This window comes from Salmo trutta, chromosome 21 (assembly GCF_901001165.1).
Source record: "Salmo trutta chromosome 21, fSalTru1.1, whole genome shotgun sequence".
NCBI classification, from domain to species: Eukaryota; Metazoa; Chordata; class Actinopteri; order Salmoniformes; family Salmonidae; genus Salmo; species Salmo trutta.
Genome location: NC_042977.1, coordinates 43,879,911 through 44,024,089, shown reverse-complemented (window position 1 = coordinate 44,024,089; position 144,179 = coordinate 43,879,911). Strand labels below are relative to the sequence as shown.

Sequence of the window (144,179 nt, the reverse complement as noted above, 5' to 3'; positions counted from 1 at the left end):
AGTCATTTTTCCAACAATTGTTTACAGACAGATTATTTCCCTTATAAATCATTGTATCGCAATTCCAGTGGGTCAGAGGTTTACATACACTAAGTTGACTGTGCTTTTAAACAGCTTCGAAAATTCCAGAATGATGTCATGGCTTTAGAAGCTTCTGATAGGCTAATTGACATCATTTGAGTCAATTGGAGGTGTACCTGTGGATGTATTTCAAGGCCTACCTTCAAACTCAGTGCCTCTCTGCTTGACATCGTGGGAAATTCGAAAGAAATCAGCCAAGACCTCAGAAAAATAATTGTAGACCTCCACAAGTCTTGTTCATCCTTGGGAGCAATTTTCAAATGCCTGAAGGTACCACGTTCATCAGTACAAACAATAGTGTGCAAGTATAAACACCATGGGACCACACAGCCGTCATACCGCTCAGGAAGGAGATGCGTTCGGTCATCCTAGAGATGAACGCACTTTGGTGCGTAAAGTTCAACTCAATCCCAGAACAACAGCAAAGGACCTTGTGAAGATGCTGGAGGAAACCGGTACAAAAGTATATATATCCACAGTAAAACGAGTCCTATATCGACATAACCTGAAAGGCTGCTCAGCGAGGAAGAAGCCACTGCTCCAAAACCGGCATAAAAAAGCCAGACTACGGTTTGCAAATGCACATGGGGACAAAGATCGTACTTTTTGGAGACATTTCCTCTGGTCTGATGAAACAAAACTAGAACCGTTTGGCCATAATGACCATCGTTATGTTTGGAGGAAAAAGGGGGAGGCTTGCAAGCCGAAGAACACCATCCCAACTGTGAAGCACGGTGATGGCAGCATCATGTTGTGGGGGTGCTTTGCTGCAGGAGGGACTGGTGCACTTCACAAAATAGATGACATCATGAGGTAGGGAAAGTATGTGGATATATTGAAGCAACATCTCAAGACATCAGTCAGGAAGTTAAAGCTTGGTCGCAAATGGGTCTTCCAAATGGACAATGACCCCAAGCATACTTCCAAAGTTGGGGCAATGTGGCTTAAGGACAACAAAGACAAGATATTGGAGTGGCCATCACAAAGCCCTGACCTCAATCCTATAGAAAATTTGGTGGCAGAACTGAAAAAGCGTGTGCGAGCAAGGAGGCCTACAAACCTGACTCAGTTACACCAACTCTGTCAGGAGGAATGGGCAAAAGTTCACCAAACTTATTGTGGAAGCTGGTGGAAGGCTACCCAAAACGTTTGACCCAAGTTAAACAATTTAAAGGGAATGCTACCAAATACTAATTGAGTGTATGTAAACTTCTGACCCACTGGGAATGTGATGAAAGAAATAAAAGCTGAAATACATAATTCTCTCTACTATTATTCTAACATTTCACATTCTTAAAATAAAGTGGTGATCCTAACTGACCTAAGACAGGGAATTTTTACTAGGATTAAATGTTAGGAATTGTTTAAAACTGAGTTTAAATGTATTTGGCTAAGGTGTTTGTAAACTTCCGACTTCAACTGTATTTGCCTTTTCATATAGGTCATTTGTATTTTCGCTCCTTTCTCTAAATGTTTGTATAAATTGTTGACAGGCTGTTGCAAAGCAGGTTTCTGTTCTGGGATAAAAATGAAATATATTCTCTACTCAACCCTCAGACTTTGGTATGACCAGAGACATCTATGAGACGGACTACTACCGTAAGGGAGGGAAGGGTCTTCTTCCTGTCCGCTGGATGGCTCCTGAGTCTCTAAAGGACGGAGTGTTCACCGCACACTCTGACTGCTGGTGAGAATACCTGACTGTCTCTCTGTTTGTCTCTCTGTTTGTCTCTGTGTCTGTCTCTCTGTCTGTCTGTCTCTCTGTCTCTGTGTGTCTGTCTGTGAGAGTGTGAGCCTGCTAACTGGTTCTTCAAGGTTTTTCCCTACCTATCCACCTATGGAGTTTTTCCTTGCCACTCGTTTGTGTGTGTGTGTGTGTGTGTGTGTGTGTGTGTGTGTGTGTGTGTGTCAGGTCGTTTGGAGTGGTGTTGTGGGAGATCAGTACCCTAGCAGAGCAGCCGTACCAGGGCCTGTCTAACGAGCAGGTCCTGAAGTTCGTCATGGATGGAGGATATCTGGACCGACCAGACAACTGTGCTGACCGGCTGTAAGTCTCACCTCTAGATCAATGTTATAAAGGATACAGTGTCTGTATAGTCCAGCTCAATGATATCACACTGTAGATATCTATGGTGTAGTCGTGGTCATTGTGGGATGGGAAGACAATTTATACAGTGGGGGGAAAAGTATTTGATCCCCTGTTGATTTTGTACGTTTGCCCACTTACAAAGAAATGATCAGTCTATAATTTTATTGGTAGGTTTATATGAACAGTGAGAGACAGAAAAACAAAACAAAAATCCAGAAAAACGCATGTCAAAAATGTTATAAATTGATTTGCATTTTAATGAGGGAAATAAGTATTTGACCCCTCTGCAAAACATGACTTAGTACTTGGTGGCAAAACCCTTGTTGGCAATCACAGAGGTCAGACATTTCTTGTAGTAGGCCACCAGGTTTGCACACATCTCAGGAGGGATTTTGTCCCACTCCTCTTTGCAGATCTTCTCCAAGTCATTAAGGTTTGCACACTGACGTTTGGCAACTCGAACCTTCACCTCCCTCCACAGATTTTCTATGGGATTAAGGTCTGGAGACTGGCTAGGCCACTCCAGGACCTTAATGTGCTTCTTCTTGAGCCATTCCTTTGTTGCCTTGGCCGTGTGTTTTGGGTCATTGTCATGCTGGAATACCCATTCACGACCCATTTTCAATGCCCTGGCTGAGGGAAGGAGGTTCTCACCCAAGATTTGACGGTACATGGCCCCGTCCATCGTCCCTTTGATGTGGTGAAGTTGTCCTGTCCCCTTAGCAGAAAAACACCCCCAAAGCATAATGTTTCCACCTCCATGTTTGACGGTGGAGATGGTGTTCTTGGGGTCATAGGCAGCATTCCTCCTCCTCCAAACACGGCGAGTTGAGTTGATGCCAAAGAGCTCCAATTTGGTCTCATCTGACTACAACACTTTCACCAGTTGTCCTCTGAATCATTCAGATGTTCATTGGCAAACTTCAGACGGGCATGTATATGTATTCTTCAGCGGGGGGACCTTGCGGGCGCTGCAGGATTTCAGTCCTTCACGGCGTAGTGTGTTACCAATTGTTTTCTTGGTGACTATGGTCCCAGCTGCCTTGAGATCATTGACAAGATCCTCCTGTGTAGTTCTGGGCTGATTCCTCACCGTTCTCATGATCATTGCAACTCCACGAGGTGAGAACTTGCATGGTGCCCCAGGCCGAGGGATATTGACAGTTCTTTTGTGTTTCTTCCATTTGCGAATAATCGCACCAAATGTTGTCACCTTCTCACCAAGCTGCTTGGCGATGATCTTGTAGCCCATTCCAGCCTTGTGTAGGTCTACAATCTTGTCCCTGACATCCTTGGAGAGCTCTTTGGTCTTGGCCATGGTGGAGAGTTTGGAATCTGATTGATTGATTGCTTCTGTGGACAGGTGTCTCTTATACAGGTAACAAGCTGCGTTTAGGAGCACTCCCTTTAAGAGTGTGCTCCTAATCTCAGCTCGTTACCTGTATAAAATACACCTGGGAGCCAGAAATCTTTCTGATTGAGAGGGGGTCAAATACTTATTTCCCTCATTAAAATACAAATCAATTTATAACATTTTTGACATGCGTTTTTCTCTATTTTTGTTGTTATTCTGTCTCTCACTGTTCAAATAAACCCAACATTAAAATGATAGACTGGTCCTTTCTTTGTCAGTGGGCAAACGTACAGAATCAGCAGTTGATCAAATACTTTTTCCCCCCACTGTAGATGACAACGTTAGAACAATCACTGATTATTACTCTTCTTTGGTGATCATGATACTGGGGATATTGGTGATCCTGATATTGGGGATCATGATATTGGGGATATTGGTGATATTGGTGATCATGATATTAGGGATATTGGTGATCGTGATATTGGGGATATTGGTGATCACGATACTGGGGATATTGGTGATCATGATGTTGGTGATCATGATATTGGTGATCGTGATGTGGTGATCATGATATTGGGGATATTGGTGATCATGATATTGGGGATATTGGTGATCATGATACTGGGGATATTGGTGATCATGATACTGGGGATATTGGTGATCATGATATTGGTGATCATGAAATTGGGGATATTGGTGATCATGATACTGGGGATGTTTGTGATTGTGATACTGGGGATATTGGTGATCATGATATTGGTGATCATGTTATTGGGGATATTGGTGATCATAATATTGGTGATCATGATACTGGGGATATTGGTGATCATGATATTGGGGATATTAGGGATCATGATATTGGTGATCTTGATACTGGGGATATTAGTGATCTTGATACTGGGGATATTAGTGATCTTGATACTGGGGATATTGGTGATCATGATATTGGGGATATTGGTGATCATGGTATTGGGGATATTAGTGATCATGATATTGGGGATCATGATATTAGTGATCATGATATTGGGGTTATTGGTGATCATGATATTTGTGATCATGATATTGGGGATATTGGTGATCATGATATTGGTGATCATGATATTGGGGATATTGGTGATCATGATACTGGGGATATTAGTGATCATGATACTGGGGATATTGGTGATTATGATATTGGGGATATTGGTGATCATGATATTGGGGATATTGGTGATCATGATATTGGGGATATTGGTGATCATGATATTGGGGATATTGGTGATCATGATATTGGGCATATTGGTGATCATGATATTGGGGATATTGGTGAAAATGATATTGCGGCTATTGGTGATCATGATATTGGTGATCATGATATTGGGGTTATTGGTGATCATGATACTGGGGATATTAGGGATATTAGTGATCGTGATATTGGTGATCATTATATTGGGGATATTGGTGATCATGATACTGGGGATATTGGTGGTATTTGTGATCATGATATTGGGGTATTGCTGATCGGGATGTTGATGATAGTGGGGATATTGGTGATCATGGTTTTTGGGATATTGATGATATTGAGGATAGTGGTGATATTGGTGAAATCCTGATTGAGTTGTTACAATAACTTTGATACAAAACCAATCATCTCCTTTTCTCCTCTCTCCTTTATTCCTCCTCTCCTCCCCTCTTCCTCCTTGTCTTCTCTCCTCCTTCTCCACTCCTCCTCCCCTCTTCCTCCTTGTCTCCTCTTCTCCCCCCTTCCTCCTTGTCTTCTCTGCTTCTTCTCTCTACCTTCTGCTCTTCCTCCTTCTCCTCTCCTCCTCCTCTTCTTCCTCCTCTCTTCCTCCTCTTCTCTCCTCAGACACAATCTGATGTCAATGTGCTGGCAGTACAACCCCAAGCTGCGTCCCAGCTTCCAGGAGATCATTGAGATGCTCCACGAGGACCTTCACCAGTCCTTCCAGGAGGTCTCCTTCTACTATAGCCAGGAGAACAAGCCTCCGGAGCAGGAGGACTTTGACCTGGACATGGACAACATGGAGAGCATTCCCCTAGACCCATCATCTTACTCCCAGAGAGGGGACCACAGTTCCTCTTTCTCCCAGAGAGGGGACCACAGTTCCTCTTTCTCCCAGAGAGGGGACCACAGCTCTGAGCGGGACGAGGCGAGTTCGTCACTGGGGTTGAGACAAAACAACTACGAGGAACACATCCCGTACACACACATGAACGGGGGAAAGACTAACGGACAACAGACACTAGCCCTCCCTCGGTCTAGTCCCTCCTAACAGAACATTAAATGGGTGTAAGGGTCTAGTCCAGAGGTGGACAACTCCAGTCTTCTGGGGCCTGATTGGTGTCACACTTCTTCTCCATCCTAGCAAACACAGCTGATTAATCGCATTGCATTCTAAACTGAAGATCATGATTAGGTGATTATTGGAGACAGGTGTGTTAGCTGGTGCTGGGGGCAAAACTGTGACACCAATCAGTCCCACGAGGACTGGAATTGCCCACCCCTGGTCTAGTCCCTCCTAACAGAACATTATATGGGGTAAGGGTCTAGTCCCTCCTAACAGAACATTATATGGGGTAAGGGTCTAGTCCCTCCTAACAGAACATTATATGGGGTAAGGGTCTAGTCCCTCCTAACAGAACATTATATGGGTAAGGGTCTAGTCCCTCCTAACAGAACATTATATGGGGTAAGGGTCTAGTCCCTCCTAACAGAACATTATATGGGTAAGGGTCTAGTCCCTCCTAACAGAACATTATATGGGGTAAGGGTCTAGTCCCTCCTAACAGAACATTATATGAGGTAAGGGTCTAGACCCTCCTAACAGAACATTATATGGGGTAAGGGTCTGGTCCCTCCTAACAGAACATTATATGAGGTAAGGGTCTAGACCCTCCTAACAGAACATTATATGGGGTAAGGGTCTAGTCCCTCCTAACAGAACATTATATGAGGTAAGGGTCTAGTCCCTCCTAACAGAACATTATATGGGGTAAGGGTCTAGTCCCTCCTAACAGAACATTATATGGGGTACGGGTCTAGTCCCTCCTAACAGAACATTATATGGGGTCGGGTCTAGTCCCTCCTAACAGAACATTATATGGGGTCGGGTCTAGTCCCTCCTAACAGAACATTATATGGGGTCGGGTCTAGTCCCTCCTAACAGAACATTATATGGGGTCGGGTCTAGTCCCTCCTAACAGAACATTATATGGGGTCGGGTCTAGTCCCTCCTAACAGAACATTATCCCCATGTCTTTCCCACAGATGAATTGATATGAATATAGTTTTGTTGTTTTGTATAGATGATCACTTTTTTCACTTGTTCAGAGGCCTCCTGGAAGTACACATCTCAGGACATTATTGCTCTCTGTTGTCAAGATGCCACCCTCATTACACTACAGTATGTAGCCACGTTGTCCAATGTCAACCAGGAGAGAACATACAACCAACCACACATACATTTTTTGTATTCAAGGAAGACGAACCTCCCTCTCTACTGCTTCTCTCTTGTCCTCAATCTTTGTTTTCTTTTTTTAATATTGCCAAGTTTCCACGAATGTGTGGCGGAGGTAGAAATCAACTGTGAAAATAACTAAACTTTGGGTCAACCTGAAGGCTGCTAACCCCAGGACTCTCCAGACTGTCCCTTCCCCAAGCTGAGGCTCTCTCCCTGGGTAGCTCAGCTCTCGCTGGGTCCCTGGGTCTCCCTGGGCCTCCCTGGGCCATGGAGGTCCCCCATGGTGTCGCTCAGTGTAAAAGTGCCCTTTTATCTCTGTCTGTGACCTGCATCTAATGTTATGGAGCTGTGTCTGTCTGTGACCTGCATCTAATGTCATGGAGCTGTGTGTCTGTCTGTGACCTGCATCTTATGTTATGGAGCTGTGTCTGTCTGTGACCTGCATCTAATGTCATGGAGCTGTGTGTCTGTCTGTGACCTGCATCTTATGTCATGGAGCTGTGTGTCTGTCTGTGACCTGCATCTTATGTCATGGAGCTGTGTGTCTGTCTGTGACCTGCATCTAATGTCATGGAGCTGTGTCTGTCTGTGACCTGCATCTTATGTCATGGAGCTGTGTGTCTGTCTGTGACCTGCATCTAATGTCATGGAGCTGTGTCTGTCTGTGACCTGCATCTTATGTCATGGAGCTGTGTCTGTCTGTGACCTGCATCTAATGTCATAGAGCTGTGTCTCTGTCTCTTTGTGCTCTCAAGTTGTCAAGGAACGACAGACTTTCTGAGACTTGAGAACTAGCTAACTTTTGGGTTGATGAATGTGTCAAATCCATTTTCGAATCTTCGAACAAACTTTATTGATCCACTGGAGAAGCTTGTTGTCATCTCTCCTCACACTCTGCAGTATTACAAACATCACATAAAGAATTAACATATTTCTTTGGTTATATTTTTTTATTTATTTAGGTTTCATTTTCTCATTTTGAGTTTTCACATTTACAGCTGAAGGATATTTAAAAATCTGTTTGAGGGAGAGAGAAAAAACATTAAAAAAAAAAAATTCAAAACGAGTTCCTCAGATGACCAATAGATGCTTATTTTGGTATATTTTAGTGGGTATAGAAAATATAAATATATATAAATATATTATTGATGGTTTTTTTCTACATAGTTGTTGACATTGTGTTTCATGAGGTATTTCCGGTCTGTAGAAAAAAAAATGTTTTTACATGTTTGTCTCTTATGTTTATTTTTTCTAATACAGAAATCATACTAATAATCATTTGGACTTGTGATCAACCAGCAGCACTTGGTCTTTCCTCTCTGTATCAGATGCACAGTAAGAGGAGGAGGAGGAGCTCGGCCCGTTGATATCAAATCAAACTGTCTGCTCTAGATAAATAAAGCAGCGTGGTGCAACATGACAACTCTCTGTCTCTGTCTCTGTCCTCATGCGTCTGTAATTGTTTACTATGTAGTTTAATTACGTCAGGATGTGGTATGTGTGTACAATTGATCTCAGAGCGAGGTCTTTGTGTAATCAATGTACAGTACCAGTCAAAAGTTTGGACACCTACTCATTCAAGGGCTTTTCTTTTAAGTTTACTATATTCTACATTGTAGAATAATAGTGAAGACATCAAAACTATGAAATAACACCTATGGAATCATGTAGTAACCAAAAAAGTGTTAAACAAATCAAAATATATTTTATATTCAAAGTAGCCACCCTTTGCCTTGACAGCTTTGCACACTCTTGGCATTCTCTCAACCAGCTTCACCTGGAATGCATTTCCAACAATCTTGAAGGAGTTCCCACATATGCTGAGCACTTGTTGGCTGCTTTTCCTTCACTCTGCGGGCCAACTCATCCCAAACCATCTTAATTGGGTTGAGGTTGGGTGATTGTGGAGGCCAGGTCATCTGATGCACCACTCTCCTTGGTCAAATAGCCCTTACACAGCCTGGAGGTGTGTTGTGAGTCATTGTCCTGTTGAAAAACAAATGATAGTCCCACTAAGTGCAAACCAGATGGGATGGCGTATCACTGCAGAATTCTGTTGTAGCCATGCTGGTTAAGTGTGCCTTGAATTCTAAATAAATCACTGACAGTGTCACCAGCAAAGCCCCCCCCCTACACCCTCACATTCACACCTCCATGCTTCACAGTAGGAACCACACATACAGAGATCATCTGTTCACCTACTCTGCGTCTCACAAAGACAGCAGTTGGAACCTAAAATTGCAAATTTGGACTCATCAGACCAAAGGACAGATTTCCACCAGTCTAATGTCCATTGCTCGTGTTTCTTGGCCTAAGCAAGTCCTTTAGTAGTGGTTTCTTTGCAGCAATTCAACCGATCTCAATTGTACTCCACACTGCCCTTTCCCACCTGGACAAAAGGAACATCTATGTGAGAATGCTGTTCATTGACTACAGCTCAGCTTTCAACACCATAGTGCCCATCATTAAGCTAAGGACCCTGGGACTAAACACCTCCCTCTGCAACTGGATCCTGGACTTCCTGTTGGGCCGCCCCCAGGTGGTAAGGGTTGGCAACAACATGTCTGCCATGCGGATCCTCAACACCGGGGCCCCTCAGGGGTGTGTACTTAGTCCCCTCCTGTACTCCCTGTTCACCCACAACTGCGTGGCCAAACATGACTCCAACACCAAGTTTTCTGACAACACAACAGTGGTAGGCCTAATCACCGACAACGATGAGACAGCCTATAGGGAGGAGGTCAGAGACCTGGCAGTGTGGTGCCAGGACAACAACCTCTCCCTCAATGTGAGCAAGACAAAGGAGCTGATCGTGGACTACAGGAAAAGGCGGGCCGAACATCGACGGGGCTGTTGTGGAGCGGGTCGAGACTTTCATGTTCCTTGGTGTCCGCATCACCAACAAACTATCATGGTCCAAACACACCAAGACAGATGTGAAGAGGGCACGACAACACCTTTTCCCCCTCAGGAGACTGAAAATATTTGTCATGGGTCCCCAGATCCTCAAAAAGTTCTACAGCTGCACCATCGAGAGCATCCTGACTGGTTGCATCACTGCCTGGTGTGGCAACTGCTCGGCATCTGACCGTAAGGCGCTACAGAGGGTAGTGCGTACGGCCCAGTACATCACTGTGGCCAAGATTCGTGCCATCCAGGACCTAGGCGGTGTCAGAGGAAGGCCCAAAGAATTGTCAGAGACTCCAGTCACCCAAGTCACACTGTTTTCTCAGCTACCGCACGGCAAGCGGTACCGGAGTGCCAAGTCTAGGAACAAAAGGGTCCTTAGTAGCTTCTACCCCCAAGCCATAAGACTGCTGAACAATTAATGAAATGGCCACCGAACTATTTACATTGACCGGCCCCGCCCCCCCCCCCATTTGTTTTGTACACTGCTGCCACTTGCTTTTATCTATGCATAGTCACTTCACCCCTACCTACATGTACATATTACCTCAATTAACTTCTACCCCAGCACATTGACTCTGTACCGGTACTTCCTGTATATAGCCTCATTATTGACTCTGTACCGGTACCCCCTGTATATAGCCTCATTATTGACTCTGTACCAGTACTCCCTGTATATAGCCTTGTTATTGTGTTACTTTTTATTATTTTTTACTTTTGTTTATTTGGTAAATATTTTCTTAACTCTTCTTGAACTGCACTGTTGGTTAAGGGCTTGTAAGTAAGCATTTCACGGTAAGGTCTACACTTGTATTCGGCGCATGTGACAAAGTTTGATTTGAAGGCCTGATTCACACAGTCTCCTCTGAACAGTTGATATTGAGATGTCTGTTACTTGAACTCTGTGAACAATTTATTTGGGCTGCAATCTGAGGGGCAGTTAATTCTACTGAACTTATCCTCTGCAGCAGAGGTAACTCTGGGTCTTCCTTTCCTGTGGCGGTCCTCATGAGATCCAGTTTCATCATAGCGCTTGATGGTTTTTGCGACTGCACTTGAAGAAACTTTCAAAGTTCTTGACATTTTCCGGATTGACTGACCTTCATGTCTTAAAGTAATGATGGACTGTCGTTTCTCTTTGCTTATTTGAGCTGTTCTTGACATAATATGGACTTGGTCTTTTTACCAAGTAGGGCTATCTTCTGTATACCACCCCTACCTTGTCACAACACAACTGATTGACTCAAACACATTAAGAAGACAATCAATTCCACAAATTAACTTTTAACAAAGCACACCTGTTAATTGAACTCCATACCAGGTGACTACCTCATGAAGCTGGTTGAGAGAATGCCAAGTGTGCAAAGCTGTTATCAAGGCAAAGGGTGGCAGCTTTGAAGAATCTCAAATATAAAATATATTTTGATTTGTTTAACACTCTTTTGGTTACTACATTAATCTATATGTGTTATTTCATAGTTTTGATGACTTCACTATTATTCTACAATGTAGAAAAACGTAAAAATAAAGAAAACCCCTGGAATGAGTGTGTCCAAACTTTTGACTGGTACTGTATATTCACATTCATCTAAAGGCTTAAAAATATTGTTATAAAGGTGCTATCCCAAGAAGATTGGATAATGATGTATGCATATCATACATACACTGTGTTGCTTTTGACCCACGCATTGCATCGTATAGAAAGAGTCTTGAAATAGTTTGGACATTACAGTGTAAATGGAAGGGGGAAACGGAGGTTTCAAAATGCATACAGTACCAACAAGCCAATTCATAGCCTTTTTACCACACAGGGGCAGTGCAGCCCAAGGTCAGTTCAGGGTAATCTTTACACAGTTCTGGTTACTGCAAAACAAGGTCCACCACATTACACTCAATAGATTCACATATTTGTTTTCTACTCAATAATACTCATTCAGGTCTTGTTGCATTGGTGTCTGTTCGTGACAAGAAAAAAGGTTATTGGTGAGTAGTGACAAGTGTTTTTGTGCAACACACAAGCACACACACACAGCTGACCTATAAAAAGTAAACCAAACCCAACTGTCATCTGATGGTTTATCAGCAGATCAGAGAAGCTGAGTGCTATATAAACCTCCAGACTTGGCTCAGACACCACTGCATATTACATTTCTGTAATGCTTGGTCTCATTGGAATCCTAACAAATATCAAAACCGTCAGAACAGAATTTCAAAAAGATAGCCATCCGTTTATTTTCTACTCTAGTACTTCAGTAGCAGACTGCAGGACAAGTGATAAATACTGTGAGGTATAGGTGGTGTCCTCCCTTCTTCTCCACATCCCTGGCTTCCTGTCTGTGTCCGAGTCTACTTCCTCCACTGGTCCTTCTCTCCATGGCCCTCCATCTGTCCGCTGTTCCCCCTCCTCTCCTTCTTCCCCCTTTCCTCACCCTTCTGCCTCCTCTCCTCCTCACCCTTCTGCCTCCCCCTCCTCTCCTCCTCACCCTTCTGCCTCCCCCTCCTCTCCTCCTCACCCTTCTGCCTCCCCCTCCTCTCCTCACCCTTCTGCCTCCCCCTCCTCTCCTCTTCACCCTTCTGCCTCCCCCTCCTCTCCTCCTCACCCTTCTGCCTCCCCCTCCTCTCCTCCTTCTTCCCCTCGTCTCCCCAGATGATGACCTCGTCCCAGCCATCCCAGCATGCCCAGTACTGGTCGTCAGCCCACGACACGCTGCCCGTCATGCTCACGCTCTTCTTCCGACGGAACGGCATGGGGCCTCTGTCGGCATGCAGGGGCAAGTTGCTGTACCACCGTACTGTGTCAACCCCCCTGGGGCCCCACTGTCGTCCCCCACCTTGAGGCATAGGCGCCAGTGCTCTCTTGTCTTGTCCCTTCATGGAGCTCTGCTGATGAGCCTCTCCCTCCTGGTTCTCCCTACTGGTTCCAATGGCCTGGGACAGGGCAGGGTGGGAGGTGTATGGGGTCCACTCCTCCCTCTGCTTCAGCGGAGCCCCCCCCACACCCCTGCCTGGGGTGTTGGCTCTCTTTGCCTGTATCTCTGTCCTCCCTCCTCCAGGCAGCTTGATCACCACAGTGGACTGCTCACCCAAGGCCTCTGTGCTCTTGCAACGCAGCTCACGGCCAATCCCTGTCGCCCTGTCCACTGTCCTCCCCTCAGACCTCCCAGCCCCGGCCCCAGGGGCCACGGGCTCCCTCCTCAGGATGGTGACTCGGGCAGGGTCGGGGCCCCGACAGGCCTCCTGACCCCCAGCTCTGCTCCTCCTGAGGCCCACTGGCTGGTTGATGGTGTCCCCACAGCCATGCTCTGCAATGAGGCCTCTCACCAGGCCACTCATGCTCCTGGCTATGTCCATATCCCCCTGGATATGTTTTCTCCTCTTGTCTACCCTCACCATCTTAAAGTCTCTCTGGTGCCCATCAGCCTTCTTGGCCAGTGGCTCCCTCTGCTCTACAGGTGGCCTACTATGGCACTCCATGTTTCACTGTCTGTCAGTCTGTCCAATTATCTGAATGAATGCACAGAAATGACTTTAAATTACAATTAAATTGGAAAGTTTGACAGTTGGAAAGCTAGACCTAATTATTTTTGTTTACTTCAACAACTGTTATTTATGAAAATTGTTAAGCAAGCTACTGTAGCCTAGAGAAACGTTACAGGCTAGGCTAGGCATATCCAGTTCTTTACATAGGGCTAACTATTTGCACATGTATATTGAACCTAAACTTAATTAACTATGTAACTTCAAACTCTCACAGTACCTGTGCATATGTCCTGATGTGGAGAGATGTTGTGATTGAAGAAAAAAACTGCATCATTTCTCAATCATCTCGTTTCCATGGTCACAGACTGAGATGACAGAGGTCAAGGGTCGTTCCAGCACAGCTGTGGATAGTTCTAGAATGATGTCACTGGTTGACAACCCAATGCGCATTGACTCCACCCCATTTTCGACCGTTGCTATGGACACAGCAAAACAACGGAATTGATAGATTCGACTTCAGCTTTACTCCCATACTGCAGCTCGCTGACGGCAAACTTGCCATAGTAAATGATTTGATAGTCAATTTGTAGTGTATAAACGTCAATTAAAGAAGTGTAAGTGTATAAGTGTTAATTTATATTCATTTCAGTCACGTTAGCTAGACTTACTAGTAGGCTAGTTCTGTTGTGATAATTGCATTAATTGTGTTGTGTCTGGGTTTAGGTCTGCCCATCCACCAAGCCAAGAACTATAACGATAAACTATTGGCTACATAACTATAAAACGTTGGTGGGCATCCAGACTACAGGACTGTTTTTAGTTCTACATCTGTCAGTCAACGGATCAACGCATCCTACTGCAAGCTGCCTATTAATAAGGGGGTAAAACTAGACCATTCATGAGGTCTCTAGCGCACAGATACTGGTTCAGACCATTCAGTGCTTTCAGGGTGTGTTTATTGTCATAGTGACAACTGCAAATAATACTTCAATGTACATTTAGGCCTAGTAAAAAAATAATATAGTAACTCATATTTAAATGTAGCAATTCAACAACATCAGCCATTTAGCCTGCTCATCTTTTTAAATCAAATGTTATTGGTCACATACACATGGTTAGCAGATGTTAATGCAAGTGTAGCGAAATGCTTGTGCTTCTAGTTCCGACAGTGCAGTAATATTTAGCTAGTAATCTAACAATTTCACAACAGCTACCTTGTACACACACATTTAAAGAGGTGAATGAGAATATGTACATATAAGTATATGGATGAGTGGCATAGGCAAGATGAGTAGGTGGTATAGAGTACAGTATTTACATGTGATATGAGTAATGTAAGATATGTAAACAATATTAAAGTGGCATTATTTAGAGTGGCATTGTTTAAAGTGACTAGTGATCCATTTACTAAAGTGTCCAGTGATTGGGTCTCAATGTAGGCAGCAGCCTCTCTGAGTTAGTGATTGCTGTTTAGCAGTCTGATGGCCTTGAGATAGAAGCTGTGTTTCAGTGTCTCGGTCCCCGCTTTGATGCACCTGTGCTGACCTCGCCTTCTGGATGGTAGCGGTGTGAACATGCAGTGGCTCGGGTGGTTGTTGTCCTTGATGATCTTTTTGGCCTTCCTGTGACATCGGGTGATGTAGGTGTCCTGGAGGGCAGGTAGTTTGCCCCCGGTGATGCGTTGTGCAGACCTCACTACCCTCTGGAGAGCCTTACGGTTGTGGGTGGAGCAGTTGCCGTACCAGGCGGTGATACAGCCCGACAGGATGCTCTCGATTGTGCATCTGTAAAAGTTTGTCAGGGTTTTGAGTGACAAGCCACATTTCTTCAGCCTCCTGAGGTTGAAGAGGCGTTGTTGCGCCTTCTTCACCACACTGTCTGTATGGGTGGACCATTTCAGTTTATGATGTGTACGCCCAGGAACTTAACTTTCCACATGTAATTTACAGCATGTCATTGCCTCGTTGCGCAAGTGGTTTGCAAGTGATTTCCATTTTTCTAATGGTTGTCAATTCCTTTCGGTCTTCTTTTTCACTGTGCTCATCACTGTATGTCCTATTCTGTATTTATTAGGATCCCCATCAGTTACTCTTCCTGAGGTCCACATGAAACATGACAATACATAGTACAGAACATTATTAGTCAAGGACTGAAATACAACTATTTGCAATGCATCAGTGCAACAATGTTATCATAACCGGCCAAAGGTGATCACACCAATGGGGGGGGGGGTGTAGGTCTGAGGAGTATTTCTGTCTGTAATAAAGCCCTTTTTGTGGGGAAAAACTCATTCTGATTGACTGGGCCTGTCTCCCCAGTGGGTGGGCCTGTCTCCCCAGTGGGTGGGCCTGGCTGCCAAGTGGGTGGGCCTATGCCCTCCCAGGCATATGTATTTGGCAGATGATACAAAAAACATTTTGAAGTTTCTCTAGCCCTTGATGTAATTACACATTTTTCAAAGATGTCAGGTTTAAATCGGAATTTGAAAAACTATGACATTTTTGCATTGAAAGGTACTAATATCACTGAAGCTTGCTGTATTCCAGTCAAAGACACAGTGACTTATTTAGGGATAACAATTACAAAAGAAAAGGAAAGGAAAGAATGAAGAACCTTAATCTTTTCCCAGTTGTCTCATATATAAAAATAAGTTCAACTCATGGTTAGACAGAGATTTGTCCATTCGAGGAAGAGTTTTGCTGACTAAGGCTGAAGGCATGTCTAGAGTCTCCTATGTGTCCTCTTGTCTTGACAGACACAAATCTATTTGCTCCCAATTAGATAAGCCACTGTTTAACTTTATATGGAAAAATAAACCTCACAAAGTGAAAAAAATTGTTCTTAAACAGAGTGTGTGAGGGTGGTCTTAAAGATTTATTGGATAAAGCGTTACTTTAAAGACCCAAAACGTTTTTTGGGGTTTACAATACCAAATCTTATTTTCAATATATTTGGTGGCTTAAGTTCCCTTATGCAGTGTCCTTATGCAGTTGAAACACTTCCTGTTTAAACTGGCTGATTTCGACAAACAAATGCTTAATTGTTGGTTCCTTCTATACAAACAATTTTTCCCCTCATAAGGATGTTATATGGAATAATCTTGTCATTAAAACAAGGGACTGTTTTTAGAACATTGGTTTAGAAAGGACTTTGATTTGTGGGCCAGCTAGTCAACTCAGATGGACATCTGTAAACGTACAATGAATGAGCTCCCTGTCTCACCAAAGGAATATTAAATGGTGTGTAAAGAAGTACCAGGTGATGTTCTAACCCTGTAGAAACAAACTGTGGTCAATGCAGATCCATCTCTTGTGAATTCAATCATAGTAGTTAACAGTGTCTCAATTACTGATTAAAAAAAAAACATATACAATTTGTTCATTAGAGAAGCTTTTTATGAGTAATGTTCCAATAGAAAAATGTAGGTGGAACTTGCAATATTGTAACGTCTGTCTTCGGGTAGAGAGGACCAAGGCGTAGCGGGTTCATCATACTATTTATTTTAAATAAAGACTGTGAACACGGAAAAACAATAAACGCCGACGACAGGAAACAGTTTAGCAGGCTATACACTTCACAGCAGTGCTAAAGACAACTACCCACAATGAACAAACAAAACACATCCCTATATATAGGACTCTCAATCAAAGGCAACTACAAACACCTGCCTTCAATTGAGAGTCCAACACCCAATTACCTAACATAGAAAATACTAAACTAGAAAGAACATAGAAATACAAAAACATAACCCAAAACCCGGAAATAATAAATCAAACACCCTTCTTAACAAACCACCACCCCGTACCACATAAAACAAATACCCTCTGCCACGTCCTGACCAAACTACAATCACAAATAACCCCTATACTGGTCAGGACGTGAGAAATATGTTGTAAATTGGCCAAAGGTATGGACTTCATCATACAAAAATGATCTCTCCACTAACAAACAGTATGTGATAAATTGGATTATAATTATTGCTAAATATCACAGCCATACAAGAAAAAAACATCTTATTCATTATTTTTTAAAGGTAGACTTAAATTACTTTGCCACATTATAATATGTAAGAATAAGAAGGTATTGAAAGCAATTGATACTCTTAAGCTTTTCAAATTTCTTTGAATGTTAAAACCCTACTCTATTCATTATGTTTTATGTTACTTTTTTTAAAGAAGGATGTATCGATTTTTTGTAACACATATGAATGTATAGAAATTCAATTAAATAAAACATTACAAAAATAAATACATGCCAGGATGTGAAATCAGTAAGTTTATGATTCAATATTTGCTGTGATTTGTTGAGTCAACTCACATTACAAAAAATACATTATTTAATTTTTTATATATATTGTTATTTTTTTATTGCAGAAAAAACAGTATACATACAAGAAGTATACAAATAGACAATGATAACATATGCTAGGGGGGTACAACAAATTACAGTTTATGCAAAGACCTTAAAATAAACACACACATTGATTGTTTTAACAGCGTTCTTATTAGAAGAATGAAGACTGGTCTTAATGTACTGCTTGAATTCCTTATTTACATTTATGAATAAGACATTTTCCATTAGCACAATTAGATTCACACTCATTCATTGTTTTTCTTTATCCTTATTATGGTTAAGGAAACCGAGCAGCACATTCTCCCATGAAAAAACAAAAGTCATCAAGAATATTAACAATTATAAAACTATGAATATCTTTCTATAATTTTTTTTACATGTAGACAATGCGAAACTGTTTCTGGATGCTCAACACAAGAAGTACAGTCAATGTTAATGTCTTTTTGGAGTTTCTTCAGGTAGTGATTCGCAGGGTAATACTTCTGGATCATTCTGAAAGAGACATCTTTGACCTTGTTAACAAGCAGGTATTTGTGTGGTAATAACCAGACTTTTTTCCAACAGATATTACTGACCAATGTATCGCAGTAAATTGTGACATAAGGAATGGATACAATATCCCATTGAAATAAAGCACGTATAGATCTGTTGTCCTGGCGGAGCAAGGAGAAAAACATTTTCCCTATTGGAGAATCAACTGGATTAAGCGAGGGTAGATCAAGAAGGTGAGGTCTGGCTATACCTCTAAATAACATGAGAGTTCCAGATGGAATAGCATCAAAGACTGGCGAACTCTCTAGGTGTTACAGGGATATTGTAACGATATAAAAATTCCTCATAATTGAGTAACAATCCTTTTGCATTAAAAAGTTGACTCACCAGCAGGATATGATTATTGAACCAGTTCTTTAAAAATAAAGATTTGTTTGTATTCAAAATATCCTTATTGTTCCAAATGAACGGCCTATGTGGGAAAAAATGATGTTTATACATTAACGACCACGCTAAGAATACTTGTCTATGAAAAGCAGATAATTTTGTAGGAATCTTATCAATGTTATAAACTCAGCAAAAAAAAAACGTCCTCTCACTGTCAACTGTGTTTATTTCAGCAAACTTATCATGTGTAAATATTTGTATGAACATAACAAGATTCAACAACTGAGACATAAACTGAACAAGTTCCACAGACATGTGACTAACAGAAATTGAATAATGTGTCACTGAACAAAGAGGGGGGGTCAAAATCAAAAGTAACAGTCAGTATCTGGTGTGGCCACCAGCTGCATTAAGTACTGCAGCGCATCTCCTCCTCATGGACTGCACCAGATTTGCCAGTTCTTGCTGTGAGATGTTACCCCACTCTTCCACCAAGGCACCTGCAAGTTCATGGACATTTCTGGGGGGGAATGGCCCTAGTCCTCACCCTCCGATCCAACAGGTCCCAGACGTGCTCAATGGGATTGAGATCTGGGCTCTTCACTGGCCATGGCAGAACACTGACATTCCTGTCTTTCAGGAAATCACGCACAGAACGAGCAGTATGGCTGGTGGCATTGTCATGCTGGAGTGTCATGTCAGGATGAGCCTGCATGAAGGGTACCACATGAGGGAGGAGGATGTCTTCCCTGTAATGCACAGCGTTGAGATTGCCTGCAATGACAACAAGCTCAGTCCGATGATGCTGTGACACACCGCCCCAGACCATGACGGACCCTCCACCTCCAAATCGATCCCGCTCCAGAGTACAGGCCTTGGTGTAACACTCATTCCTTTGACGATAAACACGAATCCGACCAGCACCCCTGGTGAGACAAAACCGTGACTCGTCAGTGAAGAGTACTTTTTTCCAGTCATGTCTGGTCCAGCGATGGTGGGTTTGTGCCCATAGGCGACGTTGATGTCTGGTGAGGACCTGGTGTAACTCAGGCAGTTGTTGTTGCCATCCTGTACCTGTCCCGCAGGTGTGATGTTCAGATGTACCAATCCTGTGCAGGTGTTGTTACGTGTGGTCTGCCACTGCGAGGACAATAAAATGCTAATGAATTACTTAAAAATAATACAATGTGATTTTCTGGATTTTTGTTTTAGATTCCGTCTCTCACAGTTGAAGTGTACCTATGATAAAAATTACAGACCTCTACATGCTTTGTAAGTAGGAAAACCTGCAAAATCGGCAGTGTATCAAATACTTGTTCTCCCCACTGTATATATATATTTTGTAGTCTTTATTGAGCTGAGAAATAGATTCCATTGCATGAGCCACATCAGATAGCATCGTTTGAATAAACATTCTACGTTGCCTTGGAAATCCAGAATCAATTGATAGAACATTCCAAATTGCCAAGGAAATTATTTCAATGCATCACCAGGCAGCCATTTTTTATTTATTTTTTATTTCACCTTTATTTAACCAGGTAGGGCTAGTTGAGAACAAGTTCTCATTTATAACTGCGACCTGGCCAAGATAAAACAAAGCAGTTCGACACATATAACAACATGGAGTAAAACAAACCTACAGTCAATAATACAGTCGAAAAAATGAGTCTATATACAATGTGAGATAAGGGAGGTAAACGCAATAAATAGGCCATGATGGCGAAGTAAATACAATATAGCAATTAAAACACTGGAATGTGTACCTATGCGTTTACCAGTCAAATTGCCTGGGTTAGAGCTACCAACCCGTGCTATTCATTTTATTTCTGTGTCTTTCCAACCACCAAATTAGCAACTCCTCTGGAAATCCAGCTGCATATTGAACTTTGAGGTTGCCGAAAGGCCAGTCTCTTTGACAAACAGGAATGTCGAGGTGCGGAATGTTAGCTAAAAAGACAGGGACCTAGACTACATTGAGAACACGATTCTTAACTGCTGGGTCGCGACGGGAGTTTATGAACGGGTCGCGTGTGTCAATTTTTATTTTTATTTTAATGAAAATACTCGTCTGAATTTAAACTAAAAAACAAGTTAGAAAGTGTGTAGAATTGATAATGAAGGTATTATTTTTTTTAAATAATTTAACATCTGAACTATTTTTCTTCAATCATAGTATTCTCCATATAGGCCTATAGGCTATACGGAGTTAGCCTATTTGCAGAATTTGTGGTCTCAAACCAGAGAGTTTAACATTCTTCATCGTGGGCTTAACTTAATTATTGACAATGAAAAAGGTGCGACTGTTGTTCCCTTGTCATATAATTGGTACATTTACTATCAATATAGCATTAAAAGTAGTTTCCCAGATTGCATTTAGGTAAAAATCGAATTGCCATGCGAATATTGGATTGCGACTGAGACAACCGGGTTCATTTTGGGTCACGAGGCAAAACCAGTTGAGTACACTGTATAGACCAGTGGTCCAGTGGCGGTTCTAGACTATTTCAACTAGGGGGGGCCAAGCTGGGGCCAGTTGTACTGTTAGAGGGGCCAGTTACATTAGACGTTATTGTTGTCATATCGATTTCTTCACTGCATTGCAGGCAAAAGACCATGTTCATAATCATTAGTGTTCCGCGTTGCCACTGTCTAATAACGGATGTAAAAAAAAAAGAACGATAGCAAAAATTAGTTATGTTAAAATTATTTCATACTCCACATTTAGGGGGCCCACAAGGGGGTCCAAAATTGTTGTCACAGGGGCACTGGCCCCCCCTGTTAAACACGGTGAAGTTTGGATTATCCAACCTAAAGTTTATAAGACCTTTCCTTCCTCTGGAGGACGACAACTATATATTCATGCTATGATCTTCTCACATCTGAGATGTTGCCTCACTTGCTGATCACAAGCAGGAGCTACTATTCTGAAACCAACTGAATCCCTCTACAAAAAAACACGTAAGATTTTATATAACAAACCAAACAGTTACCACCATTGTCACGTCATTCACAAACATCATTTATTCAGTCTGGATAGCTTTAAGCAGTATGTAGATGCAAGCCTTGTCTTTAAGATCCTTCATGGTCTTGCCCCTCCACCCCTATGCTGGCACATCATGCTCAAGGAAAGCACCTCCAGGATAACAAGGGCAGTAACTAGAGGGGATTGCGTTGTCCCTTTGACACAGTAAAATCGGCCTTCTCTCTACAGTATACTGGAGTGCAATGCCCATGGACTTGAGAGGCTGCACTGATTTATTGTACTTTTAAATTGAAATTGAAAACATGGCTCAAATCTATCCAAACCTTTACACATGAGTTATCTGTGGTTTCTCATATGTAAGACAACAGCTGATGATAGTGTTTTTATTACGAATAAGTTGTTGTTGTTAGAATGATATATTATTGGATGTAATGTATTTGTATTTTGTATTGTTTTAGTGAGTATTTGTATAGTGGCTGTGTAAAGGTCCTAACCTTCACAGGGACAACGGGTGCAAATTATCTTTTGGCTAACCCCGGCACATTTACATGGATGCTGCATTATTAGAATATTGATGTTGATTAATGTGCATTCTCCCCTATAAATAAATAATACAATTTTAATATAAAAACAATATATATATACACTTGCTTGATATATGTTTTCCAGTTTCTTGAAATACTTAGCAAATGCAACTTATTTCTATGCTCTATTCATTACTTTTACATTTTAGTAGATGCCCTTATCCAGAGCAACTTACAGAAGTGAGCACATACATTTTCCCCTGTGGGAATCGAACCCACAACCCTAGCGTTGCAAGCATCACACTCCAACTGAACCACATCATCACAAACCACTTGATGTCTCAATGTGCTCAATTACTGTATTGGTCATTGTTTTATCTCCATGGTGATAGAAAGTCTTCAGGTACAAACCTAGATGACCATCCTATGTACAATACAGTAATGCACAATATACATTGTGGTTTGTAAGGATGGTAAATTAATACTGCACAAAAATTGGTTGTTTTCCATATTATTTGATCAAGAAAAATATTTCATTTGATGTGGTGCCCATAACTTTGCACCTTTTGATGTAAATGTTTGAGGACAGGTTTTGTTCTCTCTGGATTCCATTAGAATGACATCACAAGGAAACAACTCTTACAATTCCAACTTTTAAATACTGCAAGATACTGTTCTTAATTATACAACAACCTTTTTTTTTGGTTTCCAAAGAAGAGATGCTGAAATGTTGTTGTTTTGCCTGCTCTACAGAAGTCTATATCGGCCACTGATACAAGTAAAGGCCCAGTGCACTACTTTTATGAATATATTATTTTTATTCAGATTTTTCTGGGGGTGCTACAGTAGCTATGTCGATAGCCATGTATTTGTATTATTATTAGCAGCTCATCGTGTCTATTTTAATATAGTGGAGTAGGCCCATTTTACTTTCTCTGGTCATAGGAACAACATGAATATGTGCCCGAGGCAGATGCAGTGCGATTTGAGTTCCGCAATCAGGTGGAAGACTGTGTCCCCTCTTTCTGGTTAGTCTCACCGGAGGAAAGGAAGGAGAGAGCAGGGACCACTGGACCCTCTGCTGCTCTCTCCCTCCCGCCGCTGAGACTAATGCCGTGTTCAAAACAACTAGGAACTCAGAAATCTCCGACTTCAGTGTATTCAAGACAACTGGAAACTGCAAAAAATGACATCCGACTGGGGAAAATCGTTTTGCACGGTCATCCAACTCGGAAACTCGGGCATATTTCTAGAGCTCCAACTTTCCAAACTGAAGTTCACTGACGTCATGATTTTACCAAATGTTTTCAGAGTTCCCAGTTGTCTTGAAAGCACCATGACCATCATGATGTTACATACTGTGGCAATTTTAGCATGTAAATCTTGGTGGGACAAACTCCAAAAAGCCACAACACAACACTAAACAATACATTAATTGCACTATAGCGAGGACAGACGTAGCCAATATAACTATTTGTTCAGCACTTTTGAAATGTATAGCGACAGAGTTCAGAACATGGGTCATTTCACGCAGGCCTGATTCACGCAGTCTCCTCTGAACAGTTCATGTGGATATGTGTCTTACTTGAACTGAGAGGTGCAATATGAGGTGCAGTTAGTTGCCGATTTCTGAGGCTGGTAACTCTAATGAACTTGTACAGTTTGATTTGATTTGAAGGCCTGATTCACAGTTTCCTCTGAACAGTTGATGTTGAGATGTGTCTGTTACTTGAACTCTGTGAAGCATTTATTTGGGCTGCAATCTGAGGCTGGTAACTCTAATGAACTTATCCTCTGCAGCAGAGGTAACTCTGGGTCTTCCTTTCCTGTGGTGGTCCTCATGAGAGCCAGTTTCATCATAGCGCTTGATGGATTTTGCAACTGCGCTTGAAGAAACTTTCTTGAAATTTTCCGGATTGACTGACCTTCATGTCTTAAAGTAATGATGGACTGTTGTTTCTCTTTGCTTATTTGAGCTGTTCTTGCCATAATATGGACTTGGTCTTTTACCAAATAGGGCTATCTTCTGTATACCACCCCTACCTTGTCACAACACAACTGTTTGGCTCAAACGCATTAAGAAGGAAATAAATTCCACAAATTAACTTTTAGCAAGGCACACCTGTTAATTGAAAAGCATTCCAGGTGACTACCTCCTGAAGCTGGTTGAGAGAATGCCAAGAGTGTGCAAAGCTGTCATCAAGGCAAAGGGTGGCTACTTTGAAGAATACAAAATATAAAATATACTGCTCAAACAAATAAAGGGAACACTTAAACAACACAATGTAACTCCAAGTCAATCACACTTCTGTGAAATCAAACTGTCCACTTAGGAAGCAATACTGATTGACAATAAATGTCACATGCTGTTGTGCAAATGGAATAGACAACAGGTGGAAATTATAGGCAATTAGCAAGACACCCCCAATAAAGGAGTGGTTCTGCAGGTGGGGACCACAGACCACTTCTCAGTTCTTATGCTTCCTGGCTGATGTTTTGGTCACTTTTGAATGCTGGCGGTGCTTTCACTCTAGTGGTAGCATGAGACGGAGTCTACAACCCACCGAAGTGGCTCAGGTAGTGCAGCTCATCCAGGATGGCACATCAATGCGAGCTGTGGCAAGAAGGTTTGCTGTGTCTGTCAGCGTAGTGTCCAGAGCATGGAGGCGCTACCAGGAGACAGGCCAGTACATCAGGAGACGTGGAGGAGGCCGTAGGAGGGCAACAATCCAGCAGCAGGACCGCTACCTCCGCCTTTGTGCAAGGAGGAGCAGGAGGAGCACTGCCAGAGCCCTGCAAAATGACCTCCAGCAGGCCACAAATGTGCATGTGTCTGCTCAAACGGTCAGAAACAGACTCCATGAGGGTGGTATGAGGGCCCGACGTCCACAGGTGGGGGTTGTGCTTCTAGCCCAACACCATGCAGGACGTTTGGCATTTGCCAGAGAACACCAAGATTGGCAAATTCGCCACTGGCGCCCTGTGCTCTTCACAGATGAAAGCAGGTTCACACTGAGCACATGTGACAGACGTGACAGAGTCTGGAGACGCTGTGGAGAACGTTCTGCTGCCTGCAACATCCTCCAGCATGACCGGTTTGGCGGTGGGTCAGTCATGGTGTGGGGTGGCATTTCTTTGGGGGCCGCACAGCCCTCCATGTGCTCACCAGAGGTAGCCTGACTGCCATTAGGTTCCGAGATGAGATCCTCAGACCCCTTGTGAGACCATATGCTGGTGCGGTTGGCCCTGGGTTCCTCCTAATGCAAGACAATCCTAGACCTCATGTGGCTGGAGTGTGTCAGCAGTTCCTGCAAGAGGAAGGCATTGATGCTATGGACTGGCCCGCACGTTCCCCAGACCTGAATCCAATTGAGCACATCTGTGACATCATGTCTCGCTCCATCCACCAACGCCACGTTGCACCACAGACTGTCCAGGAGTTGGCGGATGCTTTAGTCCAGGTCTGGGAGGAGATCCCTCAGGAGACCATCTGCCACCTCATCAGGAGCATGCCCAGGCATTGTAGGGAGGTCATACAGGCACGTGGAGGCCACACACACTACTGAGCCTCATTTTGACTTGTTTTAAGGACATTAAATCAAAGTTGGATCAGCCTGTAGTGTGGTTTTCCACTTTAATTTTGAGTGTGACTCCAAATCCAGACCTCCATGGGTTGATAAATTGGATTTGCATTGATTATTTTTGTGTGATTTTGTTGTCAGCACATTCAACTATGTAAAGAAAAAAGTATTTAATAAGATTATTTCATTCATTCAGATCTAGGATGTGTTATTTTAGTGTTCCCTTTATTTTTTTGAGCAGTGTATATTACTACATTATTATTTCATAGGTGTGTCCAAACTTTTGACTGGTACTGTGTAAATATATATATATATATATAACCATGCCTATCTACATTAATGTAAAATAAAAATCTAAAGCGAAATGGGTGTCTGTAACAGGTCTAGCAGAATTAATTTGTGGAATGTGTTGTGTTCATGAAATTAAACGAACAACGTCTCCCAGAATGCTTAGAGAAGGGCTGATACTGGGGCTTATTCATTACGCCAATTGTGTTGCAAAACGTTTCTTAAACGGAAGCAAACGGAACGAAACGGGGAGGGACCTAGCTGAATTTACTCAATAGAAACTCTTGTCTTAGTTGTAAAACTGTTTGGACTAATGATTACACCCCTTGATCCAATGCTGGACGGGAATTTTCATTGCTTCATTTTTGTTGTTTGATCACTTGTCGCATAGGAAGCGTTACTTTCAACAGTGAAACTTATGTAGCCAATACAATTGTATCACTTTCCACTGGAACTACTTAGCAGAAGATTCAAAGTAAACTTTTACAATTTTTTTTTACCACCGCTCGCGTTGGGCTCGAGTTGATCGAGAATGGGGTAAGAATTGATCGAGCGGTTTGATGGCGTATTTTTGTCGTTTATCTTTCACAGGGAAAGGACATACTTATTGTTGATTTACTCCGGTCAGGTTACATAGTTTACAGTATGTGAAACTGGCAAATTACATTGTTGTTCAGTTAGCTAGGTGCTACAAAAATGTTATAAAATTTGAAGCATATGATGGCTATAATTGTAACTTTCATTAACTTTACGAAAATTCCACATGTATTTTGCTAACTGTGATTAAATGCTTTACAGGCATATACGTTGTACAAACAAATGTCAAACTTGAATGCAACAATCAAACTTTACTGCAATTTGAGACTTATATGGTTGTCTCTCCAAGACATCAAAGCTTAGATGTAAACATACACCTACCTCTCTACATACTGTACTGAGCATAACACCTGCCGTTTACACTCCTATTTCCTGTTACTAGGTGAAGAGGTTCTACACCTGTTCAGTCACTGTGCTGCATCCTGCCTCTGTGTTGAATACAGGACAGGACATGACGTTAGAAAGACAGATCATTGTGGATTGTTCCTCTCCTGTAATTATTTGTAGTTATTTAACCTTTATTTAACTAGGCAAGTCAGTTAAGAACAGATTCTTATTTAAAATGACGGCCTACCCCCGGCCAAACCCGGACGACGCTGGGCCAGTTGCGCCCCGCCCTATGGGGACTCCCAATCACGGCCGGTTGTGATACTGCCTGGATTCGAACCAGGTTCTGTAGTGACGCCTCTAGCACTGAGATGCAGTGCCTTGGACCGCTGCGCCACTCAGGAGCCCCAAGGTCAATGTGTTCTCTCCAAGAACACAGTAACATTCCATATATTCTCTCTGTTTCCATGGATTATGGCCTGTCCTGTCTCATGATCATTGTGGACCTTGCTAGGAGACCTGACACCTCTCAGATGTGTGTGTGTGTGTGTGTGTGTGTGTGTGTGTGTGTGTGTGTGTGTGTGTGTGTGTGTGTGTGTGTGTGTGTGTGTGTGTGTGTGTGTGTGTGTGTGTGTGTGTGTAAAAGAACTCTGGCCAGGCCAGCCATCAGGGAGGCTGTTTTTTGTATTTTCCAGTCTGTCCCTACAGAACCCCTGATGGGAGCAGGTCACATGATTATAATTAGGCCCAGATAGCTGGGCTGGGCCACTCAGATCATTCACCCACATCATTCTTCCCCAGCCTGAGGATTTACACTCTCGCCATGAGGATTCGCTGCCACAGTCCACACACACAGAGAGAGGCCAAAGGAGAGGGAGAGGCCAAGGGAGAGGGAGAGGCCAAAGGAGAGGCCAAGGGAGAGGGAGAGGCCAAGGGAGAGGGAGAGGCCAAGGGAGAGGGAGAGGCCAAAGGAGAGGCCAAGGGAGAGGGAGAGGCCAAAGGAGAGGGCGAGGCCAAGGGAGAGGGAGAGGCCAAAGGAGAGGCCAAGGGAGAGGGAGAGGCCAAAGGAGAGGGCGAGGCCAAGGGAGAGGGAGAGGCCGAGGGAGAGGGCCAAGGGAGAGGGAGAGGCCAAGGGAGAGGGCCAAGGGAGAGGGAGAGGGCCAAGGGAGAGGGCCAAGGGAGAGGGAGAGGCCGAGGGAGAGGGCCAAGGGAGAGGGAGAGGGCCAAGGGAGAGGGAGAGGGCCAAGGGAGAGGGAGAGGGCCAAGGGAGAGGGAGAGGGCCAAGGGAGAGGGCCAAGGGAGAGGGAGAGGGCCAAGGGAGAGGGAGAGGGCCAAGGGAGAGGGAGAGGCCAGGGGAGAGGGCCAAGGGAGAGGGAGAGGCCAGGGGAGAGTGGCGCAGCGATCGAAGGCACAGCATCTCTTGTTCTAGAGGCGTCACTACAGACCCTGGTTCAATCCCGGGCTGTATCACAACCGGCCGTGATCGGGAGTCCCATAGGGGTGGCACACAATTGGCCCAGCGTCATCCAGGGTTATGGGAGGGTTTGGCCGGGGGTAGGCCGTCATTGTAAATAAGAGTTTGTTCTTAACTGACTTGCCTAGTTAAATAAAGGTTAAATAAAATAAATAATACAAAGAGAGAGAGACATGCAGAAATATACTTTGTGTACAATGCAAAACCCCAAACAATGCAGACCAGAATGAGGACTATAGCCACTAGTTATCAACATCCAGAAAGAGCTGTTAAATGCCAACACATTCCACCACAAAGCCCTCACCTACAGAGATGTGAACCTACTGAAGTGTCCCCTCAGCCAGCTGGTTCTGGGGCTCTGTTCACAAACAAACCCCACAGAGGCCCAGGATAGAAACACATATGAGACCCAAACAAATGATGAGAAAGAAAAAGATAGCATTCCAATTTGCTCTATCTGGACCTAAACAGAGAGTATACAGTGGCAGAATACCTGACCACTGTGACTGAACCCAAATGAACAAAATCCTTGACTATGTACAGCATTGGAGACTCCTCAGAGGAGGAAGGGGAGGACCATCCTCAGTTCATTTCAGAAAAATGTAACTGTGAACATTACAAATGTTAAACTTTTTAGATAAAAAAAAAAATATATATATATATAAACTATATATTCACGTCACCAAATAATTGATTAAAACACACTGCAACGAAGGTCTACAGTAGCCTCAACAACACTCTAGGGTAGCACCATGGTGTAGCTGGAGGACAGCTAACTTCTGTCCTCCTCTGAGTACATTGACTTCAATACAAAACCTAGGAGGCTCATGGTTCTCACCCCCTTCCATAGACTTACACAGTAATTCTGACAACTTCCGGAGGACGTCCTCCAGCCTATCAAATCAAATGTATTTATATATAGCCCTTCTTACATCAGCTGATATATCAAAGTGCTGTACAGAAACCCAGCCTAAAACCCCAAACAGCAAGCAATGCAGGTGTAGAAGCACGGTGGCTAGGAAAAACTCCCTAGAAAGGCCAAAACCTAGGAAGAAACCTAGAGAGGAACCAGGCTATGAGGGGTGGCCAGTCCTCTTCTGGCTGTGCCGGGTGGTGATTATAACAGAACATGGCCAAGATGTTCAATGTTCATAAATGACCAGCATGGTCAAATAATAGTAATCACAGTGAACAGGTCAGGGTTCCATAGCCGCAGGCAGAACAGTTGAAACTGGAGCAGCAGCACGGCCAGGTGGACTGGGGACAACAAGGAGTCATCATGCCAGGTAGTCCTGAGGCATGGTCCTAGGTCTCAGGTCCTCCGAGAGAGAGAGAGAAAGAAAGAGAGAATTAGAGAGAGCATACTTAAATTTACACAGGACACCGGATAAGACAGGAGAAATACTCCAGATATAACAGACTGACCCTGGCCCCCTGACACATAAACTACTGCAGCATAAATACTGTAGGCTGAGACAGGAGGGGTCAGGAGACACTGTGGCCCCATCCGATGATACCCCCGGACAGGGCCAAACAGGCAGGATATAACCCCACCCACTTTGCCAAAGCACAGCCCCCACACCACTAGAGGGATATCTTCAAACACCAACATACCATCCTGAGACAAGGCCGAGTATAGCCCACAAAGATCTCTGCCACGGCACAACCCAAGGGGGTGGCGCCAACCCAGACAGGAAGACCACGTCAGTGACGCACCCCTCCTAGGGACTGCATGGAAGAGCACCAGTAAGCCAGTGATCTGGCCTCTGTAATAGTGTTAGAGGCAGAGAATCCCAGTGGAGAGAGGGGAACCGGCAAGGCAGAGACAGCAAGGGCGGTTCGTTGCTCCAGTGCCTTTCTGTTCACCTTCACACTCCTGGGCCAGACTACACTCAATCATAGGACCTACTGAAGAGATGAGTCTTCAATAAAGACTTAAAGGTTGAGACCGAGTCTGTGTCTCTCACATGGATAGGCAGACCATTCCACAAAAATTGAGCTCTATAGGAGAAAGCCCTGCCTCCAGCTGTTTGCTTAGACATTCTAGGGACAATTAGGAGGCCTGCGTCTTGTGACCGTAGCCTACGTGAAGATATGTACAGCAGGACCAAATCGAAAAGATAGCTAGGAGCAAGCCCATGTAATGCTTTGTAGGTTAGCAGTAAAACCTTGAAATCAGCCCTTGCCTTAACAGGAAGCCAGTGTAGAGAGGCTAGCACTGGAGTAATATGATCAAATTGTTTGGTTCTAGTCAGGATTCTAGCAGCCGTATTTAACACTAACTGAAGTTTATTTAGTGCTTTATCTGGGTAGCCGGAAAGTAGAGCATTGCAGTAGTATAACCTAGAAATAACAAAAGCATGGATACATTTTTCTGCATCAATTTTGGACAGAAAATTTCTGGTCTTTGCAATGTTACGCAGATGGAAAAAAGCTGTCCTTGAAACAATCTTGATATGTTCGTCAAAGAGAGATCCAGGGTCCAGAGTAACGCCAGGGTCCTTCACAGTTTTATTTGAGACGACTGTACAAAAATAAAGATTAATTGTCAGATTCAACAGAAGATCTCTTTGTTTCTTGGGACCTAGAACAAGCATCTCTGTTTTGTCTTGAGTTTAAAAGAAGGAAGTGGATGGCTGCAAACTTTCTAATGTCTGAAACACAGGCTTCCAGCGAGGGCAATTTTGAGGCTTCATCATGTTTCATTGAAATGTACAGCTGTGTGTCTTCCGCATAGCAGAGCTCTTGCAGCATGAACTGACATCTTGTCCACCCAATCGAAGGATCAGAGAATAAATCTAGTACTGAAAGCATACGCTACAGCTAGCTAGCCCTGCAGTGTATAACATGTGGTGAGTAGTTGACTCTAAGAGAGGGAAAGACCATAATTGAACAGGTTTGAAGCGAGACAGATTTCAGATTTCTTTTCACTTAGCTTGCTAATGCAGCTTTCTAGTTTAGCCTACTCAAACAGAGAGGAATGCTATGTTAACTAGTTGGCTTTGGTTATCCAACACTGGAACTCTTACAAGTCAAGGTAACCTTTTGGTTTTATTAATTTATTGTCACCGGGACCTGCCGGTGTAACTGATAAACTGCTTGCTGACTGTACGCTGTACTGCATGATTGTAGCGGGTTTACTAACGCGTTCTAGTAGCTATGTTGACTTGTTGTTAGCTAATATGGTGACAACGATGTGTGTAGTATTATGATATGAAGCTTTGGCTTGGAAAGCTATTTTTGCCTGGTCACAGACAGCTGATGTGTTGTGCACTGAAGTCCACAAACGAAGGGAAAAGGTGAGAGGAGGAGGTTGCGTAGATGTGAGAAGGAATTTTCCAACCATCAACGTGATCATGCTGTTTGTATGTGGCTGCTATGAAAGTGAACTGTGTTTTCGTGTGACCAGGGGTGTATTCATTCCGCCGATTCTATTGAAAAACGTTTCTTATACGGAAGCAAATGGAACTAAATTCTAGAACTGAATTTTTACAATAGAAACTCTCGTTTGCAACTGTTGGACTAATGATTACACCCTACATCAGCTAGATGAAGGCGAGTTTGTGCAAGGCGGTACTGAATGTGTCACTGTCTGTCAACTTTATTGCAAAACAATTATCTCAACCTGTGCACCTGCGCTGTAAACTTTCATTCATACTGTAGGCTAGGTTGTAGCAACCTCATAATGGGCACAGGGAAAATTTGAGTATCATGTCATAGCCTAAACATCTCGATGTTACATTGAGCTGGTTGAATGGAATATGAATGACAGTCATCCAATATGCTGTAATAGAAATCGTCCTCTCATTTTAAATGGCACCGACCGCCACTGATGTACAGACTTAGTGAGCATAGCCTTGCTATTGAGGGAGGCCGTCATAGGCAGACCTGGCTCTCAAGAGAAGACAGGCTATGTGTAAACTGCCCACAAAATGAGGTGGAAACTGAGCTGCACTTCCTTACCTCCTGCCAAATGTATGACCACATTAGAGAGACATGTTTCCCACAGATTACACAGATCCACAAAGAATTTGAAAACAAATCAAGCATTGATTAACTTCCGTATCGGTTTGGTGAAATACAGCAGTGTGGCGTCACAGCAGCATTTATGGCCCGTTGCCATGAGAACGGGACAACCAGTGGAACACAAACAACATTGTTTATTTGTTTCCCATTTCATACTTCAACTAGTTGCACATTGTTACAACACTGTACATAACCAATAACATTTGAAATGTCTATATTCTTTAAAAACTTTTGTGAGTGTAATGTTTACTGATTGTTTATTTTCCTTGTTTATTTCCCTTTTGTTTATTGTCTATTCCGTTTGCTTTGGCAATGTAAACATATGTTTCCCATGCCAATAAAGCCCTTTGAATTGGAATTGAATTGAGTGCTAGAGAGAGACAGTGAGATTGTGAGATGGAGACAGTGAGAGATGGAGACAGTGAGAGAGAGAGCGAGATGGAGACGGTGAGAGATGGAGACAGTGAGAGAGCGAGAGTGATGGAGACAGTGAGAGATCGAGAGAGATGGAGACAGTGTGTGAGAGAGAGATGGAGACAGTGTGTGAGAGAGAGATGGAGACAGTGTGAGAGAGAGAGAGATGGCGAGAGAGAGAGATGGAGACAGAGAGAGATTGAGAGATGGAGACAGTGAGAGAGAGAGAGAGAGAGAGATGGAGACAGTGAGAGAGCGAGATTGAGAGCGAGAGAGATGGAGACAGTGAGAGAGAGAGATTGAGAGCGAGAGAGATGGAGACAGTGAGAGAGAGAGATTGGGAGAGATGGAGACAATGAGAGAGAGAGAGAGAGAGAGAGGGAGACAGTGTGAGATGGCGACAGAGAGAGAGATGGAGACAATGAGAGAGAGATGGAGACAGTGAGAGAGAGATGGAGACAGTGAGATCGAGAGATGGAGACAGTGAGAGATGGAGACAGTGAAGAGAGAGAGATGAAGACAGAGAGATGGAGACAGTGTGAGAGAGAGAACAATAGAAAGAAAGAGAAGGGAGAAGGAGAGATACTGTAGCTTGCTCCTGTAATCAGTAAACAGTGTGTCAAGGCCCCTGCCATGTGGGCATGAAGGGAGCATTTTCAACATTTACTAACTAATTGCAGTGTGCTGACTGTTATTTATCAAAGGCAGTCAGTATTGTAGGTGAGGGTAAACACACAAACGCTGTTTACGCACTATTTTATTTTGTGTGAATGTTAACTTACCATTTGTGGAAAAATGCTTTTAGAGGCTTTCGTCAGTTCTTCTGGACCAGGCCAACACATTGTGTATTTGCTGATGGTGTTAAATCAGCCTTTCTGGACATAACGAAGGGTGTCCCACAGGTATTGATTGTTGGCCCGGTTCTTTTCACTATTTACATTAACAATATTGGTCTATCTGTAAAAAAACAAACACAACTTTCACCTGTGTGCACATGACACTGTGCTGCATGTTATTGCCCCCCAGCTGACCAGGCTCTATCAGAGCTTCAATCTGCCTTTATTGCCCTGCAGAAAGCATTTGTTGAACTGAAATTGGTACTTAATGCAGGTAAAAAGCAAGTATATGTTGTTTTTCAAATCAAGTAAAAATGTATCTGATGATTTATGCATACGTACTTTGGATGGTGTCCACGTTGACCGTGTTCCACTTTATAAATATCTGGACTGATGAAAAGCCATCTTTCAAAAAACACGTTGATGAAATGAAGAACTTAAAGTAGTCTTCTTCAATAGGAACAGCTCCTGTCTTTCATTAACTAGCAGAAAACAAATCCTTCAGTCGACATTCACACCGGCTATTTAGACTACGGTGATGTCATCTATATGAATGCAGCTGGCACCGTATTGAAGCCATTGGATGCAGTTCATCATAGCGCTTTATTACGGGCGATAGGTTCAGTATACATCATTGCGTGTTGTATCAGAAAGTAGGCTAGCCCTGTCAGAAGTCTCGTAGATTGATGCGTTACGCTCGTCTTGCATGAACTTCTGCCCTACCTTTCTTCATTGTTAACCATCAGACCCGGAGTCAGGGACGGCTAACCGTAGAGATCACCTAGTTAGGTCAATCTAATCAGTGTATTCTAATAGTACAGCCTTATGCATTCCGGAGTCATCTTTGTCCGCCTCGGGTGCAGAATGTCACTGTAATTAATCTCTGAAAGTGGGCACTGTTCGGCAGCAGGAAGTTCCCTCCCTACCGTATCTGGAAGTTGCCCGGGTGAAAGTGGGCTCTGGTCCGCAGCAGGAAGTTCCCTCCCTACCGTATCTGGAAGTTGCCCGGGTGAAAGTGGGCTCTGGTCCGCAGCAGGAAGTTCCCTCCCTACCGTATCTGGAAGTTGCCCGGGTGAAAGTGGACTCTGTTCGGCAGCAGGAAGTTCCCTCCCTACCGTATCTGGAAGTTGCCCGGGTGAAAGTGGGCTCTGTTCGGCAGCAGGAAGTTCCCTCCCTACCGTATCTGGAAGTTGCCCGGGTGAAAGTGGACTCTGTTCGGCAGCAGGAAGTTCCCTCCCTACCGTATCTGGAAGTTGCCCGGGTGAAAGTGGGCTCTGGTCCGCAGCAGGAAGTTCCCTCCCTACCGTATCTGGAAGTTGCCCGGGTGAAAGTGGGCTCTGTTCGGCAGCAGGAAGTTCCCTCCCTACCGTATCTGGAAGTTGCCCGGGTGAAAGTGGGCTCTGTTCGGCAGCAGGAAGTTCCCTCCCTACCGTATCTGGAAGTTGTCCGGGTGAAAGTGGGCTCTGTTCGGCGCTTTTAGTTGTTTTGCGCTTCTCATGTAAAATGATCTCCAAAACTCCTTAAAGGTGAACGTTAGAGGACATTTTACTGAAGAATGTTTCATGCGATTTGTGTTTTGTTTTCATGTTTAGTGTAATTGATGTTGTATTGATGTTCGTGCAGGGCTAGTCTGTACAAAAAAAGGCCTTGGTGTCAGCATGAGTCCCTGCTTTAAGTAAAGGTTAAATGAACAAAAAGGCCTTGGTGTCAGCATGACTCAGTAAAGGTTAAATTAACAAAAAGAAGAATGCAGGGCACATTAGTCACTGCGAACAGTGATCAGTGTTTATCCACTTGTTTCTCCACTACTTCACTGCAGGCTCTGGCATGACAGGTTGATAATAAAATATAGTGGTGGGGACTGACTTAGTAGAATAAAAAACATGAGCTGCCGCACACCGCTGGGATACTTGGCTGACTTGCTCGTCTAGTTCTTGTTCTGACTAACACAAATGGGGCTAACCTGTATTTCATGCTCCACACCTTCTCCCAGTCCTCCCCTCCTACCCTGTGCACTACGTATAGGGAATAGGGCCTGGGAGGACAGGGGAGGAGGGGAGGAACAGGGAGGAGAGGACTGGGAGAAGGTGTGGAGCATAAAATACAGGTCTGGCAGAGCACAGTGTTGTGTCTTGGCCTCGCAGCCTTAGTGATCTGTCTGGCAGAGCACAGTGTTGTTTCTTAGCCCCGCAGCCTTAGTGATCTGTCTGGCAGAGCACGGTGTTGTGTCTTGGCCTTGCAGCCTTAGTGATCTGTCTGGCAGAGCACGGTGTTGTGTCTTGGCCTCGCAGCCTTAGTGACCTGTCTGGCAGAGCAGTGTTGTTTCTTAGCCCCGCAGCCTTAGTGATCTGTCTGGCAGAGCAGTGTTGTTTTACGTTAATGGTTCGCTGCACAGATAGCACAGCGGTAATCAATCTGCTATTTACAAGGCTAATTGTCTCTTGATGTGCTGTACTGCAGGACGTATCTGTGTCTGTCTGGGTACTTAACAGGTGAGACAGAGGTTATAGGGACTCTGTCTTTTATTACCCAGCTGTGTATTACACACACACACACACACACACACACACACACACACACACACACACACACACACACACACACTCAGCAAGTGGGTTACTTTTCTCTAGAGTACTGTAGAGCACACTAGAGTAAAGTACAGTATACTATACTGAACATATCTAATTTACTGTAGTCGACTGAACTCGACTGAACTGTACTGTGCTGTGATGTCCTATCTTGTGAAACGTAGACGTCTATGATTGGTCTGGTCTGGTCCTGACCAACTAAATGTGGTCTTGTTTGGGGGCCGAGTTCATTAGAAAAATAGCCAGTGTGTAGAATAATACCCAAATATGCACAAAAAAAAAGGATATTGCATATTTCTACCTTTTTGTGTAACTATTCAGGAAACATCACCATGAAGAGAATAATATTAATATCCATCATTATGCATCTTTGTGTAGTACAGATCATGGACCCATGATGTCATTCTGTTACTGGATGTTCATCCACTTCATCTACTGTTGTTCAATAACCAAAAATAGATGTGTTCAAAGTCAAGGTGTCATGTCATAGCTGACAGCCAGTTCTTTCTGCAAATTTCTTTACATCTTAATTCACAGCTGATATTTCAGTTTTTGGGGGAAAACACACAAAACAAAGCAACTCAATAGGATCTTTCTAATGTCATTTAACATGTGACATAACACTTTCTCCACTTATTTTATGAATGGCATTTGTTTATGAAACATATTTAAGCCTTAAAAAGTGTTTATGAAGGCTTCATTAAGTTTATTTCATTTCATGTAATTTAGTTGACAGGGACAGTGCACAATACCCAAAGTTAGTAGAAGTAGTTTTCCTATGTCCTGCTATGTCTTGTGCGAATGCTCTCTCTCTTTCTTTCTCTCTCCTGTCATGTCTCTCTCTCTCCTGTCATGTCTCTCTCTCTCTCCTGTCATGTGTCTCGTCTGTAAGCCTCTCGTGCTGTCAGTCTGTCAAACCAGTTTTTTCTTATTTACCTTTTTACTTTTCAAGCCACTGCCTTTCTTTCTGTTCTGTGACATAAAACCGTCTGTCAGGATTCAACACCATCTGATCCTCTCTTCCTGTCAGGGTTTTTTTTTTAAACAGGCTTTTGATCGTTCCAACAAATCAACAGTAGAAACAAGTTTCACACGACCAAGGTGAGTTGATCTCTCTGTATCCTGATGAACTGCCCTTTCTGAATATTCTGTTAATGTACATATGTCTAAACATGTCATTTACAGCAGGCCACAAAAAATGAAACTGTGTCTTTACATGAAACCAGACTGCCAAGACAGTGGAATTGTGACCTGGCCATGTTTCTACTCAATAGCTTTACAAGTTAGCATTTAAATAATCTGTCTTTCTTTTCTTTTCTTTCGCTCTCTTTCTGTATTTTCTCTTTCTGTCTGTCTTTCTCTTTTTTCTTTTTTTCTTTTTCTTTCTTTTTCTTTCTGTGTTTCCGCCACCCATGAACTCCACTGCTAACACCTTAGTCCCATCACGACCTTTAACCTCCAGATAACACATGGATGACCTGGATGCTGTCAGAGGACTCTCTCCCCGGCCCGCTCCTCCTCCTGAGGACTCGGTGTCCCTCTCCACGTCCTCCACAGACACCATCAACTTAGAAGGTACGTCAGCTGGTTGCTTGCTGTAATAATAGGGGAATCTGAGCTAGAGCTTAGGCATTACTTTGGAGAGATAATGCAAGTCTCCAGGTCTCAAATCAAGTGGTTGTGGTTCACCAAACCACCTTCATTCCAATATGGCCGTCGCCCATTTCATTGTTGATGCCCAACAGATGACCAAGTGTTATTAAGGCTGTGTGTGTTATTGGGTGTGTATAGATGGCCACTACTCTGCCCTGCGAGCGGAGCTGGAGGCTGATGCTCAGGACTTGGAGGGAGAGTCCTGGAGTGTTGCTGTGGACCAGCAGTACATAAACAGCCTCCACCAAGACGCTGTAAAGAGGCAAGATGTCATCTACGGTAAGAACATAGCTCAATAGTAAGAACATACAGTACTGGTGCTGGATAGCAGGGTGGATGATGTTATCTGCAAAAGGCCTGTGTGGAGGGTGATGATACTGAGGATAATGACTACTACAATTACGCTGATAATGGGCGCCTTCGACATTGTAGCCAACTTAAAAGACGAGTTGAGACTGACTGATCTACAAATCATCTTGCATCACAGGTAACTACTCAATAATATTTCTAGATCAGTCAGTCAGTCAGTCCCAAGATGCATCACAGCTTTGATGTTTACATACACTAAGTTGACTGTGCCTTTAAACAGCTTGGAAAATTCCAGAAAATTATGTCATGGCTTTAGAAGCTTCTGATAGGCTAATTGACATCATTTGAGTCAATTGGAGGTGTCCCTGTGGATGTATTTCAAGGCCTACCTTCAAACTCAGTGCTTCTTTGCTTGACATCATGGGAAAATAAAAGTAAATCAACCAAGACCTCAGAAAAATAATTGTAGACCTCCACAAGTCTTGTTCATCCTTGGGAGCAATTTCCAAACGCCTGAAGGTACCACGTTCATCTGTACAAACAATAGTACGCAAGTATAAACACCATGGGACCACGCAGCTGTCATACCACACAGGAAGGAGACGTGTTCTGTCTCCTAGAGATGAACGTACTTTGGTGTGAAAAGTGCAAATCAATCCCAGAACAACAGCAAAGGACCTTGTGAAGATGCTGGAGGAAACCGGTACAAAAGTATCTATATCCACAGTAAAACGAGTCCTATATCGACATAACCTGAAAGGCTACTCAGCAAGGAAGAAGTCAATGCTACCAAAACCGCCAACAAAAATGGCAGACTACGGTTTGCAACTGCACATGGGGACAAAGATTGTACTTTTTGGAGAAATGTCCTCTGGTCTGATGAAATAAATATAGAACTGTTTGGCCATAATGACCATCGTTATGTTTGGAGGAAAAGGGGGAGGCTTGCAAGCCGAAGAACACCATCCCAACCGTGAATCACGGGAGTGGCAGCATCATGTTGTGGGGGTGATTTGCTGCAGGAGGGACTGGTGCACTTCACAAAAGGAAGGAAAATTATGTGGATATATTAAAGCGACATCTCAAGACATCAGTCAGGAAGTTAAAGCTTGGCCGCAAGCATACTTCAAAAGTTGTGGCAAAATGGCTTAAGGACATCAAAGTCAAGGTATTGGAGTGGCCATCACAAAGCCCTGACCTCAATCCCATAGAAAATTTGTGGGCAGAACTGAAAAAGCGTGCGCGAGCAAGGAGGCCTACAAACCTGACTCAGTTACACCAGCTCTGTCAGGAGGAATGGTCCAAAATTCACCCAACTTATTGTGGGAAGCTTGTGGAAGGCTACCCAAAACGTTTGACCCAAGTTAAACAATTTAAAGGCAATGCTACCAAATACTAATTGAGTGTATGTAAACGTCTGACCCACTGGGAATGTGATGAAAGAAATAAGCTCAAATAAATCATTCTCTCAACTGTTATTCTGACATTTCACATTCTTAAAATAAACTGGTGATCCTAACTGACCTAAGACAGGGAATTTTTACCACAATTAAATGTCAGGAATTGTGAAAAACTGAGTTTATATGTATTTGGCTAAGGTCTATGTAAACTTCTGACTTCAACTGTATAACAGTAGTGATAATGTAAATATACTGCCCCCTCAGAGTTGATCCAGACTGAGGTGCATCATGTGCGGACCCTGAAGCTGTTGCTGAGTGTTTACCAGTATGAGCTGAGACACAGCCTACATATGGAGGATACTAGGCTTGAGAGGATGTTCCCTCAGGTATCTCCATTTCTGACTCCTAAGGAGTTGAAAAGTAGTTTCAATAAACCACACGGGAGTATAGTTCAGTGTGTAGTCTCTGTTTCCTTTAATCACATATATTTTATCTCCTGCTTAAAACCAATAGATGTGTGTAATCGTTCCTTTATTTTTACATCAGATCGACAGCCTGCTGCACATCCACCAACACTTCCTGTGGTGTCTCAGGGACGGCCGGGACAGACACAATCACCACACTGTCACACAGCTGGGAGATATACTCATCAACCAGGTAGCGTGTGTGTGTGTGGAGGTGTGTGTGTGTGTGTGTGTGTGTGTTGAGCTAGCTAACCCCTCAGAAGGACTGTGTTATGACAGGGTTGTGGTGTGGCACTGTCCTCACCAGCATGAATGGTTCCTTTGAGAAAACATTCTAAGGAAATCATGACTCTCTATACTTTCCCTTTGTCATTCCTGATAACCATGTTGTTTACCTCATCAGAATGTTGTTTAGCTGATGATTGCTGTTTTGTAGTTTTCAGGTGAGATGGGGGAGAGGATGAAGGAGAGTTACGGCGTGTTCTGTAGTCACCACACTGACGCTGTCAGTCTCTACAAGGAACAGCTACAGAACAACAGAAAGTTCCAGAACTTGATCATGAAAATCGGTCGGTTGTCCGTCGTTCGGAGGTTAGGAGTACCAGAATGCATCCTGTTGGTGACTCAGCGGATCACAAAGTACCCCGTCCTGGTGGAACGCATTCTACTGAACACTGAAGGTAACTGACTCAACAAGCATTGTACTACTGAAATCATACAGTTAGACTGTATCACTGAAGGTAACTAGGTGCACTTGATTAACTTGACTGGCATGCCAGGTAGTTAGAATCTGTTTGGCATTTGACCCAGAGTCTGCAGTGTGACTAGATTGATTGGATTTATTTGACAGTTTAAAAATACAATTCCAGCCAAGTGGATACATTGCATTTAAAGATATCAATATCAAATAATTTCTGGGTAACAATGAAGTACCTTAGTGTAATAGTTTTTATTTGTTTTCTTGTTTTTTGTTGGGGGATGGAGCCAACATGTCTCCATACAACCTCCCATCCCATTCCACCACCCAGCCAACATGTCTCCATATAACTTCCCATCCCATTCCCCCACCCAGCCAACATGTTTCCATCCATCCAACCTCCCATCCCCCCACCCAGCCAACATGTTTCCATCCATCCAACCTCCCATCCCATTCCCCCACCCAGCCAGCATGTCTCCATCTATCTAACCTCCCATCCCATTCCCCCACCCAGCCAGCATGTCTCCATCTATCTAACCTCCCATCCCATTCCCCCACCCAGCCAGCATGTCTCCATCTATCCAACCTCCCATCCCATTCCCCCACCCAGCCAACATGTCTCCATCCATCCAACCTCCCATCCCCCCACCCAGCCAACATGTCTCCATCTATCTAACCTCCCATCCCATTCCCCCACCCAGCCAGCATGTCTCCATCTATCCAACCTCCCATCCCATTCCCCCACCCAGCCAACATGTCTCCATCCATCCAACCTCCCATTCCCCCACCCAGCCAGCATGTCTCCATCTATCCAACCTCCCATCCCATTCCCCCACCCAGCCAATATGTCTCCATCCATCCAACCTCCCATTCCCCCACCCAGCCAGCATGTCTCCATCTATCTAACCTCCCATCCCATTCCCCCACCCAGCCAGCATGTCTCCATCTATCCAACCTCCCATCCCATTCCCCCACCCAGCCAGCATGTCTCCATCTATCCAACCTCCCATCCCATTCCCCCACCCAGCCAGCATGTCTTCATCCAACCTCTCTTTTTTTGTGGCAGTACTGCCTGCCAGCAATAATCGTCTCTGATTGATTGAGAGATTAAAGAGGCTATCATCATTAAGTAACATAATAGGTGCCGAGCATTGAATATTTATATTAATGCATTTCGATATGATTATTTTTTACTTTGCCCCAGAAGTATTTAACCGCAGGGCACTCCCACTTCATATAAAGGAATGTGCCTGCCTGATTTAGGGAACACAGTGAACAGTTGGGAGTTGGGAACAATTTCATTGTAAAACTTCTCCTTGGTGTTAAATACAGTCTGTGAACAAACTTAAACTGTATAAATTGATGGTTCGGATTACGGGATGCCAAGGTGATATTTTTCCATATTCTGTTCCAGTTAAAGGGTTGTTCAGATTAAATTAGATCTGTTGACCGTACTTTTTGAATGGCTTGCTCAGAATATGAGCTTTCCAGAAGTGTTTTCGGGAGCCCAGATAATGTACTTTTAAATCCCATCATTGGATGGTTCGGTAGTTGGGTTTCCCAAGGGACTCCATACCCGGCATAGCTGACCTAAATTGTAAATATATAAAAAAGGACTTACATACACATTACCAGGCATCTTTCAAATCTTGGGATGTTCTCAAATCATTACTGTCCATGATATCGGCAAGGGTACAGATTCCACATTTAGATCATTGTGGGGATGCAAAAGGTGTCCCTCCACATGGCAAGGCATTATTGTGTAATATTGGAGTATGGTTATGCCGTTTTGATTCCCAGTTACACAGTTTTGAAATGTTGCGCCAAATAAAAATTGTGTGAGCAGTAATAGGACCAAAGTGTAGTTTACATTGTTTGAGAGATATATCAGTGAAGACCACCTCTTCCTGGTCAATAGGAGACGCCATATTACATTAAGGCATATATCAGTGGGGACCACCTCTTCCAGGGCAATAGGAGACGCCATATTTCACTCTATACTCAGCCAGGGGCAGATGAATCATATCTAAACCAATTTAGGATGGGGCGAAGTGCTAGTGCTTGGAAATACAATTTAAAGTTTGGTAAGGATAGTCCTCTTACGTCTTTCCCCCTTTGTAAGTTTGTTAGTTTGATCCGAGATCATTTACCTTGCCACGTTCATTTTGAAACCGCACAATTAACTTTATCCCATAGCCAGAAGGAGGAGACATGGGAGGCATTGAACTACAGAAATTCAGCCGTTGCAATATATTCATTTTGACAATAGATATTCTGCCAATCAAGCAACTGAGATATTACATCTGATGAGGTCGGATTGAATTGATTTGAGCATTCTGTTAAAGTTTCTGGTTAAATCTAAGGAATGTTAGCAGTTGATGTTATAATTTAGTAACATAGACCCCAAAGCAAATCAGGGGGAGGAAAATAGGTTTATTCAAAGAGGATAAATTATGGATGTTATGCTGAGAGGTAGATGATCATTCCTTCCCTGTCCTCAGTGATTCTCTCCTGTGGTTCTCTCCACAGAACAAAGAGACAGTATGTACTTTATAACCCAGCCCTAGCCTGTGGTTGACAATTTAGAATTCCTTGCAATAAAACTGGGACAATGGCCAAATAACAAGTATCCTATTTCAGGCTTGATGCCTAGACAAATTCCTCCCATGTCTCTGAACCATTGCTCATTAATCCCCTATTACAGAAAAAACACTATTTCCATTGATTGTTAGTACTCTGTTGACTTTTAGTCCTCTTAACCTTTAGTACTGTATTGACCTCTTGTCCTCGATCTCTGCGTTGTGTATTTATCTTCAAAATATTCTTATACTCCCCCCTAGATCATTTAAAAAATAAATATACTTAAAATGTATTTTTAGAAAACAATAAAAAACATGAAAAAATGGACACTATAAAAAAAACATTAGCAGTAAGCATAAAATCATTCACATTAAACACCTTGCATTTCTATAAAACACAAAGGGCATATTGTTCTTGCTGTTACAATAAGAAATTGATTTCCAAAAAAGTTATAGAAAACAAGTATTAACAGGTGTAAGGATGATGTACCTTACAATTCCTACCACATCCTGTATTAGGAGGAAACTCACACAAACAAAAATATTGTCTACAAGACAATAATATTCAATCATCCCATTGGCAAGGTAATCATTCACCAAGTCCTTTTATTCCACACTGGTATCAGTCCCACATTAGAAATTATGTTCAGACAGTCCTGGTTTCAAGAGAAATTGATATTTCACATAGATTTCCCCTAAGTAAGCATGTCCCAATTTTCAGGAAACCGTTGGACATTTCACCTAGATATCCCTAATATGACAACTGCGATGTACAACATAGAAGCTTATCAGGTTCTGATCGTCTTACTATGCTTCTTCACTCGAGATTGCTAATCAATCAGTTCATTATTCTCCATGCTCCACTTTGTCATCAAAATGGACAACCTTGCAATGAGTGACATGTATCCATTGTGATTTTCCCTGGACTTTTACTGCTGACCTTGTTATGAGCAAAACTTGATAGAGGACCTTCCCATTTTGGCCCTAATGTCTCTATTACATATTTGTTTACCATCACCCACTGTCCTGGTACTACGTCATGTCCCCCCTTGGTAGTTATTCCCCACACCTCTTTTACTTCCCCTACTGTTTTAGAGAGTTGTATGCAATAGTTAAGCATTGTGTCACTCATAAAGTGAACGTCTGCTTTGTGACATGGGTTGACCTGTGACGACCTCGAACGGACTCGACCATGTGGTTTTGTTATGTGTTGCCCGTATACTGCATAATACCGTAGGCAATGCATCTGGCCATGCTCTCCCTTCTTGATGCGTCTTTGACAGTCTCACTTTCAAAACTCGATTTGTGCGTTCTACCTGTCCACTCGATTAAGGATGATAGACTGGCAACTATACTGCCCTTACGTTCGGAAGACGAGCTACGGCCTTACACACCTTTCCTGTGTAATGAGTGCCTTGGTCAGAATCTAATTGTTCCGGAAATCCCCATCTGGGAATGATTTCTCGAATCAGAATTTTAGCTGTGTGTTGTGCAGTTCCTTTCTTAGTAGGGTAGGCTTCAACCCATCGTGAGAAACGATCAACAGCGACCAGCACATCTTCATGTCCTTTACATTTGGGCAGCGTGATGTAATCAAGCTGTAGATGTCTGAAAGGTCCTGGTGAGGCAGGCGCTTATCGTGTCTGTACTTTCACTCGTCCCTTGGTGTTGTTTTCCATACAAATGTTGTAATTCGCCACAACAACCTCAGCCTCTTTCAGCACACCAGGATTCCACCATTTGCCCACAAAACAATAAACTATCTTGTCCACACCAATGTGTCCCAAAGAGTGGATCTGTGTTGCCAAGTAGGGTAAGAGTGCATTTGGAGCTACACATCTCAGGTTGTATTTCCACACACCTTCTTGGTTGAGTTTGCATCCTGCATCCATCCATTCCCACACTTCATCTTTTGGTGCACTGCTTTGCATATCTCTAATGTGTAGAAGTGTATCCAAGGTGTGTCTCCTAATCAGTTTAGGTGACAGAGGTGTTCTCTTGGCAGCCGTCTTGGCTGCTCTGTCAGGCAGATCATTACCTTTACTCTAGCCTGTAAAGATTTTTCCATGTGCTTTCATTTTCAAAATTGCAACTTGTCCAGGTAACTGGAGAGCATTCAGTAGAGCCATCACCTCTGGTCCATTCTTCACAGGAGTTCCCAGTGATGTCGTGAATCCTCTGTTTTTCCATATTTTTCCAAAATCATGGGTAATTGACCTCTCGTCCTCTGTCTCTGCATTGTGTATTTATTTTCGAAATATTCTTATAGGAAGGAAATATATCTACTCCCAAGTTTTTAAAATGGGAAACGATTGGGATTCCATAAGTAGAGATGGAGTCCTCCATCAGGGTCTTGAGCGGCACTAGGGCTGAATTGGTTAGATTCATTTAGAACTTCAGATAAAGCAGAATTTACCTATGATCTTTTTAAAGCGAAATTAGTGCTGTATTCACATCTCTCCCGAAATTAACCTTTGTGAATGGCTGTGTTCATAATTTCAAGCTATAGTGGACCTAATTTAATCCAACATTTTTAATAGACTTCAGGAGGAATACTAACCCATCCAGGTCATTTGCCTTTATTCATGCTATCCAATGGCCTTTTGAGTTAATTGAGAGAAATTTGGGCTCCAAGCGAGGTGTCTTCTTCTGTTGAGAGAAGACAAGTTCTTTATTATTTTAGAAAGTCTGGCTTAGTGTGGATTTACAATGAGGTGAAGAGTTATTTATAGAAGCTAGAGAAACTTTGATTAATTTGGGGTTTGTTAGTAATTCCTCTGTTTCAGATTCAGTAGTTGCTATATCAGCTAATTGATCATTACTGCTTAAAACCTCTCTAGGGTAGGTGGCACCAAATCGTCCCACCTACATAACAGCCAGTGGAATCCTGTGGCGCGTTATTCAAATACCTTAGAAATGCTATTACTTCAATTTCTCAAACATATGACTATTTTACAGCATTTTAAAGACAAGACTCTCGTTAATCTAACCACACTGTCCGATTTCAAAAAGGCTTTACAACGAAAGCAAAACATTAGATTATGTCAGCAGAGTACCCAGCCAGAAATAATCAGACACCCATTTTTCAAGCTAGCATATAATGTCACAAAAACCCAGAAGACAGCTAAACGCAGCACTAACCTTTGATGATCTTCATCAGATGACACACCTAGGACATTATGTTATACAATACATGCATGTTTTGTTCAATCAAGTTCATATTTATATAAAAAAACAGCTTTTTACATTTAGCATGTGACGTTCAGAACTAGCATACCCCCCGCAAACTTCCGGCGAATTTACTAACAATTTACTAAATTACTCACGATAAACGTTCACAAAAAGCATAACAATTATTTTAAGAATTATAGATACAGAACTCCTCTATGCACTCGATATGTCCGATTTTAAAATAGCTTTTTGGTGAAAGCACATTTTGCAATATTCTAAGTAGATAGCCCGGCATCACAGGGCTAGCTATTTAGACACCCAGCAAGTTTAGCCTTCACCAAACTCCGATTTACTATTAGAAAAGTTTGATTACCTTTGGTGTTCTTCGTCAGAATGCGCTCCCAGGACTTCTACTTCAATAACAAATGTTGGTTTGGTCCCAAACAATCCATAGTTATGTTCAAACAGCGGCGTTTTGTTCTTGCGTTCAAGACACTATCCGAATGGTAAATAAGGGTTACGAGCACGGCGCATTTCGTGACAAAAAAATTCTAAATATTCCATTACAGTACTTCGAAGCATGTCAACCGCTGTTTAAAATCAATTTTTATGCCATTTTTCTCGTAAAAAAGCGATAATATTCCGACCGGGAATCTGCGTTTAGGTAAATAGACGACAGAAAATAAAGCACGGGATCGACTCGTGCACGCGCCTAAGCCCATTATCCTCTTATCGGCCACTTGCCAAAAGCGCAAATGTGTTTCAGCCTGGGGCTGGAATGACATCATTCAGCTTTTTCCCGGGCTCTGAGAGCCTATGGGAGCCGTAGGAAGTGTCACGTTACAGCAAAGATCCTCAGTCTTCAATAAACAGAGACAAGAAGAACAAGATCTTGTCAGAGAGGGCACTTCCTTTAAGGAATCTTCTCAGGTTTTTGCCTGCCATATGAGTTCTGTTATACTCACAGACACAATTCAAACAGTTTTAGAAACTTTAGGGTGTTTTCTATCCAAAGCCAATAATTATATGCATATTCTAGTTACTGGGTAGGAGTAGTAACCAGATTAAATCGGGTACGTTTTTTATCTGGCCGTGTAAATACTGCCCCCTAGCCCTAACAGGTTTTAAGGCCAGTAAACGACTAGGACAATTACCATGGAAGTAATGGTTGGGTCTAACTCATTGATGGCAAATTATGTTCTCTGTTTTCTCAATAAATGTAAGTTCTGTCTTGACTTTGGAAAGAGTAATAGCTACCTGGTCTGAGAAAATAATTTGTTCAGAATGCTCTAATGCAGTAAACAACATTTCCAATTCTGATATCTACTTTAATTGTGATTTATTCAACCAAGATGCAAATGCAGTTGCATTATTTTAAATAAAACCTTTGGTGGCATCCCATAAAATCCAGGGGTCATCAACTGAATTTTTATTGATCATTATGAATTCGTTCAGTTCAATTTCAAATGTGTCACAGAATGTAGAAATGCAATGTTGAAATGTCATCTTGTGGCTTTTTTAGTAGATTCTAAGATTTTAAGTTGGCAGTAGTAAGCGTGGTGGTCAGACAAGCTCTTATGTCAAATTTATATTTTCTTGATTAAAGACAATAGAGGTATAGATAATATGTTTTATGCCTGTTGAATAGAAAGTGTACTTACTGTAATATTTTTCCATTAAAGAAGTTCCACAAGTTCCATTTTGGTCCTCTGACTTCTCTCTCTGTGTGTCCTCCTCTCCTCCCACCAGCCGACACTGAGGAGCACGGTGCCCTGGCCCAGGCCCTGGTTCTGATCAAAGAGACCATCTCTGCTGTGGACTCCCAGGTCCATGACTATGAGAGGGCCTCCAGGCTGAGAGACATAGGCAGCAGGTTGGAGCCTCGTTCCCATGGCCGGTGGAAGGACGGCAGGGTGTTCACGAGAGAGGATCTGGCTGAGGGCTTCAGAACCCTGCTCCACGAGGGGACTGTCAGCTGTCGGGTGGCAAACGGACGGCTCAAAGGTGGTGACCTCTCTAATCGGCCCTTCTGGGATCTTGCAATGTTTTTTGGGGGGATGATATTTACGGTGGAAAAGCTTGGTTTTTACTGCAGTTTTTCTGAAAATTGGCAATTGTTTCTTTTAGTAATCAGGGATTCTCATTCTGGACACCCAAGACCTCATGTGACCTATCAGGCCCTGTTATAGTCTATATCTAGAACCCATAATTCCTTCTGGTCAGTCACACAGTCAGAACTCCTGGTCATTGTCATACTTATCTATTACGAATGCTGTGATGATCTGTGAGGATGGCGTATTTGTTGATTTGAGTGTTTGTCTGTTTCTATCCCATGTCTTCAGACATCCATGCTGTTCTGTTGTCAGATGTCCTGCTGCTCTTACAAAAGGAAAAGGACCAGAAACTCATATTTGCTAATGTGGTGAGGGAAATTTCTCAATATAAGAGAATCTGTGTCCAGCTACTCATTTTAATCCCAACATGTGCTAGTTTTAAAGTATGGCCTCCTTCAAGGAGAGAAGGCCAGAAAATGTTGATAACCTCTGATCCTCTGTGTCCTTCTCCTCGTCCATCTCCTCCTCCTCCTCTCCTCCTCGTCCTCCTCTCCTTTTTCAGGACAACAAGACGTCGGTAATCTCCCTCCAGATGCTGATCGTCAGGGAGATGGCCCATGAGGACAAGGCTATGTTCCTGATCAGTGCTTCGTCCAGCATGCCAGAGATGTACGAGATACACACATCCTCCAGAGAGGACTGCAACGCCTGGATGAGCCTTATACGAGACGCTGTCAACAGGTAGGAATGACATGGTAGGGAGGGGGTAGGGCAAGGACAGAGAGGACAATATGTTCTCTCAAATTAGGTTTAATCTCATACTTTTTCTCTCTCACTTACCTTGCTATCTCCAGTTATTTTACTTTCTACACTTTCAACTGATTTGTAATCAGCGTTTGGGTCAGTTCTTAGGGCTTATAGTAACCCCAGTGTGTTTGACTCTCTTTGTGTCCCAGTTGTCCAGTGATGGAGGAGCAGCTGAGCAATGAGCAGGAGGAGGCCAGGCTAGCCAGGCTCAGAGACTTCCAAGGTAAGAGACTCTACCAGCTCTACCAGAGAGCTTGAAAATGTCCTCAATAACAGCTGTCCAAATGCCTTCAATTCCCATTGTCAGGCCTTACGGAATGTGTTTTCAGAGCGTCTCGTGTGTTTTTTTAGTTTTTACCATAGAATCTGTGTGTTTTCAGAGCGTCTGTATGTGAAGGATACCCAGATCGTGCAGAGCCTGACAGAGAAGCTGCAGATGTTTGCTGACATGGCGGAGGCTGTAACGGGGATGGAGGATGTAGCTGCCCACGCTTGTCTGCTGCTCCGCGGTGACGCCTCAGACCTCCAGCAGGGGGAGACACTGCTCAAGGGGGCCATCACTGAGGGTAGGAATGAAGCACGAATCCACTCCTAGACCATGCCTTAAGCCAGGGGTGCCCAAACCCCCCCCCCCCCCCCCCATGTCTATTTCTGCGGGCACAAGCACTGTTCATTACTCAAACTGTTCTCACCTGTTGTTGGTGGAGAGAGAATTGTGCAGGTTTTAAGATTTTCTGCAATTCTACACATTTTGTCATGGGGTAGAGAACATTTTGCAGTTTAAGCTAATTTCCTTGCAATTCTACATATTTTGTCTAATGTGTATTCATGTGATATTTAAGTGACTGAAATATTATAACAAAATGGATGGGCTATAAGCCGTTAGCTGACATGGGCTAGTTGATCTGGACATTTCTGACCTGTTATAAATAGCTCTCTAAGGTCTTCCCTTAAGGGTAGCGCCCCACTGTTTGGGAACCACTGACCTAAGCAATTGTGGAGATCTGAGAGGTTTTGATACATAGTTTGATAGGTTAAAGCAATATTGTAATAGCTCCCCATCCCCTCTGTATACCACTGACCTCGGTACTCCTGGCAGGTCTGATCTGATAATAGTTCACGTCACCATCGTCTTTAGTAAATCTGTTCTAAATGCTGACTCACCATGAGAATCCAATGTCAGCTTGTCTGTCAGATAATCATATTTTAGGTTCTTCTTCTTCTCTCAGTGGAGAATCTGCAGAACCTTCTCCTGTCCGGTGTGACTGTGAGAGATCCCAACCCCCATCAAGAGGACAGCCTGGGACCAGGGAGGTTCAGTTTGAGGCCAGAAGTGGTACGCCTTTGTCTAGGGGGGCTAGGCCTTGGGCGGCTGGGGAACCTGTCGCTGATTAGGAGAGCTGAGACCTTTGGAGGTTACGACTGCAACCCTCCCACCCCCATCAAGAGTAAGTATTTTATTTATTTTTTTAAATAGTTAAGCCCTTTTTCTCCCCAATTTCGTGGTATCCAATTGGTAGTTACAGTCTTGTCTCGTCGCTGCAACTCCTGTACGGACTCAGGAGAGGCGAAGGTCAAGAGCTGTGTGTCCTCCGAAACACAACCCAACCAAGCCCAACCAAGCCGCACTGCTTCTTCACACAATTCCCACTTAACCCGGCCACACCAATGTGTCGGAGGAAACACCGTACACCCGGCGACCGTGTCAGCGTGCACTGCGCCCGTCCCACCACAGGAGTCGCTAGTGCGCGATGGGACAAGGACATCCCTGCCGACGCTGGGCTGATTGTGTGCCGCCCCATGGGTCTCCCGGTCGCGGCCGGCTGCGACAGCCCCTGAACTCGAACCCAGAATCTCTAGTGGCACAGCTAGCACTGCGATGCAGTTTCTTGGGCCTCCCGAGTGGTGCAGTGGTCTATCAAGAGTAAGTCTGCCGCTCAGTCGGTCTGCCGCTCAGTCGGTCTGCCGCTCAGTCGGTCTGCCGCTCAGTCGGTCTGCCGCTCAGTCGGTCTGCCGCTCAGTCGGTCTGCCGCTCAGTCGGTCTGCCGCTCAGTCGGTCTGCCGCTCAGTCGGTCTGCCGCTCAGTCGGTCTGCCGCTCAGTCGGTCTGCCGCTCAGTCGGTCTGCCGCTCAGTCGGTCTGCCGCTCATACAGATGGACTATAATACCCATACAGATGGACTATTACAGTGAGGGGAAAAAAGTATTTGATCCCCTGCTGATTTTGTACGTTTGTCCACTGACAAAGAAATGATCAGTCTATAATTTTAATGGTAGATTTATTTGAACAGTGAGAGACAGAATAACAACAAAAAAATCTAGAAAAACGCATGTCAAAAATGTTATGAATTGATTTGCATTTTAATGAGGGAAATAAGTATTTGACCCCCTCTCAATCAGAAAGATTTCTGGCTCCCAGGTGTCTTTTATACAGGTAACGAGCTGAGATTAGGAGCACACTCTTAAAGGGAATGCTCCTAATCTCAGTTTGTTACCTGTATAAAAGACACCTGTCCACAGAAGCAATCAATCAGATTCCAAACTCTCCACCATGGCCAAGACCAAAGAGCTCTCCAAGGATGTCAGGGACAAGATTGTAGACCTACACAAGGCTGGAATGGGCTACAAGACCATCGCCAAGCAGCTTGGTGAGAAGGTGACAACAGTTGGTGCGATTATTGGCAAATGGAAGAAACACAAAAGAACTGTCAATATCCCTCGGCCTGGGGCTCCATGCAAGATCTCACCTCGTGGAGTTGCAATGATCATGAGAACGGTGAGGAATCAGCCCAGAACTACACGGGAGGATCTTGTCAATGATCTCAAGGCAGCTGGGACCATAGTTACCAAGAAAACAATTGGTAACACACTACACCGTGAAGGACTGAAATCCTGCAGCTCCCGCAAGGTCCCCCTGCTCAAGAAAGCACATATACATGCCCGTCTGAAGTTTACCAATGAACATCTGAATGATTCAGAGGACAACTGGGTGAAAGTGTTGTGGTCAGATGAGACCAAATTGGAGCTCTTTGGCATCAACTCAACTCGCCGTGTTTGGAGGAGGAGGAATGCTGCCTATAACCCAAGAACACCATCCCCACCGTCAAACATGGAGGTGGAAACATTATGCTTTGGGGATGTTTTTCTGCTAAGGGGACAGGACAACTTCACCGCATCAAAGGGACGATGGACGGGGCCATGTACCGTCAAATCTTGGGTGAGAACCTCCTTCCCTCAGCCAGGGCATTGAAAATGGGTCGTGGATGGGTATTCCAGCATGACAGTGACCCAAAACACACGGCCAATGCAACAAAGGAGTGGCTCAAGAAGAAGCACATTAAGGTCCTGGAGTGGCCTAGCCAGTCTCCAGACCTTAATCCCATAGAAAATCTGTGGAGGGAGCTGAAGGTTCGAGTTGCCAAACGTCAGTGTGCAAACCTTAATGACTTGGAGAAGATCTGCAAGGAGGAGTGGGACAAAATCCCTCCTGAGATGTGTGCAAACCTGGTGGCCAACTACAAGAAACATCTGACCTCTGTGATTGCCAACAAGGGTTTTGCCACCAAGTACTAAGTCATGTTTTGCAGAGGGGTCAAATACTTATTTCCCTCAATAAAATGTAAATCAATTTATAACATTTTTGACATGCGTTTTTCTGGATTTTTTTGTTGTTATTCTGTCTCTCACTGTTCAAATAAACCTACCATTAAAATTATAGACTGATCATTTCTTCGTCAGTGGGCAAACGTACAAAATCAGCATGCTTTATTCCCTCACTGTATACCCATACAGATGGACTATTATACCCATACAGATGGACTATTATGTCCATATCTGGTCCTATCGTTCCTCTACCACTGTCCATATCTGGTCCTATCGTTCCTCATATCTCACAAATCCAGTCTTTTGAACACAGTTCAACATAATGTTTTCCAGATGTGGAGCGACGACCTCAACGTTCAAACTCTGACCCCCTGCTACAGGACCTCGACCAATCGGAGAGCCTGGAACTGTCGGTGAGTGACTGGCTATCCCATTCTCTACTCCCAATCTCCTCGCAAGTGTGCTCTTGTTTTCTCCTCGGAGAGGAAGGGAGATGTGGACTAGTTTTTAGTTGGTCTGATTCATGGTTTAGTGATTACAAGCTGATGAGGCACCAGAATCATACTGTAGTTCTCCATGCCCATATCCATCCTTCCCTGAAGCCAAGTTAAGTGTTACTAGATTACTCTCAATCTGAACATACAATATCTTGATGTTTAGTCTCCTGAATATCTGAAGTCAGTTGTTTTTCTTGTCTCAACCTTATTTCTCTCCCCAGTTCTTTTACGCCGTGCTGATGCTCTCACATAGGCTCTACGGTCTGCAGGTAAGACAAAACATTAAGAACACCTGCTCTTTCCATGGCATAGACTGACCAGGCGAATCCAGGTGAAAGCTAGGATCCCTTATTGATGTCACTTGTTAAATCCACTTCAATCAGTGTAGATGAAGGGGAGGAGACGGGTTAAATAAGGATTTTTAAGCCTTGAGACAATTGAGACAAGGATAGTGTATGTGTGTCATTCAGAGGGTGAATGGACAAGACAAAATATTAGTGTCTTTGAACAGGGTATGGTAGTAGTATGGTAGTAGGTGCCTGGCACACCGGTTTGTGTCAAGAACTGCAACGCTGCTGAGGTTTTTCCATCTCAACAGTTTCCCGTGTGTATCATGAATGGTCCACCACCCAAAGGACATCCAGCCAACTTGCCTCAACATGGACCAGCATCCCTGTGGAATGCTTTCGACACCCTTGTAGAGTCCATGCCCCGACGAATTGAGGCTGTTCTGAGGGCAAAGGGGGGGTGCAACTAAATATTAGGAAGGTGTTTCAAATGTTTGGTATACTCAGTGTATATATTCTTTACATGCTACAAACACAGTTGTAGGTTCGTCCTGTCTTATCTTAACCATTAGATTCAGTTTTAAATGTGTCCCCTGCCACTCCCTAGTCTGAAGTTTGTACCCTGTCCATCACTGGTGTTAAGTTTGTTTCCTGCTCCTTGCTGGTGTTAAAGGAAGGATTCACCCATTTTGAATGTTACTTCATATTTGTGCATCTCTGAGCTATGTTCTATCGATTCCCAGGGTCATTTCATGTTTTCATGTGTATCTGAGCTATTCACGTTCAAGCAGGAAGAAATACAGCCAGTATGATGAGTTTTTCATCATATGCCCTCTGCCTCCTGGTGTTAAGTATGTCCACTATCCCTCTCCGTAGGCCATCGTCTCCCAGCAGGACAGCCACATTGAGCTCCAGCGTGCCTCTCTTTTGGAGCGTGAGCGTCCGGGTCGCAACCGAGGCAACATGCTCCTGGAGCAGGAGAAACAACGTAACCTGGAGAAACAGAGAGAAGAGGTGGCCAACTTCCACAAGCTGCAGACACAGCACCGCCAAAACCAGGTACAATACTGTTTATTGTGGTAGGGAAATTCAAATTCAACTCTGGACCTCGAAGTCAGATCCACTGTTTTTGTTCATTGTTCCCCTCTAATCAGGGACTGATTTAGCCCTAGGACACCAGGTGGGTGCAATTCATTATCTGGTAGAACAGAAAACCAGCAGGCTCCGGACCTCATAAGTTAAGAGTTGAATACCCCCGATGTAGTGGATCTATCTCTCCATCTCATCTCATCTCTCTCTCCATCTCATCTCTCTCTCCATCTCATCTCTCTCTCCATCTCATCTCTCTCTCCATCTCATCTCTCTCTCCATCTCATCTCTCTCTCCATCTCATCTCTCTCCATCTCATCTCTCTCTCTCCATCTCATCTCTCTCTCTCCATCTCATCTCTCTCTCTCCATCTCATCTCTCTCTCTCCATCTCATCTCTCTCCATCTCATCTCTCTCTCCATCTCATCTCTCTCCATCTCATCTCTCTCTCCATCTCATCTCTCTCTCCATCTCATCTCTCTCTCCATCTCATCTCTCTCTCCATCTCATCTCTCTCTCCATCTCATCTCTCTCTCCATCTCATCTCTCTCTCCATCTCATCTCTCTCCATCTCATCTCTCTCCATTTCATCTCATCTCTCTCTCCATTTCATCTCATCTCTCTCTCCATCTCATCTCTCTCTCATCTCATCTCTCTCTCCATCTCATCTCATCTCTCTCTCCATCTCATCTCATCTCTCTCTCCATCTCATCTCATCTCTCTCTCCATCTCATCTCTCTCTCCATCTCTTCTCATCTCTCTCTCCATCTATCCATCTCATCTCCATCTATCCATCTCATCTCTCTCTTTCCATCTCATCTCTCTCTTTCCATCTCATCTCTCTCTTTTCATCTCATCTCTCTCTTTCCATCTCATCTCTCTCTTTTCATCTCATCTCTCTCTCATCTCATCTCTCTCTCCATCTCATCTCTCTCTCTCCATCTCATCTCTCTCCATCTCTCTCTCTCCATCTCATCTTTCTCCATCTCTCCACCTCTCTCTCTCTCCATCTCTCTCTCTCCATCTCTCTCTCTCTCCATCTCTCCATCTCATCTCTCCATCTCTATCCCCATCTCATCTCTCTCCATCTCATCTCTCCATCTCTATCCCCATCTCATCTCTCCATCTCATCTCTCCATCTCTATCCCCATCTCATCTCTCTCCATCTCATCTCTCCATCTCATCTCATCTCTCTCCATCTCATCTCTCCATCTCATCTCATCTCTCTCTATCCCCATCTCATCTCTCTCCATCTCATCTCTCCATCTCTATCCCCATCTCATCTCTCCATCTCATCTATCCCCATCTCATCTCTCTCCATCTCATCTCCATCTCATCTCTCCATCTCTATCCCCAGGCTCGCTGGGAGAAGGAGCGGGAGCGTCACCGGCTGCAGGCGGAGGTCCTAGAGGCGGAGCTAAGACGGAGAGAGGAGGAGTGTAGGAGACTGGAGGAGAAACTAGAGGCGGAGAGAGAGGAGCTGGAGAGACAGAGAGAGACGTACCAACAGGTTGCTGCTTCGTTTTATTACAATATAATAACATACAGGAGAAAATCTGACCTCTCTGAAATGAAATGGATGGTCCTCCCTTCAGTGAAAATATATTTTTACCCTCCCTGAACGCTTAAAAAAGTGATCCTCCCCTATACCCAAAATAATAATTAAAACATAAAGTGGATAGCAGAGAACATGCCAGCCATTTACCCTCACTCCTAGGACAGACCAGAGTCTTAGATATTCCGTTTTAGAAACTGTTCTTCATTTTGTAAGCGTTACATGGCAAAGTAGCCAGAAGGTTATCAATTCACAGACTACCGCGGACAAGAGTAGGGGTGACGAGATATCCATTATAATAAAAGCACTAAATGAATCTATCATATTTGCAGGCCAAGAAAAATGAACCTTTTTTTATAAAAGAATTTCATGCAATTCTATGTCATTTCTACGTGACTGGGGACGAGCAGAATCTATTTTAATACCACAAAAGAGCATGATAACGAATGCTCACACGCTGCAGTGCCAGATACATCTTGTTAAAATAAAAAGAGGAGAGTCTAACAGTGATAAAGTTGTCTATCAAGTGTAAAAATATATTGGAACAGAACCAGTTACGACTGAAGTATCTGATCATCAATGAATTTCAGAAAAAGCCATTAGTTGTTTAACACAGCAGCTGCGTATCATCAGGTAGGCCAGTATACACACTTGTAACTTTTTTTTCATATGCAAAACTATCATTTTATAATTTGTTCCATGATACTGTTACAAAATAGATGTGTGTTGGCTGTGATTAGGGCTGCTAGGCTAAATTTAACAAACTAGGCATGCATAGCTCACCACATGATCCTCAAACCAGAGACTGGCCAAACTCGTGTTTTTAAAAGGGAATTCAAAAAAGGCACTGTAGAATGACTGACTGTATAGCCTAATAAGACATTTTTCATTTAATTATTATTTAATTCAAAGTATTTTTAAAATGGAGTATTTCATCATATAAATAAATGTATAGGCATGTTGTTGAAATGCTGAGCGCTCCTGCTAGCTTCTAGTGTGTCTCAAATGCTTCACAATGGATTTCTTAAATGGCCTTGAAATAATAATAATAATAATAATAATAACAATATAGCCTAAATAATACATTTGTTTGTTCCTTCTTAGGCTACCTGGCTTGCTCCTGACTGATTTAGAGTTAATATGTTGTTTAATAGTGTGTTGAAATATTGAATGTCAATTGATAGTGGCAGAATCACACATTACTTCCCAAGCAAAGTACATGTTTTGTCTCCTCAGCTATAGAAGGTTGTAGCGCAGACTCTGAATGTGATAGAGACAAACCAAAGATATCCCAAATGCATCGGAGTCACGTCTTTCCCCGGCATTGAACAGCTTGTTTCAAGCGTGAAGCATTTGAAAAAAAATATATTTAACCTTTATTTAACTAGGCAAGTCAGTTAAGAACAAATTCTTATTTTACAATGACGGCCTACCCCGGCCAAACCCGGATGATGCTGGGCCAGTTGTGCCCCGCCCTATGGGACTCCCAATCACGGCCGGTTGTGATACTGCCTGGATTCGAACCAGGTTCTGTAGTGACGCCTCTAGCACTGAGATGGAATGGAACCAGGGTGTCTGTAGTGTCTTAGACTGCTGCGATACAGCCTGGAATGGAACCAGGGTCTTAGACCGCTGCGATACAGCCTGGAATGGAACCAGGGTCTTCGACTGCTGAGATACAGCCTGGAATGGAACCAGGGTCTTAGACTGCTGTGATACAGCCTGGAATGGAACCAGGGTCTTAGACTGCTGTGATACAGCCTGGAATGGAACCAGGGTCTTTGCCGCTCTGGAAAATTGTGAACTAAAGCGTTGTTATATAATCAGGTCTCTAAAAAATACATCTTAGACTAACAAAGGGTTAGGCCTATGCTTTCAGCCATTTCCTTTAACAACAGCCACAATACCCTCACATAACCCCTCAATTCCAGATCTGGTTTTAACTGAACACACCAAGCTCTTCATTAAGACTGAGATATTTATAAGGAGTGCACGGTGACTGACAAAATGTATGGATAGTAGACTATAAGAAGACCAGAGGGAAGAGTGACCCCTACCTGCCCTCCAACACCACTTCCAGCAGCATCTGGTCTCCCATGCAGGGACCGACCAGGACCAACCCTGCATAGCTTCAGAGGCAAGCCAGTAGTCAGATGTAGGGTGGTATGTTGCTGACAGTGGCAGGTAGCCTAGCAGTCAGAGCAGTGGACAAGTAACCGAAAGGTTGCTGGTTCGAATACTCGAGTCGACATGGTGAAAAATCTGTCAGTGCCCTTGAGCAAGGCACTTATCCCTAATTTGCTTCAGGGGCGCCGTACTACTATGGCTGACCCTGTAAAACAACAAATTTCACTGCACTTATCCGGTTTATGTGACAAAATTGTTTATTTAAATTAATTTCCCTTTGTCATGTAACGTACCAACAGGATCTGGAGAGGCTGAGGGAGTCAATGAGGACGGTGGAAAAACAGAAGGAACACCTCGATACACAGATGAAGTTGAAGCAGAACAAGACCATCACCAACCCTGGGAGTTTTAACTTCAAAGCTCAGCAGGTGGGGATGTGGTGTGGTCGTTAAGAACTGAGGACCAACAGTGTGAGGAGCTGTTGTTGATGTATTTGTAGATGTTTACATCATCCGGACATTCTATTCTTCTCCTCAGGCTCTCCCCTTCTCCCAGTCCTTCCGAGGGGATCCTCCCTTCTCCCAGTCCTTCCGAGGGGATCCTCCCCTCTCCCAGTCCTTCCGAGGGGATCCTCCCCTCTCCCAGTCCTTCCGAGGGGATCCTCCCCTCTCCCAGTCCTTCCGAGGGGATCCTCCCCTCTCCCAGTCCTTCCGAGGGGATCCTCCCTTCTCCCAGTCCTTCCGAAGGGACCTGACGGCTGATTGGATGAAGGGAAGAGAGGTGATCCGGATCCCCAAGGTCCTCGTTCCCCCCAGCCTTTCTGTAGCCACCAACATTTTCCAAGAGCAGCCCCCAGAGGTGAGTCACATAGGACGTAATAGGACAGCGCCTTCAGAAGGTATTCAGACCCCTTGACTTCTTCCACATTTTTCTACTTTACAGCCTTATTCTAAAATTGAATACATCGTTTTTTTCCTCATCAATCTACACACATTACCCCATAATGACAAAGCAAAAATAGGTTTTTAGAAATTTTAGCAAATTTTATAAAAAATTCAACTGAAATATTACATTTACATAAGTGTTGAGACCCTGTACTCAGTACTCTGGATAAGAGCGTCTGCTAAATGACGTAAATGTAAATGTAAATGTACTTTATTGGCACACCTGTATTTGCGGAGTTTCACTCATTCTTCTCTGCAGATCCTCTCAAGCTCTGTCAGGTTGGATGGGGAGTGTCGCTGCACAGCTATTTTCAGGTTTCTCCAGAGATGTATGATCGGGTTCAAGTCCGGGCTCTGGCTAGGCCACTCAAGGACATTCAGAGACTTGTCCCGAACCCACTCTTGCGCTGTCTTGGTTGTGTACTTAGGGTAAAAGGTGAACCTTCGTCCCAGTCTGAGGTCCTGAGTGCTCTGGAGCAGGTTTTCATCAAAGATCTCTGTACTTTGGTCCGTTCATCTTTCCCTTGATCCTGACTAGTCTCCCAGTACCTGCTGCTGAAAAACATCCCCACAACATGATGCTGCCACCACCATGCTTCACCATAGGGTTGGTGCCAGGTTTCCTCCTAAAGTTCAATCTTGGTTTCATCAGACCATAAAATCTTGTTTCCCATTGTATGAGAATCCTTTAGGTGCCTTTTGACAAACTCCAAGCGGGCTGTCACGTGCCTTTTACTGAGGAGTGGCTTCCGTCTGGCCATTCTACCATAAAGGCCTAATTGGTGGAGTGCTACAGAGATGGTTCTCCTTCTGGAAGGTTCTCCCATCTCCGCAGAGGAACTCTGGAGCTCTGTCAGAGTGACCATCGGGTTCTTGGTCACCTCCCTGACCAAGGCCTTTCTCCCCCGATTGCTTAGTTTGGCCGGGCAGCCAGCTCTAGGAAGAGTCTTGGTGGTTCCAAACTTCTTCCATTTAATGATGGAGGCCACTGTGTTCTTGGGGACCTTCAACAATTCCTTCGACCTCATGGCTTGGTTTTTGCTCTGACATGCACCGTCAACTGTGGGACCTTATATAGACAGGTGTGTGCCTTTCTAAAACATGCCCAATCAATTGAATTTACCACAGGTGGACTCCAATCAAGTTGTAGAAACATCTCAAGGATGATCAATGGAAACAGGATGCTCCTGAGCTCAATTTCGAGTATCATAGCAAAGGGTCTGAATACTTATGTAAATAAGGTATTTCAGTTTTTTATTTGTTATAAATTTGCACAAATTTCTAAAAACCTGTTTTTGCTTTGTCATTATGGGCTATTGTGTGTAGATTGATGAGGTGAAAAATAGATTGAATCCATTTTAGAATAAGGCTGTAATGTAACAAAATGTGGAAAAAGTCGAGGGGTCTGAATACTTTCCAAATGCACTGTACCTCCATGGTTTTCTAGAAATCCCAGTTAGAGGATTCCTGGAATCAGGAAATAGTACTTTGTCAAGTTACCAGTATTTGTCAACCCTAACCAACTACGTGAATGTGTGCTCACTTCCCAGTGTTTTTCTATTGTACGTGTTGTTCAATAGTGTATTGATATTGTGTATTTTGCATGCTGAATTTCCATGTAAATGGACAGTAAAGTTCCCATTCGGTGCACTCGATACAACACTCTTGCCAGTTAGATCTCCATAGCTGTGTGTTGTAACTCATTTTACAGTAGTTCATTTACAGTTATATTCATAACTTTACGTTATCGTATCTTAGGTTCCCCCTCGCAGGGAGAGCATCAGCCCCGGGCCCGCTAAAACGGAGTTCCCCATCCACCTGATCAGCACAACCAACCAGGTGGTTCACAAACCAGGGGCCGTGCAACAGCAGATACCCACCAAGCTGGCTGTCCTCGGCAACAAGGGCAAGGAGAAGAGCAGTAAGAAGAGGTCCCACCACAAGCGCAATCACAGCGCAGGTCAGAACACGGCTCAGTAGAACACGGCTCAGTAGAACACGGCTCAGTAGAACACGGCTCAGTAGAACACGGCTCAGTAGAACACGGCTCAGTAGAACACGGCTCAGTAGAACACGGCTCAGTAGAACACGGCGCAGGTCAGAACACGGCTCAGTAGAACACGGCGCAGGTCAGAACACGGCTCAGTAGAACACGGCTCAGTAGAACACGGCGCAGGTCAGAACACGGCTCAGTAGAACACGGCTCAGGTCAGAACACGGCTCAGGTCAGAACACGGCGCAGGTCAGAACACGGCGCAGGTCAGAACACGGCGCAGGTCAGAACACGGCTCAGGTCAGAACACGGCGCAGGTCAGAGCACGGCTCAGTAGTACATGGCGCAGGTCAGAACACGGCTCAGTAGTACACGCTGCAGGTCAGAACACGGCGCAGGTCAGAACACGCCGCAGGTCAGAACACGGCGCAGGTCAGAACACGGCACAGGTCAGAGCACGGCTCAGTAGTACACGGCGCAGGTCAGAACACGGCTCAGTAGTACACGGCGCAGGTCAGAACACGGCGCAGGTCAGAACACGGCGCAGGTCAGGACACGGCGCAGGTCAGGACACGGCGCAGGTCAGGACACGGCGCAGGTCAGGACACGGCGCAGGTCAGAACAGAACACGGCTCAGTAGTACACGGCTCAGTAGTACACGGCGCAGGTCAGAACACGGCGCAGGTCAGAACACGGCGCAGGTCAGAACACGGCGCAGGTCAGAACAGAACACGGCTCAGTAGTACACGGCTCAGTAGTACACGGCGCAGGTCAGAACACGGCGCAGGTCAGAACACGGCGCAGGTCAGGACACGGCGCAGGTCAGAACACGGCGCAGGTCAGAACACGGCGCAGGTCAGAACACGGCGCAGGTCAGAACAGAACACGGCGCAGGTCAGAACAGAACACGGCTCAGTAGTACACGGCGCAGGTCAGAACACGGCGCAGGTCAGAACACGGCGCAGGTCAGAACACGGCGCAGGTCAGAACACGGCTCAGTAGTACACGGCGCAGGTCAGAACATGGCGCAGGTCAGAACTGTATACGGCACTCCTATAATCTCAAACCTTCCGTTTATTTGTCATGTACTGAGGCACTTGTTGTGAAGTCCTACTCTTTCCTCTTGACCTCAACTGTGCTAGGGGAAATCATAACATTTACCCCATATTGATATTTTCTATGATCTGTTAAAGCAGTGGGCGTATATCTCCACCACAGGAGGTTGGTGGCACCTAAATTGGGAGGATGGGCTTGTGGTATTGGCTGGAGTGGAATCACTGGAATGGTATCAAACACATTGTTTCTATGTGTTCCATTCCATTTGCTCTGTTCCAGACATTATTATGAGCCATCCTCCTCTCAGCAGCCTCCACTGATCTCCATAGTTCTGATGCAGTGTTGTCTTTCCTCCTGCAGCGTCCATAGAAATGTCTCAGGTGGTGCCGATCAGAGTGACAGGAAATGAGAGCCAGAGTCTGAGAGGGAAGAAGACTGTGAGCCCACAGAGAAACTACCAATTAGGTAAGAGCCCTCACAGAAACCACATCAGGTAAAACCCCTTACTGATACTACCAATCAGGTAAGAGCCCTCGCTGATTCTACCAATCAGGTAAGAGCCCTCACAGAAACTACATCAGGTAAGAGCCCTCACTGATGCTACCAATCAGGTAAGAGACCTCGCTGATTCTACCAATCAGGTAAGAGACCTCGCTGATTCTACCAATCAGGTAAGAGACCTCGCTGATTCTACCAATCAGGTAAGAGACCTCGCTGATTCTACCAATCAGGTAAGAGCCCTCGCTGATTCTACCAATCAGGTAAGAGACCTCGCTGATTCTACCAATCAGGTAAGAGCCCTCGCTGATTCTACCAATCAGGTAAGAGCCCTCGCTGATTCTACCAATCAGGTAAGAGCCCTCGCTGATTCTACCAATCAAGTAAGAGACCTCGCTGATTCTACCAATCAGGTAAGAGCCCTCGCTGATTCTACCAATCAGGTAAGAGCCCTCGTTGATGCTACCAATCAGGTAACAGCTCTCACTGGACCTACCAATCATCTAAGACGAAAACCTTGGGAGTTCCAGATACATATTGTCTGATTTTTACTGTTTTAACATCTCAGGAACTAAATTAACGCACAATGATTTAAGTTTAACCGTATGTTTTTATGCCTCTTCAGATTGTTTCTTCAGTCCTCCAGAGCCCCTGTCCAACGCTAAGCCCAGCAGCAGCATGAGGAGTAATAACCAGAGCCACGTCCCTCCACCCGAACCTCCACCTCCCCCTCCACCCTTCCCCAAAGACATAGCAAGCAAACCAACCAAGGAACACGTTATCTACCTGTAAGGACACAGGGCGAGACCAAAACCCTAACTAATAGGCCCTATGCCAGGGCTCTGAAACTGGCGGCCCATGTGCTAAAACCGGCCCACGAGTGATTATATTTGGCCCGCCAAAGCTCTCTGTTCACAGTAAAGATGTGATTTATATATTTTATTTTTTTAGTGATTGGGCTTTTCTAATTGCTGGTACTTATTGAGTGCTTGTCTCTAAACTCAAGTCTTTATCTTTTTAAGCCTTTTTAAAGATGATTTAAATTCATGTTAGGAAGCTGGTTATTACTTTTAATTGTTTACAGATCTGAGGTGCCAAGCACGTTATCTCAGAGCGCGTAAGAAACTCCTTTTAATCTGAATTGACCTGTTCCTCGTATTCTATTTCTTCATGTCATAGAATGTATGGAAGTAAATGTTCATTTAGCTGTGAGGTGTAAAACTCTTATGGCCAGTTTACCAGACGCAGATTAAGCTAAGTCCAGGACTAAGAAAGATTCTCAATTGAGATTCTCCCATTTAAAAAAATTTTTTTGGGTCCAAGACTAGGCTTAATCTGTGTCTGGGAAATGAGCCCTTATGGTATGGGAATGATGGTGTATTTTAACACTGTGAATAATAATGACTACTGTACTAAATTATGGCAATTCTACTGTGGTTTATGCCATTTTGTGATTTTTGTTATGAAGTATACAGGAGAGGGTTTCATGACATTTTTGTGGACTGTTGAACGCAGACAGCTTTCTCCACACCATATCAACATAGATTGTTGTCAGTCAAGTTTTAGTTTAGTTTTACGACAGGAAAGCTTGTGTGTGAGAGTGAAATGTTAGAACTCTCTTATGTGTGTACTTTGAACAAGAGACAAATCGTTTTGCCGGATGGTTTTCCTCATCGTGTAACTGTCAAAAGATTATGTTCCGGGAACCAAGGAATTTTTTGAACAATGTTGTTTTCTATCGGGAGGATGTTTGGAAGGATTTGTGAAGTATGTTGCTCATGGTTACACAGTTTCCAGTGAACACTGTCTGGGAATAGAATTAGAACACATATGACAAAACATTTGTTTTTACTGATCTAATTACGTTGGTAACCAGTTTATAATAGCAATAAGGCACCTCTGGGGTTTGTGGTATATTGCCAATATACCACGGCTAAGGGCTGTATCCAGGTACTCGGTGTTGCGTCGTGCATAAGAACAGTCCTTAGTCCTGGTATATTGGCCATATACCACACCTCCTCTGGCCTTATTGCTTAAATATATGTTTATATATATTTGGTCTGGACATTCTGCTGTGATGTTGATGTCCTGGTGAATTGTTGTGGTTCCCATCCACAGCAGATGGAAGGAATAAAAAAGAATTATGATGCCTGTAATCAGCCTTACCTGTTTGTTTCTAGAATGAGGGCTCAGTCAAGTCAGGCCGGGATTCAATCCAATAGTTTCCTTTAAAAGCTGCATTGGCGTAATCGGATTGAATCCCCGGCCTCAATGTCACCTCCGAATGACTCACTTCCTCCCATCCCATGTCCAGTTTGAAATAGCAGTGAAGCAGAGCAAGGACAAAGCGGTTCTGTCGTCCCCCACCAGAATAGAACAGTAGCCTGTCCTGTAATAGTTAGTTGTGTATGTTTTGCCTCCAGTTCAGACCCTCAATGGGTGAATCTCAATTGTATTTCCTTGATTCCTTACATCCTCTCGCTTCAAAACACTTGGATGAGGTCAGAGGTCACGCCCCTCTGACCGGCAACCTCAGAATTATAGTCACCATTCTTCTGTTGCTAATATAAAACGTTCAGTTGGTGGTATATGACCTGGCAGTAGCTATAGTTGTACTGCAGCTGAATATGAATGACCCTTTTCATTCTGGCCTCGTCTCAAATAACACTCTCACAGCAGTCAGACTCTCTAGCCTTCTCCCCACAATGTGTGCCTGCCTTGCTGGTGAGATGAGAGCCAAGGGAGGCTCTGCAGTGCTGTGTGAATCATAAGTTCTGAATGGAGAGTCTGTCTGACTGGGAGAGTCACTCCGGGAGCCGGTGGAGACTTGATGCCCTGTCACTACCTGGTTGCCTGGTCCTGCCCGTTAGTGCTGATCAAGTCTCCTCTGGCTCCCAGAGTGACTCTCCCAGTCAGACAGACTCTCCATTCAGAACTTATGATTCACACAGCACTGCAGAGCCTCCCTTGGCTCTCATCTCACCAGCAAGGCAGGCACACATTGTGGGGAGAAGGCTAGAGAGTCTGACTGCTGTGAGAGTGTTATTTGAGACGGGGCCAGAATGAAAAGGGTCATTCATATTCAGCTGCAGTACAACTCTAGCTACTGCCAGGTCATATACCACCAACTGAACGTTTTATATTAGCAACAGAAGAAGAATGGTGACTATAATTCTGAGTTTGCCAATGATGAAGCCATGCAGAGGATGAAATGCTTTGTTTCTTTATTTTGGCGTATTCCTCCTCAGATGTTTAAAAACCACCTGGTGACGACATCAAATAACCCTGGTGAATATCTCATGTCATCGGCTGCAAAATAGTGTGCGGATGAATCTGACAGGGCACTCTCCCTAACCAAAAGGCTTCTTCCGTCAAGACTCTTGACTTCTTATCTCTGACCCCTAACCTTTGACCTTTAGCAGTGTTAAAACAGGGGTGTTTCTCTACTCGTGTGTTGTTGACACATGCCAGATCTCACGCCTTGATAGGTATTTTACGCATCAGCTAACCGCATGTTATAGCAATGTGGTGCCTGACGGCACAGTCGATGACTTGGCACACAACCATTGGTTGATGCAGGGGAACACCACCTATATTTCCAGTACTGACCAGGTCCTTCCTGTGTTTATGGACTCGTGGCTGTAATGAAATGAACGGGAACAACAAAAACCAAACATCTACTTTGTTTAGCTACGGAATATACAGTGGGGTCCGGAATTATTGGATCCCTTAATAAAGATGAGCAAAAAAGACAGTATAAAGTAAATAATGCAAATACTGAGCTATATTGTATGCTCAAACTATCCTGAACAAAAATATAAACACAACATGTAACAATTTCGAAGATTTTACTGAGTTACAGTTCATATAAGGAAATCAGTCAATTGAAATGAATTAATTTGGTCCTAATCTATGGATTTCACATGACTGGGCAGGGGTGCAGCCATGGGTGGGCCTGGGAGGGCATAGGCCCACCCACTGGGGAGCCAGGCCCAGCCAATCAGAATGAGTTTTTCCCCACAAAAGGGCTTTATTACAGACAGAAATACTCCTCAGTTTCATCAGCTGCCCTGGTGGCTGGTCTTAAATGATCCCGCAGGTGAAGAAGCCGGACGTGGAGGTCCTGGGCTGGCGTGGTTACATGTGGTCTGTGATTGTGCGGCCGGTTAGACGTACTGCAAAATTCTCTAAAAATGACATTGGAGGCGGCTTATGGTAGAGAAACTAACATTCTCTGGCAATAGCTCTGGGGGACAGTCCTGCAGTCAGCATGCCAATTGCACGCTCCCTCAACTTTATCTGTGGCATTGCGTTGTGTGTCAGAACTGTACATTTTTCATGATTACTGATCACTTTCTTTATACATTTATAATTAGTAGGTTTTATCTGTTTTAACAAATCTTTTTTATTTTGTACATATGTATTGTATATCGTGGTGTGGTTTTCATAAGCCTACATCTGCACACCGTTTTTTATTTCATTCGTTTTTCTGTATTGTTGTCTATCACTTGTTTTCTTTGCTGCAAATTATTATTTTTGATTGGCCTTTTATTGTCCCCAGCACAAGGTGCACCTGTAATGATCATGCTGTTTAATCAGCTTCTTGATATGCCACACCTGTCAGGTGGATGAATTATCTTGGCAAAGGATACATGCTCACTAACAGGGACGTAAAACAAATTTGTGCACAACTTTTTTGAGAAATAAGCATTTTGTGTGTATGAAATATTTCTGGTTTCTTTTATTTCAACTAATGAAACACAAGACCAACACTTTAAATATTGAATGTTTTGTTTAGTATAGGTACCGATACTGTTTATATTGAGGTGTGGGAACTCCACAATACTTTTAACCTAATTTTCTATCAGAGGTGCAGGAACTGAAACAGTAGAAACATCTGAGGTGCTGGTATTCAGTTCCGGAGAGCTCCTGCCCAAGTCAAGCACCGGTTGCGTCCCAAATGGACCCTGGTCCAAAAGTAGTGCACTATAAAGGAAACAGGATGCCATTTGGGATGCACACACAAAATATTTAGCAAATGTAATGAGTAAAATAAAATAAAAAGTCACTGGAGAATTGAGACAATTGATTATAAACTCAGCAAAAAAAAGAAACTCATTTTTCAGGACCCTGTCTTCCAAAGATAATTTTAAAAAATCCAAATAACTTCACAGATCTTCATTGTAAAGGGTTTAAACACTGTTTCCCATGTTTGTTCAATGAACCATAAACAATTAATTAACATGCACCTGTGGAACGGTTGTTAAGACGGTAGGCAATTACGGTCACAGTTATGAAAACTTAGGACACTAAAGAGGCCTTTCTACTGACTCTGAAAAACACCAAAAGAAAGATGCCCAGGGTCCCTGCTCATCTGCGTGAACATGCCTTAGGCATGATGCAAGGAGGCATGAGGACTGCAGATGTGGCCAGGGCAATAAATTGCAATGTCCGTACTGTGAGACGCCTAAGACAGCGCTACAGGGAGACAGGACGGACAACGCACAATCCCTCCATCAGTGCTCAGACTGCCCGCAATAGGCTGAGAGAGGCTGGACTGAGGGCTTGTAGGCCTGTGTAAGGCAGGTCCTCACCAGACATCACCGGCAACACCGTCGCTGGACCAGACAGGACTGGCAAAAAGTGCTCTTCACTGTCGAGTCGCGGTTTTGTCTTACCGGGGTGATGGTCAGATTCGCGTTTATCGTTGAAGGAATGAGCGTTACACGGAGGCCGGTACTCTGGAGCGGTATTGATTTGGAGGTGGACTGTCCGTCATGTGTGTCACAGCATCATCAGACTGCCTGCAATGACAAGGAGCTCAATCTCAATGCTGTGCGTTTACAGGGAAGACATCCTCCTCCCTCATGTGGTACCCTTCCTGCAAGCTCATCCTGACATGACCCTCCAGCATGACAGTGCCACCAGTCATACTGCTCGTTCTGTGCGTGATTTCCTGCAAGACAGGAATGTCAGTGTTCTGTCATGGCCAGTGAAGAGCCCAGATCTCAATCCCATTGAGCACGTCCAGGAACTTGCAGGTGCCTTGGTGGAAGAGTGGTGTAACATCTCACAGCAAGAACTGGCAAATCTGGTGCAGTCCATGAGGTGGAGATGCACTGCAGTACTTAATGCAGCTGGTGGCCACACCAGATACTGACTGTTACTTTTGATTTTGACCCCCCCCCCCCTTTGTTCAGGGACACATTGTTCAATTTCTGTTAGTCACATGTCTGTGGAAGTTGTTCAGTTTGTCTCAGTTGTTGAATCTTGTTATGTTCATACAAATATTTACACATGATAAGTTTGCTGAAAATAAACACAGTTGACAGTGAGAGGACGTTTCTTTTTTTGCTGAGTTTATTATCATGACACAACTTCACCCCTCCCCCCCAAACAACAAAAAGTATCACTTATCATAGTTTAATTAAGAAACAAACTAACACTTGAATACAGTACTCTGTCTTCATAAAGCACTATGCACAGAGACATTCCAATTGTAACCATGGACACCAGTAAGGCCAAAACCCCATTAAGACAATATGAATTATATAACCAAAATCGGTTGCTCTACATTAGGTCTCCTTATAACCCATGTGTTCACATGGTAGTTACATACCAGTAAGTAGTTAGTGTAATTAATTAGTTACAACTCTAAAAACTGTTAAACATGTTTAAGTACTATTTGAACCTAGCTGCCTACAATGTAATTACACATATCTACTACTGTATGTATCTAGCACATAAATACATGGGTTTTACACCTAATGGAAAATGGGACCACAAAATCTACTAGAGAAACGGTGTGGACAACATTAACTGTTGCACCCTTAGTATTATATAAAGACAGTGTGTAAGCTACTATATAAACCACACACTATTGTTGACAGCCTGGTCTAAACCAAACCCATAGCATGCAAAAACAAAAGGTCAAAAGGTCAGATTTAAACCAATCAAAAAACTATTGGAGAAGGTTTCCCGGACACGGATTAAGCCTTTTATCCAGGATTTATAACAATTTACATGGAGATTCTCCATTAAGCTTGCTTTTTAGTCCACAAGGAAACCGCCCCCTCGATGCCCTAAATCAATAATCATTCTATACCTTTTAGGTAGTTGAGAATCCATGATAGCACCACATGATAAAGGGTATGTACGGTAGATACTTCAGTCATCTTTCATAAACAGAGGGACAGGCCATAGTGTGGTTCTTCTTCTTCATGGTACTTAATAAAGGAGAAGAAAAAAATGGGAATAAGCTGACCGACAGAGCTTCTGATGTAGGACTGCAACACATTGATCTTCTAGTTGTGGAGTTTGTAGACTGCTATTCTGCGTAGGACTGCTGGGATAAATTATCAACTGAAGAATGGAGGACAGGAGAGTTTGGAGACAGAACATCTATTTTATGTGACGGGATGATAAAGCTCATGAGAGGGGCGTTAAGTCAGCGTAGGTCGCAGTCGGGGCTGTGTATGTTGTGCTCTTTGACCTTAGTCTACAACGCATCATCCAGGACTCCTAGCCAGAGCTGATCCTGCTGACCCCAAGGTGTTTGACACGTTGAACTGCCACTGTAGGCTGAGTGCCCTCCCTCTCTCCCGTCAGTCCTTTTCTTACCCTTTTTCACACCAAGTGCACTGAAATGTTTATAATTTGTTAAGAACTTATAGCGTTCCATTGAGATCCTATGTGTCAAAAATAAAATGAAATGAATAAGAAATTGGCATCCTAGAAGTCCTTTACTCTGATTTGCTGGCCTCCTTCTCTGGAAGGGGAGTGTCCTCACTCTGATTGGTTGCATCAGGACCTTGTGGCTCAGGATTGGTGAGGGGGTCCTCTGTGGGTGGTCCTGGGGTTTGCATACAGTTGATTGGTTGCAGAACTATGGGAGGCTGAGAGATATAAACAGAGTGGATACATCAGACCACTGTGGAACAAGTCTGGGAGACAGACTATTGACAACAATAGGCACACAGATAAGATTGTTTATGCAGGATGCCAACAAAATACACAGCCATTCCTCTCAACAAGTGGATCAATCGGCTTAAATAAAGCCTTGGTGGTTTTTCTATCATGTGGTTGTTGTCCTTCACTAGAATCACCACTGACTGGAGGAATGTGTTAGCCAGCCAGGTAGACCGTTAGCAGAGGTATGGCTGTACATTGAGCTAGAAAACACCTCAGATAAAACTGGTGCCCTGGGTTGGCCATACAGCACAAACATATTTGGGGACCAGGCTACCTCGGACACACAGAGGGGAAAAACATTCTCAGGAAGGAAAATTGCTTCAGAGCACCTCGTTTCACACCATATTCAAACCCAGTAGCTTATAGAAGCATCGTCACAATTTGCAGTTCAGAGAAAATGGGTGAGAGACAGTTCAGAACACTCCCCTTGTCATCACCAGATACTATTCATGTTGTCAATGTGTGAATTCATCATGACTCTACCTACCAATGGTGTTTAATGACCCTAGAAGTATCTATTCTAACACCACAGGACAATCTATTAAGACAATATGACACTTATCTAGGAGCAGAGGAATACAATGAGAGAATACAGGCGGGTGACAGACAGACCCTGGAGCCCTCAGCAGCAAAGCAGAGAATCCACAGTAAAATGACAGTATAGAACAGGAAGGGGCGGAGCAGAGCAGGGGGACAGCAAACAGAAACAGCATGTTGGAACGAAGAAGCGGATTATATCTGTTTTCGGGGTTACGGTACTCAACTTTAAATTCTAGGTTTACTTTGTGGTACATAACACTAGAAATGTTTCTTTCCGTAGAAGAAGAAGGCACTCATATCAAACTGGTAATCACCACAAATCCACTTCCTGTCCAGAATAATGGCAGCTCTTTGCGCCACAGCGCCACCGCCAGGCTGGAGAGGAGGGTGCAAGGCACCAGGTATAACAGGGCCGGCTGACCCATCTGCATCAGGGCCAGAGCTACGAAGGTGATGAGCAGCCCAACACCATAACCTTCAGGGAGGACAGAGAGAGAGGAGGGAGAGGAGAGTGGGTGGGTGGAGGGGGAGAGAGAGGAGAGTGGGTGGTGGGGGAGAGAGAGAGAGGAGGGAGAGGAGAGAGGAGGGAGAGGAGAGAGGAGGGAGAGGAGAGTGGGTGGAGGGAGAGGAGAGTGGGTGGAGGGAGAGGAGAGTGGGTGGAGGGAGAGGAGAGTGGGTGGAGGGAGAGGAGAGTGGGTGGAGGGAGAGGAGAGTGGGTGGAGGGAGAGGAGAGTGGGTGGAGGGAGAGGGAGAGTGGGTGGAGTGGGAAAGGGGGAGGGAGATTGAAGCAGGTATGTTACTGCTTGTTTGGAACAAATACTAGCTGTTATAAAAGACTCTACACACAAATGACGTTTTTGACTATGAAAAAGACAATGGAAATGTGTTGGTCTTACCGATAGTGCAGGCCAGGAAATAGAACCGTGAGGACTGCATTAGGATGTCAAACCTGTGACAGTAGGCTATCAGCAGACCTGAGAAAGAAGGTCAGATCAACAGAGACCAGTGCAGATATCTCGCCACAGAAAGATACGCTAACCAGAGTTAGATATTATACGGTAACAGGAGTTAGATATTATACGATAACAGGAGTTAGATATTATACGATAACAGGAGTTAGATATTATACGATAACAGGAGTTAGATATTATACGATAACAGGAGTTAGATATTATACGATAACAGGAGTTAGATATTATACGGTAACAGGAGGAGTTAGATATTATACGATAACAGGAGGAGTTAGATATTATACGATAACAGGAGGAGTTAGATATTATACGATAACAGGAGGAGTTAGATATTATACGATAAGAGGAGAGTAAGATTAGATATTATACGATAACAGGAGGAGTTAGATATTATACGATAACAGGAGGAGTTAGATATTATACGATAACAGGAGGAGTTAGATATTATACGATAACAGGAGGAGTTAGATATTATACGATAACAGGAGGAGTTAGATATTATACGATAACAGGAGTTAGATATTATACGATAACAGGAGGAGTTAGATATTATACGATAACAGGAGGAGTTAGATATTATACGATAACAGGAGGAGTTAGATATTATACGATAACAGGAGGAGTTAGATATTATACGATAACAGGAGTTAGATATTATACGATAACAGGAGTTAGATATTATACGATAACGGGAGGAGTTAGATATTATACGATAACGGGAGGAGTTAGATATTATACGATAACAGGAGGAGTTAGATATTATACGATAACAGGGGTTAGATATTATACGATAACAGGAGTTAGATATTATACGATAACAGGAGGAGTTAGATATTATACGATAACAGGAGGAGTTAGATATTATACGATAACAGGAGGAGTTAGATATTATACGATAACAGGAGTTAGATATTATACGATAACAGGAGTTAGATATTGTACGATAACAGGAGGAGTTAGATATTATACGATAACAGGAGGAGTTAGATATTATACGATAACGGGAGGAGTTAGATATTATACGATAACAGGAGGAGTTAGATATTATACGATAACAGGGGTTAGATATTATACGATAACGGGAGGAGTTAGATATTATACGATAACGGGAGGAGTTAGATATTATACGATAACGGGAGGAGTTAGATATTATACGATAACGGGAGGAGTTAGATATTATACGATAACAGGAGTTAGATATTATACGATAACAGGAGTTAGATATTGTACGATAACAGGAGGAGTTAGATATTATACGATAACAGGAGGAGTTAGATATTATACAATAACAGGAGTTAGATATTATACGATAACAGGAGTTAGATATTATACGATAACAGGAGGAGTTAGATATTATACGATAACAGGGGTTAGATATTATACGATAACAGGAGTTAGATATTATACGGTAACAGGAGTTAGATATTATACGGTAACAGGAGTTAGATATTATACGATAACAGGAGTTAGATATTATACAATAACAGGAGTTAGATATTATACGATAACGGGAGGAGTTAGATATTATACGATAACAGGAGGAGTTAGATATTATACGATAACAGGAGTTAGATATTATACGATAACAGGAGTTAGATATTGTACGATAACAGGAGGAGTTAGATATTATACGATAACAGGAGGAGTTAGATATTATACAATAACAGGAGTTAGATATTATACAATAACAGGAGTTAGATATTATACGATAACAGGAGGAGTTAGATATTATACGATAACAGGAGGAGTTAGATATTATACGATAACAGGAGTTAGATATTATACAATAACAGGAGTTAGATATTATACGATAACAGGAGGAGTTAGATATTATACGGTAACAGGAGTTAGATATTATACGGTAACAGGAGTTAGATATTATACGATAACAGGAGTTAGATATTATACGATAACAGGAGTTAGATATTATACGATAACAGGAGTTAGATATTATACGATAACAGGAGTTAGATATTATACGATAACAGGAGTTAGATATTGAACGATAACAGGAGTTAGATATAATACGATAACAGGAGTTAGATATTGTACAGTAGTACAGTAGTAGACTATAGTACAGTACAGTAGTAGAAAATAGTACAGTAGTAGACTATAGTACAGTAGTAGACTATAGTACAGTAATAGACTATAGTACAGTACAGTAGTAGACTATAGTACAGTAGTAGAAAATAGTACAGTAGTAGACTATAGTACAGTAGTAGACTATAGTACAGTAATAGACTATAGTACAGTACAGTAGTAGACTATAGTACAGTAATAGACTATAGTACAGTAGTAGACTATAGTACAGTAGTAGACTATAGTACAGTACAGTAGTAGACTATAGTACAGTAATAGACTATAGTACAGTAGTAGAGTATAGTACAGTAGTAGACTATAGTACAGTAGTAGACTATAGTACAGTACAGTAGTAGACTATAGTACAGTACAGTAGTAGACTATAGTACAGTAATAGACTATAGTACAGTAGTAGACTATAGTACAGTAGTAGACTATAGTACAGTACATTAGTAGAGTACAGTAGTAGACTATAGTACAGTAGTAGACTATAGTACAGTAGTAGACTATAGTACAGCAATAGACTATAGTACAGTAGTAGACTATAGTACAGTAATAGACTATAGTACAGTAGTAGACTATAGTACAGTAGTAGACTATAGTACAGTAATAGACTATAGTACAGTACAGTAGGTGAGTATAGTACAGTAGTAGACTATAGTACAGTAATAGACTATAGTACAGTAGTAGAGTATAGTACAGTAGTAGACTATAGTAAAGTACAGTAGTAGACTATAGTACAGTAATAGACTATAGTACAGTAGTAGAGTATAGTACAGTAGTAGACTATAGTACAGTAGTAGAGTATAGTACAGTAGTAGACTATAGTACAGTACAGTAGTAGACTATAGTACAGTACAGTAGGTGAGTATAGTACAGTAGTAGACTATAGTACAGTACAGTAGTAGAGTACAGTAGTAGACTATAGTACAGTAATAGAGTACAGTACAGTACAGTAGTAGACTATAGTACAGTAGTAGACTATAGTACAGTAATAGAGTACAGTACAGTAGTAGACTATAGTACAGTAGTAGACTATAGTACAGTAGTAGACTATAGTACAGTAATAGAGTACAGTACAGTAATAGACTATAGTACAGTACAGTAGTAGACTATAGTACAGTACAGTAGTAGACTATAGTACAGTAATAGACTATAGTACAGTAGTAGACTATAGTACAGTAATAGAGTACAGTACAGTAATAGACTATAGTACAGTAGTAGACTATAGTACAGTACAGTAGTAGACTATAGTACAGTAGTAGACTATAGTACAGTAATAGACTATAGTACAGTAGTAGACTATAGTACAGTAATAGACTATAGTACAGTAGTAGACTATAGTACAGTAATAGACTATAGTACAGTAGTAGACTATAGTACAGTAATAGACTATAGTACAGTACAGTAGTAGACTATAGTACAGTAGTAGACTATAGTACAGTAATAGACTATAGTACAGTAATAGACTATAGTACAGTAGTAGACTATAGTACAGTAATAGACTATAGTACAGTAGTAGACTATAGTACAGTAATAGACTATAGTACAGTAATAGACTATAGTACAGTAGTAGACTATAGTACAGTAATAGACTATAGTACAGTAGTAGACTATAGTACAGTAATAGACTATAGTACAGTAGTAGACTATAGTACAGTAGTAGACTATAGTACAGTAATAGACTATAGTACAGTACAGTAGTAGACTATAGTACAGTAGTAGACTATAGTACAGTAATAGACTATAGTACAGTAATAGACTATAGTACAGTAGTAGACTATAGTACAGTAATAGACTATAGTACAGTAATAGACTATAGTACAGTACAGTAGTAGACTATAGTACAGTAATAGACTATAGTACAGTAGTAGACTATAGTACAGTACAGTAGTAGACTATAGTACAGTAATAGACTATAGTACAGTAGTAGACTATAGTACAGTAATAGAGTACAGTACAGTAATAGACTATAGTACAGTACATTAGTAGAGTACAGTAGTAGACTATAGTACAGTAGTAGACTATAGTACAGTAGTAGACTATAGTACAGTAGTATAGTAGAGTATAGTACAGTAGTAGACTATAGTACAGCAATAGACTATAGTACAGTAGTAGACTATAGTACAGTACAGTAGTAGACTATAGTACAGTACAGTAGTAGACTATAGTACAGCAATAGACTATAGTACAGTAGTAGACTATAGTACAGTACAGTAGTAGACTATAGTACAGTACAGTAGTAGACTATAGTACAGTAATAGACTATAGTACAGTAATAGACTATAGTACAGTACAGTAGTAGACTATAGTACAGCAATAGACTATAGTACAGTAGTAGACTATAGTACAGTACAGTAGTAGACTATAGTACAGTACAGTAGTAGACTATAGTACAGTAATAGACTATAGTACAGTAAGACTATAGTACAGTAGTAGACTATAGTACAGTACAGTAGTAGACTATAGTACAGTAGTAGACTATAGTACAGTAGTAGACTATAGTACAGTAATAGACTATAGTACAGTAGTAGACTATAGTACAGTACAGTAGTAGACTATAGTACAGTAGTAGACTATAGTACAGTAGTAGACTATAATACAGTAATAGAGTACAGTACAGTAGTAGACTATAGTACAGTAATAGACTATAGTACAGTAGTAGACTATAGTACAGTACATTAGTAGAGTACGGTAGTAGACTATAGTACAGTAGTAGACTATAGTACAGTAGTAGAGTATAGTACAGTAGTAGACTATAGTACAGTACAGTAGTAGACTATAGTACAGTACAGTAGTAGACTATACTACAGTAGTAGACTATAGTACAGTAGTAGAGTACAGTACAGTAGTAGAGTATAGTACAGTACAGTAGTAGACTATAGTACAGTAATAGACTATAGTACAGTAATAGAGTACAGTACAGTAGTAGACTATAGTACAGTAATAGACTATAGTACAGTAATAGACTATAGTACAGTACAGTAGTAGAGTACAGTAGTAGACTATAGTACAGTACAGTAGTAGACTATAGTACAGTAGTATAGTACAGTAGTAGAGTATAGTACAGTAGTAGACTATAGTACAGTAATAGACTATAGTACAGTAGTATAGTACAGTAGTAGAGTACAGTACAGTAGTAGAGTATAGTACAGTAGTAGACTATAGTACAGTAATAGACTATAGTACAGTAATAGACTATAGTACAGTAGTACAGTACAGTAGTAGAGTATAGTACAGTAGTAGACTATAGTACAGTAGTAGACTATAGTACAGTAATAGACTATAGTACAGTAGTAGACTATAGTACAGTAGTATAGTACAGTAGTAGAGTACAGTAGTAGAGTATAGTACAGTACAGTAATAGAGTATAGTACAGTAGTAGACTATAGTACAGTAGTAGAGTACAGTACAGTAGTAGACTATAGTAGAGTAGTATTACCTGGTACTAAGATGTCGCCAAATCCAAGCAGAGAAAAGGGCCTGTCACACAGAGCCAGAGGGGAGGAGTTGAGGCGGGGCACTTTGAGCACCATAGGAAGCTGGAGGAAGGCCAGCAAGGACAGTGAGCATCCTCTATTAGTTACATTATTACATCCTTCTATTGTTACATCATTACAGCCTTCTATTGTTACATCATTACAGCCTTCTATTGTTACATCAGTTCAAGTGAAAGAACAACCGTCGTATGAGACCTAATCAAATCAAATCGATGCCTACTGTACCTTTTCATGTGTGGAGGAGTCAGAGGGCCCAGCCGCCACCTCCACCATAATACTATGACCACTCTGAGGAGACAAACACAGGACAACAACATGGTAGTGGCTTAATGCAGGGTTTCCCAAACTTGGTCCCGGGGCCCCCACTAGGTGCATGTGTTGTTTTTTTGTCCTAGCACTACACAGCTGATTCAAACAAACAAAGCTTGATGATGAGTTTGTTATTTGAATCAGTTGTGTAGTACTAGGGGGGGAGAAAAAAAAAGTTCACCCAAGCGGGGGCCCCAGGACCGAGTTTGGGAAACACTGAAAATGTGTTTATCTAGCCAGTTAGTTACTGCTTCATGTATAGCACATACATTGCGTTCAGAAAGTATTCACACCCTTTTGTTATGGAAAGCCTAAATAAGTTCAGGAGTAAAAATGTGCTTTTAACAAGTCACATAATAAGTTGCATGGACTCACTCTGTGTCCAATAATAGTGTTTAACATGATTTTTGAATGACTAACTAATCTCTGTACTCCATACATACAATTATCTGTACGGTCCCTCAGTCGAGCAGTGAATTTAAAACACATATTCGAGCACAAAGATAAAGGCGTCCTATCTATACACCCAGTCACTACAAAGATAAAGGCGTCCTTCCTAACTCAGTTATGAGGCCAATGGTAACTTTAAAACAGTTTCAGAGTTTATTGGCTGTGATATGAGAAAACTGAGGATGGATCAACAACATTGTAGTTACTCCACAATACTAACCTAAATGACAGAGTGAAAAGAAGGAATACTTTCTGAAGGCACTGTTTAGCACCGTCTGTATAGCACCGCCTGTTTAGCACCGCCTGTATAGCACCGCCTGTATAGCACCGCCTGTATAGCACCGCCTGTATAGCACCGCCTGTATAGCACCGCCTGTATAGCACCGCCTAAGTCTTATCTTTTTTCACTAATTGGTCTTTTGACCAATCAGATCAGCTTTTTGACAATAATTGGTCAAAATATCAGAAATGTATCCTGTAACAAAAAGCGCCTTATAATTAAAAGGTATCAATATTTCCTATTTAAAAGGAGGGGCTCCACTGTGACGTACCTTGGTAAAGAGAGGAGTAATAAAAACAAAGAAAACATCGTAGACAAACAGAGTCACCAGCAGCATGGTGCAGGCCTGGAGCAGAACACATGGAAGAAGAAGACATTAATACCACTTTTCCAGCTTATGGATGTTGTTCAATGAGGTTAGATACAGAGGTCACTGCTTGTCACGGGGTCAGGAAAAAAACTCCTGGTCATTAACACACACATGCATGATCATCAGTACAACTCCTGGCCCTAGCTAGTTAATGTGGTCAGTACCACTTTAAAATGACACACATATCCATTGACTTGAACGGGATATTCCCTTTCTAGTGATTCTACTTCTATGGTCAGTATGTTATATAATCATTTAGTTAGTGCTTGTATTTGTCCTATTTCACACATGTACAAGTGTGTATTAATACGCATGTGTGAATTGGAAATGTTTTTTTTTTTTTTTTTTTGTAATATCCCAACTCGGAGAGTGGGGTCACAGCCAGGAACTGCCATTATCAATGGAGATCCTGGAGCAATTAGGGATAAGTGCCTTGCTCAAGGGCACATAAATATTTTTTTTACCTTGTCGGCTCTGGGATTCGAACTAGCAACATTTTGTTTGCTTGCCCACCGCTCGGCTACCTTCCGCCCTGTTACGCAATGATCCATCTACGTGTATTGATTGAATTACAGTTGAAGTCGGAAGTTTACATTCACTTAAGTTGGAGTCATTAAAACTCGTTTTTCAACCACTCCACAAGTTGGTTAGGACATCTACTTTGTGCATGACACAAGTAATTTTTCCAACAATTGTTTAAAGACAGATTATTTCACTTATAATTCACTGTATCACAATTCCAGTGGATCAGAAGTTTACATACACTAAGTTGACTGTGCCTTTAAACAGCTTGGAAAATTCCAGAAAATGATGTCATGGCTTTAGAAGCTTCTGATAGGCTAATTGACATCATTTGAGTCAATTGGAGGTGTACCTGTGGATGTATTTCAAGGCCTACCTTCAAACTCAGTGCCTCTTTGCTTGACATCATGGGAAAATCAAAAGAAACCAACCAAGACCTCAGAAAAAAAATTGTAGACCTCCACAAGTCTGGTTCATCCTTGGGAGCAATTTCCAAACACCTGAAGGTACCAAGTTCCTCTGTACAAACAATAGTAAGCAAGTATAAACACCATGGGACAACGCAGCCGTCATACCGCTCAGGTAGGAGACGTGTTCTGTCTCCTAGAGATGAACGTACTTTGGTGCGAAAAGTGCAAATCAATCCCAGAACAACAGCAAAGGATCTTGTGAAGATGCTGGAGGAAACCGGTACAAAAGTATCTATATCCACAGTAAAACGAGTCCTATATCGACATAACCTGAAAGGCCGCTCAGCAAGGAAGAAGCCACTGCTCCAAACCCGCCATAAAAAAAGTCAGACTACAGTTTGCAACTGCACATGGGGACAAAGATCGTACTTTTTGGAGACATTTCCTCTGGTCTGATGAAACAAAAATAGAACCGTTTGGCCATAATGACCATCATTACGTTTGGAGGAAAAAGGGGGAGGCTTGCAAGCCGAAGCACACCATCCCAACCGTGCAGCACGGGTGTGGCAACATCATATTGTGGGGGTGCTTTGCTGCAGGAGGGACTGGTGCACTTCACAAAATAGATGGCATCATGAGGTAGGAAAAGTATGTGGATATATTGAAGCAACATCTCAAGACATCAGTCAGGAAGTTAAAGCTTGGTCGCAAATGTGTCTTCCAAATGGACAATGACCCCAAGCATACTTCCAAAGTTGTGGCAAAATGGCTTAAGGACAACAAAGTCAAGGTATTGGAGTGGCCATCACAAAGCCCTGACCTCAATCCTATAGAAAATGTGTGGGCACTACTGAAAAAGCGTGTGCAAGCAAGGAGGCCTATAAACCTGACTCAGTTACACCAGCTCTGTCAGGAGGAATGGACCAAAATCCACCCAACTTATTGTGGGAAGCTTGTGGAAGGCTACCAGAAACATTTGACCCAAGTTAAACAATTTAAAACCAATGCTACCAAATACTAATTGAGTGTATGTAAACTTCTGACCCACTGGCAATGTGATGAAATAAATAAAAGCTGAAATAAATCATTCTCTCTGCTATTATTCTGACATTTCACATTCTTAAAATAAAGTTGTGATCCTAACTGACCTAAGACAGGGAATAATTACTAGGATTTGTGAAAAACTGAGTTTATATGTATTTGGCTAAGGTGTATGTAAACTTCCGACTTCAACTGTATATATAGAATCATACAGACTATAGAATTATAGGATCTCTATACTGGTGGGCTCCTGAGTGGCGCAGCAGCCTAAGGCACTGCATCTCAGTGCTAGAGGCGTCATTACAGACACCCTGATTCGAATCCAGGCTCTATCACAACCGGCTGTGATTGGGAGTCCCATATGGAGGCACACAATTGACCCAGCATCGTCCGGGTTTGGCCGGTGTAGGCCGTCATTGTAAATAAGAATTTGTTCTTAACTGACTTGCCTAGTTAAATAAAACATTAAAATGGTGTACGCACCTTAAACGTGGGCAGTCTGATAGTCTTGAGCATGTAGAGACAGAAGGCTATGCCCAGGGCGTCTTGTAACACCCACGCCCACCTAGGAGAGGACACAGCAGATGGCAGGAACAACAGTTAGCCAGCACAAACAAAACGCCTCAAGTAGCAATGTAAATATCACAGTACAGCTATACGGACACTCAGTCACTATGATACTTTTTAATGGTGAGTTTACAAACATAGATTTGAAATTTGTATCTCATTATGGTGAAATAAGTATAGCCAGTTATAACTGTAATGGTTTAGCAGATAATAAGATAAGACGATCAGTATTTACCTGGCTAAAAGAGAAGGAATATAATATCTATTGTTTACAGGAAACTCATTTAGCAATGTTAGATGAAGCTGTGTGGAAAAGGGACTGGGGGTGAAATATACTTCTCCCATGGGCAAAGAAAATCAAAAGGGGTGATGATATTAATTAACAGTAATTTTGATCTGAATGTGCAAATTGTCCAAACAGATCCTTAAGGTAGATGGATGATTTTAAATAGGTTATTTGACCATAAACAGATATGGCTCATTAACCTTTACGGTCTAAATAATGATGATCCACGCTTCTTTGAAAATATATATATATTCTGTTAAAGGTCCCCAAAGCACACACATCCCTGGGTCGCTTGTCTTTTCAGTTTGCTGCAGCTAGCGACTGGAACGAGCTGCAACAAACACTGCTCTTCATTCAAAGACTCAATCATGGACACTTACTGACATTTGTGGCTGTTTTCTGTGATGTATTGTTGCCTCTACCTTCTTGCCCTTTGTGCTGTTGTCTGTGCCCAATAAAGTTTGTACAATGTTTTATGCTGCTACCATGTTGTGTTGCTACCATGTGGTTTTGCTACCATGCTGTGTTGTCATGTGTTGCTGCTTTGCTGTGTTGTTGTCTTAGGTCTGTCTTTATGTAGTGTTGTGTTGTCTCTCTTGTCATGATATGTGTTTTGTCCTATATTGATATTTTATTACATTTGTTGTATTTTTAATCCTCCGTCCCCGCAGGAGGCCTTTTGCCTTTTGGTAGGCCATCATTGTAAATAAGAATTTGTTCTTAACTGACTTGCCTAGTTAAATAAAAGGTTAAATAAAATTAAAATAAATTATTATGGTGGGAGATTATAATATGGTTTTAAATATCTCTATGGATCGTAAAGGAAACCACACTACAACCTATCAACCTCATGCACTTAAGGAAATCATGAATGTCATGGATATATTAGAACTAGTGGATATATGGAGGTTTAATATCCTGACCTAGTGAGATATACATGGAGGAGGTTTAATATCCTGACCTAGTGAGATATACATGGAGGAGGTTTAATATCCTGACCTAGTGAGATATACATGGAGGAGGTTTAATATCCTGACCTAGTGAGATATACATGGAGGAGGTTTAATATCCTGACCTAGTGAGATATACATGGAGGAGGTTTAATATCCTGACCTAGTGAGATATACATGGAGGAGGTTTAATATCCTGACCTAGTGAGATATACATGGAGGAGGTTTAATATCCTGACCTAGTGAAATATACATGGAGGTTTAATACCCTGACCTAGTGAGATATACATGGAGGTTTAATACCCTGACCTAGTGAGATAACATGGAGGTTTAATATCCTGACCTAGTGAGATATACATGGAGGAGGTTTAATATCCTGACCTAGTGAGATATACATGGAGGAGGTTTAATATCCTGACCTAGTGAGATATACATGGAGGAGGTTTAATATCCTGACCTAGTGAGATATACATGGTGGAGGTTTAATATCCTGACCTAGTGAGATATACATGGAGGAGGTTTAATATCCTGACCTAGTGAGATATACATGGTGGAGGTTTAACATCCTGACCTAGTGAGATATACATGGAGGAGGTTTAATACCCTGACCTAGTGAGATATACATGGAGGAGGTTTAATATCCTGACCTAGTGAGATATACATGGTGGAGGTTTAATATCCTGACCTAGTGAGATATACATGGAGGAGGTTTAACATCCTGACCTAGTGAAATATACATGGAGGAGGTTTAATACCCTGACCTAGTGAGATATACATGGAGGTTTAATACCCTGACCTAGTGAGATAACATGGAGGTTTAATATCCTGACCTAGTGAGATATACATGGAGGAGGTTTAATATCCTGACCTAGTGAGATATACATGGAGGAGGTTTAATATCCTGACCTAGTGAGATATACATGGAGGAGGTTTAATACCCTGACCTAGTGAGATATACATGGTGGAGGTTTAATATCCTGACCTAGTGAGATATACATGGAGGAGGTTTAATATCCTGACCTAGTGAGATATACATGGAGGAGGTTTAATACCCTGACCTAGTGAGATATACATGGAGGTTTAATATCCTGACCTAGTGAGATATACATGGAGGAGGTTTAATATCCTGACCTAGTGAGATATACATGGAGGAGGTTTAATATTCTGACCTAGTGAGATAACATGGAGGTTTAATATCCTGACCTAGTGAGATATACATGGAGGAGGTTTAATATCCTGACCTAGTGAGATATACATGGAGGAGGTTTAATACCCTGACCTAGTGAGATATACATGGAGGAGGTTTAATATCCTGACCTAGTGAGATATACATGGAGGAGGTTTAATATCCTGACCTAGTGAGATATACATGGAGGAGGTTTAATACCCTGACCTAGTGAGATATACATGGAGGAGGTTTAATACCCTGACCTAGTGAGATATACATGGAGGAGGTTTAATACCCTGACCTAGTGAGATATACATGGAGGAGGTTTAATATCCTGACCTAGTGAGATATACATGGAGGAGGTTTAATATCCTGACCTAGTGAGATATACATGGAGGAGGTTTAATACCCTGACCTAGTGAGATATACATGGAGGAGGTTTAATATCCTGACCTAGTGAGATATACATGGAGGAGGTTTAATATCCTGACCTAGTGAGATATACATGGTGGAGGTTTAATATCCTGACCTAGTGAGATATACATGGAGGAGGCTCAATCAAGCTAGTGGAGGCTCAATCTTATTTCATTCTCTCTGTCACCAAAAGTTTTTTTTTAAATAAAAAAAATTGATTGGGGACAGAATGCGGTTGGACCATCAAATAATTGGCGTATATAGTGCATTCTGAAAGTATTCAGACCCCTTGACTTTTTCCACATTTTGATACGTTACAGCCTTATTCTAAAACGTATTTAAAAAAAATGGAATGTATAAAAAAATAACTAATGAAATATTACATTTGCATTGGTATTCAGACCCTTAATCAGTACTTTGTTGAAGCACCTTTGGCAGCGATTACAGCCTCGAGTCTTCTTGGGTATGATGGTACAAGCTTGGAACACCTGTATTTAGGGAGTTTCTCACATTCATCTCAGCAGATCCTCTCAAGCTCTGTCAGGTTGGATGAGCGGAGTTGCTGCACAGCTATTTTCAGGTCTCTCCAGAGATGTTAAATTAGGTTCAAGTCTGGCTGGGCCACTCAAGGACATTCAGAGTCCCAAAGCCTCGCCTGTGTTGTCTTGGCTGTGTGCTTAGGGTCATTGTCCTGTTGGAAGGTGAACCTTCGCCCCAGTCTGAGGTCCTGAGCGCTCTGGAGCAGGTTTTCATCAAGGATCTCTCTGTACTTTGCTCCGTTCATCTTTCCCTCGATCCTGACAAGTCTCCCAGTCCCTGCCGCTGAAAAACATCCCAAAGCATGATAGGTAGGGATGGTGCCAGGGATGGTGCCAGGTTTTCTCCAGACGTGACGTTTGGCATTCAGGCCGAAGAGTTCAATAGTGGTTTCATCAAATCAGAGAATCTTGTTTCTCATGGTCTGAAAGTGCTTTAGGTGCCTTTTGGCAAACTCCAAGCGGGCTGTTATGTGCCTTTTGCTGAGGAGTGGCTTCCGTCTCGCCACTCTACCATAAAGGCCTGATTGGTGGCGTGCTGCAGAGATGGTTGTCCATCTGGAAGGTTCTCCCATCTCCACATAGGAACTCAATTGCTCAGTTTGGCCGGGGCGGACAGCTCTAGGAAGTTTTGGTGGTGCAAACTTCTTCCATTTAAGAATGATGGAGGCCACTGTGTTCTTGGGGACCTTCAAATGGTACCCTATCTAAGATCTGTGCCTCAAAACAATCCTATCTCTGAGCTTCAAGGACAATTCTTTTTTTAATCTTCAATACAGAAATGCTACTAAAAATAATTCACCCATGATTCACCAAATTACATTTTGAAAGAGGAAGTGAAGGACTTTAAGCACATGTTTTTGTTTCAGTCTCCTCCATCTCCACGAACTGAAGCGAAGTATGTGGATTTGTTTTATATTAATAATGTAAAATCAACAGCTGTACAGAAAGACTCACGTGAAGGCCTAAAAGGCCAGCATCCCGGATTCTCCTCTTCACTGTTCACGTTGAGACTGGTGTTTTGTGGGTACTATTTAATGAAGCTGCCAGTTGAGGACTTGTGAGGCGTCTGTTTCTCAAACTAGACACTAATGTACTTGTCCTCTTGCTCAGTTGTGCACCGGGGCCTCCCACTCCTCTTTCTATTCTGGTTAGAGACAGTTTGCGCTGTTTTGTGAAAGGAGTAGTACACAGCGTTGTACGAGATCTTCAGTTTCTTGGCAATTTCTCGCATGGAATAACCTTCATTTCTCAGAACAAGAATAGACTGATGAGTTTCAGAAGAAAGGTCTTTGCTTCTGGCCATTTTGAGCCTGTAATCGAACCCACAAATGCTTATGCTCCAGATACTCAACTAGTCTAAAGAAGGCCAGTATTATTGCTTCTTTAATCAGAACAACAGTTTTCAGCTGTGCTAACATAATTGCAAAAGGGTTTTCTGATCAATTAGCCTTTTAAAATGATCAACTTGGATTAGCAAACACAATGCGCCATTGGAACACAGGAGTGATGGTTGCTGATAATGGGCCTCTGTACGCCTATGTAGATATTCCATTTTAAAAAATCTGCCGTTTCCAGCTACAATAGACATTTACAACATTAACAATGTCTACGCTGTATTTCTGATCAATTTGATGTTATTTTAATGGACAAAAAAAAAGTGTTTTTCTTTCAAAACCAAGGACAATTCTAAGTGACCCCAAACTTTTGAACGGTAGTGTACATGTGATATGAGTAATGTAAGATATGCACACATTATTAAAGTGGCATTATTTAGAGTGGCATTGTTTAAAGTGACTAGTGATCCATTTACTAAAGTGTCCAGTGATTGGGTCTCAATGTAGGCAGCAGCCTCTCTGAGTTAGCCATGGCTGTTTAGCAGTCTGATGGCCTTGAGATAGAAGCTGTGTTTCAGTGTCTCGGTCCCAGCTTTGATGCACCTGTACTGACCTCGCCTTCTGGATGATAGCGGTGTGAACAGGCAGTGGCTCGGGTGGTTGTTGTCCTTGATGATCTTTTTGGCCTTCCTGTGACATCAGGTGGTGTAGGTGTCATGGAGGGCAGGTAGTTTGCCCCTGGTGATGCGTTGTGCAGACCTCACTACCCTCTGGAAAGCCTTCCGGTTATGGGCGGAGCTGTTGCCGTACCAGGATGTGATACAGCCCGACAGGATGCTCTTGATTGTGCATCTGTAAAAGTTTGTCAGGGTTTTGGGTGACAAGCCAAATTTTTTCTGCCTCCTGAGGTTGAAGAGGCGTTGTTGCGCCTTCTTCACCACACTGTCTGTGTGGGTGGAAAATTTCAGTTTGTCCGTGATGTGTACGCCAAGGAACATAAAACGTTCCACTTCTCCACTGCTGTCCCTTCGATGTGGATAGGGGGGTGCTCCCTCTGCTGTTTCCTGAAGTCCACGATCATCTCCTTTGTTTTGTTGACATTGAGTGAGAGGTTGTTTTCCTGACACCGCACTCCGAGTGCCCTCACCTCCTCCCAGTAGGCGGTCTCATTGTTGTTGGTAATCAAGCCCACTACTGTTGTGTTGTCTGCAAACTTGATGATTGAGTTGGAGGTGTGCATGGCCACGCAGTCGTGGGTGAACAGGGAGTACAGGAGGGGGCTGAGCACGAACCCTTGTGGGGCCCCAGTGTTGAGGGTCAGTGAAGTGGAGATGTTGTTTCCCACCTTCACCACCTGGGGGCGGCCCATCAGAAAGTCCAGGACCCAATTGGGCAGGGTTGAGACCCAGGGCCTCCAGCTTGATGATGAGCTTGGAGGGTACTATGGTGTTGAATGCTGAGCTGTAGTCATGCTGATCTGCATTCTTACATAGGTATTCCTCTTGTCCAGATGGGATAGGGCAGTGTGATGGCGATTGCGTCATCTGTGGACCTGTTGGAGCGGTATGCAAACTGAAGTGTTTCTAGAGTGGCCGGTAAGGTGGAGGTGATATGATCCTTGACTAGTCTCTCAAAGCACTTCATGATGACAGAAGTGAGTGCTACGGAGCAGTAGTCATTTAGTTCAGTTATCTTTGCCTTCTTGGGTACAGGAACAATGGTAGCCATCTTGAAGCATGTGGGTACAACAGACTGAGATAGGGAGCGATTGAATATGTCCGTAAACACACCAGCCCGCTGGTCTGTGCATGCTCTGAGGACACGGCTAGGGATGGCATCTGGGCCAGCAGCCTTGCGAGGGTTAACACGTTTAAATGTTTTACTCACGTCAGCCACGGAGAAGGAGAGAGGGGGCGCAGTCCTTGTTAGCGGGACGCGATGGTGGAACTGTGTTATCCTCAAAGCGGGCAAAGAAGGTGTTTAGCTTGTCTGGAAGCGTGACATCAGTGTCCGTGACGTGGCTGGTTTTATTTTTGTTGTCTGTGATTTCCTGTAGACCCTGCCACATATGTCTCGTGTCTGAGCCATTGAATTACGACTCCACCTTGTCCCTGTACTGGCATTTTGCTTGTTTGAGTGCCTTATGGAGGGAATAACTACATTCTTTATATTCAGTCATATTCCCAGACCTCTTTCCATGGTTAAATGCGGTGGATCACGCTTTCAGTTTTGCGCGAATGCCGCCATCCATCCATGGTTTCTGGTTAGTGATTTATTTAGAATTCAAGGCACACTTAACCAGCATGGCTACCACAGCATTGTGCAGCGATACACCATCCCATCTGGTTTGCGCTTAGTGTGACTATCATTTGTTTTTCAACAGGACAATGACCCAACACACCTCCAGGCTGTGTAAAGGCTATTTTGCCAAGAAGGAGAGTGATGGAGTGCTGCATCAGATGACCTGGCCTCCACAATCCCCCAACCTCAACCAAATTGATATGGTTTGGGATGAGTTGGACCTCAGAGTGAAGGAAAAGCAGCCAACGAGTGCTCAGTATATGTGGGAACTCCTTCAAGGTGAAGCTGGTTGAGAGAATGCCAAGAGTGTGCAAAGCTGTCATCAAGGTGGCTACTTTGAAGAATCTCAAATATAAAATATATTTTCATTTGTTTAGCACTTTGTTGGTTACTACATGATTCCATGTGTTATTTTATAGTTTTGATGTCTTCACTATTATTCTACAATGTAGAAAATAGTAAAAATAAAGAAAACCCTTGAATGAGTAGGTGTGTCCAAACTTTTGACTGGTACTGTATACCAAACCTTTTTTGATATATTCAGAGGACCATTATTAGCATGTTTTAACCACTCCTATATAAATGGTAGATTATCAGACACTCAACAAGAAGGTCTGATTTCATTATTACTGAAACAGGATCCATGTGGTAAATATAAAGATCCAGTCCATTAAAAAAATTGGAGGCCTCTTAAACTTCAGCGTTGTGATGCAAAAATTCTAGCAAAATGCATAGCGCATATAATAAAAAAGTATTGTCGGATATTATTATAAGTTTACTATATTACATATTGGATCATAAAAAAATACAACTTTTACATTACCGTGTAGTTTACCAATAAAATGGTCTGACGGTGATGTGGACATACATGTCCCGAAAGAAAGAAATGATCTCACTCCAATAAATTTGTATAGAAAGTTAGCAAAAATAGATAAGATCTTGCTACCTTGGAAAGGAAAAGACCTGTCTATTTTTGGAGAAATCCCCCTGATAAACTCTTCAGTCATATCTCAGTTTAATGTTGTTGTTCATTAGTTTACTCCCATTAGGGGACCGGTGGTAGGGTTAGTTGAAAATGATGAAGGAAAATATACTTTAAAAAGATATGTATGTATGTATGTATGTATGTATGTATACATAAAAAAAAAATATATGGGGGATTGAAAATTATGCAGACAATTACATTGATGGAGGCAACAATCTATCTGGAATATTAAAGCTGATCTACCACCTAAGACAAAAATAAAAAGCCTCAGGAAGACTATGTTAGCTACAGAGCTGAAGCCTGATGCCTAAGCATTCATTAGATCTGGGAGCTAAAGGCTCAAGCCAGTCTTCAGGTCTCAGGCAACATTACTCATATCTCTAGCGTAGACAACCAGTAAGACTGTTGGAAGATTCCAGGAATCAGGAAGGAATAAGCAGGAAATCCGGGAATCCTCTAACCGGGATTTATGGAAAACCTGGGAATTTTGTAGAAGTTACTTTCCGAATATTCCGGAATTTTGCCACCCTAATACTCACTGGTCTTCGTTGCGGAACACGCCCCAGGTGACGCTGACTCCGATGCAGAAGGCTGACAGCAGCAGCATGCGGACCTGAGGCCTCTTGTGGCAGTAAGGCAAGTTGTTCTCTGGGATCCTGCATACACACACACCAGGAAGAAGTTGGAAAAAGTTTATACAATTTTTTTTTTTTTTAAACACAACAATAGATGGAGAAGAGTCAACTATTTGCGTTGATTCAATTTGTTTTATTTTTTGGGGCTGATTGTGTAATCCTCTTGTGATTTGTGTTTTTGTTAGGTTGATGGTGGACTACTTCCTGGTGATTATGAACAGATCATTTTTAGGTTGATTGTGGACTACTTCCTGGTGATTATAAACAGATCTTTGTTAGCTTGATTGTGGACTACTTCCTGGTGATTATGAACAGATCTTTGTTAGGTTGATTGTGGACTACTTCCTGGTGATTATGAACAGATCTTTGTTAGCTTGATTGTGGACTACTTCCTGGTGATTATGAACAGATCTTTGTTAGCTTGATTGTGGACTACTTCCTGGTGATTATAAACAGATCTTTGTTAGGTTGATTGTGGACTACTTCCTGGTGATTATGAACAGATCTTTGTTAGCTTGATTGTGGACTACTTCCTGGTGATTATGAACAGATCTTTGTTAGCTTGATTGTGGACTACTTCCTGGTGATTATGAACAGATATTTGTTAGGTTGATGGTAAGTCTCTCACCTGCACTTCCCGAAGGGGAGTCTCCTAACAAAGGGCCAGAGACAGCTGTACAGGCCAACAGACGAGGCCAGGCAGAATATCCCAATGATCATATAAACTACACAGACAGAGAGGATAGAATACAACAATGATCATAGACACTACACAGACAGAGATAAGTGAGTGTAGACCAGCGAGAAAGTCAGAGAGACAAGTTAAAGTGGAGAGACAGGTTAAAGTGGAGAGACAAGTGAAGGCAGAGAGACAAGTGAAGGCAGAGAGACCGGTAAAGGCAGAGAGACCGGTAAAGGCAGAGAGACAGGTAAAGGCAGAGAGACAGGTAAAGGCAGAGAGACAAGTAAAGGCGGAGAGACAGGTGAAGGCAGAGAGACAAGTAAAGGCGGAGAGACAGGTAAAGGCAGAGAGACAAGTAAAGGCAGAGAGACAAGTAAAGGCGGAGAGACAGTTTAAGGTGGAGAGACAGTTTAAGGTGGAGAGATGGGTAAAGAGTGAGAAGCCAATAGGTAGCTACAAGAAGATGCAGAGAAAGGTAAAGAGACAGGTAGTGGGTACAGGTGTATATCCAGGTGGTCATAGACTAGATTAAGAGACAGTTATAGACAGGTAGAGACAGGTGGAGATGGGTACAGGTGTATATCCAGGTGGTCATAGACTAGATTAAGAGACAGTTATAGACAGGTAGTGACAGGTGGAGATGGGTACAGGTGTATATCCAGGTGGTCATAGACTAGATTAAGAGACAGTTATAGACAGGTAGTGACAGGTAGAGATGGGTACAGGTGTATATCCAGGTGGTCATAGACTAGATTAAGAGACAGTTATAGACAGGTAGAGACAGGTGGAGATGGGTACAGGTGTATATCCAGGTGGTCATAGACTAGATTAAGAGACAGTTATAGACAGGTAGTGACAGGTGGAGATGGGTACAGGTGTATATCCAGGTGGTCATAGACTAGATTAAGAGACAGTTATAGACAGGTAGTGACAGGTAGAGATGGGTACAGGTGTATATCCAGGTGGTCATAGACTAGATTAAGAGACAGGTAGAGACAGGTAGAGATGGGTACAGGTGTATATACAGGTGGTCATAGACTAAATTAAGAGACAGGTAGAGACAGGTAGAAATGGATACAGGTGTATATCCAGGCGGTCATAGACTAGATTAAGAGACAGTTAGTGACAGATAGAGATGGGTACAGGTGTATATCCAGGTGGTCATAGACTAGATTAAGAGACAGTTATAGACAGGTAGAGATGGATACAGGTGTATATCCAGGTGGTCATAGACTAGATTAAGAGACAGGTAGAGACAGGTAGAGACAGGTAGTGACAGGTAGTGACAGGTAGTGACAGGTAGCGATGGGTACAGGTGTATATACCGGTGGTCATAGACTAGATTAAGAGACAGGTATAGACAGGTATAGACAGGTAGAGATGGATACAGGTGTATATCCAGGTGGTCATAGACTAGATTAAGAGACAAGTAGAGACAGGTAGAGACAGGTAGTGACAGGTAGTGACAGGTAGCGATGGGTACAGGTGTATATACCGGTGGTCATAGACTAGATTAAGAGACAGGTATAGACAGGTATAGACAGGTAGAGATGGGTACAGATGTATATACAGGTGGTCATAGACTAGATTAAGAGACAGGTAGAGACAGGTAGTGACAGGTAGAGATGGGTACAGGTGTATATACAGGTGGTCATAAACTAGATTAAGAGACAGGTATAGACAGGTAGAAACAGGTATATATCCAGGTCGTACCCAGGTGGTCGTAGAAGAAGTAGAGCAGCACCAGCATGGAGCAGCACATGACAACAAACACAGAGATCATGATGGGCGTCACGTCCACAGTCTCCTCGTCCTGCTTCTCCACGCTGTCATCACGCTTGTGCTTCAGGTAACGCCTGCAGACAGTGGGACACCACATGGACACGTGAGGGAGGAGGGACGCCCCTGGGGACTATCGTCAGTAACAGACCCCTCCCCATCCTGAGTAGAGGTCGACCGATTAATCGGAATGGCTGATTAATTAGGGCTGATTTCAAGGTTTCATAACAATCGGCAATCGGTATTTTTGGACACCGATTTGCCTATTTCTTAAAAAATTTAAAAAATGTACACCTTTATTTAACTAGGCACGTCAGTTAAGAACACATTCTTATTTTCAATGATGGCCTAGGAACGGTGGGTTAACTGCCTTGTTCAGGGGAAGAACGACAGATTTTTACCTTGTCAGCTCGGTGATTCAATCTTGCAACCTTACGGTTAACTAGTCCAACACTCTAACCACCTGCTTTACATTGCACTCCACGAGGAGCCTGCCTGTTACGCGAATGCAGTAAGAAGCCAAGGTAAGTTGCTAGCTAGCATTAAACTTATCTTATAAAAAACAATCAATGAATCAATCATAATCACTAGTTAACTACACATGGTTGATGATATTACTAGTTTATCTAGCCTGTCCTGCGTTGCATATAATCGATGCGGTGCGCATTCGCGAAAAAGGACTGTCATTGCTCCAACGTGTACCTAACCATAAACATCAATGTCTTTCTTAAAATCAATACACAAGTATATATTTTTAAACCTGCATATTTAGCTAAAAGAAATCCAGGTTAGCAGGCAATATTAACCAGGTGAAATTGTGTCACTTCTCTTGCGTTCATTGCACGCAGAGTCAGGGTATATGCAACAGTTTGGGCCGCCTGGCTCGTTGCGAACTAATTTGCCAGAATTTTACGTAATTATGACATAACATTGAAGGTTGTGCAATGTAACAAGAATATTTAGACTTAGGGATGCCACCCGTTAGACAAAATATGGAACGGTTCCGTATTTCACTGAAAGAAAAAACGTTTTGTTTTCGAGATGATAGTTTCCGGATTCGACCATATTAATGACCTAAGGCTCATATTTCTGTCTGTTTATTATATTATAATTAAGTCTATGATTTGATAGAGCAGTCTGACTGAGTGGTGGTAGGCACCAGCAGGCTCGTAAGCATTCATTCAAACAGCACTTTTGTGCGTTTTGCCAGCAGTTCTTCGCAATGCTTCAAGCATTACGCTGTTTATGACTTCAAGCCTGTCAACTCCCAAGATTAGGCTGGTGTAACCGATGTGAAATGGCTAGCTAGTTAGCGGGGTGCGCGCTAATAGCGTTTCAAACGTCACTCGCTCTGAGACTTGGAGTAGTTGTTCCCCTTGCTCTGCATGGGTAACGCTGCTTCGAGGGTGGCTGTTGTCGATGTGTTCCTGGTTCAAGCCCAGGGAGGAGCGGGACGGAAGCTTTTCTGTTACACTGCCAATACTAAAGTGCCTATAAGAACATCCAATAGTCAAAGGTATATGAAATACAAATCGTATAGAGAGAAATAGTCCTATAATTCCTATAATAACTACAACCTAAAATTTCTTACCTGGGAATATTGAAGACTCATGTTAAAAGGAACCACCAGCTTTCATATGCTCTCATGTTCTGAGCAAGGCACTTAAACGTTAGCTTTCTTACATGGCACATATTGCACTTTTACTTTCTTCTCCAACACTTTGTTTTTGCATTATTTAAACCAAATAGAACATGTTTCATTATTTATTTGAGGCTAAATTGATTTTATTGATGTATTATATTAAGTTAAAATAAGTGTTCATTCAGTGTTGTTGTAATTGTCATTATTACAAATAAATAAATTATATATATAAAAAACGTCCGATTAATCGGCATCGGCTTTTTTGGGTCCTCCAATAATCGGTATCGGCGTTGAAAAATCATAATCAGTCGACCTCTAATCCTGAGGCAACTGGTCTTCACCCTTCATCCTAAAGCTAGAGCCCCCTCCAGGTAGAAGATCTAAGATCAGCTGTAATACCCTCCCCAAATCCTGGAGAGGCTTTAACTGTAGGATGAACGGTGAAGACAAGTTGCTTCAGGATGTAGAGAGGTCTGTTACTGACAGTGGGAGGGTAAGGGGGGGTGGGGGGGTGGTTGATGCACGGACCGGTTTGGATTTTTTTATTGACCTAGTATAACGGTATTTCAATGTTTGGTTTGTTAAATGTGTTACGCTTCTCCGCCGTGTTTAATAATGTCAGTTTTTATGGTTTACTCCATTCGCTATGTGTCATCGCTCTCCATTCGCTATGTGTCATCGCTCTCCATTCGCTATGTGTCATCGCTCTCCATTCGCTATGTGTCATCGCTCTCCATTCGCTATGTGTCATCGCTCTCCATTCGCTATGTGTCATCGCTCTCCATTCGCTATGTGTCATCGCTCTCCATTCGCTATGTGTCATCGCTCTCCCTCTCTCTTCCACTCACACCAATCCCCCCCCGTCACTCAAAGAGAGCAGTTTCTGCACTACAACAGTCCTTTATACCTCAGTAGCTAGGTTTCCATCCAATTGGCGACAGATTTTGTGGCGAATATTCTAATATCTGCATATTTTCCCACCCGTGGTGTTTCTCCACCAAACAGACTTGTCGTGGATAAAAATCAGTGTGTGATGACGTAGTGTAGTTATTCTCAAACTGTGGGGTGCGAGGGGTTGGCAGGCGGGGCGCGGGGGCTGATGAGGCACTACCCAATTTACTCTTGAAAGTTGTAATAGTAGACGGCACAAGGTGCAATTGTTTTTTTGTTTTTTTCATTGGGTAGTGCATCCTTAGTTCCTCTTGTCATGTCAGTCATTGTAGACCTTAGAGAGATATTTATAACTTGTCAGAAAGGTCCAGATCAACTAGACCATGTCAGCTAACGTTTTTTAGCCCATACATATTGTTGTAATTTCTTTGTCACTCAAATATCACATATTAGACATGGCAAAATGTGTAGAATTGCTGGAAATAAGCTTTAAAACTTGCAAAATGTTCTCTCCACCAACAATAGGGGTGTGAACAGTTTAAGTAATGAACAGTGCTTGTGCCCATAGAAATCGACATGGCGCGCGATGCTGGAAGGAGGGCCTGAGTGAAAAGGTTTGGGAACCCCTGACGTAAAGCACACAAAATGTACTTTTTCACTTAACTTTTCAGGTACCGAATAAAAAATGTGTTTACATCAAATGTTCAACTCTACCGATAGTTTTATCACAAAAACAGTTGTGTTAAATAGTCCATGTGTCTACTCTGGTCTGGACACTTCCTCTCTAGCCAAACGCTCAAAGATACAATGCGGGTAGGCTAGTATATATAAATGAGACTTTTATGGATAAGAGCAAGAATATTTGTATTTGTCAAATGGCAATCAAGCATCAATCATCATATCACTCAGATCCTTTATATTTATTGGAAAGGAGCATTAAGATCACTGTGCACTTTCATCACCTTGTAAATTCATCATAAATTATTTTAATCTGTAGCCTAATAAACTGCATGGTTTCCAAAGTCGTAGTGGAAGGACCATACACCATATCATCGCGTGACTAAGTTTACTTTGATATGATGGTTATTATATAAATATTTGCGCATCAAGGCGTTTCCACCGCCATTTCGCCATTTCTCACATAATTAATTTTACAGACACAAAAAGATCCCACCGCGTCGTACAAACAAATGATCGGTCGGCATTTATTCAATTGTGCCGAAACTTCTTGTTTTCATCACAGTTGTCGTGATTTTTTTATTTATACGGTATGACTTTACAGGCTTAAAAACTGTGGATGGAAACGTGGTTATTGGCTATCAAAAGTAACAACAACTACTTGCAGTGACAGTCTGCATGTTGGTGACAACGATGCTGCTTTCCACTTTGCATCTTAATATAAATCCACAAGTGTTCAATAATTACACTATTAGTTTGTGTATCTTACTGTGAGTTTCTTTTCTTAGCAAGTTGTGGCTAAAATAAATTGTGTTAGCTAATGCTAATCGCTAGTTAGCTGGCTAGCTAAATGTACTTATTCAGAGCAAACGTAGCTAGCTCGCTAATACAGCCTGATACCAGTGCTGTTGTCGGCCTAGATCGGCATGTTGTTTGTGCAATGGTACGGTATATTCTAAATCAGAGAGGAATTAGGCGAAGCATGAATATTTTCACTACATCAAAGCTACAGTAAGAGAAACATATTTAATGTAACATGATTTAGGGACCACTGGGAAACACTGACCAACACTTTGGTTCATTTTGTTCAGCGCCCGCCGAACTGACCTCTGCTCAGTATCTAGACTAGAGGCAACTTCACTCTAGCCCTGCTCTCTCTACCCTGCCCAAAACACTCTCATTTCCCCAGAGATGATAACCCGTGATTATTTAACCCACGGTCTAAATTAAGCCACTACTATGTGGCCTTGCAAGACTCCCCCTCCCACACTAGCTTTCATTGTAGTCTCAGATCACGCTGCTATCCACAAATGTCTGTTGGAGTGGCCTATGGTTGTCTAGCTGTCTAAGCCGTTGCCTCCGGATCACATATACCACTGCAGCGTGGATTCGAATCTGGCCCCTGCCATTTCAGCAAACTCTCTCCATCTTTTGTGTCTACCTCTGTCCTACAAACAAAACAAAAAGTCAGGTCTCCTTTTGTGAGGGACAACTTTTTATTGTCTGTCAGACTTCTTGATGTCCTTACGACTACTACCACCACTACTACCAGACTTACCTCTTGAAGTCCTTGCTGCTACTACTATCACCACCACCACTACTAGTACTACTACTACCACCACTACCACTAGTACTACTACTACCACCACTACCACTAGTACTACTACTACCACCACTACTAGTAGTACTACTACTACCACCACCACTACTACTACCACGATCACCACTACAAGTACTACTACTACCACCACTACGACTACTACCACTACTACAACCACTACTACCACCACCACCACTACTACTAGTACTACTACTACTACCACCACTACTAGTACTACTACTACTACCACCACCACTACTACTACCACCACTACTAGTACTACTACTACCACCACTACTAGTACTACTACTACCACCACTACTACTACTACTACCGCCCTTGCTGTCTCTGCCTGGCCGGTTTCCCCTCTTTCCACTGGGATTCTCTGCCTCTACCCCTATTACGGGGGCTGAGTCACTGGCTTACTGGTGTTCTTCCATGCCGTCCCTGGGAGGGGTGCGTCACTTGAGTGGGTTGAGTCACTGACGTGGTCTTCCTGTCTGGGTTGGCGCCCCCCCTTGGGCTGTGCCGTGGCGGAGATCTTTGTGGGCTATACTCGGCCTTGTCCCGGGATGGTATGTTGGTGGTTGGAGACATCCCTCCAGTGGTGTGGAGGCTGTGCTTTGGCAAAGTGGGTGGGGTTATATCCTACCTGTTTGGCCCTGTCCGGGGGTTTCATCGGATGGGGCCACAGTGTCTCCTGACCCCTCCTGTCTCAGCCTCCAGTATTTATGCTGCAGTAGTTTATGTGTCGGGGGGCTAGGGTCAGTCTGTCACATCTGGAGGATTTCTCTTGTCTTTTCCGGTGTCCTGTGTGAATTTAAATATGCGCTCTCTAATTCTCTCTTTCTCTTTCTTTCTTTCTCTCTCTCGGAGGACCTGAGCCCTAGGACCATGCCTCAGGACTACCTGGCTTGATGACTCCTTGCTGTCCCCAGTTCACCTGGCCGTGCTGCTGCTCCAGTTCCAACTGTTCTGCCTGCAGCTATGGAACCCTGACCTGTTCACCTGACGTGCTACCTGTCCCAGACCTGCTGTTTTCAACTCTCTAGAGACAGCAGGAGCGGTAGAGATACTCTCAAAGATCGGCTATGAAAAAGCCAACTGACACTTACTCTTGTGTTACTGACTTGTTGCACCCTCGACAACTACTATGATTATTATTATTTGACAATGCTGGTCATTTATGAACATTTGAACATCTAGGCCATGTGCTGTTATAATCTCCACCTGACACAGCCAGAAGAGGACTGGCCACCCCTCATAGCCTGGTTCCTCTCTAGGTTTCTTCCTAGGTTTTGGCCTTTCTAGGGAGTTTTTCCTAGCCACTGTGCTTCTACACCTGCATTGCTTGCTGTTTGGGGTTTTAGGCTAGGTTTCTGTACAGCAATTTGTGATATCAGCTGATGTAAGAAGGGCTATATAAATACATTTGATTTGATTTGATACTACTACTACTACCACCACTACTACTATCACCACCACCACTACTACCACCACTACTACTAGTACTACTACTACCACAACTACCACCACTTCTAGTACAACTACTACCACCACTACTAGTACTACCACTACTACCACCACTACTACTACCACCACCACCACTACCACCACCACTACTACTACCACCACCACCATCCCTACTACCACCACCACCATCCCTACTACCACCACCACTACTACTACCACCACCATCCCTACTACCACCACCACTACTACCACCACCACCACTACTACAACCACCACTAGTACCACTACTACTACCACCACTACTACTACCACCACCACTACTACTACTACTACCACCACCACTAGTACTACTACTACCACTAGTACTACTACTACTACTACCCCCACTACTACTACCACCACCAGTACTACTACAACTACTACCACCACCACCACCACTACTACTACCACCACCACCACTAGACTTACTTCTTGATGTCCTTGCTGCCGGCCCAGTACCCTCCGATGGCCACCGTCCCGACAGCCATGAGGAAGATGATGACCATGTTGTAGTCCAGGACGGGCTCCTTGGGCGCGTACATGGCCACCTCTCTGCCCTGCCCAAACATCTGCAGGGGACAGGAAACACAGCATTTTGGTAAATTGACTAATTAATTGATCTTTGTTAGTAATGATACAAACATCAAGTTTGTTTGAACAGGGCCTCGTTTCATGAGGGTGGCAGATATAAATGTCACGAATAGAGATGCTGACATGATTCCTATAGCCTCAATACTTACACTACACTTAGAGAGGCATCTCTGTTCTATATGATATAGTTCTGAATGTTCCACAGCGTATCGCGTGTCCTACTGAACAGTGTGGTTGTAAGTAGAGGTCGACCGATTAATCGGAATGGCCGATTAATTAGGGCCGATTTCACGTTTTCATAACAATCGGTAATCGGTATTTTTGGCCACCGATTTGCCGCTGATTTTTTTTTTTTAATTCTTATTATTTTGTTTTTACACCTTTATTTAACTAGGCAAGTCAGATTAAGAACACATTCTTATTTACAATGACGGCCTAGAAACGGGGGTTAACTGCCTTGTTCAGGGGGGATTCGTTTTTGCAACCTTCGGTTACCAGTCCAACGCTCTAACCACCTGCCTTACATTGCACTCCACAAGGATTAACAGGCTGACTAGCTGTTACGCGAGGGCAGCAAGAAGCAAAGGTAAGTTGCTAGCTAGCATTAGACTTATAAAAATGATCAATCTTAACATAATCACTAGTTAACTACACATGGTTGATGATATTACTAGTTTATCTAACGTGTCCTGCGTTGCATATAATCGATGCGGTGCCTGTTAATTTTCATTGAATCACAGCCTACTTCGACAAACGGGTGTTGATATAACAAGCGCATTTGCGAAAAAAGTACTGTCGTTGCACCAATGTACCTAACAATAAACATCAATGCCTAACAGGAATATTTAGACTTAGCCACCCGTAAGATAAAATACGGAACGGTTCTGTATGTCACTGAAAGAAAAAAACTTTTGTTTTCGAGATGATAGTTTCCGGATTCGACCATATTAATGACCTAAGGCTCGTATTTCTGTGTGTTTATAGAGCAGTCTGACTGAGCGGTGGTAAGCCAGCAGCAGGCTCGTAAGCATTCATTCAAACAGCCCTTCGCTGTGCTTCAAGCATTGCGCTGTTTATGACTTCAACCTGGGTGGGTATAATTTGTGGAACGTTCCAACAGGAATCTATTCCAAAAACTTTGTAAATAACAAGGTTTCCAAAAAACAACGCATACAAAGTTGTATAGCGGCAGAATAAGATACCGGGTATCATCACGTTTATTCCGAAAAATGTCTGTCCTCACATGTCTGTTTGCCTATGGACAAACATTAAGAATAAGCTACGTGGTGAGTTGATGCCTATTCGGCAGCTAGTTAGCTAGGTTTGTATGCGTTGCTACTTTGTATGCGTTGTTGGTTGGCAACCTTTTACTTTACGTTTTTTGGAACAGATTCCTGTTGGAACGTTCCACAAATTATACCCACCCCTTCAACTCCCAAGATTAGGCTGGTGTAACCGATGTGAAATGGCTAGCTAGTTAGCCGGGTGCACGCTAATAGCGTTTCAAACGTCACTCGCTCTGAGACTTGGAGTAGTTGTTTCCCTTCCTCTGCATGGGTAACGCTGCTTCGAGGGTGGCTGTTGTCGATGTGTTCCTGGTTCGAGCCCAGGTAGGAGCGAGGAGAGGGACGGAAGCTATACTGTTACACTGGCAATACTAAAGTGCTTATAAGAACATCCAATAGTCAAAGGTATATGAAATACAAATCGTATAGAGAGAAATAGTCCTATAATTCCTATAATAACTTCAACCTAAAACTTCTTACCTTGGAATATTGAAGACTCATGTTAAAAGGAACCACCAGCTTTCATATGTTCCCATGTTTTGAGCAAGGCACTTAAACATTAGCTTTCTTACATGGCACATATTGCACTTTTACTTTCTTCTCCAACACTTTGTTTGGCATTATTTAAACCAAATTGAACATGTTTCCTTATTTATTTGAGGCTAAATTGATTTTATTGATGTATTATATTAAGTTAAAATAAGTGTTCATTCAGTATTGTTGTAATTGTCATTATTACAAAAAAAATAAAAATAAACCGGCCGATTAATCGGTATCGGCTTTTTTGGCCCTCCAATAATCGGTATCGGCGTTGAAAAATCATAATCGGTCGACCTCTAGTTGTAAGGGTTGCAAAATTCCAGTAACGTTTTCCAAACTCCCAGGTAGTCCAGAAATTCTCTTGGAAGATTCTGGAATTCCTGCTTATTCATTATTTGTTCCCGATAATCTTCTAACCGGGGATTTCAGGAAAAGCTGGGAATTTGGGGAAAGTTACCGGAATTTTATAAGATGTTGATTTCTCCTCTGCTCTCACCTTCCTAATGTCCAGCATGTCAGTGTAGCTAAGCAGTGCCACAGGGATGTCAATCTCCTCATACTGACTCTTGTTTCCTGCCGGTGGGGTCTGTGATAGGAAAAACAGAAATTAAAATTGCCAAACTCTGACTGTACAGAAAGTATTTAGAAAATCTATATTCAATCTATTATTTATATACTACAGCTGTAGAATCTTAATTTGATCACCCTGTTGCAGGAGAACTTTCCTACAATACAGGAAATGTAAAACATTTGAGGTTTAAAAACGCTTCTGAAGTTTCAGACTTGATTTTCCTTTATAAAACATTTATTAATCCCTACAAAAATGTCCATAAATTATAATCCACATAATAATTCACATTTCCTGTTGATGCAGGATTATTTTCCTGTTGTAGCAAACTGGCTCAAATTAAGATCCTATACACGATGACCTACACTGTGTATACCAAACATTAGGAACACCTTCCTAATATTGAGTTTGCCCTCAGAACCAGTGGAGGCTGCTGAGGGGAGGACGGCTCATCATAATGGCTGGAATAGAGCAAATGGAATCAAACACATGGAAACCATGTCTTTGATACCATTTCACTCATTCTGCTCCAGCCATTACCACGAGCCCGTCCTCCCCAATTAAGGTGCCACCAACCTCCTGTGCCCAGAACAGCCTCAATTCGTTGGGGCATGGACTCTTATAAGGTGTCGAAAGCGTTTCACAGGGATGCTGGCCCATGTTGACTCCAATGCTTCCTATTGTTGTCTCAAGTTGGCTGGATGTCCTTTGGGTGGTGGACCATTCATGATACACACGGGAAACTGTTGCGCGTTAAAAACCCAGCAGTGTTGCCGTTCTAGACACAAACTGGTGCGCCTGGCAGCTACTACCATACCCCATTCAAAGACACTGAAATATTTTGTCTTGCCTATTCACCCTCTGAATGGCACACATACACAATCCATGTCTCAATTGTCTCAAGGCTTAAAAATCAATTTTATCCTGTCTCATCCCCTTCATCTACACTGATTGAAGTGGATTTAACAAGTAACATCAATAAGGGATCATAGCTTTCACCTGGATTCACCTGGTCAGTCTATGTCATGGAAAGAACAGGTGTCCTTATTGTTTTCTACACTCAGTGTATATAACCTGTTTACAACAGGTGTGTTCCAATGCTCTTATTCTCCTTCTTTCCTTCCAAGCCTTTTACAACAGCACTAGTGAAGATAAGAGGGAGCAGGAGAGATGGCTAAAGTACATAGACAGGTCTGGGACCACCAGGCTACTATGATAGGACATAGGCTGGTAAGAGTCAAGTTGTCTTTGATATGAATTATATGGGTTGACTCTTACCAGTCTGTCTTTGCTGACGATGAGCAGGCCTTTAGCTCCATTGAGCTGGGCCAGGCGGACCTTCTCGTAGAAGGTGCAGTTCCCCCGCATCACCATGGGGATACGATTAGGGAAGCCCCCTTCGGGGACGTCTGATGGGAAACACAGGACTGACGGTGTCAGGTCATAGATCTCCAGACGAGACTAGAGGAGGCATAAAGGAGGATTGGTTAATAATGGGTCCTCTCTGAACGTTTCATCACGCGCACACACACCACACATGAGCATTCTGATGAACTTGTCAGGGCAGCCGTATTTCAAGAGTATCGGCCAGAGAGCACACAAACACACAAATACTACTACATCTCTCGAGAAGTGACAATGACAGCCGTTTACTCCACTTACTGCTTTGTTGAGGTCCCGAGGTAGACGAGCCCACTGGGAGTTGAAGAAGATGCAGTAATCCTTTCCTTTGCCCTGGCCTTTGTCACTGAAATGGGCCATCCCATATTCCCCCACAACCTGGCAAGAGAGAATTAACGTGTATAATAGATCAAGCCTAAGTGCCTCGAAGAAGGGTGAGAGCAATAGACAGAGATGTAACTGTGGCCAAAATAACTCGAGATATTTAATAGACTGGCCAACCGACTCTATGAGAGTGTGCAGTACTTCATCTTTCCACCAGCTAGTCAGCTTTACACTGATGCACAAGCTTTAACAAGACATTTCCAAAACTGACAATACCAGGGAGCACGATATTCATCTTAAACCACATTGATACATCAAAAAGGATCAAAGCCATGTTACAGAAGGATGTACAGAGGATGTTACTTGCAGATGGGCCCTATAGCTACGACTATTCTCAGGGACCTAATAGGTTGTCTTCTCCGCAAGCTAACAGTCATGTAGCATTCAGGCTAGCTGTTCATTATCTCGACAACAAAATACAACAAGTACTGTTAAACGTTGGATCGGACACATGCGACTTGTTTTACAGATGAATGCCACATTATTTTTTGGGGTGAATAGACATGCGACCATCTCACCTGTTTTAAGAGAAAATATGCCCAAACCAGGTTTAGCAAAGCCTTCATGATGCTTGTTGTCTTTCCATCAACCGCACTGCTCTGCTCTCGCGTCCGGTCACCAGCTGTTTACCCAGATCTCGCCCACATTCCACAGTGCATTTGCCATTGGTTCATTTTGAACCAGCACTGAAGTATATACGCATTATGATTGGTTTACATGATGTCAATCAAACATATCAATAAATTCCAGAGGTTTTCTGTCAGCTTCTATAATTTAGTGGTCAGCATACTAGATAACATAATTACATTTGTCCTATTTCACTCGTGTACATGTGTGAATTGGAAATATTTTTTTTGTGTATATTCCCAGTCCCCCTGAGACACACTTGGAGCGTGGGGTCAGAGCCAGGGATTAGCCTTTATTGACAACGACCATGAAGCAATTAGAGTTAAGTGCCTTGCTTATGGGCACATCAGACTAGATGAAACAAGCCGCTTGGGGATTTGAACCAGCGACTTTTCGGTTACTGGACCAACGCTTAGGGTTGCCAACTGTCCCGTATTAGCCGGGATGTCCCTTATATTGAGTTAAATTGGTTTGTCCCGTATATTCATCCAATCACAGTATAGCGGTAACGCGCCAATTCCTGCAAAGTAATTTCTGTTGTTGTTCGGTCGGTTTGGCATATCAAGGACATATGGATAAACCTGCAAAAAACAAAACACTGTGCAGCTACAACAAAACAATGGGAAGCAACAAAAAGACGTGGGTTATTTAAGGCTGTCAGTGGTGACTCGACGAAAGCTTCCTGTACTTTATGCCGTCGGGAATTGTCAATAGGCCATGGAGGGGAGAATGCCCAAACTCTGCATGCATCCACAGAAACTCATCAGAAGGCCACGCTGGCTAAAGGTGCCTGCAACATCGCTGCATTCTTCGTGGCGTCTACAGCGGAAAATAACAACATCGCGGAAAGTGAAGCCTCGTACGTGTACCATACGGTTAAACACGGACTCAGCTATAACAGCACCGACTGTCTTGTTTCCAGTGTGCGTGAGATATTTCTCTGTGTCTGATGGAGTGCAGTGCAAGTTACTTGACTTTTATGAAGACAATGACGAAGCTGTAAATGGCAAACATCAAGCTCTGATGAACTGTCTGGAAAAGCGTGAACTGGATATTAGACACATCACAGCCCTATGCAGCAGATACCTATGCAGCAGATAATGCCAATGTCAACTTTGGAAAACACCACTCCGTTTACCAGTTATTGAGCTGTGCCAACAAAGCTAATTGCCCAGCTCACATAGCTCATAATGCCTGCAAGCACGCCAGCGATCAGCTGTCAGTGGATAGTGAGACAATCGTTTTAAAGATCTACAGCCACTTCTCAGTATCTGCTTCCCGAAGAGAGGAACTGCGTGCATTTGTTTTGTTGTTGTTGCCTTTGTTGACATTGAATGGAGTGAAATTATGCGACATGTTTGCAGACGATGGCTCTCTCTTCATCCAGCTGTTGATCGTCTCCTGCAAAGCTGGCCAGCTCTTACATCATACTTCAGGTCCCTTGGGGAGACTTGTACTGTGGCACTGAAGAGTATTATTGAGTATAAAGGAAAAAAAACGGAGCTGCTGAGATTTATCTGTGCTTTTTCCACAACTTGGGGTGTGTTTTTGACCAACTCGTAAACAAGCTGGAGGAAACAACGCTCTGCATCACAGATGTTTACGAGGAAGTCCAACATTTCAAAATGAAGATGCTTCAGCGGAAACACAACAGCTTTTTTGGATACCAGACCAAGCAGCTGATGGACAAACAATTGTCGGCACAAAGATCCAAGCAGCAACAGGACTTTGAAGTTCTATGACACTGTCATTACATACATTGACAAGTGGTTTGATTTCTCAACAGAAAATGTAATGTTGAAACAAATCGATCAGCCTCTATGAGGAGCTCTCCTTCACTGGCCTGGAGCAGCTGGTGGTTGCCCTCAAAATGATAGACAGTCATTATGGACCGACTCTATGAAGAGTTTTGTGCTAGCTGGGAGGAAATACAGAAAGCCAGACAGGATACCACAAAATCCACCAGTGAGAAGTGGGTGGCAGTTTTTCAAAACCTAGGGAAAGCCAACTTGATCAACATGTTCAGGATTGTCTCATTTGTCCTCAGTGTGCCAGGCTCAAATGCCTTTGTAGAGAAGATTTTCTCTCTGATGACCATTAAATGGTCAGACTAGAAACAGATGTAGCACAGAGGCTCTGTGACAGAGCTGATCAAAAATGAACTTCAAATATCTGTGAGCCAGACTTCTCTCTGACTATGCAAAAGGACAAAGGACTGCTTGAATCAGTCAAGAGCAGCAAAAAAATATCCATGGAAAAAGTAGACTTGGTGATTGACTCGTGCTCCTCTTTTCCTCTTTTGCATTTGAAATGTTTTATTTATTTTTTTTGCTGTAAAAGGTCCAAATTGTGATTTCTTTGATCATTTATTTTTAGGTTTATTCACATAAGTTTACATAATGATACAGTTTTAGTAAAGCTATAGACTAAATGGAATATAAAAATGTTTTGCCTTTGGAATTGACTAAGAATATGATATACACTGTATATTCATTCACACAACACCATACCCACACCGCCGTGGCATCGTGCACTGGCACGCCACCTTTTGGCCCTTATTTGGTAGTGAGAAAGTTGGCAACCCTACTAACACTCCTAACCACTAAGTTGCCTTGTGTGTGTGTGTATATATATATATAATGTTTTAGGACCAAAGACTGTGCGGGATATTTTGGATGATCTGTCCCCGACGGAAGTTGAGCCCGTGTATTTCTCAGTTGCCACTGATGCCTCAAACAAGGGAAATAGATACATGTTTCCAGTGTGCGTGAGATATTTCTCTGTGTCTGATGGAGTGCAGTGCAATGGCAAATGCACTGTGGAATTTTTTTAATTTGTATTATTATTATGAACACAACAAATATACAAACAAGAGGACATAAACCTAACAGACAGGGGTATTACATATCAAGATTCATTTTCAATTTGTTAAGTACTTTTATGGTGCTTTTACATTTACTGATCATTTCAAAATAATATTTCAATTCTATCTTAAATAATGTGAAGAGGGGTTTGTTCTCTGCACACATTTTATGGACAAAGAATCTTCCATGAAAGATAAACAAATTAACAATGAAAGTTAAATCAGGGTCCATATCATTTGGATCAAAATAAAAACATAATATCAGAGTCTTACAAATTAACATTAAATAGTTGTTTCTTTTAAAATAAAATCTAACTCACTCCAAAATCTTCTGACATAAGAACAGTCCCAAAATAAATGGTCAAGAGTCTCTGGGTCACATCCACAAAATACACATTTGTTATCAATAGCTAATTTAAATCTGTGTATAATAAAGGTCTTTACAGGGTAGATTCTATGAATGAGTTTGTATGATACTTCTTTCACCTTATTAGATATACAATATTTACCAGATAACAACGAAACTTTGTTCCAGTTCATTTGTCCTAGGACTGCATTCCAGTACATTTTAACAGAGGGAATAGTAACATATTGACATAGTTTCCTTATATACATGTTATTACATTTATAGTTTAAAATGTCAATTCCTTCTAATTGTATTGAGGCTACAATATCCTCAACAGTTGCACTTGGAGTATTGTTATATTCTCCTAAAAGAATAATAGCACCTTTAGGGACAGCTCTAACAACAATTTGATACTCCTCAGGAGTGAATGTAACATTGTGTGTTCTAATAGATTCTGGATAATCATATAATTGTCCATCATTATTCAATAATTGTTTAACCCAAATAATGTTGTTGTCAAACCAGTTCTGTAAAAATAAAGACTTGTTTTTGTATTTTATGTCTTTATTATTCCAAGATTGTATACCTATGAGGGGAAAAATTGTGTTTGTACATGAGGTTCCAAGTTAGAAGTACTTGTTTATGAAAGTTTGCAAGCTTAATAGGGATTTTACCCATATCAAAGTTGCATTTGAGTAAGAATTCTAGACCACCAATCTGTTGGAATATTAATTTAGGGATGATAATCCAATTCTTATTTCTTAAATAGTTTTATATCCATTTAATCTTAAATATTATATTAGAGGTTTTAAAATCCAGAGCATTCAACCCTCCCTCACTTTGGTTGCTACATATTACCGCCTTTCTCAAATAACGAGGTTTATTCCTCCATATGAAGTTAAATAATTTAGTATCAACCATTTTAGTTACTGACAAAGGAACAACCAAAGCAAGGGGGGTATAAACTAGTCTGGACAGACTTTCAGATTTTGATAAAAGTACACGTCCAGATTAAGAAAAATCTCTTAATAACCAGGAGTTAAATCTCTTTCCAATTTTCTCTACAATACGAGAGAAATTTAAGTTGGCCCTTTCTTTCTGATCTTTGCTAACTTTAATACCAAGATATGTGATCACATCTTTTACAGGGATATTACATACTAAGTTTAAGTCACATCTTTTCAACACAAATAATTCACACTTCCTAATATTCAGAGATAAACCAGATACATGTGAGAAGGCATTAATACACTCAATAGCCTTCCTGACTTCATTATGATCTTTCCAAAAAAATGCTGGCGTCGTCAGCCAATTTGTCTTTGTCTTGTATCTGAATACCCCTAAAACTATCCTTATTTATATGAAGTGCCATAACTTGGGTGACCAATACAAATAATAAAGGAGAAATTGGGCATCCTTGTTTAATTCCACGTCTAATGTCAAATCTTTGAAGTTCCATGGGATAATTTAACAGAGTCTTAATTACACTTTGAAAATATTGACCAAAACCCAAAAAAAATCGAAGTTTCAAAAATAAAATAAATGTTCAACTGTATCAAATGCCTTGTAAAAGTCTACAAATAGAATAAAGCTATCTTCCATAATGTGCTCATTGTAGTCTATCAAGTCCAATACTAGTGGAATATTATTACATATATGTCTGCCCTTCATTAAACCAGACTGGGTATCATCAATGATTTGGTAAAGACCTTTTTTAAGTCTTTCTGCAAAGATGGATGCAAGTAGCTTTCCATCATTGTTCATTAATCTGATTGGTCTCCAATTTTCTAACATCATAGATTTTTGTTTGGTTTGGGTATTACAGAAATTAGGCCCTGTGTCATAGAAACAGGCAGGACCCCTTAATCAATTGCCTCCTTAAAAACATTAAATATAAATTCAATAATATCCTCCTGAAAATATTTATAGAATTCACTGATAATGCCTTCATTCCCTGGAGATTTGTTCTCTTTTAACTTACTGATACAATTTTTTATTTCATTGATATAAATAATTTCATCACAAGATTTTTGGAAGTCTTCGTCTATGAATTTTGCATAGTCTTTGACAGTCTAGAAAGGCAGATATGTCACTAGTAGGACAGGCATAACTGGTATAAAGGTTACCATAGAATTCTGAAACATATTTTGAAATATCTTTGTTTTTTTTTATTTTCTTTGCCATCTATATTATATTAAGCTTATGAATAGATGTAAATTCAGATTTTTTTCTTTCTAAATTGTAAAAGTATTTTTTTATTTTTTTTCACCTTCCTCCAACCTTCTTCTTGATCTTACAAATGCCCCTTTTGCTCTCTTCATACATTAGGTCCATTTCTAGTTGTGAAGAGAATAACTGACCCTTTCCTTCTTCATCAAGGTCCTCCATAGAGATTAGAGAAAGTATTTCTTTAACAAGTTTATCTTCCCGCAATCTTTTATGTTCAGCCATTTCTTTACCTCTCTTCATGGCTGTTTGTCTTATTTCATACTACATTAATTCCCAATATTTCCCATAAGACTTAAATAGTTGGGCTTTTCTCCAATTGTCTTGTATAATATCTTTGGCTTCCATCTTGAAATTATCATCTTCCAACAGTCTACTATTGAGTTTACAATAACTCTGATTCGGTTTAACTTCAGATCCATTCATATTTAAAGATAAGAATATAACTTTATGATCAGTAAGAATTGATGGTTCAATTGATACCTTGACTACAGAATTATCTAATGAATTAGAAATCAACCAGAAGTCAATTCTTGACTGTCTGGACATGTCCTTGTTACTCCAAGTGAAGTCCTTTTTATCAGGATATTTAGATCTCTCAATATCGACTAATCCAAGACCAAGACATAGGTTATTAAACTCAGGATTAACTATGCTGGATCTGTTAGGATCTGTCAATCATCACATTAGATACAGAATTAAAATCTCCACCTAAGATAATTTTGGTATCCTGAAATACACCTATAACTATTAATCTCTTCTTCAAATTCTTGAAATAATATCCTGTTGTTTTGTTTGTTGTTGGATGCATAAATATTCCCTAATAAAAACATTTCACTGTTGAAATTTACTGTTAAAATTAACCAACGTCCAGATTGGTGAGTCTTACTACTGATGACCTTCCCTTTAAATGAACCTCTTAAAACTGCTACACCTGCAGAGTGGTGAGTCTTACTACTGATGACCTTCCCTTTAAATGAACCTCTTAAAACTGCTACACCTGCAGAGTGGTGAGTCTTACTACTGATGACCTCCCCTTTAAATGCACCTCTTAAAACTGCTACACCTGCAGAGTGGTGAGTCTTACTACTGATGACCTCCCCTTTAAATGCACCTATTAAAACTGCTACACCTGCAGAGTGGTTGTTGCCATATGATAACCAGATATCGTTAACCCATTGATTTTTCCAAAAAGATAGATGGGAAGAACAAGCATGAGTCTCTTGTAAAAAGTAAAAGTCAGCATTAAACCGTTTGCAATACAGGAAAATAGCCTTACGCTTGAGTAAATGACGAATACCCCTGACATTAATTGAACAAAGAGATAAAGACAAACTTCAACCAACAACCTTGTTATGCTAATATAAGCTTTTCCTAAGGATATGTAACTCAAAAGGATTTCCATCCCATTATTAACCTCTCCAACAAAAAACAAACAAATATTGGTCATAAAGTTACCAAAGCATTCTTACTCCCACAAGGGGGAGACATTGTGTAGACTTTACAATAAGCAGTTATTCACTTATAGTTAGTGTTTAGTTTACCAGTTCTCAGGTCAGCCTTTTCTCATTCAAGTGTTTTGTGTAAATATTTTAGAATAAAAGGCTGCTTTTCACCTGGTAATCAGTTTTTTGGCCTGACAGTTCTGTCCGAGTTAGACTCTGGCTCTCTCTCAAATGTTCTGATTTGGCCGCATTTCTTTCCCATCGATGATCACTCTGGCACCGATAAAAAAAATTCAGTTTTCCCAGCCTTTCGAGCTGCAGCCACCATCGTCCACAGTTTCTCTCTTGTCACTTCGTCTGCTGAGGTCAGATCCTTCGTGAACCTAAATGTTTGCATGATGAGGAATTCACAATTCTTCGCTCGCCTCCAGAGAAGATCCCGTGTAGATCTGTTGGTGAACCGGATGATGGTTGTCCTCTGTCTCTTGTCTTGATCCTTGAGTCTTTCCAAACGATGGACGATGTCTGCATTTGATGTCCTCACTCGCCTGCTCTGGAATTCCATGAAGCCTCAGGTTCCACCTGCGCTGGCATCTCTCCGCCTCATTCACCTTTTGCTCGAGTTCAGACACCTTCTTTTCATTTTCCTGGCAGATAACTTCCACTTTCTTCATGTCACTTTTGAGGGTTTTCACTTCTCCAAAGATAGTCAGATTTTTTTAATGGCCTCAATTTTTATCATATTTTCCCTAACCGTGGCCTCCAAGCCATTTGCCCTTTCATCTATCTTTGCTGTCAAAAGCATTTTGCATCTCAAGAAGTGACATACCCTCTTGGCCTCTCATGTTTTTCCCCTGGGGCTTGACTGGAGTGCCGGGGTCATAAGGTAACGGCCTGAGCTGGGGATTGGAGGGGCGCAAGATGTGAGCATTGTTGTCCGTGCTCACCGCATTTTCATCACCCATTGCAGTATTTCCCCCCACATTTACCTTCTGAAGAGGAGTACCCAAAATCATACTATCTTTTGTGGTTTATTGTCCATCTGACGATCTCTCCATTTCTTTCCTTTTGGTTCTGGTCGTGGAAGTTTCCATGTACGTTCGACAAGCTAGTTTTTGAGCTAGCTAGCTTATCTGGCTATCTAGTGTTGTCTCAAACTTAGTTTTAGAGGTGAATAACTTGCAGAAAGTAATCAATTACTTTGGTAAATAAACTAAACCATATTCATACAGGGTTTTATGACCGTAGAAATGATCCAATGGTCATAATTGGGTAAGGAAATCCAATAATTCCTTCAGCTACCAAAACAAATTATCTGCACTATCCGCCCTCGATTTACAATATATGTAACTGCTAAAAAGAGGATATATTGTGAGCTAAATTTGATTTCATGTATATTATGCTAGCCTGAAACAGTTTAAAAATAAATTATTATTTATTTTGGTCTTTTCAGCAGTCAAAGGTTGTAGTTGAGGAGAAAAGGGCAAGTACCTCTGGAAAAGGTTCTATCAAGGCCATAAACTGTACGTGCGTGTGAAATAATAGCACTGGTGTGGCCAGGAGGTGAGGGTAAGATGGTGGACAGGAAAACAAGGAGAAAAGTGTTATACAGTTGAGACCCGCCATTTTGAGCCCCACATTTTTAGCAAAAAATTTAAATAGATGTATTTTTTGGTGCTTGCCTGTTTTGCATGTTATTTTGGCATTAATACATATCACATATCAGTTTGCAAACAATGTAAAAATAATATATGTCATTGAGTCAATCACCACCTTCCGGAGACACCTGAAACCCCACCTCTTTAAGGAATACCTGGGATAGGATAAAGTAATCCTTCTAACCCCCCCCCCCAAAAGATCTAGATGCACTATTGTAAAGTGGTTGTTCCACTGGATATCATAAGGTGAATGCACCAATTTGTAAGTCGCTCTGGATAAGAGCGTCTGCTAAATGACTTAAATGTAATGTAAGTTAGTTAATAAAGCCGCATACAAACATGGTCTCTTTTTTTGTTTTCTTGAGTAAGGCAGCTCCAAAATGCAGGTGTTTCAGCCTAGCTCAGTGCTTTCTGTGGTGTTGGGGGAAGCCAGCAGAAAATACAGAGCGTTGTGCCGTGATTGGCTCAGTGTTCTGTCATTCATGGGGACACTACTTCACCACAAAGTCTAAGAGGAGACCTCGAAAATTCGAGCCTTTTGGGTGCTGCCATAGAGTTACATTAGAAGTGCTCATCCAATAAGGCTCAAGGTCATTGGCCACAGATAACATGTACTGTAGCTTTGATTGGACTGATCGTGTCAAAATCTTAGCTAGCAGTCATCATCATGAATCAAGTCGACAATCTAAATAAACATTCAACATTGGCCATGCTGTCAATGAAGCATGATTTGTGCAGAACTGCAAAAACTTGACATCAGTGGGTCGGGTCCAGTGGGAGTGAGATGGCAGATCCATATGTGGTGTCAGGTTGGGGAATGTGGAATCGTGCTGATTTTTTTTGCGTTTCTGCTGTCCAGAGGGAGCGTGAGCCCCGCACCACGCGACTGGGGACAAGAACTGTGACTTGCTTTCCTCTCTGTGATAACTGGAGTGGCATTAAGTGTTGAGGAGGATCAACTGAAGTTGAAGAATCCCAGTGTCTGTGACGCACGCCAGTTGGTGCGACACACCATAGCTTTGATTGGACTGATCATGTCAAAATCTTAGCTTGCAGTCATCATCATGAATCAAATCGACAATCTACTGGCAAATCCTTTTTAATCCTTGTCATATGAAGATAAATAATGAAGAGAAATTATGGCTGTGTGGTCCCAAATCTGGGATTAAGGGGATTAACTTTTCCAAGTTTAAAATTATAAACATTCAACATTGGCTCATCCAACACTGCTGTCAATGAAGCAAGAACTGTGACTTGCTTTCCTCTCCAGAGCACGGTGTGATAACTGGAGTGGCATTAAGTGTTGAGGAGGATCAACTGAAGTTGAAGAATCCCGGTGTCTGTGACGCACGCCATTTGGTGTGACACACTCGGTGGAGAGTGTGATGAAACAGAGAAGACACCATCTGTACTAGTTTTAAAACATTTTTTTTTAAATGCAGAGTAAGATAAAGTCAAGTCAGGATGTGTTAGTTATCCTGTGAGAACTTTTGTCCTGAGTCCATTACAGTGTTTTAGGTGCCAAGCTTATGGCCATGTGGCAGCAGTGTGTAGGAGGGAGATTCCTAGATGTGAGAAGTGTGGAGGAGGACATGAGACAAAGGAATGTGTAGTGTCTGTGGGAAGAGTTGTGTGTAAACTGTAAGGGTACCCATGATGCTGGAGATCAGAGGTGAGAGAAAGGCAGGTTGAGGTTGCCAGGATCAGTTAATAGTGCAGAAAGTGACGTATGCGGAGGCAGTGAAGAGAGCAGTAGAAGAACATGGGTCCCTGTGAGTAGGCCGAGGCCAATAAAGAGTGATAGATGTGCTTCAGTAAGGTTGGTTTTCTGCCGTACATGGCCACGGTTGACAATTGTACTGCAGGAATGGAATTTAAATCACAGAGGACAGATGTGGTGGCAACTGCAGAGAAGTACTTGGGTGTACAAGATTTTACAGCAGATGAATTACAAGATGTTTTTAACGATAATGTCCCAGGCTGCTGGCCTGGAGTAGGTTCAGATGGGGCCAAAGTAGTGGAATAGTGGTGAGGTTTTAATGAGTGCAGGGTTAGATGGTAGGGCAAATTTTTCAAAGTGTAATGAATTCATACTACATAATAGTAGGTTGATACACAGCCAATACAATAGGTGGCGGCATGCACGTATAAATGTGTTTGCGGACCGCCATTATACCAACAAAGTAGAAGAAAAAGGTTGGAGTTCGAGAGGCGTGGCTGGAACAGTTTCAAAATGGCGGTGAGTCGATCATATCTTCCATGAATTTATCTAAAACGTCGTTATTTACTGTATTTTATATTAGCAATTGCGTGCCTCTCAATCTAGCTACAGTATTATGTTATCTAGCAAATGCAAGATAGCAGAGTAGGGATATTTGCTAGCGTGCTTTTCAGACAGCATCATGTTAATGAAATCGACAAAGAAAATGAATGTCAAACAAAGATAGAAAAGTGACAAAGAATATCACTTGAGAGAAAAAAAAGAGGGAGCCAGACAGTCGTTGCGGATGACAACAATATTCTGAAAAACCTGCAACATTACGTTAGACTACATAGTGCATGGGCGCTAGATCAGCATTCCCGGTAATAAACTCGTGTCCGCCGTGGACCTGCTCCTACATAAAGCATCATCCATTCAGGCTGCAAAGGCATTTACCTCCTTTTTAATGGCGAGAAGAATGCGTACTTTTAAAAAAAATACACAATTTCCACGACCGTTAAGTATTTTCAGCTAATTTAGGATGTTGCATACCGCGTTCATCCAAGGGTGTGCAACGTTCCTAATCTAAATAGTCATAAAATGGTGGTAGATGAACACGCAGTTCATACTAGTGGCCAACTCGGGAGACTAACGGGTAGCCGCAAAAAAAGTATTTCTTAAATAACTTAATCTAAAACCTAATTTACTCCCCAGTTTTCTAGTTCTTCCCGTTTGAAAAAAAAAAAGGTATTTCAATTTAACTACAGTATTCTGATCACTGCTAGCGAGATGGAGTGGGTTGAGATATTTGCTAGCGTTAAGTGCAGACTCGACTGTATAATGTTGTCAACATCAGCGTGCTAAATATCATGCCATGTTCGTACCCCAGTTTCTCTCCCCATAATCTTTAGACTACATTTTAGAAACTGGCTTTTGTTAGATCACTTCAATCCTCGTCTTCCCTTAATCTGCTTCTTCTATTGGGTTTAACGGCGGTTGGCATCCAATGTTAATGGTGCATTACCGCCACCAGATGGACGAGGTATTTTAACGAGAAAATAAGAATCAATACAGGAAAGGGGAAAACGACAAGACGTCAAAACAAAAACCCAACCCACTTCAATCAGTCCATTCCAAAATACATCCCTACACAGGCTTTAGGGGCCTCAGAGGGTGGAACATTCAGCGACAGGATTTCTTGCAAGGCATCGGCTGTGACATTACGAAAGACCCAAGAAACATTTAGCTGCGTTCACAATGATTACAATTTTCTCCGCTTGTGCTATACAGTTTATGACCATTGCAATGATTTATACAAAGTCCACCTTTTAACATGTAACATTTCACAATTCCTCTGTTGATGTGAAACAGTCACTGGGTCGTGGGGGCTCTACTACCCTTGTTTCTTCCCTGCCACTCAGTCGACGTGCATCAACCACTCCATCTGTCTTCAGTTATCATACTTCTTGCGCCACTTTTGCCACCCTAGAAATAACCCCGTTGATAGGTTTCCTGGTTCAGGAATCATTCCACGCCAATATCTTTTCGGTCTTAAAACACACAAAACAAATGTAAATACGACTGCTTCTTGTGATGCTCAGACTCCACACGTTCCAACACATTTCAGATTTTTAACAGTTTTGCAACAGAATTGGCTTAATAATACAGTCCAGGTTTTATTTTCTACCTGATAATTGCACCCACCTGGTGTCCCAGGTCTAAATCAGTCCTTGATTAGAGAGGAACAATGACAATCAGCAGTGGAACTGGCTGAAAGGATCAGATTTGAATTTGCCTGGCCTATACTGTCGATTCAAAGTTGAACATGACTGATTTGGGCACTTATAAGCCCATAAATTGGAACACAGGGGTGTCAAACTCATTCCATGGAGGGCCCAGTGTCTGCAGGTTTTGGGTTTTTCCTTTCAATTAAGACCTAGACAACCAGGTGTGATGAGTTCCTTACTAATTAGTGACCTTAATTCATCAATCACGTAAAAAGGGTGGAGGGAAAACCGTCAAGTACTATTGAAATAATTATTTGTGTAAAATAAACACTTCCACATTTTCAGTATACAAATTGGATAAAACTGAAAGGGCTGCGGCTCTTGATGGTATGATTAGACTATAAGGTTCAATCCTACTGAATATTTTCCTTTCAGGACAGAAACAAGGAAGGAGAGAAGAAAAAGAAGGAGAGCATCTTTGACCTGTCCAAGTACATCGATAAACAAATCCGTGTCAAGTTCCAGGGAGGACGAGAGGGTAAATTAGTGAAGATAATACTTAGTCCATTTCATTACTATGTTAAAACCTGAAGAACGAAAGAAAGAAAAAAATACTGTGGGACTTCCGGCTTCCAAAAGAGAACACTGGCGACCTTTTGCTTGTCTGGAAATGCTGTTCCATGACAGGCCACAGTCCCAATCTTCTTTACTGTTTTTCTCCTTGCTTCCATTCAACATAATAATCCTTATTTATTTGTGTCAGCTAGTGGAGTCCTAAAGGGGTTTGACCCCCTGTTGAACCTGGTATTGGACAGCACCATCGAGTACTTGCGAGGTATGTAGCAGAAACTAAGACTTGCTTGTATGATCTCATATCACTTCTACAAAGTGAAAATGCACTCCTGGTCAGTGAGGAGACTGTTACTCACACAATTCAATGGAAAACATGTGATGTTGCCCTTCAGTTAAAAAATTGACAATGAAACCAAGGTCGTATCATTTGCCATTTTTATAAAGAAGGTTGTGCTGGATCATTCATGGTGGAGTTTCACATGCTATCAATTACCTCTGACCTGTATTGCCACTTCTTCCTCCAATACAACTTGGTTTGATTTGTTATTTCCAGACCCTGACGACCAGTTCAAGCTGACCGAGGACACGCGCCAGCTGGGTCTGGTGGTGTGTCGAGGGACCTCAGTGGTGCTCATTTGTCCTCAGGACGGCATGGAGGCCATCCCCAACCCCTTCATACAACAGCAGGACGGATAGTCCGCCAGCCTTATTCCTCACAGTAGCCCAGTTCCTTGGGTGAATCTTAATTGTATTTCCTTGATTCCTCAAATCTTCTCCTTGCTTCCTTCTTTGGACAAGAACATCCGAGGGGAGGAACCTCAGATCGTTTGCTCCAATATGCGTTGAAAAGGTGTTAAGGTAGGAGGATGTGAGGAATCAAGGAAATATTATTTAGATTCACTACTATTCTCCTCTGCCCTTTCCACACGAGGTGCACTTCACGTTCACTCCCATCTGCCCCACACACAGTCCCTATAATCAGGAAAATGATTTTGTTGTAGTTTGATTGGTGTCACCAGCCTGAATGTTGATGTAGTAGGCAGTATGAAATGGTGTGATAAGCATATGTTCTGTTTAGAAATGAAGAATATGGTTTAAATGTTAATTTTTTTTGGGGGGGGGTTCTCTGACTAGATAAGTGAATACATATTTTTGCTGTGATGGTAAACATAAAAAATATATACTTTTTACTATGGTTTTCCCTAAGTCAGGCCAGGTTTGAACGATATGGCGTGTTTTTTGTTTTGTAATAAATGTACTATTTTCTTTAATGATTGTGTCTTCAGTGTTTTGTATCGTCTTTGAACGTCTAGAATACCGCCCAATTGGAGTAAATAATTGGGATTCATTGAAGCTATTTGACAGATGCATTTCAGCATTTTTTTGTTGAGAAAATCTAAGTTCATTGCTCTTTCAGACAGTAATAATTGCTTTTGCGGGTTCAAACTTGTGCTCGGACAACGATGAAGTCAGTATGATGTCATTCCATATGGTCCATCCTCCTGTCTCAAAGTGTTGTAATTTTCTTCAACCACCGGAAATTTCACTCAGGAGAGGAATGCAGGACCCGTAGCCAGTTATAATGTAAGTATCTGACTTGTAATTTTTATAGACAGAGTAAGGAACGATAAACTACAATCTCTGTTTCGGCTGACGTTATATAAAACTTGATGAGCGCTAAGTTCGAATCCTGTTCGCTAGTTAACATTAGTGAATTAGTTCATGTAGCTAGCTAGCTATCTGATATAGCATTACCAGCAAGCTTTGTCAAAAATGTAGCTATTATTTTCTTTAGAATTTGGTTTTGCCACGACCCATTATCACGGCAAGAGTTTGGGGTTTAATGTTTGTTGTTATTTATAGGAAAAAGTTAGCCGTATCCCACTAGCTCACTTCTCCAGACTTCAAACGGTAGCTAGCCAGTTAGCAGCTAGTTAGCTACATATGGCTAAAGTTCAGTTTTTGCTTGTCAACAAAAAAAAATACATTTTGCGGTGTAATGTTAATCCACAGTATTTCCGGTAACAACACGAAACCATTATTTCTCAATCTGAGTAGCAAACGGTTATCTAATGTTAAAACCCGCAGTGAGACCCTTTAATCAGCGAGTTGATGGAGGACGATGACGTAAGTCAGACTGGTATGCGGAGTTGTTAGTCCTACCAGCCAAGTTTTTCCTTCTCAACTCCACGATGTTCATCACATATGTGGCTGGAGTCGAAGTAACCCAGCAACTCTGCCGTGTTGACTTTGGCCAAATAAGGACGACCACTTTTGAGGGTGGGGGAGGGTTATGCACATCATTGGTTGGTGTTTACTGTATGTGTGTAAACTGATTGTATTGACCCCCCTTGTGGCTAAATTATGCAGCCTATTGTCAATCTATGACGTGTAGTATGTATTTGATCTATTTTTGCTCTTGTCAGCATCACATAAGTCTATCGTTGCCATGTTATGGGTCTCTGTTTCCTTGGCAGGTACTAATAATCATGTTTCCCTGTTCTGTAATTCAGTGTGATTCAAGACACAACTTCTATCAGCAGCAACCCAGTCAGACCATGGCTGGCTTCAGACAAGAGGATGTGGAGGTGTTCTACGATATGGGGGAAGAGCTGGGGAGGTAAGATCTGACCTGTGTCTGTCTGTGTACAGTGTTGCTGGAGGAGGATACAAAGCCAATGTGTCAGTGGGAAGAATTTGTAATTTTAGGACGATTGAGGGGAAAACTCCTACCCAGCATGAGGCACACTGGACCAATGCAATTAAGTGTGCCTACCGTTCCATGTATTCAATTCCAGCCATTACAATGAGCCTGTCCTCCTATAGCGCCACCCACCAGCCTCCTCTGTTGCCTACTGATTCATATGTTTTTAATTAAGTGTTAGGATGTATGAGTACTAGAGGTCGACCGATTATGATTTTTCAACGCCGATACCGGTTATTGGAGGCCCAAAAAGGCCGATACCGATTAATCGGCCGGTTTTTTATATATATATATTTGTAATAATGACAGTTACAACAATACTGAATAAACACTTATTTTAACTTAATACATAAATAAAATCAATTTAGTCTCAAATAAATAATGAAACATGTTCAATTTGGTTTAAATAATGCAAAAACACAGTGTTGGAGAAAGTAAAAGTGCAATATGTGCCATGTAAAAAAGCTAACGTTTAAGTTCCTTGCTCAGAACATGAGAACATATGAAAGCTGGTGGTTCCTTTTAACATGAGTCTTCAATATTCCCAGTTAAGAAGTTTTAGGTTGTAGTTATTATAGGACTATTTCTCTCTATACCATTTGTATTTAATTTACCTTTGACTATTGGATGTTCTTATAGGCACTATAGTATTGCCACCCTAATCACGGGAGTTGATAGGCTTGAAGTCATAAACAGTGCTGTGCTTGAAGCATTGCGAAGAGCTGCTGGCAAACGCAGGAAAGTGCTGTTTGAATGAATGTTTACGAGCCTGCTGGTGCCTACCACCTCTGTCAGACTGCTCTATCAAATATCAAATCATAGTCTTAATTATAATATAATAAACACACAGAAATATGAGCCTTAGGTCATTAATATGGTCAAATCCGGAAACTATCATTTAGAAAACAAAATGTTTTTTCTTTCAGTGAAATACGGAACCGTTCCGTATTTTATCTAACGGGTGGCATCCATAAGTCTAAATATTGCTGTTACATTGCACAACTTTCAATGTTATGTCATAATTTATGTAAAATTCTGGCAAATTAATTACGGTCTTTGTTAGGAAGAAATGGTCTTCACACAGTTCGCAACGAGCCAGGCGTTTTTTTTGTTGTTTTTTCTAAGATAAGTTTAATGCTAGCTAGCAACTTACCTTGGCTCCTTGCTGCACTCGCGTAACAGGTGGTCAGCCTGCCACGCAGTCTCCTCGTGGAGTGCAATGTAATCGGCCATAATCGGCGTCCAAAAATGCCGATTACCGATTGTTATAAAAACTTGAAATCGTCCCTAATTAATCAGCCTCTAATGAGTACAGATCTCTCTTCACCTTTAACTCAATTCTTTATTTTTTTATTTGATTTACCCCTTTCTCTCCCCAATATCGTATCCAATTGGTAGTTAGTCTTGTCACATTGCTGCAACTCCCGTACAGACTCGGGAGAGGCGAAGGTCGAGAGCCGTGCGTCCTCCGAAACACAACCCAACCAAGCCGCACTGCTTCTTGACACAATACCTGCTTAACCCGGAAGCCAGCCTCACCAACGTGTCGGAGGAAACACTGTACACCTGGCAACTGTGTCGCCACAGGAGTCGCTAGTGCACGATGGGACAAGGACATCCCTGCCGGCCAAACCCTCCCCTAACCCGGACGACACTGGGCAAATTGTGCACTGCCCCATGAGTCTCCCGGTTGTGGCCGGGAGACTCAGAATCTCTAGTGGCACAGCTAGCACTGCGATGCAGTACCTTAGACCACAGCGCCACTCGGGAGGCCCCCCACCTTTAGTAACTATTGTATGTAAAGTGAAGCACTATATTTCTACAAAGATCTTAAATATTGATTGTTGGGCTCCCCTAATGATACAATCCAAATACCACTTAGTTGACTTGAAATCACATAGCTGGATGAAAACATCCGTTGGCAAAATTCTCAGTGTATTTGTGGGACTGTTTATTCAACAGTGTAGAGCTCTCTGTCCTGTTATGCAAGCCTGCTCTGTGTTTTTAACAAGTCCTTATAAACTAAACAGAGCCGGAGCACTAGAATGAGTCATGTGCTTCTACAGGATTAAACCTGAATTTGTTCCAAATGGCAACCTATTCCCTACATAGCGCACTACTTTAGATTAGAGACCATAGGGCTAAAGTAGTGCAATATAAAAGGAATAGGGTGCCATTTGGGACACAATAAACCTGACTTCCTACCTTTATATGGAAGTAGTTTTGTTTTCTGCAGTGTTCCAGCAGAAGAAGAATGACATCATTGCCTTTCTATGCGTTTATTTCCTCTTTATGTCCCTAGGTTTAGTCTAGCTGTTTATTAGCTGTTTTAGGTGTAGTCTAGCTGTTTTAGGTGTAGTCTAGCTGTTTTAGGTGTAGTCTAGCTGTTTTAGGTGTAGTCTAGCTGTTTTAGGTGTAGTCTAGCTGTTTATATCCTCTATGGCTCTAGGTATGGTCTTGCTGTGTGAGAGCGGGGGGGACTGAGTTTGCTCAGAAAGGGCTTGTAGAGACGTACATTAAATGGCAGAGCAGAACATTCAGTTCTGTGCAGATAGAGAAGCGCTGTAGACCTAGCTTTAGGAACGGATAGACCCTCAGGAATGCAGTATTTATGAACTCAGCAAAACAAAGAAATGTCCTCTCACTGTTAACTGCGTTTGTTTTCAGCAAACTTAACATGTGTGAACATAAGAGTCAACAACTGAGATGTAAACTGAACAAGTTCCACAGACATGTGACTAACAAAAATTGAATAATGTGTCCCTGAACAAAGGGGGGGTCAAAATCAAAGTAACTGCAGTGTATCTCCTCATGGACTGCACAAGATTTGCCAGTTCTTGCTGTGAGATGTTACCCCATTCTTCCACCAAGGCACCTGCAAGTTCCTGGACATTTCTGGGGGGAATGGCCCTAGCCCTCACCCTCTGATCCAACAGGTCCCAGGCGTGCTCAATGGGATTGAGATCTGGGCTCTTCGCTGGCCATGGCAGAACACTGACATTCCTGTCTTGCAGGAAATCACGCACAGAACGAGCAGTATGACTGGTGGCATTGTCATGCTGGAGGGTCATGTCAGGATGAGCCTGCAGGAAGGGTACCACATGAGGGAGGAGGATGTCTTCCCTGTAACGCACAGCATTGAGATTGCCTGCAATGACAACAAGCTCAGTCCGATGATACTGTGGCACACCGCCCCAGACCATGACGGACCCTCCACCTCCAAATCGATCCCGCTCCAGAGTACAGGCTTCGGTGTAACACTCATTCATTCAACGATAAACGCGAATCCGACCATCACCCCTGGTGAGACAAAACCGCGACTGCCTTACAACAGGCCTACAAACCCTCAGTCCAGCCTCTCTCAGCCTATTGCAGACAGTCTCAGCACTGAGGGGGGGATTGTTCGTTCCTGGTGTAACTCGGGCAGTTGTTGTTGCCATCCTGTGCCTGTCCTGCAGGTGTGATGTTCGGATGTACCGATCCTGTGCAGGTGTTGTTACACGTGGTCTGCCATTGCGAGGACGATCAGCTGTCCGTCCTGTCTCCCTGTAGCGCTGTCTTAGGCATCTCACAGTACGGACATTGCAATTTATTTCCCTGGCCACATCTGCAGTCTTCATGCCTCTTTGCTGCACATACCTAAGGCACGTTCACGCAGATGAGCACGGACCCTAAAGCCTCTTTACTGTCCTAAGTTTTCATAACTGTGACCTTAATTGCCCACCGTCTGTAAGCTATTAGTGTCTTAACGACCATTCCACAGGTGCATGTTCATTAATTGTTTATGGTTCATTGATCAAGCATGGGAAACAGTGTTTAAACTCTTTACAATGAAGATCTGTGAAGTTAATTCGTAAAAATCCAAATATCTTTGAAAGACAGGGTCCTGAAAAAGGGACATTTCTTTTTTTTCAGTTTAGCTGCTTCTTCCTACAGCATTATCATGTGGTAAATCAAATGTTAGGTGTAAATGTTTATAATAACAAAAATAGCCACCCACTTTACATGTTTGCATAGATTCTTTATCTTATTACATAAAATTAAACTGCCAGCCAGTGTGGAACGGCCAGCCAGTGTGGAACGGCCAGCCATTGTGTTGGAATGCTTCCAGTGAACACTAGCCTATACAATTTGTAGTCAAGAATTTATCCCTTTAAATCAGGATTTTCCCCAGATTAGCTATCTGAATTTGGCCCAGTCACTCTTTCTTGTGTTTCTTATGTTTATGTACAAATTATACTATGTATCATCCTCATTACCTCTCCTAGTGGACAATTTGCCATCGTACGGAAGTGTAAAGACAAGAGTTCTGGCTCGGAGTACGCCGCCAAGTTAATCAAGAAGCGTCGCCTGTCGTCCAGCCGCCGGGGCGTGAGCCGCGAGGAGATCGAGAGGGAGGTGAGAGAACAACAATGGAAATAAGAATTCAGGCTTTTTGTTTTATCCTCAATCATTGTATGTACTGGTTGGACCAGCTTTATATGCCTTTTTAAATAATCAAATGAAATTCAAGGTGAACATCCTGAGAGAGATCCAGCACAGCAACATCATCACGCTGCACGACATCTTCGAGAACAAGACAGACGTCATCCTCATCCTAGAGCTGTGAGTAGAGCTACACCAGTTGATATTTGGGGTTGATCTAGGATCAGCCCCCCCCCCCCCGTCCTTGTAATCTGATTCACTATGATCTAAAAGGCTAAACTGATCCTAAAGCAGCATTTGTCTGAGACTTGTTCTGAATACAGGCCCAGACCTGTACTCAAATAGTATATTGATAAAATAGAGTAATTTTTGAACCCTGTTCTGTGGTGTTACAGCGTGTCTGGAGGGGAACTATTTGACTTCCTGGCAGAGAAGGAGTCTCTAACAGAGGAGGAGGCCACACAGTTCCTCAAACAGATCCTGGATGGGGTCCACTATCTACACTCCAAACGCATCGCTCACTTTGACCTGAAGGTGGGTAGGGTGGAGTCTGGGGAAGGAGAAGCCAGGCTGGCCTTGTAAACTAAAGTTCCATCTTGACTTGATGTATTCCTTTAAACTCCTACTGGAGCGCTCCGACTCCTCATTCAATGTATTGATAGACTGTTTTGAGTCATTGGAAAGTCAGTGAAAACGTCCAAAAGATTTTCCAGCATTTGAGAAATATAAAGTTTGGTATCTTAAAAAAACAAAAACATCTGTATTGTATTATTATCTGCATTCTGAAATGTTTGTTTGTGCTGCAGCCGGAGAACATCATGCTGCTTGATAAGAACGTTCCCAACCCCAGGATCAAACTCATCGACTTTGGCATCGCTCATCAGATCAAAGCTGGAAATGAGTTTAAGAATATCTTCGGAACGCCAGAGTTTGTTGGTGAGACCATAGAGATATGTTTGTAATATGTATTAATAATATAATAATAGCAATTTAGTGTTCCACGTATAATTTGTTGTGTGAGACGCTCCTAGATATTCATTTTCCTTATTAAAACATACAGTATATCTTTCAACAGTATATTATTTATTTTTAATTTTGGTCATTTGAACTCCTTTTTCTCCCAAATTTTGTGATTTCGATCTCCTCAACGGGCTCGGGAGAGGTGAAGGTTGAGTCATGCGTCCTCTGAAATATGACCCGCCAAACTTAACCCGGAAGCCAGCCGCACCAATGTGTCGGAGGAAACACCGCTCAGTCAGCATGCAGGCGCCCGGCCAGCCACAAGGAGTCGCTAGAGCTGAATGAGCCAAACCTTCCCCTAACCCGGACGACGCTGGGCCAATTGTCCGCCGCCATATGGGACACACGGTCATGGCCGGTTATGACACAGCCTGGGGTTAAACCCCAGGTCTGTAGTGACGCCGCAACACTGCGATGCAGTGCCTTAGACAGCTGCGCCACTCGGGTGGCCCGTACAGTTTTAAAATAAAAAATATTCCACAATGAGCTTAATGTTATGGAATGGGGAAAATATTCCTTGATATTTGTTTTAATAAGTGGAGGTCTGTGTGTTGATCTCCCTGAAGACCATCTGGGTTCTAATAATCTTGCTTGTTTTACAGCTCCAGAGATAGTCAACTATGAACCACTCGGACTGGAGGCTGACATGTGGTAAAATAAACTACGATTATTTTAAATGTTTTTCTGATTTTGAGCACTTTTTGTTATTGTTGTTTTTCTTGTTTCTTTACCCTTAAGGTAAATCTCACTAATTTGATGTCCTCTTGTTTCTCCAGGAGTATTGGAGTTATCACGTACATTCTGTAAGTATTGCTTCACATTATAATGGTGTCAGTTGAGCGACATAAACCGTGTCAAACATTGTCAGATTATTTCTAAATCTACAGACATATTCTGTACCTGTTTTACAAAATGGAGAACTACACAAGTGAACATTATTTCTGAGAAATCCAATCATTTACATGATGAAATAGCAAATAAGCAATTGTATTCAATATTTGGCCATGGCCTGAAAAATGGTACAATACCACCTTAGGTTGAGTGTTTTCAACATGCTGTTGGTCTTCCTCAGTTTGAGTGGTGCCTCTCCGTTCCTGGGGGAGACCAAGCAGGAGACTCTGACCAACATCTCTGCTGTCAACTATGACTTTGACGAGGAGTACTTCAGCAACACCAGTGAGCTGGCCAAGGACTTCATCAGACGCCTGCTGGTCAAGGATCCCAAGTAAGGCTGGTTTACTGTGGATAGAACAGGCCCGGGAATACTTAGAACAACACACGCAGGGACATGACAGTAACTATTTGCTTTTGTTTGTCTTGTTAGTTAATATATCATTGTAGGGACTCTAGCAAAAGATGAACGTTTACTGAATCCGCACCATAGGCTTGGAGAACTTTGGTCTTCAGTGGAAATTATATAATTGCAAATACAAAGGCGTGACAGTAAAGCAGAAAGGAATAATTGATTATTTTTCATCTCTTATTTCTCCAGGAAGAGGATGACCATCGATGACAGCCTTCAGCATCCCTGGATCAAGGTAGACATCTCTCACCATCTCACACATATTTTACATCTTACTGATCCCAAATGTTGGACTATCCCTTTGCCCTCTTTCACTTATAAAGCAACTGTTGGGTTTTAGCACCTGGTTTACTGCCGCTTTACTGATGGTTTACTGCCGCTTTACTGATGGTTTACTGCCGCTTTACTGATGGTTTACTGCCGCTTTACTGATGGTTTACTGCCGCTTTACTGATGGTTTACTGCCGCTTTCCTGATGGTTTACTGCCGCTTTCCTGATGGTTTACTGCCGCTTTCCTGATGGTTTACTGCCGCTTTACTGATGGTTTACTGCCGCTTTACTGATGGTTTACTGCCGCTTGACTGATGGTTTACTGCCGCTTGACTGATGGTTTACTGCCGCTTGACTGATGGTTTACTGCCGCTTGACTGATGGTTTACTGCCGCTTGACTGATGGTTTACTGCCGCTTGACTGATGGTTTACTGCCGCTTGACTGATGGTTTACTGCCGCTTGACTGATGGTTTACTGCCGCTTGACTGATGGTTTACTGCCGCTTGACTGATGGTTTACTGGCGCTTGACTGATGGTTTACTGGCGCTTGACTGATGGTTTACTGGCGCTTTACTGATGGTTTTTGACCCCCCTTTATCTACTATCCATTAACACTCCTCTCCTCCCAGGTGATCAAGAGGCGGAACGTGCGCCAGGAGGAGAGCGGGAAGAAGCCGGAGCGCAGGCGCCTGAAGACCACGCGTCTAAAGGAGTACACCATCAAGTCCCACTCCTCCATGCCCCCCAACAACACCTACGTCAACTTCGAACGCTTCTCCCAGGTGCTGGAGGAGATCGCTGCTGCTGAGGAGGGGCTGAGAGACCTGGAACAAAACCAGAGGTGAGAGGGAGGGATGGATGGATGGATTAATCATTTTAATTTGATAATAAAAATGCATGTTTAGCCGCTCTAATTGGATAAAACTTACGTATTCCATACATTTTAACATCTCCCTGACTTCTCCAGGTCGTGCCGGGAGGACGTGGCTGCTCTCCTGTCTATCTACGAGGAGAAGGAGGGCTGGTACAAGGAGGAGAACCAGAGCATCGCCAGCGACCTGGGTCACATCCGCCAGGAGCTGCAGCGTACCCAGGCCCAGCGCAGGCAGAGTCAGGAGGACGCCCGCGCCACCATGCTGGCTGCTAACGCCCTCAAGAGGAAGTTTGGCCGTCTGGAGAACCGTTACGAGGTCCTGGCAGAACAGGTGGCGTCGGAGGTGCTCTGGGTGGAGGAGCTGGTCAGGGGGATAGAGAAGGAGAAGGACAGCCTCGTCATGCCCTGAGTTTGGCCTGGCTTCTAGTATCACTGACCTGGTCATGCCCTGAGGCCAGCCTGGCTTCTAGTATCACTGACCTGGTCATGCCCTGAGGCCAGCCTGGTTTGGTACAGACACCGGTCTTATATACCAGCTGTCATTAGATTCAGAACAAGGGCCCAGAGTTTTTCTGGTGAGGGGAAAACTCTGGCACCTGATCATAAGCCATGATGCTAACCCGTCAGACATTTGATTAGGAAAAATGATCCCATCTTCCCTTTCTAATGAGAGCACCAACAATGTATAGAGTCCCTCCCTACTATAAATACATTTAATCAACAAAATATGTGTTTAAAGAATGTCCATTCCAGTATTTTCTACATTTATTCATAACGTTGAAAATGGTAAAGATTGTGATTTAATTTTTGCAGTATATTTGGTTAAGATGGTGATACATACATACATACATACAGGAAGGTTTTCTGCACCTGCAGTAATTTTCCTATAGTTTTTAGCCCCATACTTAAAGGGATATTTATCATTAACAGCTGACTATGATTAACCAATAAGGCCCGAGGGGGGTGTGGTATACGGCCAGTATACAGTGGCTAAGGGCTGTTCTTATGCAACGCGGAGTGCATTTGGACACAGTCCTTAGCCGTGGTATATTGTCCATATACCACAAACCCCCAAGGTGCCTTATTGCTATTATAAACTGGTTACCTACGTAATTAGAGCAGTAAAAACAAATGTTTCGTCATACCCGTGGTATACAGTCTGATATACCACGGCTGTCAGCCAATCAGCCTTCAGGGCTGGAACCACCCAGGTTATAAGTAACAACAACATAGTAGAAACAATAGAACGTGTTATGGGGAGATTCCATTTTGAAGTTAATCTTATTGACACTCAACAACCGTCTTGCTGTACTGCGAAGCTATAGACAAAGATGCAGATATTATATATTTATACTATATAAATACTAATAGTTCTCTTACTTGTGAAGAGAGTCGTCTTAAAATGGATTGTACAAACCTGTTATGCAACTTGCACGCAGCCTGTACATTGAACACCTTATTGCCTATACATAAGCTAAATCAAGTGTGTAGTAATGTCTAAACCTCTTCATGAATAATGGAAGTCTAGTGACTGTCCCTCCAAAACGTTTTAGGCCGGTTTCCCGGACACCGATTAAGCCTAACCCTGGACTATAAATAATGGTCAATGGAGAACCTCCATTTAGAAAATAAAATTTTAGTTCAGTATTTAGCTTCATCTGTGTCCGGGGAAAACCGTCCCTTTCGAATACAACTATTGCACAGTAGCCTCATACCAAATGATCTGCATGTCTATCTGCTACTATATTTGAATGATTATTTTAGTCAGCCTTCTGTCGCTATGACCATAGCCTCACACTACAGACATTCCATGAGTTGGTCTTAAATCTATGCATCACATTCCATGTTCCACCTAGAACTCTATGTACTGTACATTTCCCTAGTTTAATATACTATTTTGCACTTAAATATAGCCGTGTTCCAAACTATTTCCCATTTAATCGTTTCTTTTTTTTAATGTACCCAAAATGTATAATGTTATGTATTGTTAAGTTTGAATGATGACATATTTAGATGGGGTTTTGTTTCAAATAAACAAACTCATAACCTAAAGGAACTTATCTGGTGTATATTTTTTCTGTCCATTTGAGATTTAGCAGGTCCAGATTTCTCAGCTTTTTTTTTGGGGGACATAAAAAAGCATCCTTCCACCTGGAGCTTATGGAACTTGTCTCTCTCTGTTTCCGTAGTAACTCAGAACTAAGGAATATAATCTTTTGTCATTCAACGCAACCTGTGTTCCCTTCGACAACGTGGCTTGGTCTAACAGTTAAGTCGTCCGGGACGTGCTGTAACCTGTTGATGGCAGTGCTGCTGACCCTGCGGTGTCCCTCAGTGTTTTGAGGCCAGTGCAAGGTATCCCAAAAGGTGTGTGGACCACAGTGTGCCTGCCTGCTTAGCAGTAAAGCTTCCCACTGGGCAAAAAAACAGGTTGAATCAGTGTTGTTTCTATTTCGTTTCAACCAAAACATTTAATGTGATGAAGTTGAATCAATATGGAAAACCTAAGGGACTTTACTATTTTCAGCCAACTTTAAACCTAAAGCCAATAAAGGGGGACATTTTTGGTTGATTTCATGTTAGGCGACATCCGTTCCCAGTGAATTCCTCCCTCTGGGTACAAGCCTCCTGTCCAGGGGTGTAGTTGTAAATCACACTGCCTCACTACAGAAACAGGAGATGGACTCCAGTCCCTATGGACTGTTCTGGCTCGGATAAGGCTTACTTCTCCAAGGTGTAACGTTCCCACAAGACAAACTCAAAATGACGCTCACAACAAAGAAAATCACTGCCAACCAAATAAAACAGATGGTGGTTCTTAATAAAGACACCCACCATGACAAACTATAAGAAAAAACACAATTTAGGACAGGGAGTAAAAAGAACTGAAGAAACACCAAAACACAGGCTTCTTTCTAACGTAAATAGGTTGAACTCGCACCACAGCTGACATAAAGTGTAGCTGTCCTTAATATCTCTCATGCTCAACTGGAGCACTGGGCCAGCCACTCCTAAATAGCACCTGGGCCAACACAGGTTTAACACACTGACTGACGAGGTGACACCAATCGGTGCGACCTACGTGCTAAAGTCCAATCTCAAAACATAAATAAAAAACCAAACCCTGTAACAAATGCTTACTTTTATCTAGGTACCTCCCAGGCTACAATGTCTGTACAATAACTCAAACCAGAGCTTATCGTGTGTTTACTGGTACGATCTAAACTTCACTAAACAGGCCCTGACGGAGAAGATGGAGGGGGCAAAGGTCATGTGAGAGAAAGACCAGCAGGCCTCGCTGGAGGTGATAAGGCTGAGCCAGGAGATGGATGTTGTTGCTAAGAGACTGACAGAACCTATCATGTCCCTGAGTCTGTCTGCAGGAGAATGTGTGTTTTATATTTAGCCTCCAATACCACTTTTACATGTTTGACATCCTCGTTCGTGTTCAGAATGTATACTGTAGATAGATTTTGTATGCTGTTTATGTTCAGAATACACCTCTTTGGAGACAATATATAATATACTGAACATAAACGCAGTTACAGTTCATATAAAGAAATCAGTCAATTTAGATAAATTCATTAGACCTTAATTTATAGATTTCACATGACTGGGCAGGGGCACAGCCATGGGTGGGCCTGAGAGGGTATAGGCCCACCCACTGGGGTGGGTCTGGAACCAACAGGAACCTGAAAAGCTTCTACCTCCAAGCCATAAGACTCAATGAACAAGCATTTCGCTACACCCACAATAACATCTGCTAAACATGTGTATGTGACCAATAAAGATTTGATTTGATAAATAGTCCGGGTAGCTATTTGGTTAACTATCTGCATTGACCCTTTTTGCAATAACTTTGACTCAATACATAAACTGTTGTTACTGTTTATCTGTCACTTTATTCCTAGTTATATGCACACAAAAGGGCCACAAAAAGGCTTTATTACAGATAGAAATACTCCTCAGTTTCATCAGCTGTCCGGGTGGCTGGTCTCAGACGGTCCCGCAGGTGAAGAACCCGGATGTGGAGGTCCTGGGCTGGCGTGGTTACACGTGGTCTGCGGTTGTGAGGCCAAATGATCAAATATTACGTTGGAGGTGGCTTATGGTAGAGAAATCAACATTCAATTCTCTGGAAACAGCTCTGGCAGACATTCCTGCAGTCAGCATGCCAATTGCACACTCCCTCAAAACTTGACACATTTGTGGCATTGTGTTGTGTGACAAAACTGCACATTTTAGAGTGGCCTTTTAGGTGCACCTGTGTAATGATCATGCTGTTTAATCAACTTCTTGATATGCCACACCTGTCAGGTGGATAGATTATATTGGCAAAGGAGAAATGCTCACTAACAGGGATGTTAGAGAAATAAGCTTTTTGTGCTTATGGAACATTTCTGGGATCTTTTATTTCAGCTCATGAAACATGGGACCAAGACTTTTCATGTTGCGTTTATATTTTTGTTCAGTACAATGTTGCCATTTAGCAGATGCTTTTCTCTAAAGCGACTTACAGTCAGTCATACTTGCATACATTTTACATATGGGACAACGCTTTTGGTCAAAACTATCCACTGCCAATACAACATTTCCATGTTGACTTTCAGAGACTGAGGTATTGTTTTGTATACAGGCTATGTTGCATGAGAATGAAACAGCACTGAGGAACGTTATTAATCAAATTTATTTATAAAGCCCTTCTTACATCAGCTGATATCTCAAAGTGCTGTACAGAAACCCAGCCTAAAACCCCAAACAGCAAGCAATGCAGGTGTAGAAGCACGCAGGTATTAGCCTGCACTGTAGAAGCAATGCAGGTATTAGCCTGCACTGAGACACACGGAGAAAGACTGCATTCAAGAATACTCATTTATTATATTTGTAAAGTGCTTTTTCATTATAAAAGAATAAATAAATAAAAATGCAATTAACCAGTATTTGGACTGTGAAGAGAGGACAAGGTGTGTTTATTAATGTGATTAACACATCTTTATTTCACTGTGCTCTGTGTTTACTGTTATACACAATATTATATATATATTTCTGCAGGGGGTTGAACACATTTTCAAACTGCTTTGTGTGTTGTTATTCCTGATTGTAGATAAAACACTCGTCACAATACAGTATTACAATCATGACATAATGGGGATGGAATCATCCAGCCATGGCTAGAGCTGGTATAGAAAGACGCCTCAGACTGAAATGTTAACTGCAAAATCAATCAAATCAAATGTTATTTGTCACATGCTTTGTAAACAACAGGTGTAGACTAACAGTGAAATGCTTATATACCCTAACACACGCACACACACGCACACACACACACACACCATACAATGCATTCGGAAAGTATTCAGACACCTTGACTTTTTCCATATTTTGTTAATCAATTTTAGAATAACCTAGTCCCCCCCCCTCAATCTACACACAACACCCCATAATGACAAAGCAAAAACAGTCAAAAAATGTTTTAAAAATCTGGTTTCTCATGGTCTGAGAGTCCTTTAGGTGCCTTTGGCAAACTCCAAGCGGGCTGTCATTTGCCTTTTACTGAGGAGTGGCTTCCGCCTGGCCACTCTACCATGAAGGCCTGATTGGTGGAGTGCTGCAGAGATGGTTGTCCTTCTGGAAGGTTCATCCATCTCCACAGAGAAACTCTGGAGATCTGTCAGAGTGACCATCGGGTTCTTGGTCACCTCCCTGACCAAGGCCCTTCTCCCCCAATTGCTCAGTTTGTCCGGGCAGCCAGCTCTAGGAAGAGTCTTGGTGGTTCCAAACTTCTTCCATTTAAGAATGATGTAGGCCACTATGTTTTTGGGGACCTTCAATGCTGCAGAATTTTTTTGCTACCCTTCCCCAGATCTGTGCCTCGACACAATCCTGTCTCGGCGCTCTACGGACAATTCCTTCGACCTCATGGCTTGGTTTTTGCTCTGACATGCACTGTCAACTGTGGGATCTTATATAGACAGTTTCTAAATCATGTCCAATCAAATGAATTTACCACAGGTGGACTCCAATCAAGTTGTAGAAACATCTCAAGGATGATCAATGGAAACAAGATGGACCTGACCTCAATTTCAAGTCTCATAACAAAGGGTCTGAATACTTATGTAATAGGGTCTGAATACTTCTGTTTTTTATTATGTATAAATTAGCAAACATTTCTAAAAACCTGTTTTCGCTTTGTCATTACAGGGTATTGTGTGTAGATTTCTGAGGATTTTTTTTCTTTAATCCAATTTAGAATAAGGCTGTAACCTCACAAAATGTGAAAAAAGTCAAGGGGTCTGAAAACTTTCCGAAGGCACTGTACACCCACACACACATAATGTGCACACCAACGCCACACACACACACACACACACACACTGGACACACACACTTTCACTCACCACATACACTGTTGCCTAGTGACTTTACCCCTACCTATATGTACAGTATATAGCTACCTCAATTACCTCTTACCCCTGCACATCAACTCAGTACTGGTACTCCCTGTATATAGCCAGGTTATTTTCTACTCCTTATACTGTATATAACCAGGTTATTTTATACTCCTTTTACTGTATATAACCAGGTTATTTTCTGCTCCTTATACTGTGTATAACCAGGTTATTTTCTGCTCCTTATACTGTATATAACCAGGTTATTACCTAGTCATTATACTGTGTATAACCAGGTTATTTTCTACTCCTTCTACTGTGTATAACCAGGTTATTTTCTACTACTTATATATAACCAGGTTATTTTCTAGTCATTATACTGTATATAACCAGGTTATTTTCGACTCCTTATACTGTATATAACCAGGTTATTTTCTACTCATTATACTATATATAGCCATGTTATTTTTACTCGTTATTCACTGTCACTGGATTTAACAAGTGACATCAATAATGGATTATCGCTTTCACCTAGTCAATCTGTCATGGAAAGAGCAGGTGTTCCTAATGTTTTGTACACTCAGTGTACACTGGGTACCAGTACCGTGTCAAACCGCAGGTGTACGAGGTAATTGTAGTAGATATGTACATATAACTAGGAATAAAGTGACAGATAATAAACAGTAACTGCAGTTTATGTAATGAGTCAAAGTTAGTGCAAAAAGGGTCAATGCAGATAGTTAACCAAATAGCTACCCGGACTAACTATTTATCAAATCAAATCTTTATTGGTCACATACACATGTTTAGCAGATGTTATTGTGGGTGTAGCGAAATGCTTGTTCATTCAGTCTTATGGCTTGGAGGTAGAAGCTTTTCAGGGTCCTGTTGGTTCCAGACTTGGTGCACCGGTACCGCTTGCCGTGCAGTTGAAGAGAGACTTGGGTGACTGGAGTCTTTGACAATTTTTAGGGTCTTCCTCTGACATCGCCTGGTATAGAGGTCCTGGATGGCAGGAAGCTCGGCCCAAGTGATATACTGGGCTGTATGCACTTTGGTAAATCTGACCACAACTCTATCCTCCTGATTCCTGCTTACAAGCTAAAATTAAAGCAGGAAGCACCAGGGACTCGGTCTATAAAAAAGTGGTCAGATGAAGCAGATGCTAAACTACAGGACTGCAGAAACCTACCCACATCCTGATTTACTCTCTCCACCTGCCCGTTACTCTCGGGGTGAAAACCTGAGGTAAGGCTGACCGAGACCCCCAGACGTTCCATGAACGCTTTCCAGACCCTGGACGTGAACTGGGGACCCGGATCAGAGACTATGTCCTCAGGCACCCCGTAGTGCCGGAAGACGTGTTTGAACAGGGCCTCCGCAGTCTGTAGGGCCGTAGGGAGACCGGGCAAAGGGAGGAGACGGCAGGACTTAGAAAACCAATCCACCACGACCAGGATCATGGTGTTGCCCTGTTAGGGAAGAAGATCTGTCAGGAAGTCCACCGACAGGTGCGACCACGGCCATTGTGGAACGGGTAGGGGTTGTAACTTACCTCTGGGCAGGTGCCTAGGGGTCTTGCACTGGGCGCACACCGATCAGAAGGAAACATAAACCCTCACGTCCTTAGCTAAAGTGGGCCACCAATACTTCGCACTAAGGCAACGCACCGTCCGACCGATGCCAGGATGACCAGAGGAGGGTGACGTGTGGGCCCAATAGATCGGACGGTCACGGACAGCAGACAGAACGTACAGGCGCCCAGCTGGACACTGGGGGGGAGTGGGCTCTGTGCGTAACGCCTGCTCGATGTCCGCGTCCAGCTCCCACACCACCGGTGCCACCAGGCAAGAGGCCGGAAATATGGGAGTGGGATCCATGGACCGCTCCTCCGTGTCATACATCCGGGACAGTGCATCTGCCTTAGCGTTCTGGGAACCTGGTCTGTAGGATAGAGTGAAAACAAAACGGGTAAAGAACATAGCCCACCTTGCCTGGCGAGGGTTCAGTCTCCTCGCCGCCCGGATGTACTCCAGATTGCGGTGGTCAGTCCAGATGAGAAAAGGGTGTTTAGCCCCCTCAAGCCAATGTCTCCACGCCTTCAGAGCCTTGACAACAGCCAACAGCTCCCGGTCCCCCACATCATAAAGCACAGGGGCGGAGCTTTGGTGGCGTGCCCGAGCGCTGAGAGAGCACGGCTCCTATCCCAGCCTCGGACACGTCCACCTCCACTATGAACGCCAAAGAGGGATCCGGATGAGCCAGCACGGGAGCCGAGGTAAACAGAGCCTTCAGGTGACCAAAAGCCCTGTCTGCTACAGCCGACCACTGCAGCCGCACCGGTCCCCCCTTCAGCAGTGAGGTAATGGGAGCTGCTACCTGACCAAAACCCCGGATAAACCTCCGGTAGTAGTTGGCAAACCCCAGAAACCGCTGCACTTCCTTTACCGTGGTGGGAGTCGGCCAATTAAGCACGGCTGAAATGCGGTCACTCTCCATCTCCACCCCTGACGTGGAAATGTGGTACCCTAGGAAGGAGACGGACCGTTGGAAGAACAGACATTTCTCAGCCTTGACGTACAGGTCATGCTCCAACAGTCGACCAAGCACCCTGCGCACCAGGGACACATGCTCGGCGCATGTAGCGGAGTATATCAGAATGTTGTCGATATACACCACTACACCCTGCCCGTGCAGGTCCAGGAAAATCTCGTCAACAAAGGCCTGGAAGACTGATGGAGCATTCATCAACCCGTACGGCATCACGAGGTACTCATAGTGCCCTGAGGGGGTACTAAATGCCGTCTTCCACTCGTCTCCCTCCCGGATACGCACCAGGTTGTAAGCGCTCCTGAGATCCAATTTTGTGAAGAAGCGCGCCCCGTGCATTGACTCGATCGCACTGGCGATGAGAGGCAGCGGGTAGCTGTACCTCACAGTGATCTGATTGATCCCTCGATAGTCAATACACGGGCGCAGACCCCCATCCTTCTTCTTCACAGAAAAGAAACTCGAGGAGGCAGGTGAAGTGGAGGGCCGAATGTATCCCTGCCCCAGGGATTCGGAGACATATGTTTCCATAGCCACCGTCTCCTCCTGTGACAGAGGATACACGTGACTCCTGGGAAGTGCTGCGTCTAACAGGAGATTTATCGCTCAATCCCCCCGTCGATGAGGTGGTAATTTAGTCGCCCTCTTCTTACAGAATGCGAGAGCCAAATCGGCATATTCTGAGGGGATGCGCACGGTGGAGACCTGGTCTGGACTTTCCACCGTAGTCGCACTGATGGAAACCCCCACACACCTCCCTGAGCACTCTCGTGACCACCCCTTGAGAGCCCTCTGTTGCCACGAAATAGTGGGGTCATGACAGGCCAACCAGGGTAGGCCCAGCATCACGGGAAATGCAGGAGAATCAATAAGGAAGAGACTGATTCTCTCCTTATGACCCACCTGCGTCACCATGTCAAGTGGAGCGGTGGCCTCCCTAATCAGCCCTGACCCTAATGGTCGACTATCTAGAGTGTGCATAGGGAAGGGCATATCCACAGGAACAAGGGGAATCCCTAAACTATGGGCAAATGAACGGTCAATAAAATGCGGGGAAAACTCAGGAAATGAAATAAACACATATATGTGAGCAACAGGGGGCTCTGGGTGAGCCTGGTGCCGACTCACCTGGGGTGACATGATAGTGCCCTACCTGCTGCCTCGACTTCCTGAGGAACCTCCCCAGCACCGACCAGCAGTGTGCCCTCTGCGGCCACAGATGGTGCAGGGAATGGCCCCTCCTCCGGTCGCCCTAAGTGCAGCACCTCCCAGCTCCATGGGCGTTGGAGCGGAGGTGCTGGGGGATGGAACTGACAGGCCCCAATCCGGACGTCCGCGGGCAGTCAGCAGGTTGTCCAGCCGGATGGACAGGTCTACCAGTTGGTCCAATGTGAGGGTGGTGTCTCGGCAGGCCAACTACCAACGGACGTCCTTGCGCAGACTGCACCTGTAGTGATCGATCAGGGCCCTGTCGTTCCATCCCGCGCTGGCAGCCAGGGTCCGGAAGTCCAATGCGAAATCCTGCGTGCTCCTCGTCCCCTGCCTCAGGTGGAACAGACGTTCGAACACTGCCCGAAAGCGGCGGGTGAACTCTGCGTAATGGTCCAACGCCGCATCTCCCTCACTCCATACGGCGTTGGCCCACTCCAGGGCTTTACCTGAGAGACAGGAGACGAGGGCGGACACACTCTCACGCCCCGAAGGAGCCAGGTGGACGGTCGCCAGGTAGAGATCCAGCTGTAGTAGAAACCCCTGGCATCCGGCAGCCATCCCATCATACTCCCTCTGGAGCGCGAGTCGAATCCCGCTGGGACCAGGTGAAAGAGGGGTGGACAGTGGGACCTGTTGTAGTGGGGCTGGTGGAGGCGCTGAAAAACCTTCTCCTCTCTCCCAATGATCCATAGTCTGCAGACGGCCTCCCAGTTGCTGTGCCCAGACGTTGCAACATGGTCGCGTGCTGCTGAACGCGCTCCTCCACTGCAACTGGGAGGGCGTCTGCTCCTGCTGACTCCATTCTTGGGGTGAGTGATTCTGTAATGCGTGTATATGGGAGGCGAAGTCAAGTGCAGGAGAGCGGAGTATAATAAACAGGCGCACTTTAATGACGGTACCAAATGACAGCGCATAATATCCACGTAACAAATAACAATCACTCACAAATACAACATGGGTTAAATAATAAACAAGTGATTGGTGAGTGAAGCCAGGTGTGATAAGACAAAGACTAGAAAGTGGCTAGAAAGCCGGTTACGTCGCCCGCCGAACGCCGCCCGAACAAGGAGAGGGACCGACTTCGGCGGAAGTCGTGACAGTATGACAGTCGTGACAATATGAAGGTGGGTCTGGTTGGTCCGTTCACCAAACCTGGAGGAGGGGTTAGGAAAGCTATTGACAATGTAAGATATTGAAATATGTCTGATTACGTACCATGGAAAAACAATAACAAATTGTAAAAAATAAATAAAACAAACCATTGGTGACAGAATATAACCTATAACATCCGTACCTTGTTCCAGCGTTCATGACCTCAGTCACTCAAGACGACCTCAGGACAACCCTGGGTGACCTCGACAGTCTCGTCCTTGATGGGTATCATACAAAACAAAAATCTATTTTTTTGTTCCAAGCACCCTTTTTAATGGGGTACAGAAGGGAATTTAGAGTTGAGCACATACTCTTCCTTTACTGACCTTACTGGGTATTACCTCCACCCACTTGGTAAAGTGATGGGTCACCGTCAGACACCAGCTGTTGCCATTCCTGGATTTCGTGAAGGGTCCAATGAGGTCCACCTCTAACATTTAAAGTGTTAGAGAGAAGATTATTTTATATTCTTACCTGTATCTGAGTCATATTGTATGCAAACTTTCATATTTGAAAGGATACTGACACACACACACACACACACACACAACATTGAACTCTGCTGTGGTCAAATAAAGCATCCATTACAAAACAACTTATCAGGGAAAAATTTGAATTGGGACCCTTACCGATCATGTGCCATGGTAAAACACCTTTAATGGGCTTCAACTCCGGCGCCACAGTCTTCACCCTCACACATTTCTGGCAGGCTAGACAGGGTAATGACCTATAAGCACAAAGTAACAAATCGAAACATTGTGTGCTCTCTGATATGACATTCATTGAAAACATAATACTTTCTGATATAATAGAATGTGATTGATAAACAAAAGGTTATTTCACTTGCCCAGCTGTCCACCTTCTTGGCAATTCCCCGTCAGAAGAAGGAAGTGTAGGTTGATTTTGGCAATCATGTGCTTCACTCCGAAATGGGCAGCATGCATCTCGGTCAGCACAACCTCTTTCTCCTCCTTAGTAAAAATCACACTCCTGTGTGGCTGGCCATTCTCCCCCCGTAGGTACATACTGTATGATTACCTAACAAGTTGGAAGAGAAGAGTTATTGAAATACTAAAGTCTAAGTACATTTCCACTGCTGTCTTTCTCTCTCTGAATCGCTCTGTCCCTCTCTCACTTCCATATTTTCTTTCTCACCCCCCCTCCCTCCACTCTCAATTCAATTCACTGGCTTTATTGGCATGGGAAACATATGTTAACAATGCAAAAGCGAGTGAAGTAGATAATAAACAAAAGTCAAATAAACAATATAGAATTAACAGTAAACATTACACTCACGGAAGTTCCAAAGAATAAAGACATTTTAAATGTCATATTATGTATATATACAGAGTTGTAACAATGTGCAAATAGTGAAAGTACAAAAGGGAAAATAAATAAACATAAATATGGGTTGTATTATGTTCTTGTTTGTTTGTTTGTTTGTTCTTGTTTGTTCTTCACTGGTTGCCCTTTTCTTGTGGAAACAGGTCACAAATCTTGCTGCTGTTATGGCACACTGTGGTATTTCACCCAGTAGATATTGGAGTTTGTGTAATCTGAGGGAAATGTGTGTCTCTAATATGGTCATACATTTGGCAGGAGGTTAGGAAGTGCAGCTCAGTTTCCACCTCATTTTGTGGGCAGTGCGCACATAGCCTGTCTTCTCTTGAGAGCCAGGTCTGCCTACGGTGACCTTTCTCAATAGCAAGGCTATGCTCACTGAGTCTGTACATAGTCAAAGATTTCCTTAAGTTTGGGTCAGTCACAGTGGGCAGGTATTCTGCCACTGTGTACTCTCTGTTTAGGGCCAAGTAGCATTGTAGTTTGCTCTGTTTTTTTGTTAATTCTTTCCAATGTGTCAAGTAATTATCGTTTTGTTTTCTCATGATTTGGTTTCAGATAGCCTTCCACAAGCTTCCCACAATAAGTTGGGTGAATTTTGGCCCATTCCTCCTGACAGAGCTGGTGTAACTGAATCAGGTCTGTCGGCCTCCTTGCTCGCACACGCTTTTTCAGTTCTGCCCACAAATGTTCTATAGGATTGAGGTCAGGGCTTTGTGATGGCCACTCCAATACCTTGACTTTGTTGTCCTTAAGCCATTTTGCCACAACTTTGGAAGTATGCTTGGGGTCATTGTCCATTTGGAAGACCCATTTGCGAACAAGCTTTAACTTCCTGACCGATGTCTTGAGATTTTGCTTCAATATATCCACATAATTTTCCTCCGTCATGATGCCTTCTATTTTGTGAAGTGCACCAGTCCCTCCTGCAGCAAAGCACCCCATAACATGATGCTGCCAGCCCCGTGCTTCACGGTTGGGATGGTGTTCTTCAGCTTGCAAACCTTCCCCTTTTTCCTCCAAACATAACGATGGTCATTATGGCCAAAAGGTTCTATTTTTGTTTCATCAGACCAGAGGACATTTCTCCAAAAAGTATGATCTTTGTCCCCATGTGCAGTTGCGAACCGTAGTCTGGCTTTTTTATGGCGGTTTTGGAGCAGTGGCTTCTTCCTTGCTGAGTGGCCTTTCAGGTTATGTCGATAAGGACTCGTTTTACTGTGGATATAGATACTTTTGTACCGGTTTCCTCCAGCATCTTCACAAGGTCCTTTGCTGTTGTTCTGGGATTGATTTGCACTTTTCGCACCAAAGTACGTTCATCTCTAGGAGACAGAACGCGTCTCCTTCCTGAGCGGTAGGATGGCTGCGTGGTCCCATGGTGTGTATATTGGTGTACTATTGTTTGTACAAATGAATGTGGTACATTCAAGCATTTGGAAATTGCTCCCAAGGATGAACCAGACTTGTGGAGGTCTACAATTGTAGACTTCTTTTGATTTTCCCATGATGTCAAGCAAAGAGGCACTGCGTTTGAAGGTAGACCTTGAAATACATCCACAGGTACACCTCCAATTGACTCAAAGGATGTCAATTAGCCTATCAGAAGCTTCTAAAGCCATGACATCATTTTCAGGAATTTTCCAAGCTGTTTAAAGGCACAGTCAACTTAGTGTATGTAAACTTCTGACCCACTGGAATTGTAATACAATAAATTACACGTGAAATAATCTGTCTGTAAACAATTGTTGGAAAAATTACTTGTGTCATGCACAAAGTAGATGTCCTAACCGACTTGCTAAAACTATAGCTTGTTAACAAGATATTTGTGGAGTGGTTGAAAAACAAGTTTTAATGACTCCAACCTAAGTGTATGTAAACTTCCGACTTCAACTGTACATGGTAAAGAAAGAGTGTTCTCTTTCCAGTTTTTTCGGTCCTCTGAAGCAGCAAATAGTCCGCAGGTTGTCACCGTCAAAAACAAAGTCCTTGGAGACCAATTCTGAGGTAATCATTTTGCGCGGACTCAGAAAGCGCTTTGAGGTGAAATAGAACTAGAACTTCCCGCGTCCTCCTTTCTTCCTTTGCGAACGCTACAAGGTAAAATAGAGCCAAGCAACCAACATAGCAACGGACGCTTTGGTTCATTACGTAATCTGGTCAGAATGTTGCAAGTTCTAGCAACAGCCCTAGCAACAGAAGCTAGAACTCATCGAATCCCATTGTAATTATGTTGCTGGAGTCGTGCGCGGCCACGCAGTCGTCAGGGAACAGGGAGTACAGAAGGGGCCATCGTGTTGAGGGTCAGCGTGGCGGATGCCTACCCTCACCACCTGGGGGCGACCCGTCAGGAAGTTCAGCATCCAGTTGCGGAGGGAGGTGTTCAGTCCCAGGGTCCTTAGCTTAGTGATGAGCTTGAAAGGCACTATGGTGGTGAATACTGAGCTGTAATCAATGAACAGCATTCTCACATAAGTGTTCCTCTTGTCCAGGGGGGAAAATTCATGTGGAATGCAATAGAGATTGCTTCATCTGTGGATTTGTTGGGGCGGTATGTGAATTGGAGTGGGTCCAGGGTGTCTGGGATAATGGTGTTGATGTGAGCCATGACCAGCCTTTCAAAGCACTTCATGGCTACAGACGTGAGTGCTCCGGGTCTGTAGTCATTTAGGCAGGTTACCTATAGTGGTCTGCTTAAAACATGTTGGTATTACAGACTCGGACAGGGAGAGCGTTCTTGGGCACAGGGACTATGGTGGTCTGCTTGAAACATGTAGGTATTACAGACTGGGTCAGGGAGAGGTTGAAAATGTCAGTGAAGACACTTGCCTGCTGGTCAGCGTATGCTCTGATTACGCGTCTTGGTAATCCGTCTGGCCTTGTGAATGTTAACTTGTTTAAACTTAATCACATTGGCTAAGGAGAGCCTGATCACACAGTTGTCTGGAACAGCTGGTGCTCTTATGCATGGTTCAGTGTTGCTTGCCTTGAAATGAGCATAGAAGGCAACTAGCTTTTCTGGTAGGCTCAGGGTCACTGGGCAGCTGCGGCTGGGTTTCTCTTTGTAATTC

The 144,179-nt window shown here is 42.8% G+C and overlaps 5 protein-coding genes and 1 long non-coding RNA gene across 13 annotated transcripts in view; 4 read left to right on the top strand and 2 right to left on the bottom strand.

Annotated features, from left to right (window-relative positions):
• LOC115157526 (insulin receptor) overlaps positions 1 to 7,183 on the top strand; it is a 155,017-nt gene extending 147,834 nt beyond the window's left edge. For all 3 annotated transcript variants that reach the window (XM_029705867.1, XM_029705866.1, XM_029705865.1), the window contains 3 exons: positions 1,639 to 1,768; positions 1,994 to 2,128; positions 5,371 to 7,183. In XM_029705867.1, the coding sequence (XP_029561727.1) occupies positions 1,639 to 1,768; positions 1,994 to 2,128; positions 5,371 to 5,797 (692 nt within the window). In that variant the 3' untranslated portion in view covers positions 5,798 to 7,183. The remainder of the gene's footprint in view (positions 1 to 1,638; positions 1,769 to 1,993; positions 2,129 to 5,370) is intronic.
• A 19,114-nt stretch (positions 7,184 to 26,297) lies between these two features.
• On the top strand, positions 26,298 to 65,180 carry LOC115157525 (rho guanine nucleotide exchange factor 18). Of its 4 annotated transcripts, none has more exons than XM_029705864.1 (22): positions 26,298 to 26,517; positions 37,273 to 37,343; positions 37,705 to 37,817; positions 38,034 to 38,174; positions 39,869 to 39,990; positions 40,151 to 40,261; positions 40,505 to 40,748; positions 48,265 to 48,519; positions 48,858 to 48,937; positions 49,132 to 49,310; positions 49,526 to 49,599; positions 49,757 to 49,942; positions 50,606 to 50,824; positions 53,312 to 53,391; positions 53,697 to 53,744; positions 54,639 to 54,821; positions 56,209 to 56,361; positions 58,833 to 58,961; positions 59,071 to 59,391; positions 61,236 to 61,437; positions 62,887 to 62,991; positions 63,650 to 65,180. In XM_029705864.1, the coding sequence occupies exons 3-22, from the start codon at positions 37,712 to 37,714 to the stop codon at positions 63,814 to 63,816; spliced, it is 3,105 nt and encodes a 1,034-aa protein (XP_029561724.1). In that variant the 5' UTR covers positions 26,298 to 26,517; positions 37,273 to 37,343; positions 37,705 to 37,711; the 3' UTR covers positions 63,817 to 65,180. The 4 variants fall into 4 exon arrangements, with proteins under 4 accessions (XP_029561724.1, XP_029561721.1, XP_029561719.1 ...); XM_029705861.1 differs by having other exon boundaries at positions 37,680 to 37,817; positions 56,209 to 56,349; positions 58,821 to 58,961; XM_029705859.1 differs by having other exon boundaries at positions 37,680 to 37,817.
• Positions 65,181 to 69,362: 4,182 nt separating this feature from the next.
• On the bottom strand, positions 69,363 to 104,824 carry LOC115157524 (signal peptide peptidase-like 2B). Of its 2 annotated transcripts, none has more exons than XM_029705858.1 (15): positions 104,719 to 104,824; positions 104,078 to 104,194; positions 103,694 to 103,876; positions 102,344 to 102,433; positions 99,860 to 99,999; positions 93,042 to 93,184; positions 91,275 to 91,371; positions 90,551 to 90,667; positions 81,951 to 82,032; positions 79,396 to 79,470; positions 78,311 to 78,373; positions 78,028 to 78,127; positions 72,432 to 72,509; positions 71,850 to 72,010; positions 69,363 to 70,919 (listed from the first exon to the last, which is right to left on the bottom strand). In XM_029705858.1, the coding sequence occupies exons 1-15, from the start codon at positions 104,764 to 104,766 to the stop codon at positions 70,767 to 70,769; spliced, it is 1,647 nt and encodes a 548-aa protein (XP_029561718.1). In that variant the 5' UTR covers positions 104,767 to 104,824; the 3' UTR covers positions 69,363 to 70,766. The 2 variants fall into 2 exon arrangements, 1 of the variants encoding a protein (XP_029561718.1); XR_003868469.1 differs by having other exon boundaries at positions 70,780 to 70,919; positions 71,760 to 72,010.
• Positions 104,825 to 115,537: 10,713 nt separating this feature from the next.
• Positions 115,538 to 119,136, top strand: lsm7 (LSM7 homolog, U6 small nuclear RNA and mRNA degradation associated). The gene is made up of 4 exons (XM_029705857.1): positions 115,538 to 115,604; positions 117,728 to 117,830; positions 118,056 to 118,127; positions 118,419 to 119,136. The coding sequence occupies exons 1-4, from the start codon at positions 115,599 to 115,601 to the stop codon at positions 118,559 to 118,561; spliced, it is 324 nt and encodes a 107-aa protein (XP_029561717.1). The 5' UTR covers positions 115,538 to 115,598; the 3' UTR covers positions 118,562 to 119,136.
• Positions 119,137 to 119,343: 207 nt separating this feature from the next.
• Positions 119,344 to 129,216, top strand: LOC115157521 (death-associated protein kinase 3). 2 transcript variants are annotated; one of them, XM_029705856.1, is made up of 13 exons: positions 119,344 to 119,449; positions 120,379 to 120,485; positions 124,838 to 124,967; positions 125,083 to 125,174; positions 125,390 to 125,528; positions 125,801 to 125,930; positions 126,617 to 126,665; positions 126,791 to 126,817; positions 127,087 to 127,239; positions 127,507 to 127,552; positions 128,220 to 128,431; positions 128,558 to 128,917; positions 128,961 to 129,216. In XM_029705856.1, exons 2-12 carry the CDS (start codon positions 120,424 to 120,426, stop codon positions 128,871 to 128,873), a joined length of 1,356 nt encoding a protein of 451 aa, XP_029561716.1. In that variant the 5' UTR covers positions 119,344 to 119,449; positions 120,379 to 120,423; the 3' UTR covers positions 128,874 to 128,917; positions 128,961 to 129,216. The 2 variants fall into 2 exon arrangements, with proteins under 2 accessions (XP_029561716.1, XP_029561715.1); XM_029705855.1 differs by having other exon boundaries at positions 128,558 to 129,216.
• A 10,433-nt stretch (positions 129,217 to 139,649) lies between these two features.
• On the bottom strand, positions 139,650 to 140,619 carry LOC115156425 (uncharacterized). The gene is made up of 4 exons (XR_003868243.1): positions 140,397 to 140,619; positions 140,094 to 140,197; positions 139,910 to 139,984; positions 139,650 to 139,767 (listed from the first exon to the last, which is right to left on the bottom strand). It is a non-coding gene; the product is annotated as an uncharacterized LOC115156425 (long non-coding RNA).
• Between the last annotated feature and the right edge of the window lie 3,560 nt (positions 140,620 to 144,179).

Excerpts from the sequence above, each read along its gene's own strand:
- LOC115157525 (XM_029705864.1), top strand. The coding sequence starts at position 37,712 with ATGGATGACCTGGATGCTGTCAGAGGACTCTCTCCCCGGCCCGCTCCT. Across the intron at positions 37,818-38,033 it reads AGACACCATCAACTTAGAAG|ATGGCCACTACTCTGCCCTG; the intron begins GTACGTCAGCTG and ends GGGTGTGTATAG. Across the intron at positions 39,991-40,150 it reads TTGAGAGGATGTTCCCTCAG|ATCGACAGCCTGCTGCACAT; the intron begins GTATCTCCATTT and ends TTTTTACATCAG.
- LOC115157524 (XM_029705858.1), bottom strand. The coding sequence starts at position 104,766 with ATGAAGGCTTTGCTAAACCTGGTTTGGGCATATTTTCTCTTAAAACAG. Across the intron at positions 104,195-104,718 it reads CATATTTTCTCTTAAAACAG|GTTGTGGGGGAATATGGGAT; the intron begins GTGAGATGGTCG and ends CTCTCTTGCCAG. Across the intron at positions 78,374-79,395 it reads TTACTCCTCTCTTTACCAAG|AGTGGTCATAGTATTATGGT; the intron begins GTACGTCACAGT and ends TTGTCTCCTCAG.
- lsm7 (XM_029705857.1), top strand. Across the intron at positions 117,831-118,055 it reads GTTCCAGGGAGGACGAGAGG|CTAGTGGAGTCCTAAAGGGG; the intron begins GTAAATTAGTGA and ends TATTTGTGTCAG. Across the intron at positions 118,128-118,418 it reads CACCATCGAGTACTTGCGAG|ACCCTGACGACCAGTTCAAG; the intron begins GTATGTAGCAGA and ends TGTTATTTCCAG.
- LOC115157521 (XM_029705856.1), top strand. The coding sequence starts at position 120,424 with ATGGCTGGCTTCAGACAAGAGGATGTGGAGGTGTTCTACGATATGGGG. Across the intron at positions 120,486-124,837 it reads ATGGGGGAAGAGCTGGGGAG|TGGACAATTTGCCATCGTAC; the intron begins GTAAGATCTGAC and ends TACCTCTCCTAG. Across the intron at positions 126,818-127,086 it reads GGAGTTATCACGTACATTCT|TTTGAGTGGTGCCTCTCCGT; the intron begins GTAAGTATTGCT and ends GGTCTTCCTCAG.